This window comes from Phaethon aethereus (genome assembly GCF_964289735.1).
Source record: "Phaethon aethereus genome assembly, chromosome: 20".
Classification (NCBI taxonomy): Eukaryota; Metazoa; Chordata; class Aves; order Phaethontiformes; family Phaethontidae; genus Phaethon; species Phaethon aethereus.
In genome coordinates this window covers 5,425,514-5,539,390 of record NC_138596.1, presented here as the reverse complement: position 1 = coordinate 5,539,390, position 113,877 = coordinate 5,425,514, and the positions used below count along the sequence as shown (strand labels likewise).

At 40.6% G+C, this 113,877-nt stretch overlaps 1 protein-coding gene across 1 annotated transcript; it reads left to right on the top strand.

Annotated features, from left to right (window-relative positions):
* Nucleotides 1-7,770: 7,770 nt before the first annotated feature.
* Nucleotides 7,771-90,872, top strand: CDK5RAP2 (CDK5 regulatory subunit associated protein 2; the record flags this gene model as incomplete). The annotated part of the gene is made up of 40 exons (XM_082009040.1): nucleotides 7,771-7,838; nucleotides 8,017-8,078; nucleotides 9,780-9,847; nucleotides 14,482-14,592; nucleotides 16,028-16,104; nucleotides 17,469-17,592; nucleotides 20,019-20,170; nucleotides 22,209-22,371; nucleotides 23,806-23,859; nucleotides 24,283-24,402; nucleotides 25,018-25,110; nucleotides 26,840-27,058; nucleotides 32,632-32,802; nucleotides 33,581-33,754; nucleotides 40,240-40,337; nucleotides 43,392-43,522; nucleotides 45,104-45,219; nucleotides 46,697-46,825; nucleotides 51,410-51,505; nucleotides 52,217-52,264; nucleotides 52,895-53,082; nucleotides 55,276-55,741; nucleotides 58,969-59,236; nucleotides 61,442-61,558; nucleotides 63,738-64,338; nucleotides 66,362-66,594; nucleotides 69,315-69,363; nucleotides 70,134-70,318; nucleotides 71,450-71,575; nucleotides 75,967-76,083; nucleotides 77,520-77,709; nucleotides 77,904-78,046; nucleotides 79,018-79,044; nucleotides 79,456-79,704; nucleotides 81,385-81,468; nucleotides 81,592-81,851; nucleotides 84,200-84,346; nucleotides 86,338-86,476; nucleotides 89,878-89,924; nucleotides 90,813-90,872. Exons 1-40 carry the CDS (start codon nucleotides 7,786-7,788, stop codon nucleotides 90,870-90,872), a joined length of 5,955 nt encoding a protein of 1,984 aa, XP_081865166.1. The 5' UTR covers nucleotides 7,771-7,785.
* Nucleotides 90,873-113,877: the final 23,005 nt, after the last annotated feature.

Here is a 113,877-nt window from a genome sequence, read left to right as displayed (position 1 = left end):
CAAATAGAGGAGTGAGTTGCACACTTGAAAAAAGTCACCAGTTTCCAGGAAGCAGGGAAACAGGAAAAAAAATAATGAAAATGAAATTATGATTCTAAAATATTGGAGTTAGGGAGGAGACTAAGCTTCTCCCTTTCTGAGTATTTATACAGGGTGATGATGCTATTAAAACATAGCAATCCGTTTTTTTTTCTAGAAGGAGTTAATGAACTTTTATAGTTTCTGTGCAAGGGAAGACGACAAGACATCTCAGGGTTGCCATGTAAAAATAAAAGCTAGGCTTAATACCCTACCCTGATAGAAATGGTGTGTTCTGTATATAAAATGTAATATATCTTCTTGGAATTATATTTGTAATTATTTGTAAAAAAGACAACCAACCAACCAAAAAAACCCCAACAACAAAACCAGGAACCCCTCCCCAACCTCCCCTGTCCCCCAAGTCATATTTTGTCATTTAGATTTTAATTGTACAGCGGTTAGTGGCGTTGTTTAAAAAGAAAAAAATGAGGATTGTTTAAAATACTGTAAATTTGATGGCAATATTGTTGGAGCTGGGACTCTGGCAAACACCAACTGCTTAAAGCTTTTCTTCTAGCGTTTCTTTTTTAGAGAAAATGTGAGTGCTCCCTACTTGCATCTGTCAAATTTTCCAATTCCTTTAGAGTGATTACCAGTGCTGCCATGACTAGGGCCTAGTAGGTGTCCAAAAATCAGATGTACCATTCTGTTACGTGTTTTTTAAATCCCTATACAAAATGCGAATACACTGTCATGAATGCATTGAGAGCCTGATCTCGATGGCCAAGCTTTTCTGAAGTGGCTGCCCATCACGTCAGCAGATCTCGTTGCCGTCTCTCCTGGGCTGACACAGTGACGGGGGGACTTGCCGGAGGGCTGAGCGCAGCCTCCTGGCCTCTTGAAGGGCAGAAGCAAAAATCTCCTGGATTTGGGTAGAAACGGCTTTCAGCCGAAGAGCTTCCAGGAGCTGATCTACGCTTCTAGGCTTAAAAGCTGAAAGTGCATGGATGCTTTCAGGAAACTTATGTAGCACAAGGTGGTGATGGGGAATCGGCTCTCAAAAAAACCCTACAGAGGACTTTAGGTTTTACAGATTCCCCTGATTTTTGTGGGAGGCTGGTGGACTATTAGCAGAGGGAGAACAACTAATGGGCAGCATGGCACAGAGAGCTCGCGCTACGGAGCTCTTCGCTTGGTGCCCACAGCGTACACGCGTGCCTCGAGGCAGGCACCGTGCCCTCCCTGTGCTGGGGAGCCGCCAGGTCCGACCCCTCAGAATCAATACCGTTACATTTAAGCAGGGCGTGAAACAAGTATTTCACCTAACTCATGACCAACCTCAGAACTAAAGCTGCATTGCTGTGCGTGTTGGTGCTTTGCAAGCGGTTGATGCTGAGGATAAATGAAGTACCTGCTAAAGGTCAGCAGGAGCTGACTGATGCATCCTCAGAGCCGGGTGAAAGTAAGTATTTCCCAAGATGAGAAATCGTAGGAAGAATGTGGTGATTATTTATTTGCTTTCTGGTGCTGCATGGAGGCTTTTCTTATCATTGGAGACTTAGGGGACTGGGGGGGGGGGGGGAATAGGTGCTCTAAACACATCCACAAAGATGCCATTTCTGCCTCAAAAACTTGCTGCCTGATTTAAAGATGAGGCACAGCAAGTAAGAAGGAAAATAGTCGAGGATGACCAAGGGAGACAGTGAGGGCAGAATGTGATATTGCGTATAGGCCTGAGCCGATGGAAGAGCTCCCAGGGCCTGCTATGGGCTTGGGTGAGCTCCCATAGTTTAGGTAGTAAATTTGGCTGCTGTTATTCAGAGCAGTGTTACTTTTAGTTATGAAGCGGGGGAGGACTGGAGGAGAAAATCTGGATATAGCTAATCCTTGAGTTACTCGTCAAACTTTTAAAGAGCAGAGTGGTAACAAAATAGAAAATTTCCTAAAAATGGTAATTATTTAGGAGTGCTGATTTAGCGATACACTTGCACTTGGTCACTTCATAGGGTGGGGAAAGGTAATTTAGGAAGCGTTAGCATCTGGGACCAATGCTAGCAGGCAAAGTGAAGGACAGATTATTCACTTTAATGTTTCCAAAATATTTTAGTAGATCTTTTCATCTTTGCCACAAAACACCCCTTCCTCAAATTTTGGTATGACTGTAGGCTAGTTTGTAACAGCAATAGGCTTTGATTTTTCTCTCGGTGTAGAAATAATGACCATCTGCAAAACAAGAGTGTGAGTTCAGGTGCTGAGGCCTCCTACTCCCTGCCTACCACAGCACAGGAAGTGTTTGCATCTGGGCTGCTTCTGACCTCCAAACTATTCTAAACGCTTTGTGTTTGAGCCTGGGGTTTGAAACGAGGAGGAGGTCAGGACGCCTCACAGTCAGTCTGCAAGGGAGGGCGGTACAGCCGTGCTGTTGTCTGTGGGCCGCGCGTCTGGATGAAGGGATCTAGACGGTCCCCGCAGATGTGATGGGAAGCTTGGTTGGGCAGGAGGGACCTGGTTGCCCAGGTTGGGACAGCAGAGGAAAGCACAGGATGTTCTTTAGCACAGCAAGGATGTGGCACTGGGACAGTGCTTGTCAGATGGCAGAATGACTCTGCAAGAAAATACCAGCCATCTCCAGCCACCCAGCCCTTCGGCACAGAGGAACACCACTTGTGAAAGGAGAGTGATGCCTCGGCAAGGAAAGAATCAACAGCTTTGTCTTTGACTTTGGTAATGTGGGATAGTGCTCTCCATCAATGAGGCAGGGCACCACGGGAGCTGAGGAAGAAGCTGAGCTAGTGACATCTCCAGTCAGCTTAGGCTGGCATTGTACTTCGACGGAAGGCAGAGCTAAAACACGTGTGCCAGAGTACGAAAGCCCACTGGGACCTGCCATGTGTTATAACTTGCCATGAAGCTTCCCAGGTGTTGAGGTTGGCCCTACGCCATGTTGGGGTATGGACAGGTAAACCAGAAATGGACTTACAGGGCTGCACTGGGGCCCAACTCAAGCTAGCAAGACAAGGGGAAGGCATCTAAGTGACTTCTAGGGCTGATGTGGTGATACAGATACATGTGGCATTCCTGAAGGGCCCCCATGCATCACCTTCTAACTGGGCATGCCACTATCTGGCTGCAGAGGTGTGGCTGTCATGGAGAAAAGCAGTTGATGGCATGGTACAGTAGCTGTAGAGCATAGAGAAGGTACGACAAGGCAGGTGAGGGCTGAGTGAAGGTGGGAAACCAACTTCCCAAGGCATGACCCTCAAGGTCGTGAGGGCCCTGTGGATCTAGCTGGCCTGGATGGGGTGAGTTCAGTTCCACAGTTGGGTAACTGAAGGCAAGAGGATATAATGGAGCAGATAAAGGGCAAAAAGCAATGATATGTCAAAGACATGGGGCAGCCTGGATGGCTCACAACTTAGGAGAGCATTTGGTAAGCACAGAGTGCAACAGACACGCAAAAAGTGATTGGGTTAATGTGGGCAAATAATCTTGAATCTTATGAACCACTGTAGCTAGAAATAACTGCATGGAGCGCTAGCCCTGGGGAGCTGTCAGGAGATGTCATCCGTTGGAATGAGAATTCCCTTGGACCGGGCTGAGCAAACTTAGTATGCTGGAAGCCATTTATGAAAGAGGAGGGGATGTATTCAGCATCCTTCAGGTATCCTGGGCCAGTTAAGCACTGCTATACGGCATCTCTATCTTAAATGTTACATGCAATGTAAATGTGGCAGAAAGTTTGCACAGTCTCCTTTAAATAAAGGATATAAAAATACGTTTCTCTTTAAAGTGAAGTTTTAAAATGAGCTCCCACAGGACTCCGCTCTTTATGCGTCAGAAGGATGGATTAAAATAAGAAAAATGTGGGCCTTAAAAGTTGTACTTGCTCCCAACTGAAACCCATTAGTCTTTTACTACGCATCCAAATAAGGCATCTCCTAAGCATATGCTATGCTTACAAATGCATTTCTAAAAAAAAAAAAAGTGTATGATTTGAATATATGTCAGAATTTATACAGAAGAATGTTATTTAAAATAAATAAAAATAAATGTATATAATTTGTATCTATGCCACTTGGATATTTGCATTTGTTTTTTGTTCATTAAAGTTCAGCAGGAGTCTTTCCACTGATAGCAACCAGAGCTGGCTTGAAACCTAAAGGATTGAATCTGATCTCATCCTAGTAATGACATTTGTTCCAAGAGACTTATTCCTTCATTATACCCCTGTATGTGAGATGAGAACCGTGGCACAAAAATGTTTTTGAACATCAGATGTTCATAAGTACAGTTGACATTCTGTGTCAGATAATCTATCTAAAAAATGAGCCTTATGATCTCTTGTGTCTGCTTATTAACCATTCCAGCTTTCAGCTACTTTCATTAACATGTTTGGTAGCTAGACAGTCGATGCGTATTTCCCCATTATTGTCTGTAATATTCACATAGACATATTTTGTCAGAGATATATGCAGTCATTAAAAATGAAACCCACAGAGCAAAGCTAGAAATTGGAAGAGGATATTGTATTGGATTTTTCTTCATGACCACAATGGATCTTGCAAAGGATATTTATGTTATCAGATACTCTACAATCCCCATCTGTGGTGTCAGTAGTTTTGAATAGTTCTGGTAGTGTCTGCAAAAGGACCTATGGAAAACTTGCGTTTCTTTCTCACTTGTCAGAGTTAGGAAATAGATTTTTTTTTTTTTTTTTTTTTTTTTTTTTGCACAGAAGCAAATACAAATGCTAAAAGGCTAGTCTTTCCTGATGAATGTTATGTCTAATTCTTTGGCCCTTATTAAGCAAAGAACTTGAAGAGAGTTAAGTCAGCATCAATTAAGGCAGCACTCAAAACTGAGTGTTCATTCAAATGTTTAACTGAGTCAGAGCTATATAAGCAAGGGTCAGGCTGGTGAAATTCCAGGGAGTTTATTGAGACCCAATTTGCATCAGCAGAACAGTTTGGTTGCATATGACTTAGCTTGGGGAGAGTTTTGCTCTGAACTGTAACAGGAGGAGGCATAACTGGATGCTGAACCAGGTCCCCAGAGCAGGGACTTGGGACCAGGAAGGCAAGGAGGAGCCATGCTCAGCAGATGGTGACATCCGTCCTCCTTGTGCCACCATCATGCTTCAGCCACAGCGCAGTGAGCAGCTGGCTTTCATCCTGCTCCTTGGGAGCTTGTGGTCAACTCATCCATACCATTACACTCCTCGTAAGTATTTCTTTCCTAGACTCCCTTTAGTGCTTTGTTTCTGAGGCAGTAAGGATCTTGGGCTGCCTTGTAAAGTAGGAAAGTGTCATTCCAATATGGTTTCCTGGTACAAGGATTTAGCATAATCTCCCCAAATGTACTACTAATTAAGATAAGGTTAAACAACATTAAGCAGATTATAGGAAGGCAAGTTGACTGCTTCTAAACAGTGTGTTTCCCAGCCCTTTCTGCCCCTTGCAGCTTGGTGCTGCTGCAGACTTTAAAATGGTGGACAGTGCAGTAACCCAGGGAGATCTTCCATCATGTCTCTGTGTATATGTATCTATATGCCTTTGTCCATCAGACAACCATTTCATGAAGTGGTAAATAACAAGGAGGGATCTGCTGATTTCCTTTCAAAAGATGGTATGTTGGGACACGAACCGTGGCCCTGCCGACACAGAGGTGCCAGCCCATAGCACATAAGCCATGAATGATTAGTGCTGTGCGTGTGGGTGACGGATGCTGATTTAATGGCATGCATCAAATATATAAGACCTTACTGTAACCTTAAACAAGAGCAAATTGGTATCATCCTTTCAGTAAGGGAACTCATTCATTTTATGAAGACCTGCTCTGTAAACATCCTGGTACCATATGGCAGACCCAGTTTTGCAAACTTAATGTCAGCTTGGCAGAAGATGAGACCACGGCAAAAGGGGACCTGATCTCTTAAGGTGACAAGTGTCTCTCAGGGCCACGGAGGGGGTTGAAGGGACTGAACACCTCTTAGGACCATCAGATCCCAAATGCAAAGCATGAGGCATGTCCAGTTGGATAGGAGATGAGATTAAGAGCTTAGTTGGGCTAAGTAGAGCTTGGCATTTCCTGGCAGTTTGGGGCATTAACAGCCGCTCCATCTTGCACATCATCACACATAAAATCGAAAGAAGGGGAGATGGGAAGCCCACCATGACCACACACATCCGGTGGTTGCAATGGCTCCTACCACCCGTCTAGGGCATTCTACAGGATTATCTTTCATCTGTTTTGAATAAAGAGTAGTGCTGGAGCAGATACCTGGAGAAAATGGAGCTAACGGGGCACCATGACAATTTGGAGTAATAAAACCACTGAATTACCATGGCCCATGGTCAGCCCTTATCCATGTCCTATTTCCTAGCCAGGTAAGAATCCCCTTGAGACAGCACAGATGACAGTAAGTGAAACCTGACACACTTGGAACCGAAGAGGAAACCAAACCTAAAGCTTAAGCTAATCGTTACTGCGGATGAGAGCCAGGAGAGCGTCTCTCTGGAATGGAGCTTCTTCATGTTACAGGTAATGCTGAGAGTAAGTCCTAGCACAACACCCCAGCTGAGGTCATAAATGTTGCAGGGAAGTATTTCAATCCTACACACAGGTTTCCAATAACGAGTTAAAAAAGAGGGAGAAGAGCATGAGGAGGGCCAGGTTTGGGGCTCTACCTGCTCCTGGCACCGGCCCCTAGGCCAGGCCCCGCTCTGTGTGTGCCCTCAGGGACAGCGGTGCCTGGGAGGGGAAACAACGGCAGTGTTTAATTCAGGTTAGCATTTCCAACTGTCGATGTTCTGAAGTGTTCGCCATAATTGCATTTTCTCCCTGAAGAAGCAGGAGAGCTGCAAGGCTTACAGCTTTGCTTTATGGAAAAAAAACCAAACACCCAGATCATTTCAAAATCAGCCTGTGTCAACGCAGGATGGGTTTATGATAGCAGCTGGCTTCCCGGATTTTCACCCCTGCCAGTTACAAGGAATAGTGACTAGAATTTGAAACTGAAGTGTAATTATTTTTCTCTTCAAGTCTGATGGCGGTTTGGCGCCGTGGAGGACATGGAAACAATCAGCTCCAGCGGCTCTGCCAGGCCTGGCAGGAGCCCGGGGTCCCAGCGCGCCCCAGCTAAAGCCTCTTCCAAACGCGTGTTTCTTGGAGCAGGGCCCGGAGGCGCCCGGGGAGGGGCGGGGGCCGCTCTCCGCCACCGCCCGGCCGCGCTCGCTGCGCGGTGCCCCGGCCGCCGCCCCGGCCGGGCTCTCCTGGCCCCTCGCCACAGACTCGAAAGGCGCGCCCAGGTTGCCCTCAGCAAAGATGGCAGCTGTGCCCGGGAACGCCCCGTTGTGCTCTCCGTAAAGATGACAGCTTAACATCGTCACCTGTCCTGCTTTGAAAAAGATGGCCGCCGGGGGGACGTCGCTGTTGCTTCCCTCGTTCAAAAGGGCTCCCGACATCTTTCTCTCCCTTTTGCCCAGCTGACAGTCGCCATCATCCCCCGCCCACTGTGCCCTCAGCCAACATGGCGCCTGCTCGCCCAACTTCAGCCTCCACCCGCAGCAAACATGGTGGCTCCCCTTCAGTTTCTATTGTGTCCGCCCTTCACGCTGCTCCGCCTTGGCTTCAGCGGCTTCACGTCCGTCTACGCAAAGATGGCGGAAGCGATTGCGGCCGTTTGAATTCCAGCGAAGCCGCCAAAGCCGCGCACAAAGGAGCCGGAGCTCTGGCCGTCCGCGGCAGCCGCGGACCGGTGCCGCTATGGACTCGCTGCCGGGCGAAGACCTGACGCTGCCGGTGGCGTTTGAGGACAGGTAGGCGGGCGGGGACTGGCCCCACCGCGGGCGCTGCTCTGAGGCGCCGGGCCCGCTGCCACGCTCCCCGCCGGTGCGTGTGGCGGGGCTGAGCCTGCCGGCCCTGAGCGGGTTTCGGGGGGACGACACCCCCCTGGGCTTTCGGCTGCTTAGCGGTGTTCTCTTCCTCCTTCCTCAGCGTCTCCCAGCTGCCAGACGTCTCCCGCGGGGACCGCCAGCGGGACCCGGCCGGCGGCGAAGGTAAGGCGGGATGGCGAGTGGGAGCCCCCCGTGCGGTGCGGGGAGGCGGTGGCCAGGCCCCCGCGGCACCGGTAGCCCGGCACGGCCTCTCCCTGCCTGGCCCGGGGGCCCAGCTCCTCACCACGCCGTCCCTGCCGGCGGAGGAGCCGGGGCCGCGGTGCTTCCTGCGGGTGTCGAAACCTGAGGGGAAAAAAGGAAGAAAATGTTTTCAAGCGATGCAGGTTTTTATAACTTGTGTCTTTTTAAGAATGTAAAATGCCAGCAACTGCTGCAGTTACTGCTGCCCGCCGTGTTGCCTGTGGCCATTACGGCTCTGCGTCTTACATAAGACGATCAGCGGTTTTGCGGAGCGTGTACTTAAAATACTCGGAATATCCTGCAAGGCAATACTGTGCTTTCATGTTATGCTTAGTTTTAGGGACGTTGCATGCTGCGGATCATTAGGTTTTCAGTTCGCTATGCAGTTACTTCCTGCCCGAAGACCTGATCCAGACGCAGTATCTTGGCTTTTGTCTGTTTGCCCCTTCAGAGCCTTCCCCATCTAGTTCCTGCCGTAGTTCACTACCCTTTTCTGTATGATGACCATGTAACTATGTTCACCTTCACGTGTGGGTGACTTCCTTGAAACACTTATTGTAAAGTAAAATGGTTGAATAGTATTATTTTGAAACCTCCTATCTGTGTTGTTAACTGTTCTGTGTCGTGTTGTGTAAATTTGAGGTGTATGTTTTTGATTTATCTTCATGTATGCTTGTATCCAGCAACATAGCTTGGTTGACTTCATTGTATAGATGAAGTAGGTAATTGAAACTAAGACAAATTAGATGGTTTTACCAGGAAGGTCTATTTGCTCACGAAAGGAAGCAAATGGAAGAAACGCACCGATGCTGCAAAATTGTTCTGCATGTACTCTAGGAAAGCTGTCTTGTGAAATTAGTTAGAATGTCAAGATGTAAGAACCATTGATGGGTATTCTTTGAGTTCTTTTAAAAACTGCTCTACATAGTTGCATAACAATTTTGGAAGTATTTTAAATGAAGTATTTTCTTTTAGTTTGTATGAGAGTCAATCTGAGTCCTCAGCTACGTCTTTTTTATATTTAAGATGATGTAAGTGCTATATTTTAGACAATCTCATTATTTTGATTAAAATTTTACTCTCAGAGATTTGAATGGGAATAAGTTATGCAGTCCTGTTAAATGTGGCTGTTACAGAATATGTGTGCAAACAAAAGTTTAAGTACGAGAGGGATACTGGCCATTTTCTCTGGCCATGGTTTCCCTGAGTTCTAAGGTGGAGGCCTGTCCTGTGACTAGTAAGATACTCAAAGATTTGAACTGCTTTCTAGTAGTTTAATAGGACTTAATTCTAATATGGGAGTCCTCTGTAGTTGCTCTGAGGACTTACTCTTGAAAGTGCACCTTGCATAGCTTAATTTCAGTGTGCATCTTGGTTTAAATGGGTGATGCTGGATTTTGGGAGCTTAAGTGATAGACAATTTATTGCGATCAGAACAAAATCTAGATGCTAACTACTTAGCAGCACTAACATGTAAACAAGGGGCAAAAAAATGCCTACCTCGCTTCCCAAAAGGTGTACTTTCGTTATGTTTAGATTAGCATAGGCCTTTGCTGGTTCCAAATTGAAGCCTAGCTTAGAGATTCCACTGTCTGAACTTGTTCTGTCTTCTTAAATGTCTAGTGTTACCAGATGTGGCAGAAGATACAGTCTCACCAACTAGAGCTCGGACCATGAAGGACTATGAAAATGTAAGCAGACTTTTAATGTAAGACTCGGTGACAGATTATGGCCAAGATATTTCTAATGTGCTGGCTGAGGTGTTGACTCTCTGTGTCAAGTTCTTGGTTTGTGTCATACGCACTAGTCTGTTGGAGGTGTAACCAGCTGGCTATCTGTGCTTTGAACCTCCATTTCTTAAGTATTACTTTCAAAAATAGAGGCAAAAAACTGTTTTTGAGACTAGCCAACTGCTGCTCTCAAGTTGTGAATCAAAAATTGGCACTCTGCTCAAAAGTTCATGCAATCACCAGAAACATTAGAACTTGGTTTGCAAGTCTGCAATTGATTTATTGCAGAGAAGCATCAAGTTTATTTTCATTTAGACCCCTATAGGATTTGGCTTTTTAATTCATTGACTGTGGTATAATACCTTTTTACTTTATAATTATATATGAATGTGTTTGGAATACTTTTGTTGTAAAGGTCTAGTATCATTGTGACAATTCTGTAGATAAAACTGGTTTTGGCACTTACTAGAATATAAAGGAAAATGTTAGATTTAAAAAAAATAATATATTAATTGTATTGGTTATTTAAATTGAATAAGCCAATTGTTTAGAACTGCTGAATGATGATTTGGTTGGGGTACAGCTGTGTTGCAGGACAACTCCCCTGTAAAAAGTTTTAAATTGTTTAACTCAAGTTATTACGATTGTGTGAAGAAACTGTAGTGGGGAAAGCAATCAAAAATCTCTGAGGTGACTGCTGCAGGTAGAGGCTGTGGCTTGCCATCTGTAGCATGTGTTCAAGCATCAGCAATTTTTAATGTGCTCCTGTAGCCGCTGTTACCTTTTGTAGTAGTATTAATGTTTGAAATGAGTGTTTCTTCTAAACTCTTTCCATTTCTTATGGCCTTATATGCCTCTGAGGAGAAAGTTATGCTCTTTGCTCAGAATGTAAAGCTTGTTTTGGAAAGCTTGGTGAAGGATGTTTTTTCACTGTCTGTCTGTATTTTGCTTTCTCTTTTGTTTTTGTGTATTGGCTGGGGTAGAAAGACGCTGCCTTGGCATTAGTATATACTTAAAATCTTTTACTGTGATATGTGCCAAAGACCTCGGTCTAGAATATACGTTCTGCAAGTGGTGTATTATCTGCAGTGTTCATTTGTACAGGACAAAAAGGTGTAAAAGGGAGGAAAAAAATCTGTTGTTTGTTCTGTGTGATGTAGAGGAGGAAGGGTTGCCCCACAGATCTCTGGCTTCCTGATATGTTAAACTGAGCTGTAAAACTTCTCATAGGCTTTTACGGATGCTAGTGGTATAATGAAGCTCAAAAATCCATTCGAGTAAAGGAAGAAGAATCCATTAAACACAATGAAGCACAGAGATGCTACTACAGCTTCTGTTTTTGAGCCTTTAAGGTTGCTGGTAGGCTGTAGCTGGAAGGCTGAACTTGAGAAAGGGAGCATTTACATTCTCTGTGCTTTTAGTATTTACCAAGCATCCAGTAGTGGCTGTGTTTAGATGCGCTTTTGAATTGACGTTGTTAGACTGTTCTTATCCCACTTTAAAACAAATCTGAATTAGTGAGTAAAGTTCCCGATACACCCTGCTTGGAGATGGTTTGTGTGTGTGTGTGTATATTACTGCATGAATTTGCTGATCTTTGAGGCTATATTATTTATACAGGATAAGAGAAGGAATTAATGAAAAGAGTGGGCTCCTTGCCTTGCAGCTCAGAACAGGATGGATGGAATGACCCTTGAATGGGCTAAAGAGTGGGTCCATGTAGAAAAGGTCCTCTTATGTTTAGACCCGGAGAAGATGCTGAGCTAGATAAATATTAGAGGTGTAGATTTTTTTAGTTTTTGTGGTGTGTCCCACTTCTTGCAATAAGGAGGGGAACCACCTTGTGATAGAAAATGTGATTACATGGGCGAAGTGAAAGGCATCTTTAATTGAGGACCTCGTTATGGTTTATTAGATGTTCATGAATAGAAAGGGTGATTGGTATCAAGTTAGGGAACTAAGTAATAATATTTGTGGGTTTTTTCTTGTCTCCCCAAACCTACTTAATTAAGAGTTTTACGGTCTTGTAAAATGGCCTCTGCTGGCAAAAACTGTGCTGCGCTGTGAAACCACAGCCCCCGCTGACAGATGCCATTTGGCATAAAAGTGACGCTGTGCAGACTTGGAAAGGAACTAACCTGAGCTAGGCAAGTGGTGTTTGCTACCATCCTGTCTGTGGTGTGGAATATTCTGTGTACAGTGTATTGCATTGTCCTTCTCTTCAAGAAGTGTCTGCTATTTCTCGTCTTTTATTCCTTTTTTTAATACAGAAATCAAAATGCATAAAGGAATTAAGACCGAATCTTTAAATGCGTGAGTCAAGAGGATTGCCGTTAAAATCCCTTCGCAGTGTGAACTTGTTCACATTTTACACGTTGTCTTTTATTAAGCTATAGATTTTTAATTGTAGTCTGCCTGAATTAACTTTCCTCTGAGAAACTGAATGTCAGAGATGACATTTGTTTCACGTTTTGGTTTATGGTTGTATAGTCTGTTTTGTTTGCCTTTTGAAAATAGTACCCTTAAGCTCTTTGGTTTAATTCTATTGCCACTGAAATACGTATGAGTAGAATTAAGGTATGCCCAGTTCTTTTGAAATTGTTTTTTCCTTTTGACTCCAAAATGTACTGAATGTGTGAAGACGAACTAGAAGTTCAACTGATACAATTTCAGAGTGTCTTTGGTGTTTGGACTTTTTCTGATTGAACAAACAGAGACTAACTGTGGGGAATTATATACAACTTAAAAAACCCAACAAAACACACCACCACCCCCCCCCACCCCCCCCCAACCTAGAAACCAAATGAAATGCTGTAAGGTCTGCTCTCACTAGTTGAACATAGTGCTGAACTTACAGGCAAGCCATGCAAGTTCTAGCACAGTTCTGCAGCCTTGCTTCATTCCAGAAATCTTTAATTTCTTTGCTTACTCTGAATAAGGATTTCAGTTTTAAGCAATATTCTGCGTTGAGCTCTGTGACTTGAAGTATAAAGTTGCATTGTTTTCATGCTTATGTCTATTTGAATGTTCCAAAATAGTCATCCCAGTTACTCAAGATGCCCCATGATACTTAGGAGGTATCATGCTTTGAGCAGTTACAATTTGCATAGTTCAAGTTTATATCCACTACTGTTTGTGATCATCCAGTTGGGATTGTAGGGAAACAAAGATAAATATATGCATTGCTAGTGCTTCTAAAGACAGGCTTCTTCAGGATGTGCCAATGGGTCACAAAGTTTATGTAGTCAAGTGTATTTTCAGTTGCTTGGATGTTATTTACTTGCATGAATAATGACGAGGCATCTTGCTGGGCGAAGATTATTAAACTGAAGAATTGTTTGCAGATGCAGGTTCTGACTGCAGTTACAGAAGATAATCTTGGGCTTCACAAGCCAAATATTTTAAGAATTGTATCGCTAATAATTTTTACAAGTGGTACTATACTGTTCTGGAAAAGCCTACATAAATATTTTATTAGTGGCTTTGTAACATATTAGATTTCCTTTTGCAGAAAGTATCTGGCAGGGGAGACATGTCTTATTTGAATGAATGTTTTATGCTTAGTCTCTTAAAGAAAGGAGTCTCCCTCTAAATTTTTTTTAATGAAACTATCAACTATGTTACTGCTTCTACTAGAAAGGTTAAAAATCATAAGCAATTTTTTCCCAAAGAATTGCACTATGAAATATGGGATGGGATAAAGATGCTCTTGGTGTTTGATTGGGCTCACGTGCCTTGTGCGCTTGTGGCTTTTCTTCCCATGCATAAGGCTACCATCCCAAGCTTTTGCTAAGAAAATACTTCTGTTTTAACATGATGTCTTATATTTTGTTCAAGTTCTCTCTTATAGAAGAAAGAACTACTTAATATTTTTAGGTATAAAAAACCCGCTTGGATTCTTTTTGTGTCAAGTCAATGTTTTAGTATTTAAAGAAGGAATATTCTAGAGAGCACTCTTTGCACAACAACATGTATTATATATTTTTAAACAATACTATTTTATAATTGTTATTTGCTTAAGTGCTAGTGTCTCAGAGTTATGCAGGGCTAAAAATAAGCACAAGCTAAATGATAACATCTTACATAAACACAAAGTTTGCATGTGCCAATATTGCTATGTATCTTAAAGGCAAACCAAAACCAAAAAACAAACACCCAAACGTTCAGAAGGAGTAGGCTAGAGTGGGATTTCTTCTTGTTCAGGTGAGGAATGGAGATGGAAAAAAAATATTACGGCTGGGTTGGGATGGGATGGTGAGAGAAATATATATTCTGTGATACATGCTGAAGCTGTAGAAGATAGAAAACTGTGTTGAAGGGCTTGGAGTATTTGCAGCTCCCAAGGTGACAGTGTCTTGGGGGGAAGGATGTTTTGTTTTGACTTGGGTATCATGCTGTTACTAACACCTTCCCAATTTGTGTATATATGTGTGTGTGTCATACACATGTACACATTTAACCATGTCCAGTGGGTTTTGCACTGCTCTGATCTTGCACTGTGAAGAGCAAAACCAAGTGATAGTAGTTTTCACTCTTTAGTTTTCTTGGTTTGAAACACATGACATAATTTGCTCATTTCCCTTCTTATTTCATAGCAAATCACTGATCTGAAAAAAGAGAACTTCAACTTGAAGCTTCGTATATACTTTCTGGAGGAGCGAATGCAGCAGAAGTTTGATGGTCCCACTGAAGAAATATACAAAATAGTATGCATTTAGAGTAATTTAATAGAATTATGTATTTTTTTGAAGAGTTTGTTTTGTGGGGAAGTTACCTGTTTTACTGACCTTTTGCATCTTTTTTTTTTTTTTATTGTAGGAAATTTTGGTATGATTATTTTATTCTGGCCTAATCCTTTTCAGTAATAATTAAATTAAAAGGACCTTTGTAAGGTGTGGGGAAAATGAGTTTCAAATGTGTGAGTGTCCATAGTTATGGGACAGACTGAGATGTTATGTTTCCAGTAAGTGGTTTTGAATCTTTGGTCGTTGTGCTACTGAAATCATGTACTGAATATGGAATAGAAGCAGCAGCATGTTTCTCCTGAATTTGGTACATAGTTACTCTGCTTTCTACTGCCGGGCAGTTCAGTTCACCCCTTTTTTCTTTCCTGGGTTTATCAGATGTCAGTACAGCTACTTGGAGTTGTTTGGGCACTCCAGCTCAAAGTTGCTTCCTTTGAAGCATGTAGATAAAGTTGTATTAGGGTTGTGTATAGCTTCTAGTTTTATTGCTCTAAATTGAAAGAATGTGTATTTATGCAGGATTTGGGAAATCTGTTTGATTCCTATGTCAGTTTGTAGAAGAAACTGGTATCTTTTTAAGTTGGAAGAAGGATTTGAGTGGTACGTCTTGCATCCTCGTGATTTCAGGTTTACAGATGATAGGAAGCATTTCTTATGCCCATTGGTGCCTGCATTCTAGAAGGGAAAAGAAGTAATTCTGGTGATGCAATAGCATGTTATTTATAACAGATGCTTGCATCAAGTCTCTTCTCTGTAGTAGGATGGAAACGTAAGTTTCTCTTGAAGCTTGTCCCAGCAGTTAAGTAGTACATTGATGTTTAGCTAGGTCATGGTTTTGATGGAATATTGCTCATTTGTCTTCTGTCCTGGTCTTCTACACTGGTGCCTTTCTTGTAATTGCCTATGTACTGAAATGGTATCTGTCAACTTGCAGGCCAAGTAGTTCCTTGTACAATGTGTGCTTATGTCATGAGTAGCTTTCTTGGGCTATAACAAAATAGTTTTAAGATTGTATCGACTGTTGAGGTTTTTAATAATCAGGCTTTTAAAAGAAAATTAAAAGTAAATATCCTGTAGCTCAAAGAAAAAACATGTATGGAAGACCTAGAAACTCCGAAGTTGATCTGCACTACTCCTCATTACAGTAGTTAAGTGTGTGTGCATGTGTGTAGGGGATTTGTCTTGAATGCAATGGTCCTAAATGCTTTTTGAGATTCCTGAAAGTCTTGAACCTTGCAAAATATGTCCTTCAAAAGCTAAAATGTCTCTGTGTTATTCTTAGCCCATTGATACTTTCTATTTGCTGGCCCAAGCAAAATGTAATCTACACGTTGCCAATAACTTGGGTATGGTGACCTCTGAATTCTCTCCCGACACTGTCATTCTTTTGTTCTAGAACATTGAGCTAAAAGTTGAGATAGAAAGTCTGAAGCGTGATCTGCAGGAGAGAGAGAAACTACTCATCAAAGCCTTGTAAGTACCACTGTATTTCTTGATGTTTGTAACTTAGGATTTCCAAGATCTTGCTTCTATTTGTTTTTTTTCTGATATTTTAGGAATATGAGGATCCCAAAGTAGTAATTTAAGGGTGTTTATCTTGAAATTGCTTCATTCCTTACAGAAATTACATGTGTGAATTCTTAAATGCACAATGGTGTTAATGTAGTTATACTGGATGGTACGACTTTGATACTATCCTTCATTCTACTGTATTTTTCAGGTAAATAAACAACCCCCTAGTTGGGAATGGCTTAACATTCCTGTTGTAGAAGTTAAGCCAAGAGCTTGTCTGAACAGGTGAATTTTTTTTTTTTTTACAGCACTGGTTTGGGAAGACAGTACACAAAACACTTCTCAGTAACGCTGAGAGCACAGTTCAGGACTAATCTAGAATGAATGTTGTGGTTTTTAATGTTATAAAAATGAACGTACCTAAAATTCCTGCTTTTCTCTTAAAACCTCTCTTCTAAATAAATGCTACTTATTTAAAAATTACGTAGTGCTATATTGTCTTACGGTGTGGGCAAGGTGGAATATGCTCTGGGGAGGGAATGGATGACTGTAGGGCTGACAATAGCCCGTTAAATTGCTTCCTTCTAGATGTCTGATCCCAAACTAATCCAAGCTGGCAATGACTGACAGCTACTGACTGCTACATGGGCCTCAATTTCAACGGAATTTTCTGTGTGGCCTACCTCACATAGCATTGAATTGTTACCAATTAGACTTTTTTCACTAGTTCAGAGAGGCCTAGTTTCAAGTAGATCCCAAAGCCCAGATTAATTTTTGTTTGGTCTCTCCAGGTAGCTGTCAGAAAGTATTGCTGGGCTTTGAATGGAACCTTGCCAAGTTTGTAACAGGAAGCAAAATTTAGGGGGAAATCATAAATGAGTGGTCATCCTTTGTTTCGTAAGGAAAGGCTAGCTGTTCTTTTCTTACAAGTTATTAGCAGTTACTGAAAAGGCCATTGGAGAGGTCTCAGCAGCTACATACGTTCAGTTTATTCCGGTGCTGCTTTCTGTAGAAGATACAACTCTAGCAAAGGCTTGGTGCTGTATTTGGAAGCTTTAAAAATATGAATGAAATACTACACTTTTTCCTCATACGTATAAAGTACTTACTTGTCCACTGTGACCAGCAATGTGTGTGGAACTCTCAGACTGTACCACCAAAACTGCTGTATCATCTGTGGATGTTTGTATTTAACCTTAAAGCGACAAGCAGGTACAGATAAAGTGGAAGACACTTGGTTGTGCATAAGCTATCAGCCACTCACACTTTAAATGTTTTCCACTCGGATATGCAATGGGATTTCTATCTATATTATGGTCTTTCAGTAAGGCAGTTGAAAGCTTGGCCCAGGGTGGTGATGCTGAAATGCAGCGAGTGAAAGAAGAGGCACAAAAGAAGATGCAAGAAATGGAAGAAATCCTGACTAGCAAAATAAACTTTCTGGAAGAGGTGAGTGGCTGAAGGAATAGTTAGAAATCAGTACTGTCTGAGATTTGATGCTGTGATCTACCTATATTTTCAAAATTGTTTCAGCTTTCCTGGAAAAATAACCAGTGCAAAACCAGAAAGAAAAAGCATCCCCCCCTCCCACCCCCCCCCCCCCCCCCAAAAAAAAAGGACAAACCAACCCATAATGAAAGGGAAGGTGTTTTTAGGTGCTTTTGAAATGTCAAATAGGAGGGCAGCAGTTCTCGGGGAAATTTGTACCTATTGGTGGTATTTAGGTACGTTGAGCACAAGCCTCTGATTCCTGAATTCCAGTGTGAGGAGGCTGCATTTTCCGAACTGCAATCTCTGTTTAGAGGAAGAGGGGCTTTTGACAGTTCTGCTGATAGGGCTCAGCTTCATAAACAGCTGAAACCACTCTGTAAGCGCTCCTGTCATTTCCCATCTTTATATGGGACCTCAGTATTGTAGTATAAATCTGAGATTTGGTGGCTTCCTAGATCTTCACTCTTGTGTGCTCATTATAGGCTGAGAGAGGCCACCTACTTCTGGCAGCTTTTGGGTAGGTGAACCAGTGGGTGCTTACCTGTGTTGTGCGTGCATGCCTTACACTTTGTTAGACTGACCTTTATCTGTCAAATAATGTTGGCTTCTGCTATTACTATATAACCTTGTTGCATAACACTCTTCTGTGCCACAGGGTTATTCTTAACAATGTCTCTTAATTCCTTGCGCTCTGTGGTTGAGACAGTTTATTCCCGTATGTATTGTTGAGCCATTGCTGATATCTTTACAGGATAATTGCTTCATGTTTTCCTCGTTTTGTAGTGTAAAGGTAAAAAAAAAATTTCTTTGTATGAATAACATTATTTCTCAGAAGCAAGGGGAAGTTCAGTTTCTTGTAAAGAACAAATTTGATATTGAATGGTCTGTGCCAGAAATGTTTGTGTCAAATTCTGGAAAGACGTAAGCTCATGATTGTTCTGCATCACTGACTGCATAGACTTATCTGGAGGTGTGGGATTCTGTAGCTGTGTTTGTGAGGGGATAGAGGTCTGGTGCTCTTTCTGTAAGTAAATAGAAATAGCACAAGTGTGTGTATTCCTGTATTTGCTTTCCCATCCCTAAAGAATGAATTGGTCATGGAAGATACTGGTAGCAGTCTTCTGATGGTATTTTCTGTCAGGGTTATTTAGCAGTATTCCTAAAACAGTGAGCTCCTTCAACAAGGAAGAAGGGGGAATCTCTATGACCTTTTTTTCAGTTTAGTGGAATTAGGATTTCTCAAAGCATTCTTCATGCTACTGGATAGGTAGAGAAGTTCCTAAATTACTTACTCTGTACCAAAACAGCCAGTCAGACTGGTGTTTCCCAGCTCTGTCAGGTAGAAGGGCAAATATTCTAATTTCATGGTGACAGAGTATTTTCTGTGGCCTGAAGATAGTGTTGGCCTCTGACCTTGGCCTTGGACTTTACATTCATAAGCATAAGACAATTGAGCGCTGCAGGGCAGTATTAGTCACTTATTTATGTAGCACCATATAACTATAAAGATCCAGGTAATGCTAACAAAGATTATTTCCTTCAGACTTTTGATTGAATGCTGGCAGAACAGCTTTTCAGGAGAGGGGGTGTGTGGTGAAGTCTAGGAGTGAAGGACTTTGTCTTTAACCTCCCCCAAAGAGATATACTTTTTAGTATAGACTTGAAGGAGGGAGGGGAATTGTTAGGCTACAAGGAGGCTTTTATTTTGTAGAAAGCAAAACTCAGTGAGCACAGCAGAGAAGTTTACAGTATAAAAATGAAGATCTGAAAGAAATTTTATGTAGTGTATGGGAAGTGTGTCTTTTCTGTTGACCCTGTCCCATGAGTGGGGTCAGTAGAGGAAGTTGACTGGAATCTCTGGGTATTACCTCTGTTTCCATTGCTGTTCAAGAGAAAAATGTCTGGGTCATACTTTGTCAATTCTTACAAAATATTATAAATGATGTTGGGAAGAGTTCCAATTAGCTACAGTGAGCCTGTGAAAATTAATTTTATCTCTGATGCAGTAAAGAAGCCCTTCTTTAACCTCTTTAAGTGTAGCTATTTATTATGGTAGTGGGAGGACAGTGGGGCAAAGACAGATTATAATAGCTAAATCTAAACCCATAGCATAGGGGCATTTTTGTGTCTAGTTCTGCTGTTTGGGATATTTGTTTTATTTCTTTGAAACAAACTTCCCTTCTTTATGTGTCACAGAAAATGGATTAATCTTGAAAACTGAGACACAAAGAGTTCAGAAGTGTTTGCAAAGTGCTTGAAATACTTAGTAAAAGTTGCTAATTTAAACATATCAACGTATGTTTGGTAGAAGGAGCTTCAATATGTGACAAATTTTGTGAGTGTTTTGTTTTTATGGGCATCAGAATTGTGTGTTTTAATTTCAGAATCTTAAAGCTTCCCAAGAAGATATGCAAGAAGCTATTGCAATGACACAGAAGGAGAGAGCTTTGAGAATAGCTGCTGAGCAGAAACTTGCTTCAACTATGAATGCCTCTGCAAAGGATGTGGATATGATTACAGGAGCTGAGAAAGACAGGTCAGAACTCTTGCTGGTGATGTTTCTAACTCTTGAAATTCTTTATTGTTATGAAGTGCAAAGAGTCAGTGTGGATACAGGTTTTGATAGTTTGAGCCTACCCTCAGATATGTGTGTGTTACTGGACATCTTATTTATTCAGCTACTAAATGAACATAGCAACTGGTTTACGTGCCCCATGATAGCAAAATCATCTTTAAGAGTTGTCTGAAAGTGTAAAAGAATCAATATGCATGTGACATGAGCATGTCCTGCTTTAAAGCATCTTTGTAACTTTGCTGACTTACCTTCTGCTTGCTGGTTTTTTTGAAACCATTGCTGAATAGAACTTGACTCTATCATTGGTGTTCACTTACTGCTTTCATGGTGTTTATGTACTCTTCAGTCCCAGTGATTTATTTGTTGAGGTTGGTAAATCTAATGGGAAGAGAAACATAGTGTGAGCTTCATGGGTTTGATTTTGATTTGCAAAGCACTGTCTTTGCTGTGTTTGGCAGGTAGCTGGCAAGGTGTGTGAGTTGCTCAGTAACTTTAGGTGGGGAAAATGTGTAAACTTAAATCTCAGTACTTTGGAGGATTTGAGCCTGGGGTGGAGATCAAAAGATTATTATGATTCCTTATGCTTTAGAGTATCCTTTCCTGTCCATTTGTGACTGAACCCTGCAGGTAACTGCTCTGTGAGGAATGGCATAATTGGTCTATCCTGGTAACAAAGTTATGTTGGCCCGAGGCTTTTGTTTCATGGTTTTTCTATTACGGTAGAACCAAAGCAAGGTTTGCAGTGTTTTCCACACAGTTTTTGTAAAAGCATACAAATAGGAAACTGTAAATGTGAAATTTACAGTGGCATAAAGTAATGAAACTGTTCAAATAGGTTCTGATACTGCACCGTGTGTGCCACCACAGTAATTATAACCTGGCTCTCAAGTTATCTCCCTCCTTTCCCCTTTCCATTTCCTGTGGTGTTCTTTCTATCTGTTAGTCATCTGCATGAACACAGTTGCTCTCCCAAGTGACTTGAGCTGGGAAGGAGTTATAAAAACAGTCCCTTTCAGAGGTACTTCAGTTGCCAGCTCTAAAACTTGTGTGAAAACACAAAAGAGTGGAAACAAACTGTCAGGATTGGATCACTGAAGTGAAGGCTGTGTGGAGTATGACGAACATCTTTCTCTTCCCCCTTCCCCCCCTCCTTTCTTTTTTTCCTTCTCCCTCTTGTTGTTATCCAGAGTTAGCAGGATCTTCTATAATTACATGCTGGTAGATCAGTTTAAGTATTCACAGGATGAGAAAAACATAGTACTGAGGGAAGAAGAGAATACTTGACTTCTTGAAGTGAACCAAACATTAATGTGCGGTACTTTAAACTTGTCCAGGAGTAGCACAGATGGAGTTCAGATTGTGTTAAAAAGATACTTTCACCGTCCAGGCTACAAAATACTAAGAGAATCACAGCTGGCATCTTAATGCCAGAAAGTTTTTACGTATAACCCTTATGTCTGTCAGAAAACTCAAGCGTTGTTGTTTTTATCGTTTGGAATACTGGAAGTGTCAAGACGTGTGTTGACGAAAGAAGGTACGGCTGACCTAACTTTTTTTTTGTGTATGTGAAATGGGAACCAGCTTAGGCACAAATATAAATGAAAGTAGGTACTTGAGGGACACTTAGTGATGGCATGCCAGGATACAGTGGTGTATGTGCTAAGAAATGGAATAGATTGATAATCTTTGTGTGTGCTATAAAGAAAGGACAATGCAACTAAAATATTGAAGCTTAAGAGTTTACGTTTGAAATGGTACTGGAGGAAAATAAGAATGAGCACTTTGCAGATAGCTCAACACAGTTCGTTGCTTGCTGTAAAGTTACGGCACCTTTTCTGGTTTGCCTGGAGGGAGAAGGGGTTGTGAAAGTACTCCCTTAAATTGTACAAGTATAGTCTGGAGTCTTCACCTAGCAAAGTTGTCTGCAAGATTTACTGCAATGACTGGAGAATTGGTAGTAGATGATGCAAGATTAATATTTAAAATCTTATAATTTTAGACTTATAGAGCAACTGAATCTGTCATTGAAAAATAAAGAAGCTGTAATTCAACACCTTGAAGAGGAAAAGCCTCAGAGTGGATCTTATGATGGGAACTTATCAGCAGAAAAAATCAGAGAACTTACCATTGCTTTGAGGCATGAAAAAGATAGTGAGATAGAGGTGAGGAAACTGGCTGAGCAGTTGTGTTATGAATTTCTGGTGTAGGATTTTAAAGGTTTTGTGCGTGACGGTATACGAGTGACTTAATTTTTTAAAATATTGTTCTCCACAGTTATTCATTCCCTGCCGTTTCCATTTTCTTAACATTCATTGGTTAAATTGTGGTTTGGTCAATATTCAGCCTTATTATCCATGCTTACCATTCATTCAGTGAGAGGTCATGTTTCCCATTGACACTATGCCTGTATTATAGATACTGTGCAATTGCTTTACAGAAGTATACATAAAAAAAAAAGTGCTAGGTGTTAATAGATTCCTCAATAGATGACGTAACTTCTATAGAAGTTAAGATTGTGATTTGAGAGTTTATTTTTGGGAAGTATCCCTACTATTATGGTCTGGAGAAAAAGACTGTGGTAAGGGAGGTAAAAAAAAATCTCGTGAAATAAAGTGGAAGTCTAGCCTTTAGCGTAGAAAAGGTGCTAAGAGTCAATCTTTCATTTCACTTGATCTTTAACTGGAAGACAGATATCCTGAAAGCTGAAATGTAGAAACAGGTCTTAAGGCTTGTTGTCTTTTTTTTTCCCCCCCCCCCTCTTCATCGATTATTCAAACAATACATAAAAGCTGGTAGAATTAAGGAAGTAATCATGGAGGCTGTCTCTGAGAAATTTTCTTTCCTTTTGTTTTGGAACTGAATATTGATCAGTACCTACACACTTTTTTGTTTATGTCAAGAACAGATGAGAGAACCTTCTACGACTGGACTGATTAGTGGAAGTAAAAGTTTTCAGTTCTGGGTCTTCTTGCAAGTAATATATGTGAAGAAAAACTACCCTGGTTTCACAAGAATACTTTGTGTGTCAAGGTGAAAACAGGGTCATCTCTAATCACTTCATAGGAGGTGGACAGACTGTGTGATCATTTTTGGGGTGCAGTACTGGAGAAAAAAATCTGATTAATACTTTTGCACAACTGTGTTTTTATATATGATTACTTTAAAAAAAAAAAAATCTGTAACCTCCCAAAGGAAGAGTGCTAATTAAAATCCTCCTTGATAAAAGCATCTTGCTTACATAGATAAATGTCACACGAAAATGCATTTTTAGTAACTCGTCAAGTACAGTTGCCCTATCTCGTGGAAGAAAATGTTGTGTAGTTTGGTGTTTTTTCGGTTGTCCTCAGCCGCTCCCCCGCCCCTTAATTTGGACAGGCTCATACTGTGCCCAGGTGGATTTGTAGACTTTGAGGAAGCAACTGATTCAATATATTCCTGCCCAAAAGGCATATACTAAGTTGTGGGGTACTTTTTTGCTGGCCCCCCCCCCCCCCCGCCAGTTTTTAAGCTCATTGTGCTTCATTTTAATGCTTAATAAGTTACATTTGTGTTCAGAAGGAATTTATTTGACCATAACAACTGTTTTGTTCTTATAGGCTATTAGAATGGAACTTAAAAATGAGAGAAATTCCTTTGAAAAAAAAATTCAGGTAAGTTGTAGTTTTGCTTCTGTTTCCTCAACTACTTACAGTGCATGTTGGGATCTCTTCTGTTATGCATTTGCAGATACAGAGAGGCCTTGACAGAAAGGAAGCAAAGCAAGTCCTCTGGTAAATTCTCCTGTGTTAGATGACAGGAAGGCTCACCTTGTTTTTTGAAGCAATTTTCAGTAAAGCTGATAGGCGCGCTCATCAGGTATTGAAGCTGATACTCATGGCCAGACCATGAGATTAGGCTTCTTATGCTATATTCTAGGCACATCTTTAAGATGATGACTCACATTTTGGGACTATATTTTATGTTAGTAGTCTGAGTAATAAGATGTAAGAACTCTGAGAGAATGTACTTATTAATGTGCAGTTACAGTATCTCTTAGAGGGAAGTTAATGCAACTTTCACATAATCTAATTTAGTCACTTCAAGAAGAACTACAAGAGCGAGAAAATGAGCTTGCTGTTGAAAAGAAGAATGGTTTGAAAAGGGATAAAACCATTCAAGGGCTAACTGTTGCATTAAAAGCAAAGGAAAAAGAGGTACGATGATTACAATCTTGCTGGTTTGTTGAACTAGCGTTGGGAGGGGAATGTGTGTGGTGTATGTGGCAGGGGTTGACTGATCTCACTGTAACCATTAGGAGCCTTCTACTGGGTCCTTAATCGCTGCTGTCAGATGTGTAAGCAGTTCTGTTTATCTCGGGTTTCGGGTCTTGGACTGGAGGAGAGAGGAAAAAGATACTTAACTGATACTTTCTCCCTTAAGAACTTTGAGGAGAAATGTTTTCAGTTGCATGCTGGTTTTTATCAGCTCTGAGCACCACTTAAAAGGTATGAGAAGTATTTTATGTTGTTGAGTAAGCGGAGCTGTCATAATGATAGCTAAAATAGGAGAGGTCAATGTCAGCTGAAATTCGGATTTTGTGGAAGAACGGGAAATATTTAACTTGAGTGGTAGGCAGTCTAGTCAGTGTTGTATAAGAACAAGAATTTCTTTATACAAGATTTATTACGATGTGTTTGGTGTTTTTGTTCTCTAAAGTATTCGTTTTGTGTAGTTGGATGAATGGATAATGAGATGGGATAGCTATTACTGAATCACCATCCCTTGGAAATAACTTTTTCTACATAGTATTCATTTTACTTTACTTAAAGAACGAGGAGCTTGGTTCTGAAATTGAAGATCTAAATGCTTCATTAGCTAAGGCAAGAGAGGCAACTCACAAAGCACATATCCAAAAATTCAAGGTAAGGAGCAAGCAATTAATAAGGCTTCCCCATCCCTGCTTCTCCCTTCTCCGTAATTCCACACAACGGGTATTGCTTTGTATCTTTGAAAGCAGAAGAATGGAAATGAGTTTAAAATGTGGTTTAAAATGTTTAGTTTTTCTTACTTTGAGAAAAATTTCCCAAATCAAATTATTTAAATGATAGAGTACTAAAATGTCAGATTACTTACCTTTTTTCCTGAGTGTTTTTCTCTATAACAACTGAGAATTACTAAGGGTGAAACATGTGAAAAACAAAACGAGTGAAAACTGAAGACATAAATAGTTGTGGAGCTGAGATGATATTGAGCTTTCTTTGTTAACCTAAGAATGTTTTGTTTTTTCTTCCAAAAATATGATAGCAGCACACTCTTCATGGTAGCGGAGTTGAACTGGGTATGAGACACTTGTTTGGGTTTATTTCTATAATAAACGTGAAACCACTGTTCTTAAAATAGTGTAATATTGTTTGTGGAAAATGTGATTTAGTAATGCTTTCGTGTGTGGTGGAAAAAGGACTTTATGATGATAATTTATGCATTATAAAGGTCTTAAAATGTAAAGTGGGAGAAAGTAAGAATTTGATACTAAAATAGACAACATAATGTCTCTTGTAATATTTTCCAACTCATCTAAAACTAAGTCTGATAAAACTAATACTGATTAGAGGCACTGGTGAATCTTCCATTATGATGGTTGTTCATTCACTTGGTCTCCTAGCGCAGCAGGAATGGAAGAGGTTGATACGCTTGCCTCAAAAGTACACACACCTAAAGCTTTTACGACTGACTGTACTGTTTTTTGATTTCAGAGTCTAATGGAGTAGTAATGTTTAGTTCTCACAGGGCACCTCCATTTCTTCAAAAGCCATTTATTTCACTTAAGACCAAATTTTAAGTGTGCTCTACTGAGAAAGATATACTCTACTTCTTCAGGTCATTTTCACCTTTGTGTGAATCTATAGCTTCTGTTTGCCTTTTTATACTGTGGAAGTCCTGCTTTGAAATATTAGTCTAATTTTAACCCTTTCATTTTTATGAGAGTTTCATTATTTTTTCAAAGTTCTAGGTTTAAAAAGTGTGCAACTAATTCTTCCTGTCCACAGACTCCATATTGTATGGTGGGTGACGGAGCAAGCCTTTCTCCTCATTGCTACTTAGCTACAAACTTGAGTTGAAGGCAGTTCTCTGTGCATAGTCCGTGCTGTGTAGCCTACTGGTCCTGTCATCTGTGTTGTGAACTTCAAGGAGGCCAGTTGTAACAGTATGTGATGGGGAGGAACACAAATCAGACTTGCTATTTCACATAGCAAATATGCTTATGACTTGGTAACTACATGACCTAGTCTAGATTTGAACTGGCCCCAGAGTAGAAAGCTTTATGTAATAAGAACTTTGGAAACTGATAGTAATAATAACAACAACGACAATATGGTCTCATTTGCACTATGGACTTCTTTGCAGGTCAATCTTTATCTAATTCTTAGTTATCCTGTGCTGGATGTCATTGCAAGCTGTATTACATTAGTGGAGGAAAATTTTCAGTGTAACATCTTCCCTGTTGTGGAATTAACTGTCAGTTATTTTTGCACCACAGTTTTGAAGTACTGGAAGGAGGTGCAGGGGAGTGGGTTTGGATGCAACACGAGTAAAGACTTCCAGTCTCTACAAAATACCCTCATAGAACTTGAATGCTGCTTTGTGTTTCAGGGTGCTGAGGATTATCAAGCTCTCTTGATGGAAAAAGAGACTCTCTTAGCAGAGCTACGTTCAGAAAACCTTACAAAGGATGCTGAGAATCGTAAACTACAAAGGAGGATTAAAAGGACCGATCAAGAGCTAAATGATTTGAATTTAGAAAGAGAGAAAATGGAGAAGGAGCTGGATGAAGCACAGCTACAGAAGAGCAGAAGTGACAAAACCATTAATGTTATTATCACTCTTTTCCTTTATTTCATAAAGTTCAAAAATAATTTAGCATTTCTAGCATGTCATTTCCTACGATTTACTTTTTTAATTGTAATACATTCTGGAAAGGTAAATGCATTTACCTAAAGCCAGTGTTCAAAAGAATGTGGCCTAGAAGATTGAGGAAAATTCAGGCACATAGTCTGCACAGAAAAATATTTTACAATAAATATCATCTTAACAGTCGTAGTTAGGTCCTAGAAAAATTCAGTAGGCTTTATAAGTGGTAAATGGTTACTATTGGTTTCAGTTTTTGGATTCAGGTGGAATCTGAACATGCACAACAATGTACATTTTATATTGCTGCTGTATTTTTCTTGTTACGTGTCTATACATTGCACTACTTAAATTTAACTTTCTTCTAAGTTCTAAGGCAGAACGGGAGTAAGTAGCCAGTTGTTGCAACCTTAAGCTAAACTTCAACTTGCGTTTTGCTATCATAACAGGGTCACTGTAAAGGCTGTATATTTAATAATTTCTGCTTGTAAAATTCCCAAAGCACAGGCCTAGTTGATCATAATTTAACATAAAAATGATGTGCTGCATCTGTTCATTAATTTCGCTTGCTTCATATTCTGTTTAGGGTTTTTTTTACCTTGCTGTAGGTGTTTAGATAAGCACTTCTAGCACGCACAGTTCATGCAACAAAGCGAATGATCAGATTTCTTCTTTTCTTCCTTTGAAAAAAGGATGCACCTTCTGCTGAGTGTTTGACATAAAACATACTTCTCACCTGTATGTCGTCATGTGGATTTTTCTCAAGTCTTTTCACCATTGCTTCCATTAGGGAAACATTTGCATAACGAGTACAGCCCTGCCTGCATGCTAAGTCAGGTCCTCTTTGGTTAGGGATTAGTGTCCTGCTATATTAAATTGCATAAAAGATTAAATGAGCTTGTCTTTATTCAGTGGATGTTTTGGTTCAATTATTAAATAAGCACTTTAATAAAGCAGGTAAAAGTGGAAATTGCTGTTCCTGCAGTATTGCTTAAAACCAGTAGAGGGATCTCTTTACCTGCAAACAACTAACAACTTCTTTTCTTCTGCCCCCAATTTAACTTGCATTTTCAGCTGATTGTCAGCTGTGGTTAGGCTGTGTCACAAAGTCTCTATCTTTGGTGTGCTTTGAAATTTCTTCAGGGTGTTGAGGTTAAGGAGAGAAAGAACAGATCGCTCCTGTCAGTAAAACAGCCACAAAGAACGTATTTTATTGATTTAAAGTATTTTATATTTAACTGTTGACGTTATTCAGAACTTTGTTTCATCTTTCAGGGCAGCTAGAATATAACTCTGTATAAGAAAGATAGGGAAAAATAGAGATTTGCCAGGGAATTCAAAGTAACTGATATTACAGAAGCCTATTTGACTCCATTATGTCCAAGTTTTTCATGTAAATGACTAGCCCCTTGGGGAAAAGCATTCTTGCCAAAAGATGAGCGGTCTTATAAAAATTATATCCCTAACCTATTTCCTACTCTTTGCAGAACAGCTGCTTCAATTTCAGAGTTGCTAATACGTTTGGACATAGCAACATTGCCTGTGAAATGTTACCCATTAAGTAGTAGATATGTGGGAGTAAAAAAATACGCTGTGATATTTTGCTCTTTGACAAATAGAAAACCACTTCAGTGATCTGATGCAAACTTCTTATGAGACAGCCCTAAAAATTCTGTTCTGTTTATGCTCTGAGATACCTATTTATCAGTGTTTCTATTTTGTTAGAATAAAACTACCAAGAATGTGCCTAAACTGTAGATAAATGCCCTTGACACCTGTAATGAACTGCTGTCTTAGCTCTTCACTTACAGGGAAATTTTCAATGACTTTTCATACTGTAATTGGGATGATCCCAATTTTTGCATGTATCTTTTAAAAACAACAAAACTCAAACCTTAGAGATCCAGAAGATGTCCTCCTGCCCTGTTGTAAACTCAGCTTGTCGAGATGACTTGGGCTTTACTGTTTTGGAATGGAAGAAGGTTAAACTAAATTAGTTAAGACTGCTCCATGTGAATTGATCATCCAAATCACAGACTGGGCCCAGTATTAGGAGTCTTCCGGAGCAATGGGCATTGATGTTCTTGAATGGTGTCCCAGCCTCAGGGTGCGCATGTGCCCTGGCTTTCTGCTAGGTCAGCTTTAAAAGCAACAACTCTTTCAGTTCTGTACTTTCCAGAAGCTGTTGTTAGTTTGGCATCACTTGAAGCTCTTTGAAAAAAGAAACTTTGGGCATATATTCTTGCATAAACCTGAGGAAGAACAAACATCAACTCATCTTTAATGTTGCTTGTGTCCACCGTGTTACTGTGTCTATTAATGATATTCAGTGCTGCTTGATCGAAGAGTTTGTACAAATCTACATGATTAAAGACTTTTAAGTATCCATTCTCTCTCCAGGCCTAAATGTAGACAATTAGAGTGTATTTATTAGCTATTCTTATTTGATCGGTTGGTTGGGGAAATGCAGAATAACTCATTAGGCAGAATTTATTATTTAGTCTTCCTACCTGTAGTTTAGCCTGAGAGGGAGGTTTTGGAGCTTCATGACTTAATTATTCACCAGCCTGTTTTCCATCTGACAAGGAGGGGGAGGCATCTCCTCCAGTCTTCTACATTATAGTGTTTCACATTCATTTTTCTTAGTTCAACTATCATTAATCATAGGAAAGTCTGGGAAAAAGGTTGGCAGAGGGACTTGCAAAGTTTATGCTCTCAGAACTGTAGCACTGTAGGTGTTATATTATCCTTGCAACTCAATGTATAGAAACCAATAGATTTTCTCCCAGACAATTTGAGTGGCCAATGAGTTCAAGCAACCTGCTATAGTGATGGATAGTTTTGTGTATTACAGAATTCTGTCTCATGCAAAGAAGATAATTTTCAGTCTCAACTCTAGCTTGTTTTGGCAAGGGTTTAGGGAACTCTTGGGGGCAGAAATAGAGGCAAAGTATCTGCAAATGGCAAATCTCTCACAGGCTTTTTTTACTTTTTCCACAATTGTACGCCTTGTCAGTCCACCTCTTTCGATAAACCTAGCCATAAAACTTGTGCTGTTTTAAAGGCAGAAGCATAGTTTCTGTACCTGACGAGCGTTGTACACGAAGATGACTGAGACTAGGGGGTGTAATACTGTTGTTGCAGCAGCTTCTTTTCTGTCTATGCATATCTATAATCTTTTATTCTTAAAGCTTTTTATGGCTTTCATAAAGAGAAGTCATAGAATATTGGTCACTTGAAGTTATAGGATGTGTCAAAAGTGTTCCTCTGAAGCTTAGTTACCTAACGGGTAAGGTATTTACTTAAAGCCTCTCAGTGATGTAAAAGTATAAAAACAAGTAAAAATAGAAAGCCAAGGAGTGAACTTTGCAATGCAGTGAAAATCGTAACACTGCAGTTGATCCTTTGCTTCCAGTTCATGTGTGGTATATGAATAGGCTTATTGTGAGAAACGCACTTGAAGAGCTCTGTTACTTGAAGCCAAAATACTTTGCAGTTGTCAGACCATTACACTACTTCCAAAAGAGCTGTGCTACAATGCAGTATATATTTATGGTTATTAGTTAGGAAGAAATAGAAACGTATTGAGAGACAAGATTTGGACCTGATTCTACAGTTCTTCAGTTTTCTTAGTGAAGCAAGTAGTTCTTTTGGTCCTGAAAAAGTTGCCTTTATTAGTTTGCATAACTGAAGTCTAAGATTAATCATTCTTTGAAACTGAATAACATTTGAGGTTTTTTTGGGAGCCGTTAGGGGTTTCTTAGCTGAATTCTGGTAATGAAGCTAAAATTAAGCAAGTAAACCAAAAGGCATTGTAAATGACAATTTGTATTTAATGTGCAAAATAAACAAAAGTAAAACTGAAGTAGTAAAATGATGTTAAGGACTTGATGTGAACCTGCATGAAGTCAGGTGATTAAGTCAAGAAAAGGACATTAAACAGTTTGTAAAGAGATTGCAATTAGAGTGTCACTAGTACTATTTCTTTGTACTTAGCATAAGAAACAACTATTGAATTTTAAATCCCAGTGAAGGTAAATGTAAAGTTTATAGGTGACTACCGTATGTGCAAACTATTTAAAGGGCTTGTGATACTTCACAAATGGGCCCTTTTTGGGAATAAATGGAAAACATTTATTTTAAGATGTAGGCTGTGTTACCTGGTTCTTTGGGTCTGAAGAGAAGTTTAGATAGTATGAAGTCTTCTGTAAGTTTTAATAGTTTAATTTTAGACAACAGTTTCTTTGTTACAAGCTTCTCTTTTTCTACACAACACATGCAGTAAATGCTCTAGATCTTCTTGCAGAGTAAAAGCTTGTAAAATGAGGCTAGTGTACATGTAAGCTATGCTTCCTTCAATTGACAGTGTTGAAACTTCCAACAAATCAGCAAAAAAGTTTGAAGTGACACAAACAGTGGTGGTGGGAGAAGTTGGAAGGCTAGAAAAGACATGTCATGGATTTTTTTTACTGCCCCGTGCTCTTGCATATATTCCACCCTGTAACTGGAACGGACCATTACTTACATGCTAATAATTTCATATATATTTCCATTGATTTAGCGATTGACCCAGTTCATAGCAAATTGTAAGGAATAGGAATTGTTTGATGTTATTGCTTGGAACCCAAGGCTCCATCAGGTGGTCAGAAATCCTATCGATAGCTACATTTTCAGATGGTGGATTTTCTAGTGAAGTGGAATAGGATCTTTAGGAATGCAGAGGAGAAAGCTATAATTATGGTGCGTGTCAAGTGTGTTTCTCTGCAAACTAGCAGATACTGCTTCTTACATTGCAGTGGTCCATGTTGATCCTAACAGATCTCAGAGCCCTTTGGACTTGCTACTGAACGTATTTCTGTGTTTTAGAAGCAAATTGGACAGGAAATGTATGTTTCTCTGATGGGGAATTAAGATGTGGAGATGGTGCAACTAATCTTGGAGCTGCAGGAAGTAATTAATAGAGCCAGAATCAAGATCAAATTCTGTTCACAACTTCTAATCATGACACTGACCTGATTGGTCATTTCAAGTTTGTGCTCTTGTCAAAAGAAAGTGCTTTAACATTTCTGACCTTTTGTTTGATGCAAAAGCAACTAGTAATAGAATGTTGGTGCAAGAATTTCCTTGGTGTGAAGAGAAAAAGAGCAAATGACAAGCTGAATCACCTGTAACCAATTTTCTCCTATTTCTAGCAAGGGAGTAAATTGACTTGGAAGTGAGTGTTCATTCTGACAGCAGCAACATCTATGTACATGATATTCCCAACAACCTTGGAGTCCAGTCATTGTGTATGAAAAGCATCTAAACAATAACAACCAGTATTTTTAGAAGAAAATACTGACCCCTCATCTAAAAGTTCTATTTCTTTAATTGCGTTCATTGATGCCAAGAGAAATACTGGTTTAAATACATTCTCCAGACTATTCAATGATAGGAGTAATTTAAAGCAATGGAAAGTTAAGCTGATAATGTAGGTTATTAGTCTTAAACTTTTTTTGAAGTTGATTTGCTAAATATTCAGTTTCATTTTTTTCTAGGACCTTAGAAATCAACTAGAGAAATTACATGGTGAAATGACTGAGAAAGAAAAAGCAGTTGAACATCATTACAATATTCTTTTGACTGAAAGCAATCAGAAGTTGCAGAGCCAAGAACTAGTTATCAAGCGGATAACAGACAATGTCAATCAAAAGGATCTGCTGCTTCAGGTAGATAGACTTAAGTTGAAATGAAAAATGGAAAATTATCATTTGATTTTGTATGAGGAATTACTACAAAATCACATTTGTATTTGGAATTACTGTTGATTTTGATGATAATCCATCACTTTTTATAATAGTGTATTTGCAGAACAGCCATATAATTATAGAGTGTGTGGCATTCGACAAAATTTCTTGTTAGGGTTTTATGAAGCGTGTGGACAGAGGAGGAAGAAAGCTTTACTAATACTTATGTAGAATTTTCATTGTTGTGGTAAGATACTTCAAAATCTCTGAAGTGCCTATGATTTTCAGTTTATTGTGCATAAACTAGAAGTTGAGGAATAGGTATAGATACTGAATTTTTTTTTTTTTTTTTGAGCCCATTCGAAAGAGAATGGAGCTGCCTGAATGTTAACGGACCCCTGCTCCATTTTCTTATAGCTGGAGGTATAATCCCGAAAAGTAATGATGGCATTCAACCAGCAATGCAAAGAGTAATAGCTGGGGTTACTCTATGTCTGGAGACCAAAGTGCATGCCTTGACTTACTTTTTAATACTGAAAGGTTTGGATAGGATTGGGTAGGTGTGGAAAGCTTCTGTTTGGTCTTTTTTTTTTTTTTTTTTGCTACTACTGTATTAAGTTGAGCTCTTCTTTTGCAACATATGTAAAGAACATGTGCCAGATCATCCTTGGATATTTATTGTCCTGAATTTTGCTTTTCTGTTTTGCATTATAAAACTAGAGTAACTTTTGTAAAACTGTCTCATTGTTTTCTTTGTTAGAAACTTGATGGAACAGTTAAGGAAAAGGATGCAGAATTGCAGGAGCTCCTGAATAAGTACAAGAACCTTCTAAGAGCCAATGAAGAGCTTGAACTGAAAAATGAGGGCTTAGTAAAGGAAAAATGTGCTGCACAGTCTCAACAGTCAATCATCAAGATAGTCAGAGAGTTAGAGGTGAGTTTTTCATAACTCTGAGCATTTGGAGATAAATACCTTAACTTCAAATTGAAAAGAATTTTTCTCTGGCTTCAAAGGTGTGCACTCACATACATTGTAATTCATCCATGTAGCAAGGGGCTATTTTTCCTTCAGATCAATACCATCACAGAATGTTAGGTATTATTAAAATTGTAACAATTACTTTATTAATAATTACGTTGTATGATTTGTATGATTGTGGTGGTGTTGACCTGGCATCATAAGAGTATATAATACTGTGCTCTGATGAGTTTATATGGCATCACTAAACTTGTTACTCTCAGAAAACATGTAAGGTGTTTTGCCTGCCATAAAGAGGTGGAGTTTTGTAGTCATTAGGGTAGACATATTTCCCTGAGAGGGAGGCTGTCTGCATTTCTGAAGAGAGGTACAGAGGAGGGTTTGTGTACTTCTGATAGATAAGGGGAAAGATTGCACAGAGCTCATGACCACAGGAGATAAATGGAGTGTGAAGATAAAAAATATAGGTAGGAGTGAACATACGTCTAGGGCAAGAAGAAAACTACTTTAAAGCAAAGGAGAAATAAAATAGTACAGAAAAATACATATATTTTAAAAAGATGAACAATATATGCCGATTATTTTATTTGATGCCATAAATTGAAAAGCCTTGTTAGTACCTGAAATCAGAGGTCAAAATTCAAAGTCTTAAAATGTAGAGTTAGTTCCTTCACCCCCACTTCTGTACTAGCAGAAAAACCCATCAGGTGCTGTTAAGAAGTTTTTGAGTCACTTGCTGACTCCATCAGTGCGTTTTTTTATCACTGTGTACAGATTATTGAACAAGTAAGCAGCTTTTGAAGGTACCTTTCTTGTCTTTTTTTTTTTTGTGTTGTTTTCAGCCTAGTATGTTAAGGTCTCCAAAAGTTCATCAAGCAAAGTAAAAAGAATTAGACTAGTATGTACTAATGATGGAGAAAGCTATTTTGTTTCTTTAATAATATATCAGCCATTAAGGAGATTTTTCTCAAGGAACTTTAAAATAAAGTGAGCCAATAGCAAAGGAAACATGAGTGCTACGTCTTGTGTCACATTCTGAACACACTAGTGATGAGATGCTTAATATGTTATGGGCACTATTATTAAACAAGGTAGATGCAAGCACACGTTGAGTCATGGGTTATATGACAAGCTCAGAATAAAGGAGCTGCATCACTGTTTGCCAGGGTACCAGTGCAGAGTATATCAAAGTATCTATGAATATACATGCGGAGAAAATAAAGTCTGTGAAAGGTTGAGTAGAAATTCTACCTCCATAAAACAAACTGCAGTGCATGCACATAACTTCTGTCATGAAGGGACCTAAGAGTGATGGGAAATCATACAGAATTAATGAAAATCAAACACTAACTTTCCTCTGCACACCCCACTTCCAATACAGGCGTATAACCAGGAGAGAGAACATTGGCAGGCGAAACCATGCATGATAATGACCCAGTAACCACCTTCTAATCACAATCTATTCTCTATTGCTGGTTCACTTAGTGATTGGGAACAATACCTAATCACAACCCATTGTCCTCTCAGCTCAACCTCTGTGTAAGATGTCTCCTGTAAGAACCCACTTCGGCATATTAATCATAAGTTTTTGGACACAGATTTTCCAGAGCTCTGCTCTCACTGACTGCCTTGGACTCTTTGATGGCTTTATAGTGCTGCACCAACTCTCAACAAACGCACAGCTGGATACTCCCCACCAGAGAGAACAGAAAGCAAGCTCTTCCAGCCTCACTGATCTTTAAAGTTGAAGAAACTGAATTGAGAGATGCAGAACTTTCTCTCTTTCATCATACATTTTTACTTTATTTTAATGTACTGATAAATTTTAAAGCAACCAACATCCAAAGCTCTGCTGGGTGCCTTGGCCAGGCCAGGGAAGATAAATGACAGTTTCTAATTAGAGTTTGGATTCTTGAGCCACTGTCATGGACTAGGGAGACAGTGTGTGAGGGCAGTGATAATTAGGTTATTCATGCAACTGCTGACTCTGGTTATCTATGAAGTCTTTGGAATGAAATGCATTTTACAGCCAAGGAATTTAGAAGCGCAATGGACTCCATATAATTTTGGAAACTTTAGTTGGTTTTGTGCTTAATGCTCTTCTCTCACAACCAATACTCCTATACTTACAAATCTCTTTTTATTGGAGCATTTGTTAGGTAAATATATTTCTAACACAGAATTTTAGAGCTTTGTGGGTGCTTCATTTTATTCCTGAGAAAAGCAGCAACATTGAGAGAAGTGGCTCTTAGTCCTCGAGTTGTGCTTCTGAGTTCTGTTGTCTTGGACATGTAGTCTTGCACACAGCGTATACTGCAGTAAGGGGTCACAGCGATAAGAGTTAATTTCTGTAAGTGTAAAAAAAAAAATCAATTACTGGATTTGCTGTAAGGTAGCCTTTCTGTGATGTCTGTTTCTGGGAGGAGGAGCTTATATATCACTTGAGGGTGAAGTAGAAAATGTAGCTAGCTGATGCACTGCAAGGCAGACACGAGGCACTTTCTAATTCCTGTATGATCAGTGCATTGACTTTGGTTATAATTACTTCTGTATTTAGGGAGTTAATACTGTGCAGTCAGGGACCTGTAGAATACTGTGTGCATTTAGTTGTGATGTCTAATTTGCTGCAGCTGGAGAAATTATAATCAATGCATGGAAGTTATTGATGTAACTAGAGCATTGCAGTTGATGGGTGTCGTGAGAATTGGAATTGGTGCAATTGTTGCAGTACTGCAGACATTTCTTAGCTGTTGAAATGGATGCAGTGTGCACATTGTTGCTGAGTCATCATGATGATGGAAAGTGATGTAGTTAACTTCTTTTATACAAGTGTGTCTTGTCTATTAAATAGTAATTGGTGCATTGTATTTGCTGCTTTCAGGCTCTTGCAGTTGATGTTGTGAACACTTAAACAGGGTGGTAGTTCAATTTCTGATTTGATGAGATTATCTTATAGCTGAAAACAGCAATCTTTTTTGTCAATAGCCATGTCTTCACACACTTTAAACATGATGCTTTTTACCTGTGACACTGAGCCATGGCCTGGTGATGGGAATGGATGTGGTTGGTGTGTCTCACCATTTCCATATTAACAGAAATTTCATCTTAAAGGCGTTAGCCTGACGAAGTGGTATTTGGAGACCTGTGTATAGTCCACTAGTCTTGCCTCACATATCACCAAGAAGGGCCGTCTGTTCCTTGGAGCCATCAGCTTTGTGACATTTTCTGTGGTTGAGATGACATCTTCTAAAAGTCACCAACAAAGTCTTTTGCTATAGTAATTTTCGTCTTTAGATATATGGCTCGGTGGCCTGTAACAATTTTAATCTTATTAGTGATTGCTTCATTTACGGTAGACCGTCCATAAAGTTTACTGCAGTGTTAGAAGAAACTACCAAATTCTGGTATTGGCAGATGAATCAGTGATGAGGTGTAGGTTATGGACTTCTCTCAATCATTCATCTGCTAACCTCCAGAGATTTTGAAATGATCCTGATGTTTTTTGTAAGTAAGAGAGTATTCAGTGACGCAACTGGATATTCTTGTGACTTTGCCAAGAAGTTGTTTGTTGTGGAGGTATAAACCTTTTACTTTCATTGCTTACAATTTGCGAAACCTTTAATGAAAATAAGTTATGTTTTCCACCACTGCTGCTTAGCAATAGTATTTCAGACTTAAATATATACTTTAATGTATTAGGTTGCCTCCTTTCATGGGAATATAAATCTTTCACTGCAATATGGTCCTGGATGTCTTGCAGCTATCTCCTCTAACACATTTTCCCTCACACCATGTGTCAAGAGGTTTAATGTTTCATTAACTCCCACAGCATTATGGTCTATTTAAGTTACAGATCTGCCTTATGTTTTGTGTACTGTTGGGGAGTTGATTGGAATAATTCACTCCTACGCTTTATTTAGAAATGACAGTAATAACGTACAAAAAAAAGAGATGTTCATGCTGTATCTTCTCATCCTTATTATACATGAAAGATTCTGAAAAATCAAGAACACTTCTTCATGATTTTGCTAACCTCTACCTAGCTAGTTGAATTTATAATTTACTAATTTGTGTATCGTCTGTGACATTTTGAATTAAGAAACAGCTCATGTCTCCTGTTATGCAGAAAAAAAAAAACAATTGGGAGGATTTCATGAGCTTACTGAGATTTTGGTGCAAATGTAGAACTAAATTAACGTGTGAAATCTAAAAGAAACATAGGAAGCTGGAACATGGTTCTGTGTATAATGCTGCTTTGTTAATACAGCAGTCATAGACCCTGAACAAGTGGTGACAACCGTTATCTAATTTGTGTACCGTAAACTCTTCAGAGTGACATTACTTTGCCAGTGCTTCAGAAAAAGCTTTTAATTAGGATATAGTCCTGTAGTGTCTTCAGTAATAATTGCAAGGCTTGTATCAGACATATGGAAGAGTTCACTAGAACTTTTAACAGACTGTTAACTGACTAAATTAAGTCAAAAAATTAATTTCTTCCTGGTGCTTTTGACGTCATTGATCAGTGTCATTGTCATCAAACTTTTTCCAAGTTAAATTGCAATCTGTGTATTGTATGTTTAGTGACTGTTCTTGAGATTCCAACACATTGATGAGACTCCTTAATTCAGGCTGGAAGATGTACTTTTTTGTATGTTTTTTTGGTGAGGTTTTTTTATTAATGGACTTTGGATCACCCACCTCCATCTGTTTGCCTTTGTGTTTCTCAGTACTCAGTCAGCAGAAGCCATTGCTGTGTGTTCCTCCTCTGCTCATCTCGATACTAGGCTTGATATGAAACTCAGTATTTTGCACTTCATGTACAGAATAGTATTTAATGTAAAAATTGCACTAGAACCTGGAAACATTTGTTAGAATACGGCTACCGTTAGGAACGATGGTAGATTAACATGATGCACGTGTACAAAGGCCTGGTCACTTCTCCAAAGAATCTAGCGTTAGGTGGTAGAAGCTACTTTTTCTGCAGTGAGATCTGACACGCAGATTGCCTTAACGGGAGTAATTTGATCAAAACTTCATTACATTTGAAAAATATTATTTAACATATTTGCTACCATACTGTGAAGTATGAGTGTAAATAATTAAAAGTAAACAACAGTTGTCCTTGCTTTTGTACTGTTTACTTTGCAGAATACTGAATTTTTCAAATTAACAGAGTCTTTGCATCGTTAGTGTGAATTAACGAGATTCTACTGTAGCTGAATTTTTGTTGCGATTCCTTCCTTAGGAATTGTAATTGGAGTAATAACAGCTGCTTAAAACTCCTGGGTGTAGATTTCTTGCTTGTTAATGATCTGTTCACTAATGATTTAGTATCTCTTGAGAGTTAAGTTTCCAATCTTGAGGTTGTAATATGGAGAAAATAGAATTACCTTTCGTTCTTGCTCTCCAGAGTTATCTTGTCATACTAGAGCCATAAACATTCCCCCTTAGCTATGGCACTTTTTTGTTCTTCTTCTCAGTTTTCAGTTGAAAAAGAAAACAGAGAGAAGCAACAAGGCCTACTATTCTTCTCAGAGGCAGAATATATATGTCTGACATTAATACATCTAAATTTGCTCTAGATGTCCCAGTTATTTTCTCTTCTGAGAAAACGTATTACTTAACGTCATACGTGCAAGCAAATACTCCTTTAAAGAGCTGCGTTGTTTTGTCTCCTGCTGAAAAAGTGGCTGTGTGGCGGTTTTGGAGTGAAAAAAGTCTTGGGAATTAGTGGATCCTTGCGGAGAATGTAGCATAAGAGTGGGGATTTATAAAAATAATAATAATAATATACTTTCTGTGAGCAAGACTGCAGGTAAACAGTTTTCTTTGCACAAGTAGAGCAGCAGCTTGTAGTGACCCAGGTGAGGGTGCAGAAAGCTGACTCCACGAGTGTGTGCCTGACGTGTTCATCCTTTATTTGTCGGCTCGATACAGTCCTTTTTGTTCAGAAATGGAACAGAATTTGCAGAACCCTTCCCCCAAAGAAAGCCAAGTTTGTCCAGAATGCGGAGAGAACTGCTAGGACGATGTTCTAAAATGTGTGCCTGGAGCTTGGGCCTCCTGCCTTCCCTCTCCCCTCCTCTGAAATAGCTACCTGCCAGGTTTTTCCTGGGCTGTTAAGTTGTGAACTTTGGAATTAAGGGTGCTGGAGGTGGAGGGAAAGCTTTTCAGACTGTGATAAAAATGACGAGCCACTGTGACTCACTTATGGCAGGAAAATAATGAAACACTGCTTGCCTCCTTTAAAAATAGCTGGTTTTAAGTATCACAAGTAGTTTCCAGATTCATATTGGGCTTTGGAGGTAGGCAGTCCTGTTCAGCAAATTCGGATTTCTACTTCTTCCACGTTTTCTTCAGAACATAAGTCTACACATAATTGTAGACACCCAAATGTAAAAATTACATTGTAAGCTTAGTATGTTCCTGTTTTAATTTAGGAAAATAAAGAAGCTGAATATGAAAAGTTGATCCTTGCTTTAAGAAAGGAACAAAATATTTATTCTACACTCGTGAAGACCTTCAAAGAATCGGATAGGTAAGTACTTTTTCTATTTTGGTGGATAATCTAAACTCACAGCACAAAAGTCAGAAGTGAAAAAGGTGCAGCTTAACTGGAGCGGTGATTATTTTGTACCAACCAATTGTTCGTAAGGCATAAACTAGCTGTAGTAGTCTCCCTAAAAGAGAAATATTTTTGTAAGTCAGGTTATATTATCTAAACTACTTAAATGTTTCTGAAAATATTTCTGTTTGGATTGGAATCCCAGATCAGCCAGATTTCCATTTAGGTACCAACGTAAGCAGCGTGATTTTCAGGAGTTTAGTGTCCTGTGTTGGAATATAGGGGGAAAATCAAGTCACAGTGAACTTTTGGGTGATGGACAATTTGCCATAGTTTACTCCTAAAATACAGATAATGCTTATCTTAAAAGTGGCACTGTGAGAATTTTGATGGGCGTGTAAGCCAGTAAGATTTTAGAGAAGGTTAAACAAAACAGAATAATTGAAGTTTGCATAGTACGCTTTCAATGTAAAGCATTCAGAAGTATAGCAGGAACACGTGTTTTGTAACCTTTTAAAATCAAAGAACACAACACTGTAGAAAGAAATCTGTGGCCTACTTTGTATCCTCTTATTGCTTGGCAGTTGAGGAGGAGACGTTATGATAAAATATAGAAAATTCTTAGCCTTTAGGTAAAATAAATGTAAATATTTTAGAAGAAATGTACTTTTTTTTGTAATTACAAATATCTTAATTAGGTATTGGCACCATTTGAGTGCTAGCTCCTGATTCTTCCCACCTGGAGGCAATGGCTCATACCTGCCAACTTTGCGGGAATGTGTGCTTGTATTTTGCAGTGTGTTTATAGACCACTAAAGTTCAGAAACCATAGTGAGTAGCACTGTAGTAGATGAGATCTGGTATTTGAATTAAGTGCTTTAATAGTAATGCCGTCTTGTGCTTGGCCACAGCTCAGATACTAGAATCTTTTTCATTAGTAATAGTGATAGAAGTCAGATTATGGAGATAATTTCTCATCTCTGGGGAAAGAGCAATGGCTCTTGTGACTTTTCTGTTGAACAATCACCGAATGAAGGAAGAAGCCAGTTTGTTTTAATATTTCTTATGGAGGCTGTGAAACACTTTCTGTGGGTAGAGTGATCGTCAACACACTGTGTAATAAAGACGACAAAGTAACGTAACTCTAATACTAGTCTTTCTTAGAATATCTTTCAAATGAGGAAAATTATAACTGTAGTTATTATCATTAGGGTAATAGGAGTTTTGCAGTTAAGTTCTGTGGGATCAGGAGCAGGATCATTAGTTCTGTTTTCTTGCTGTGGAGCTATAGGATGCACAGAGCAGTGCATGGTATGCGGCAATTTGCGGAGGATGCGCAATGACTCAACAACAGAGCTGGAAGTTGGAGGCAGGTCTTCTCTTCTCTCCTTCTCTTCGTTTTGTGGGCTGAGATGTGCCGTAAATCTGATACGGGAAGACTTGAACCCCCAGAGTTCTGGGGAGCTGATAAAAAAGCCCGGCAGATAAAGTCAGCTTCCTCATTTGCGTAATTGCCATCAGCAGTGACATGGATTTTAGCCAAACATCTGTTTTCTTGCTGACATTCCTTTTTTTGGACATTATTTATTTTAAACAACCTGCATGGTTATTTTTCAAAATAAGCTACAGGATGTCAGGACCAAGGCAATTCTTGTCTTTCCAAGCAGGGAATCGATGCTTTTTCTTATAAACCTTTAACTCACGAAAAGGAGAAAATGTGCTTACTTAGCTTCTAGTAATTTGTTGGTTTGTTTTTATTCTTAATTTTTTGCTGAGCATTTAAAAGAATTTCTTTTCAAAGATACGCGAGCGAGGGAGAATTGGTTAAAGCAATAATTTCTTGTGCAGGAAACACTGACAACAGCACACTTGTCGGAAGACATACTGAGAGTCTTTTCATACATGCTGTCTTTTAGTTAATGCACTTCTACAATATGCTGTTATTCTCATGCAAGTATGATGTGCTGTATGTTCCTGTATTGTCTCCTGTAAGATGGATTTACTTTTTTTTTTTAAGATTCTTGAATTCTCTGGCATTTACTGCAGGGGGTTGGAAACTCTACGGCAGCTTGATGTATCTTAAAACGCTGAGGTTCTGAGGGAAGTAAATGTGAAAATAAATAATACGAGTTCAGTAACACCTTGTTATTTATTTGTTATTAAATCCAGTTTATTTCATTTTTTTGCAATTTCAGTTTTTAGTGTACTTAAATCTTTCTATGGACTGATCAGAACTGTCCATATCCATAACTTGTCGATATTGAAGGGTATGGGGATGATCTAGCAAGGGACGGCTAGAGGTGCTGACACCAAGAGGCCTGAGGGACAGTGACTGATGCTAAAGTAAGAGATTCAGTGGCCACCTTGGAAGAAAGCTGCTTAAAGAATTGATTCATGTTGACAAATTATCATTTGTAAGTTTTGGCATTTACAGCCCATCAAGATAAGTGAGACAATTTAGACCTTAAAAGGTCTCTTTACACACTGTCAGACAAATGAAGAAATAAAACAGTTAGTTGTGTATGGGTCATATTTTCAGTGAAACATGATTTTTTGTTTTTTTCTTAACTGGCACATTAGATTATATAGTGTAGTTCTGTAGCAAGGGAACAAAGTTTCCATGGTCACCATATAATGGAATACACAGCGCCATCAGTATTATGTGATGATGATATTTTTCTGGCTTACTTTTCAGAAGTTAGTAACTTGGATTGCTAGTAATTTTTCCTTAAAAAGAATTACATAGAAGTTGGCTGGTAGAATAGATCTGTCATGTTTGAGCTGGCTTACAAGCAGCACAGCTCAAAACAGCAAGAAAAGGACATATATGTAAAGGTTTAGTCTCATCTTTCTATGTGGGGATTTGTTTGTTCTCATGCATCAAAATGATGTAACTGAGTAATGGAAAACAGCGATGGCTAATGTGAAATGGGCTCTTTGTGGGAGCCTGGATGTATGAAGATGCTGAGGTGCACAACAAAATGTTTTGAATCGAATGTTTTAAGATTTTTTTTTCTCTTTTTTTAGTATAAATAGCTTGCAAACGGAACTAAACAACATTTTCCTGTTGCGAAAACAACTAGAAGAAGATGTTTTAGCTAATCGGAATCTGCAGAAGGTCTTGCAAGATCAGATTAAGGACATGAAAAACCGGCAAGGTCTGTATACATATGCAGCCCATCCCTTTTCTTGATCTTGCACAGAAGAAAACTGGTTTAATTGCAGTCAGTTTGCTGGGATGGAGAAGAAACATTTGAGAGTAGAAAAAGGCGTGAAAAACTTCTTTTTGGCTTTCTAGACTGAATATTATTTGGGGGATTTGTAACAGATTGTCTTTGAGCAATCAAGGCATATACAGAGGAACAGCTTTCCATGCAGCAAGTATTAGTAATTCTATGACAATTCTACTGCAGTGATCGTTTCAAGCTGCCTACAATGTTGTACCCATAGAATTTACTGTTTTCGGCAGAAGTTGGAGATTCCTGGCTTTGAATAAAATCTCTGGCCATGGGTTCACTTTTTGACCATGGAATGTAATTATTTCACAATACTTTGGTAAAGAGTTTGTGCTTCAGGAAATGGCTAGACTCCTAACAGGAGTATTTCCAGAGACAGAAAAAAATAGCCAGATGTTTTGTTATTTTGTAATTCAGAAATAGTAGAGCTTCTAGCTTTTTTATTGTGCTGCTTTGGAGGTGTTTTTAGTATATACTTAGGTATAGAACAGAAGAATGTAAATGGACATTGTTAAATATAGTTTACTGCATATGTACAGATGTATCTGGTTTCTTCCATAGGGGATATGGAAGAATAAAGCCTGATCGCATACCCCTTTAAACTTAGACTTTCAATTTTAGCATCACTCTCTTGACAGCTATGATAAGTGATAAAAGGTAAACTTCTGCTGTTTCAGAGTTTCCGACCTCAAAAGCACAGGGATGATGAACAACCAGGGTAGACCAAAGGGTCTTGTGGATATTCCTGGATCCTCAGGAGCAGTTGTGTTGAGGGTGACGTTGTTAGGAATGAAGGCCTTGAAAATTAGTAATCATTTGTGAAGCTTTGGGTCCTTGCAGCAGCCATGGGGATCAGTGTCAGAGCTGGGAGTAGGATTTGGATGACTCTTCTTTGTCCTAATTTAGATATGCTTTCTCTCTATCTAATGAGATATATTTGGAGAACTAACTGTCCGTCTATACTGTAGATGAACAGGTGTTTACCGAAACATAACAAATCATTCCTGCAGTTATAGAGGAAATTAATAAGTAGCTATTTTCAATTCAATTAATGCAATCTTTTGACCCAAAAGCAAAATAAATTCAGTAACTTTGTCTAACCTGGCTTTTCGCCTTGAGACCTTGAGTTCATGTTCATAAAAATACAGTTAAAACAGAATAACTATTCATGCCTTACTTATCCTTCCTAAAAATTATTTCTAGTTGTAATGCTAAATATGCAAATTATGATTCAAAATTACATTCACAACTCATGCTGATAACCACAGAAAATAGAGCCACAGAAAATACAGCATGTCTGCATGTCAGAAGCACAAAGAAATATGAGGACAAAATTTGTTCAATTAAACAGAAAGCTTATTTTGGGGGACTGAACATTTTAACTGGCCTCCCACAGACTTACTAGTAGGTTCTTATTCAAAAAGTCCTGTCTTTGCATTTTATGCTGTATTTTCCTGCAAATAGAGTTTCTGAAATAATTTCTGTCCTTGGTTATTTTGACAGATGAAACACTATCTTTCTGTGGAGATCAAACATCTTATATGAGTATCTGTTTAGGAGAGCAAGATCATTTAAACCTACAGATAGACCATCTGTCTCTTGAAGAACTTAAGAAAAAGGTATTGATTTTTTTTTATTATTTACAGTTTCTAATGGCTTAATTCTGCTTTGTTTATAGTTTGTGCATCTCTCAAAAAAGGTTTATCTAGCTACAGTTGGGCAGTTTTGAAAGGATTTGAAGTTCTCGTCTCTGTGGTTTGTGATCCGCCTTTTATGAACTATTTAGTCTTTGTTACACCACATGGGCTTCAGAATCAGCTGAAAGATAGATGGCTTGCTGCAAAGGTTTTGTGATAGTTCAACACCTGGATTCAGGTTTCAGACTCAATACCAAATCTTAGTCACCATGAAGTGTACCAACTACAAAAAAATTTTTTGCACTAAGTATCCTACAACATGTCTTTCATGCACCAATATTAATAATGAAGATGGTAGTGGTGTCTATAATTTATACTTATGTATAGCACACTCCATCCCAGGAGTTTGGTAAATCTGGCATGTTATGAAATAACCCTGATGTAAGTTAAGTTTGTCTCCATTCTGAATAAGGAGAACTGACATTCACAGAGATTAAATGTGTAGACTATTGTCATACAATAAATCAGGATTGGAGTTCTGACTCCTTATCCCGTGCAGTGACCCAGGATCCATGCACCAATTTATGATAAGGAGATACGTTGAATATGGTCATTTGAGTGTGAACATAAATGAAGTTTTATATTTCTCATGGCCAGCTGAATTGTAGGCAGGTGTTCAAAATCTGGAGGTGGGTAATCTGAAGGAAATAAATTTTCCTTACACTGAACAGGTGTCAATAAAAAAAAACCCCAGATTGTGTCCCAGTCCCAATCTGGGGTTATACCATTTTTGTCTCTGAATGTATTCCCTTCAGTAGGTTCAGGGACACTCACTAGCAAAAGATGTTTATAAACCATTTCGTACCTGAAAAAGGGTTTGTATGGCTGAAAGCAGATCTGTTTTTTCCAAATATATTAATTGGTCTAACAAAAAGATTTCACTTTCTTCTGCAAACATTGCCATACTACATGAGTCTGTGACAGTAGTGTCTCTTCAAGAGTCTTGAACATGATTGTCCATTCAGATTTTGTATCTGTGAAACTACTCAGACTGACAGTAGGTTATAAAGGGTGTTTGAGATAGAAGAACAGGTTGTTTCTGAATGCTACTATTTCCCTGTAATGCTGGTTTTCCCACTAAACTGTTTCTTCTCAAATCAGCCTGTTGGTGTGAGGTGTCCTCAGGTTTCTTCTTGCTACTGAGTTGTGAAACTTGATACCTCAACTTAACGACACGGCTGGAAACTGCTGTCTTACAAGATAAGATTTCTTGAACACTAACTCAGAAATACATAATCATGTTGTTCATACACGGTGAGATTTTTCTAATGAGCAGGTCTAGCAGTCCAGTCTTTCCAACTCTGCAGTTTAGATTTAGCTGGAGATTTATATATCATCACTTGTTTTCATACTAGTACGGATGTTACTGGTTTTGCTTGTTCTTCCTTTGGTTATTTAGGTTACTGATCTTCTCTTGATGGTTAAGGATCTGCAGTCAATTAATGAAGAACTTAAGAAAAACCAGCCTGGAGTTTGTACAGCAGATTCTCAAGGGAAGGAAGTGCTAAAAATATTAAACCACAGTGAGGTAGGTTTTCTGTGTTGAAGTATTGAGTCTGACTCTGACTCTTACATCTAATATACCTTGTGGAGTCATTTACATCAGTGCAGAATGAGTGTAAAACCCTTGGGGCTTAGGTTGTTAATTCCTTATAATAACTTTTTAAATTAATGATGTAAACAACTTTAAGACCTTAGCACAACATAGAATCAGCTCAATACAAGTGTTCAGTGATATGTCAAGTTGATTTTAGGGAAACAACTTACACATTAAAATATTAATTGGGTCTGTGATATATTTGTTTTGCCAGTTGAAAGGGGAGGAAATAGTTAATTTTACAAAGAAAGCAGTATCTTACAGCTATTTAGCATTCTCTTACAGCATTTTAGCTATTACTGAGTGTCTGCTTCTCTGCTGTTCAAGAGTCGTTCTCATGCTGTGTCCAATTCGATAAAAGCTTAGTTCGTATCTCCTCTGCATCTGCAAAACAGATGGGGCTCACCATGGCCAAAAAAGAAGGAGTAGCACTTTGGGTCACTTAAATGCATGATTGTTCTGTCACACAGAAGTGTATGAAGAAGTGGCCAGCATTGTGGTAGATTGCTGAGAGGTGCAAGGAAGTCATCGGTGGTGCGTGTTTAATTCTTTTGCCCAAAGCTAAGACTTTTTTTAGCTGTGGGGAAGAGGAGGTCTTGGCAAAATACTTCCACTGAGAAACATTTTGGGTGCTGGGTCCCCATTTGTCGTCTTACGTGTGAATGATGAAGGATGTTCAGGAGGCTCTGGTAGATTCTAGTGATCCTTCCTAGCTTGTAATAAAGTATTATTTGAAGTGTGCCTGGTAGTACTTTTCTTTATATTGTGTTGTGGTTTTTGCTTTCAGTTACATTGTTCTTGTGCACCACATATTGAATAGGAAAGTAAAAATATAAAAGGAATAATGATACTGCTAGTATTTTGTGTCTTGAACTTCTTGATTAAACTCAAAAGAACAAAACATTAGGAATGGTTTGAATCAGTTATGTGTAGGGATTGCCTAATTCTAGAGCTGGTACTGTGGTATTGGAAAGTTTTCTGCAGGACTCTGGGAAAAGGGTAATTTTTTACCGTATGGTGCTGCAGATGCAGCAGATGGGAGCAATCATCAAAAGTTATGAAATATTCTTTCTTTTTCAGTTTTAAGACATATTCATGTTACCTTTAATTGAAATACGTTTTAAATTATATCCCGACCTTTAGGGGTGCCATGGCTTTTATTAAAAAAATTAATTTACATGTTACTGTAAAAGGTCTGCATGAAAAGCTTGTGGGCAGTCTGTTCCAGAGTGCATACGCTTTCCATAGATTAATATTTCTAGCAACTTGCCACGTTATCCTGCAGAGGGTGCTGCACCCCCACTGATGCCATAGTTAATCCCAAAGGGATTTGCATCCTGTGCTAAGGTTATCATGACAAGATACTGTGCACGCCTGCATTTGTCTTGGCATGAGAAGTACATAGAGGGCTACTTAAGAAGCTGTCTACGTGAAATTAGATGTGAGATGACAAAGAGTGAAGCTTGTAAAGAAAGTAGGGAAGTAAAAAATACTCAAAAACAACAAAAAAAAAAAAAGGGAAAATACGGTATTTTAACCAGTGCCGTAATGATAATAGTACTATGGAGCTCAAAAGAGAAAGAATCTGTAATTAAAAGTTTCTAGTGTAAAAGGTATAATTTTATCAGTCTTGACAATAAATCGCAACCTGGATTTCAGGTTATGGATTATGAGAACCGTGTGTTTTGCATATTAATAACCATTGTTGAAAAACATAAGTCATATATTTTTTTATATGTATTTTGGGCTAGAATTTGTTGGCAGGTAGTGCTGAGATGACACTAACATATGTGCTATAAGAGGAATTTGGGCAGACACAGGAAGATGTATCCTTCTCAGGTTCTTAAAATGAACCCATCTTTCTTTTCCTTCACAAAGCTGGAGCACAAATCAGATGAATCTGCATGTTGGTGCCTCCGCAGGGCATCTCCCGAAGGTCTGACAGCCCCTAGTATGCTATTTCTTGGCTTCATGTTTGGAAGGGAGGGAGAAGCGGGAGAGAAAAAGGTTGTTTTTCTACCGTCCTCTGAACATCTGCTTTCTCTGAGAGAAGCAGCCTCAGTGATTTCAGCCTTCAGGGCTCCAGAGATCTTTGCAAACCAAGCATATCAGTTGTTCATTTAGGAAAAACATTCTCAAGGTTTTAAGTCTCCAAGGAAATACTTTAAACAGGCAGCTTATTCTTGGTAGAATTTTTTCCTGGCTTTAAGACACTTACTTTCTTGTAATATTTTGTTGAACGTTAAGTTGTATTCCTTGGAGCACAGAAAGTTTCTTTGCAGCCTCTCAGACACAAGACCATAGGACCAGGCTCAAATTGCAGTCATTTGTTGTAGTCGTGTGCTATAACCTGTTGGTCTTAAGTAATAGTTTCATTCTAAGAATTACCACTTACTAAACTGAATACTGTCCTGGGAAAAGCATATACTAAAAACTGTTGAGTCATAAAAGTAGTTGCATTGGGTGGATAAGTTATATGTGCAAATAAGTTTATTTTTAATACACAAATACAGGGTTTGTCCTGAATCTACACATGGAAGATTAAACCTCAACAGGTTTTTTAATAATTTTATATTTTTTTTATAATTATTGGACTTTCGGTATCCCATGATTACAATGAAAAGATCTTTTTATAATGCATGCCCTTGCTATATACCACAATCTTCTCTCTTCCTCCAGTTTTTGAATTGTCTTTACTTTGTGTTATCCTAGAAAACCAAGTCTGAGTGAAAATACCAAAATAATTCAAACATGATTTGGAAGTTAGTTTCCAATATAGATTTCTAATAGCAAAAGACAAATCTATTAATATGCTGCACCATCCGGTTTCTGCCTTTCAAAATTCATACTTAAAACCATTAAAGTTGCTTATACTGCTAGGGATTGGAAGATAAAAAGGCTTTTCTCATTTATTACACACGCACACACACACACGTGTATATATACATCTGTGCATACTCAATTAAAAAAATCAAACCCCACACATGCATTCAATTCCCAGTGTTCTTGGAAAGGAAAAATAATGCTCCTTGCAGAATCCTGTTTGTCTGCGATGGGGCTGACAAGCTGTGAGCCAAGACTTTCCAGCATGTGATGCTGGGGAAGCAGGTTTCTGTTTTCATGCCATAAGTTTCAGCACTGCACTGTATATCCATCGGAGCTATAAATATCACATCCACGACCCTTAGACACCGGTTTCTTTCCTTCCAGTCCGTCATCTGAGTCTCTGTAACTATAATCTCAATTTTCTGTAACTATGCTGAAGATTCTGCTTTTCTTGTCTTAAGGTAATTTTTCTTTAGCTGAAATCATACCGAAATATGACTGTTACCCACAGCAGTGCTGTATTATTGCCACAAGTGCTTTAAGACTAAAATTTTTATCCAGCACAGGTTTGAAATCCTCTGTGTCAGTGCTGTATCCTACCTGTGGCTTAGGCATATTAGATAGCGTTGTTGATATTTACCATCACTTTTGCACATTTCTACTATTTAATGAGGTTTTAGCTGCAAAGATCTTAAATATCTGTCTTTTTCTGTTAGATTGGGAAATGTTGCTGTAAAACCAGATTATATAAATGCCCAGTCTGGTCTTCCCGCAGGGGAGTGGTGGAATGTGGTAACTGCAGGTCCCTTGTGATGGATCCCAAAGTGGGAGAAAAGACCATCCCTGTACTCAGGTTGTTGTCTGACAGGCTGTGCCAGAATGTGGCTAAGGAATGTCATAATTCTTTGTAAATACGAGTTTTTCTTACAGCCAGTATTAAAGCAACATAGGCAAGGCTAAATTCTGTCCTCTGTTGCCAGAGCAAACCGGGTAAAAGGAGGTGAGTTGTGAGCGAGGTGGAAATAGTCTCCATCAGCTGTGTGTAAACGCAGCTCACGCAGTAGTGGTCTTCCCTGCCGTTGGGAGACGAGCAGCGCTTGCACAGCGTTGCTGCGATGTGACATCCAGCAAACCAAAGGGCTTCTGGTCTTCCCGTCAGTAGTGCTGATGTCAGGAACTTGGGTTCTGCTACTAAAAAAGCTGAGTCTGCCTTCTCTTTGGTCAGGAAATATTAGTGATGGAAGATGGGCTGGGTTCTGTGGAAAATAGGGAGAAAAGATGATTTGGCACCATTTGCTATAAATCAACAAATTTAGGCAAGACACAGCAGATTGTAACCTTCAGCGTTACAGTAAATCTTTTTAGTGTATAGCAAGCTACATGCACTTTGTTTTAAAGGCATCTATTTCTTGGATGCTGGAGAAGAGCCTAAATTGTGTAGCAAATGAAAATAAATTCTGGAGATTGGAAAAGAAAAATAAAGTTTCACTGTACTTAATATGAGTCATTCCTGGGTTTGATATTAATTTTCTTTGATCTTGTTGAAGAAATCTAATTTAGTGTTTGTTACTTTGTATTACAGGCTTTTTTTATTTTTCTTTAAGACATGTCACTGAGTTATTTATGCATGTTTCATATCACAATATTTTTTTTGTGCTACATTTTCACATCACTCCATACTTTGTGTAGTGTCTTGAAATAACGGAGGAGCCTGTGATGCAGACTGAAGATGGTGACAATGACAGGAAGATGCAGAACAGTCAATTTTCTGAGAGGGTCAGTCAGGTAGGACTCTGCTCTGGGTACATTATGTTACAGTACTCCTTGCATGCCTTTAAAAATTCTTATTTTTGTAGAACAGAAAGTCTTTTGCAAACGAAGTGTACGGTTTTTGGTAGCTGATTTTGCTTTCAATTAATTGCTATCCTAAAGGGTTTCTGAAGGCTTTTTCCTATATTTTTCTGCTGCTAAGGTTTTACAGTCAAGATACAGCGTTCGTTCTGGTCCTTGTTTTCTCTTGGTCAAGTAATAATATTCCTTAACGGGGATGACAGAAAGTCCCTTGAAATTGTATTTCTTTACATACACACACTCTGATCTTCAGCCTTCATTGCAGTCAGGCCTATAGTACAAATTTTGTAAGATTCACTTGCTGCTATGGTTGAGGAAAAAATACTGTAGACCTTTCTTCAGGGTTGAAATTCTTGATATCTTTGTAGCCTGTTGACTGCATTTTCATACATACAGGAATCTGCTGTCGTCTTGTTCTATCATTCAAAAGTGATGTAATATAAAGCATCATGGAATCATAAAATAATTCATGTTGCAAGGGACCATAGAGGATCATAGAGTGCAATTAAAGTTGAACCTTTCTGCTTTAAAAATTATAACATGCGAAAATATGACACAAAACAGAGCATTTTGGTTGATAATGTTGAAGAATAGTGATGCTCTGTTCTTTGAAATTCGTAATTTTTGTGTTTCTCTGTTTACTAGGTATGCCTTCAAGTATCTTTGGATTTTCCTTGTGAGGTGGATAAACAGGTAAGTGATGTAAAGGTTCTCTTGACACTTAAACATCTTAATCTCTCACTGCTGATGTCTACTGATGGAAATTGTATACAAATGAGCTCAGTCTGAATTCTCATGTAATTGATACAGAAGACTTTAATTGGTTTAAATGGGGGTTGAATTACTGGAGGGAACCCATGTAGGAATTTCCTAGGACACATCAGTGCAGGCAGTGTTGCCTACAAAAAGTTGGCAGTTTGTAAATACTTCAAATTGCATCCTGTCCTGGCAATCTGGGTTTGCATCTGGAGACACCAGGACAGAATTTGTACTGTAAAGACAGATGATTCAAGGGTGAATAAAAACTTATCTGCAGTCTGCAGGCAACATTCCAGAAGTTTCATACCTCTTCATAGATAAAGACCTTCAGGGAAATCTACTTACTACTTACTAAACGACTGATCACTCTGAATTAATCGTATGAAATAGATGTTAATTAGTTTTGCTATTAATAAATAGTAAGTGAAATGTCTGTGGATGTTTCTTAATGTAGATAAAGATCATCAGGAATTACAAAACCTGATTACAAAAAGATTACAGCCCTGAATTTAATAGAACATTACATACATGTGTAATAAGAAAATGTTTGCATTTTTTTAACAGATAACTCCATCAGGCTATTCAGAGAGTTTCTGCAAAGACGGACATTTTAGGAGTCCAAATATGCCTCAGTTTGAACATGATACAACTGGCAAACACTTCGGCAGATTAGGAATGAGTGAACACGAAACAGAAGAGAACTTGCTTACATCTCTTTTACGAGAAAATAGAACACCTTTACTGAATTCTACGTAAGTGTGAGGGATAAGCGCTGCTTTTGACAGTATTTCTATTTGAGAAGAGAATAAAGTAATTTTGCTAAAGTGAATTTAGATAATGACACTGTCTAATTTACCTGAGAGATTGGCAAGGCACCTTCAGATCCATTTTAGTCTGTCATGCAATTAAGTAATGAGGAAACATACTATCAATAGAAATGCTTATGAAAAACCCATTACAAGACAAAAAGTCTCCAAAGTTACTGATACGCGAAGCTTTATTGTAGGGACTGATTGTTTCCAGGATTGGGTCTAGCAGTGTTAAAGGGCTGAAATGATAATAGGGGGTACTTTTTTAAAAAAAAATTAGAGTATCTGAGAGCACAGGCCAATAAAAGGTGGTATGGTGGAGGGGACGATGCTGTACTGCTATAAAAATTGTATGTGTAAGGAAGTGAGGATGGAGGAATTGGAGTTAAAATGACTGCTTTACAGGGTTAATTTTGAATGGATATTACTGCACGTTTTGTGGCCTTCGCCACATCTGAACTGCTTGGACAGAGGTTTGCTCTCCGTCAGCAGTTTTGGGGGTCTGGGCCCATGTGCTACAGCTGACTAGTTGGTTATTCCAGTGTAACCACACGTAGGACTGTGCTGAGATGAACGTGTTATAAGTAGTTAGGTCACTTTTCATGCAGGAGAAAATACTTGTGTGACTAAATTTGCATAAGCCCTAGTGTAACTAGTGTTTTTCAAGTCTGTGTGTCTGTTGCACTACGGCTTGATCAACTCCCAGATGAATTGCTCATTTCCATAGGAACTGGACAATACCAAGCAAGAAAAGGGTGTATAGAAAAACCGCACCCTGACTAGTTTTGTTTCATGCTCACACCACTTAATCTCCTGGTTGAAAACTGAATTAGAGCTTTGCTGGAGATCATTCTCCTTTTCCTTTCCTCATTCTCTCCGCACTGTCATGACTATGTACAGCATTACGGGACTTTTTTCAGTGCCCATCAGTGCTGCTCCTTCAGCTAGCTGTAGTGGTTTCTGGAGAGTAACGGGAATGACCTTCCATATACGCTGTGCTTGGCAATGCTGGTAGCAGAATATCCCGTGGAATTACACAGGTCAAATCCTGTTTTCTGTGTTCAGCATGCGCTGCACTTGACTTTACTCAAGCAATTCTGTATTTTTACAGTACTATTTAAAACTCTTCAAGAGGCTTAAATGGCCTTAGTTGTCAAAGCAGTAGTTAGTGGTAAATGAAGAGGTACTTCTCTCTTAGGAGATGGATAGATAACATTGTTATTTGTTAACTTTACTTAAAAGTCTGCTAATGAGTGATGCCAGCACCAACGTCTTTACCGCTCTAGTGTGTAATCTTTTCTATGTTCAACTATAAATGACCGGATTGACTGGTGATGAGCCTATACTTTGCATAACTTAATTCTCACTAATGACATTAAACGCCAGAGAAAGACATAAAAAGCCTAGTTAGCTTCTATCATTTCAAATGCTAGCTATACAAATGCAGTTGTGTTAAATTCTGGTTTATATGTTTAGCGGCACAGACAGCTCTCTGTCAGATGCATGATACAATCTATAGAATTTGAGGGCTTGCTTATGCTTTAAATGTCTCTAATTTGGCTAGTTTCACTTAAAACTTTGCTTTCCAAACTGTCGTCCATGGACCACTAGTTATCTGTGGGATAGTTTGGTGGTCTGTAGTGAACTGTTTTTGCAGGCTTTTGGCTGCTTTCTCAGTTTCATTTCGCTGTTACATTAGAAATGCATAAAGGGAAAGATTTTCAGAAAAACTCAGCATCTAGAGTCTCCGGTGTTTTTTGGTAGAATTTTATTTTTAAAGGAATTAAATCAAAAAGTATAGTCTCTTGAAAATCCATTCCTATTTCTTATATTGCTATGTTATGTAAGCAATCGAGTTAGTTACCAGAGGTTTAGTATCTGTTCGTGAATGGGGAAAGGGGCAGTAGAGCATATCTGGTCATAAATAGGAGAAAAGCACTGATGAGATAATTATGATATAACTCATGTTGTGCAAAGGTTTCAAAAAAGGTTCATTAGTAGTTTGTTAGTGAGTAAAACAGAATCTCCTGGGAATTTCAAATATGTCAAGTCATTGCAGAAGTGTTTCTTAGAAGGTATTCTTGTTTGCTTAAACATCAAAATTCATGCCTTTCCTTTCCTCCTTGCTGGGTATAGCAGACAAGAACAAATGAAAATTGTAAATGAACTGTTAGATCATCTGAACATAACTGAGCAAGAATGTTCAAGTGAAGATACAGAGAAAACGGATGAAAAAGATCTTAGGCAAATGATTATTCAACTAAGAGCTGAACTCAAACATTTCAAGCAGGTCAATAAATTCTTAAAGCAGCAAGTAGAATTGAAATCAACTTTTGATGGGAAGGAGAAGCTTTATCCAGATGCAGTGCCACAGATTAATAAGGATATTGAGTTGTTGAAAGTGGAATTGAAAGATGCAGCTACACAAACAATGACTTTAGAGAGTAATGTCATGAGATTGAAACATGAAGGCAAAAAAGAAACCTCAGAAGAAAGCCCAAAATATTCAAGATTAAATGCAGGAAGAGAACATCAGCAAGAAAATGTGTATAAGAAAGGTGAACACCATGAAAGACTCTTTTCTACAAGGAGAACAAATGAAGTAAGTTTATTTAAGATTCTCTTTTTGGTACTTAGGGAATAGATGTATAAAAGAGAAAAATACGCTTCATTTCCAATATTAAATCTTGCTTTTGTGTAATTTTTAAAATTAGAGAAAGAGATGTAAGCCAAATATATTTTAGATAATTGTTCTTAATATTCAGAGCTTTTCATCGCATACTTCAGTATGCTTTAGAACATTAATTAATTGGATTTCTGTCCTCACTGGGACCGGATACTAGTAAATATTCTCGCTTTTGGAAAAAGAGATGGTTTATAGCATAACGGCCTGATTCTGTGCTACCTTATATCTCTGCATAGATGTTCATAATGTGCAGAATCAGAGCATTCTGAACTGATAGCTTATAAAGTATAAATGGCAGATGCTTTCTAGAAAATTGAAGACTTGCATAATGTCTGAGAGCATGCTGGTGAAGAGTTAACGGAAGATTTCAACAAACTTGAATCTTAATTTTAGGCTTTTATTAACATCTTATTGCATCTTGCTTTTAGAGAAGTATGACCAGTAGTACTCTATAAAACTGTGGGGGCAGTTCTTCATACTTGTTTGGAGCCTAGGAATCTGTTTTGTGAGTACAGACATAATTTGCTAGTGCCAGATAAGTTTTCAAACCTTTTGTATGCAGGCAGTCTGTGATCCCAGACACAGGTGGGGAAACAGTGTCTACTAAAGAGCTCGTGTATTGTTTCAGTAGCAGTTACAGAAGCAAAGTTGAAAACTCTTTCAAGACCTTAGCTCTTGCAGAGCAGACAAAGGAGAGTGTTGCTTCTGATTTTGTGCACTGCTAATAGAGAATGTTGTAGCACCTTCTGCACAGAATAGTTTTCATAACTTTAGTGATCAAGAGATTTCTTTGAGCTAGCAATGGGGAACAATTCATTTTCATTCTGTCTTGTTCTTGTTGGATTCATTTTTCTGAAGGTATGGGCTTGTAAACCAAGAAATGTCGATAAGGCTTTCTTCCATGCAGGCGTAAGCACCTCAGTATAGTTTGGGATTTTAAAGAAAAGATTTTGGCATGCACAATGGATCCCTGGCAAGCACCCTAGAAAATTCATTCCAGTCTTAAGAATACACGATGATACCCCTGAAAAATAAAAACCTAAGTAACTCTCAAAAAACTATGTCTTGTTTCACCAAACAATTTACATGCAATCAAAATGTATCAGACTATCATCAGGTACATTCTTAGTCTTTTAAGCTTTCCTTATTGGCAGTAAATTTTCTACCTTGGAAAAAAATTATGTTTGGGGAAGAAAGAGGGTAATAACGGAAATGTTCGTGGGCTATTGTTAATGTTCTTAGCCTATTTGGCATTTGGTCATCGGTGTTTGGCAGGTTGGCTGCTGTGATAGCTGTTCCTCATCTTCGGGATGCCTTGGCTAGTCTGAGACAGAAAGGAGTGGATGTACTTTCCCATCTCTTCGTGTTGGTGCTATCCAGGGCACCTGACTCTGGGAACACATGAAGAGATGAGGGCAGGGGGAAGGCAGGAAGAGTAAAGAAGGGTAGCAGTAGAGGTGGAAGGGGTTTGAGGACCTAGCTGATCTATTATAACGAAGAATCAGCTTGTGATGGCTTGCTTAAAAACACTAATGATGTCTTTGAGTTGCTGGTCTTACTTCTAAGGAATGAAAGACAGTCTCTCTGAAGGCAAGTAAAGGCCTGTCAGCCCTCCACAGGGAATGCCTAGAGTTCTTTCAGCAATTCTCTTTTTGTCAAGTTCCTACTTTCATTGCGTTTCAGTATACTGTTTTGATTCATCATTTTCCAGATTCCTCTCTAGTTGAATCAGCTACAACCTCAATGCAATCCCTGAGTCAGTTGCTTTAAAAGCTTTCTTGTTTGGACTAATGCAGTGTATCTTTTGCTTCTGAATGGCTTTTATAAATAATTTCATGTTCAGCCAGCTGAACTGGACTTTGGATAATCTGGGTGATGCATATGTCCGTACAACAGCCCTGAGACAGCTGGAAATTGTTTGACTTTATTAGTGCAGTTTAGTAAAACTAGCAGGAAGTTCATCCTGCCTGAATTTATTTTTTCAGCCTCCAAATGATATTGTATTCATGTATGTACAAAAGGAATTGAGTATGTCATTAGGAAAATGGAACTTGCTTTTTATTATTTTAAATTATGTAAGGGCTATAATTGCTAAGAAATGAATGTGGAAAGGTATTTCAGAATACACTGGGTGGTAAAAGAAATGACGGGACTTACGACAGTGGTGGAGCAAATGAACAGCAAAAAAATAAACTAAACCTATCTGAACACGCCATTATTGATTTCTATTATTATTACACACAATTCCATAGCTCTCATTAACATATAGCATGTTTTTATCTTTTTGGAGATAGCACTATTTTATGCTCTGTGGTTTAAACAAGGACACATTTATTTTATGCAGTCTTCAAAAGGGGAGAGGCTAAAATCTAGTGACTCAAGAAATTTAACTTCCCCCTCCCCAACTCCAATGATGGAATGTCTGTTACAGTCGGAAACGGGAATCCTGCGGAAGCAATTTATAAAGTGTATGGGTGAAGAAGCTATTCTTCTTCATGAAGGATTTCTCTGTGGCAGAATAAATTTCCTCTGTGGCTGATGCAAAGCTATGTTGATTTACTCAAAGGTACAAAAGAAGGCTGATATGAAGTACGGCCTGTTGGACAGAGGCAAAAGGAAGAAAGGAAAATATTTTTAGGAATTTGTGAAAAACTAGGAGGATCTTCAATTTGGAAAAAAAATTAAGGGAAACAGTTACTGGGCTGTCAGACATTTATGATATAAATCAGGAGAGTGGGAAGTAGTAGTTAGAGAGGACAGTTTTTTGGGCGAGAAACCGTTTTCCTGGGGCGTACATGAATTCAGGGTTAACTAACATGCCTACTGATTAAAAGCCTTTGCTAGTCAATGGTGAATTTGCTGTCTTGCTCCATGCGCTGGAAGCCATTCACTGTGTGGCTATAGATGCATAAGCAGCACTTACAGAAAATTCAGTCGCGGGATAGTTTTTTTTCTCTCTCTCTGAATGTTTGTTTTCCACATTGCAAGGGTATTGCAATCTTACTTTCAAAACTATTTAATGTGACAGCTTACTGATCTTACTGGAAAATTTTTATTTTTCCTGGAATATTTGTTTATACTACCTGTACTTGACTGTTACATGTGAGCTACCAACTCCCCATTTTATTCCATGCCTTTTCCAGACTGATTCTGCTTGCCTGCCCAAGAAGTCCCGTCTGCCCGTTCTCTTAAAATCATCCAGACCATTAGGAGATGTGCCTTTGAACTCCTGTATGCAGGAGTCAGATTCAAAACTACAGCGTTGTACCACGGTACCTTATGAAGGTCTGAAAGCCTGTGAAGTACAAAACAAAAAATTTCAGCCACAAACAAATGGAGAGTTATTATTGAATGAGTCTGTAACTGAAAACCTTCAAGAAGAGCCTGCACAGGAAAGCACGTCAGTGAGAGGTAAATAAAGAGCAGACATGGTGACTTGTAATGCTGCTTGAAATGGTGACTTCTTGTCTTGTAGTAGAAGGTAAAAACTGCTGCTTAATCTTACGGTTTTCTTGGGTAGGCAAGTATATATAGATCTTGAAAAACACCTTTTTTCTTTTGTCTTTGCTGCTAGAATGTAAAACAGCCTTGTGTGGAATAGAAAGTGTTTTGCATATATGCCTTAAGTATATAATAAATGACAGTTTCACAAGGTGCCCGCATACATGCACACATACATGTCAATTTTTAGGTAAAAGAAAAATTTCCTTTTTGTGATGCCAAGTCTAATGAAAACTGTCTGTAATGGAGGCAGGAGAGTATAAAAATGCTGTATTTATTTATGCTGCATAAATAAGTTTTTCCAGTATTCCACTGATCAAGCAAGTCATCTGTGTCTGTTTCCAGTGTGGCTGAGTTAATTTAAACTCAGTGGTTGACAAAGTATCTGGATCAGCAAAGTATGACAAATTGTAAGGCAGAGAACAGTAGATATTATATAAAGATTTGGAGTGGTAAAAAAAATAAAAACTGACTTAGCAGTTAGATTAATTATGAGTAGAGATATAAAGGATAGGTGGGGGAGAGAGGAGGTGTAAATATAAGAAATAAGATTCAATCAAGTAGCAAGTTGAGCCACTGTTGAACACAGAGGTTGCAGAGGCTTTATTGTTAATGATAACATTATTGTGGTAAGGGACAGATATGGCACAACTTTATTGTAAATACTCAAGTTGATAGGACTATAGCAATTAGTTTGGTAGGTGCAAAATCCATTGAGAATTCTGAGAAGGGAAGTACTTTTGAATTGAATCCTGAAATGAATCGGAACCTGTTCAGACTGCAGTCCTGTGATTTCCTTTCCACACTGTTTCTTTATCCTGGGTAACAGTTGCACTGCACACTTAGTGATTCTGAGGCTTGATGCCATGGGAGATTGAGAAGTGGGCTCGTGTGAACCTCGTGAGGTTCAGCAAGGCCAAGTGCAGGGTCCTGCACCTGGGTCAGGGCAACCCCGGTATCAGCACAGGCTGGGGGGAAGGGAAGGAGAGCAGCCCTGCCGAGAAGGACTTGGGGGTCCTGGTGGATGAAAAGCTGGACAGGAGCTGGCAACGTGCGCTCACAGCCCAGAAGCCAACCATGTCCTGGGCTGCCCCCAAAGCCGCGTGGCCAGCAGGACGAGGGAGGGGATTCTGCCCCTCTGCCCCACTCTGGGGAGACCCCCCTGCAGGGCTGCGTCCAGCTCTGGAGCCCTTGGCACAGGAGAGACATGGACCTGCTGGAGCGGGGCCAGAGGAGGCCCCAGCAATGCTGTGAGGGCTGGAACAGCTCTGCTGGGAGGACAGGCTGGGAGAGCTGGGGGGGCTCAGCCTGGAGCAGAGAAGGCTCCGGGGAGACCTTCCTGCAGCTGCCAGGGCTGAGAGGGGCTGAGGAGAAAGATGGGGACAGACTTTTTAGCAGGGCCTGTAGCGTTAGGACAAGGTGGGGTGGTTTTAAACTGAAAGAGGGGAGATTTAGACTAGATGTGAGGAAGGAATTTTTGACAATGAGGGTGGTGAACCCCTGGCCCAGGTTTCCCAGAGAGGTGGTGGATGCCCCATCCCTGGAACCATCCCAGGTCAGGCTGGCCGGGGCTGTGAGCAACCTGCTCTGGGTGAAGATGTCCCTGCTCACCACAGGGGGGTCGGACTGGATGGCCTTGAAAGGTCCCTTCCAACCCAAACTGTTCTGTGATTGCAGAAGATTATTTTATGGTCAATGCTCATACTGGAGAAACTTTTTAGCCTTTGCTCTAAGCGTAACATAAAACATTTAAAAATGCACTAAAAATTGATTAACTGTTATATTACAAAGAGGACTCCCAAATGTTTATCTTCATTTGTTGGTAGGAAGCCTTTGCAATTCACATTCTTAGTAGTTATCCTTATAGTTAGTTCAAATATTTTAAAAACATGTACAAATGCTGTTTAATATCATCAGTAATGATTGTTTTATGTTTTCAATAGTTGTTCTTCCTTAGATGATTTTTCTGTTCTAAATTGTCAGAACCAGGTTTGGCTTTGTGGTTGGGGTTTTTTGTTTGTTGTGTGTTTTTGTTTTTTTTTAAACTATCCCCACTTCATTTTTTTTTTCAGTCACTTACTGCCTTCTGTTTTACCTTCCTCCACTATTTTCCAGTTGACTCATTGCTCAAAGTGGATAATAGTGAGGTCCAGGTCACGTTGCAAGATGTTGATCCATATAGGGAGGACAAGAATGAATATGTGATGGACAAAAATCAGCAAAACTATCAAGGTAGAGCATTTATATGGTATAGTATATAAAAAAAAGACATTTTAAAACTCTAGTTTCTTCTGAATTGTGTAAAATTTTAAATTACTGCAGGTAATTGTCTCCCTTGCCATTATTTGTGGGTTTTAAATCTTGTTTTCTTAGCTAGCATGGATTAATTGCTCTAAGATTCCAAATTCATCTTTTGAGGTTTATGGTTTCAGAAGGGCCACAGGGATTTATGAGTCTCGTTTCCAGTAAAAATAATGAGTTGTATGCCTAACTCTGATCTCTATTGCTAATGCCCTCACTTGTGAACTTTCCTCTGAATTAAATGTTTCTTACTTAATGCTTCTGCATGTAGTTATGAACTATTGGAATGAAACAATTGAATGATAGAATTTTGCTTATCTGAATTATTTGAAGGCATTCAGCTAGGTTGAAACCTAATGGAATCATTTAATGAAAATGTAAATAGGCTTAATACTGTGTATTATATGTTTCTGCATCATGCATTAGTCTTTTTTGGGAGGGCTTGAATAGCCTGGTTAACATGTTGTTTATAGAGTACAGAGGATATGGCTAATTTTGTCATCCTTGGTCACATCATTAATTTTATTCATATGAGTAGTTTCACTGAAGCCAGTCAGTTGGTTTGCAGGATTGTGCTCTGTGTTTGCCCTTTGTGTGTGTGGACACACATATGCACAGAGAGCTTATTAGTTCTCATTTAATTAAAGGGCAGTGTTCCATGAAAACTATAACCAATATTCTAATCAGAAATATTTCTTCCTTAATATCTGGTTTTATTTCCTTTTTTTGTGATCTGGAACATTTGCATGAAGTCAGGATTGCAGACTTTAAGAGTTCATCTAGGATCTGCTTTTTTTCCATCTCAGTCCGCAACCTTCTTTGACGTTTGTGTTACTGCAGCAACCAACTGGTAGAGAAGGAGAAGCTTGTGAACTGAAGTGTTGCATTCTCTTATTCAATGTGTCTTCTTGAATTCATACACGAGCATTTTCTTGGAAGCATTTATGTCCTGTGATTCTGTCACCTTTGGAATGACATACATAATGGTGTGCAGCAATCTGTATACTGCAGAGAACATCATCTAGCCTTAAGTTCAAATATGTTGATATCCCAGTATTGCGGCTTCAATTTTTTCCAGCTTTGAGGTTATATTTGTTTTTATTCTCTTGTGCTTGGGCTTGACTTGGGCCTGCCTATACAGCTGTCCCCCTTCCCACCCCCTGAGATTTTGTACTGATTTGGAGCTTGAACCTGGGCATTCGAATTCTCCATGGAAACCAATTTGAGAGTATTAAGACCTCCACAAGATCAATGAATGACTCCCAAAAGGCAGGTTCTAATTCCTAGTGATCTTTTGCAGAACTAATAGAATGGGAGAATTTAATTTACTGGTAACCAGAAAATAACCATTTTCTTAGATACTTACACACACAGCCCTCAACATACATAGAACTATAAACATAGAATATGTAGGAATATATAGCTTTTATTGGTCTGAATCTGGGGTGATTGCATTGCTTATGAATAGCAAAGCCAACGAAGGGATGTGCTGTGCATGCCAAATAAGTGCCAGTAAAACCTTTAACACTGAACATTTTTATGGATTTTGTTTAGAACACATTTTAAGAAGAAGTTATTAAATCCCCTTTCTCAAATTTTACTGTTTTGTTGATAATCTTTTTAAAATTCCACTGACTTTACGCTCCAGTTGGTTTTGTATAGATTTTTGAAGTGAGGAGAAAAGGAGTATTTAATTAGAAGCTTTAGGAGGAACTATTTAAAGTCATAGAGTCTACTTTTAAATCTCAGTGCCTTATGTTTGAGGTTATCATCTTTGTGCCTGGTAAGGTCTGGGCCTCATCAGTGTCTGATTCAGGACTGCATATAGCAAAAGTAATTTTCAATCATTTGGGAAAAGAGAGCAGGTGTATTTTGAGTATTGTTTATTGGAAAGGTGATGAGGGGTTTGAAGTATTTGATGTGGAAGTTGAATTAATGGGCAAATCATAGAAAGAGGTCAAAAGTCCAAAATTAATATTGTATAGTTCGTAATTATTCTGCTTTTTTATTCTGTTATTATAGAAGTAAATGAATTCATTTTAGTTCTGTTAAGAACAGGATGTCAGATAAAGAAATATTAATATTCACATGCAAGCCTCCTGTTTTTCAGAAATGCAAAATCATCATAACATTAGCAAAGTGAATATCCAGCGTTCATTAAAAGAGATAAATGAAGAGTTTTATTCCATGGAACATGAGGACATTGACTCAGCCACCGCATATTCAGGTTCCAAGTGCCTGCATTCTCTCAAACTGAGTGTAACAAGTACAGATGCACTTGATGACTGTGAAGTCATAGATGATACAGAAGTATTGAAACAGAGAATTAAGACTATGAAGTCTGAGCTTGAAAAGTACAAAATGTTCGTGTTTAATTTACAGACCTCTGACCAGCTTTTATCGAGTGGTATTTGCAATATAGTTTTGAGTGACACAGCCTTGCCTGTGGAAGGACATGTTACACAAGCGCGAGATACAGCTTTGCAAGAAATCAAACCATTTTCTAGTGTACATCAGCTGATGGATTACGAGATCCACACTGAAAATAGGAATACAGAGTCTTCAAAAGCACCCGATACATGGACAGCACAAAACCTTAAGGAACTACTATCAGCAAATGAGGCAGAACTTGAAAAAGAGCAAATTGCAAATATGCATCTTGAAGAAGTGTATCATCTTCAGAACAAACTGAGAGAAACATCACCATCCAAGTGAGTAAAGCTATTACTATTTCAGGTTCCTTTTTGTAAACAGCAATACCAAATAACATAGGAAGGTAATATGAAGATAATTTTATTCACATAGGAGCGTGTTGTTATAGTAAAGGCTAAATTTCACTAACATTAACATAAAGCAACTGAAACGTTTAGTTGAAAGATGCCTTGAAGTACAAAATAGTATTTCTCTTGCAAGAGAATTGCTCCTGATAAGCTCATATCATCCTTTATAACGATTCTGTGTCAGCCGCCTGTGTCTCTCCCCACACCTCAGGTCCACAACACCCTGTGCTGCAAGACATCCACTCTAGAGTAAAGTCAGATCTTCTCAGGTTACTCTGTGAGATGGGCTGACCTCTGTAATCAAAGTATTACAGTATTGCATCACTCAGGGTTTTTTTCAGGTGACAAGTGTAAGAAAATGGAACATCCCATTTAAAATAGAACTGTTTCTGTGGGCAATTGGCTGGCAGATTCATGCTAGCCCTTCCGTTGGTGTCACCACACTTTATGTATAAAATAAGAAGTTTATGTTCTAGTTACAATTTATTTTGCAGTTGAGTGCCATAATGCCTTCCTTTAAAGGATGTGAAAGTAGATATATATATAGAAACTAATGAATGAAATTTTACAGCATAAGCTCATAAACTAGAAAATCATTTGTGGGAGCCCGGAAAGTATCAGTCTTGGTTTTTGTATGGTAAGACTGAGGGCAGCATTTGGCTAGCATACATACAAATCACAGACATCAAATGGGGTCCCATAAGATCAAACTTTTTTTAACTCCCTCACTTTACCCTTTTATTCCCCTCAACTGTCATTATTATCCTGAGGGCCTATAAAATGGTGGGAAGTATAACAAAGAAAGGTATTCAGCCTGTTGGCTTTTTTCAGAATGCCTGAGTAGAAATACTGGGAGACACTGAGCAGCCACCAACAAGGACTATTGTATATCTCTTAGTATTACTATCATAAAATGAAATTGTGCTACATAACGTACAAATTTACATACCTTGGAAATATACCTCATCCATTTTACAAAGGAAGATCTAACTGTGTAAATTAAGGAATGAGACAGTATGGATCGCTGTAAAGTTTTTATGGCCTCTGTCTAGGACTACTGCATGAGTCACAAGTGACAGACCCAAAAATGAGTTATGCATCTCTTCCTATACAAATGACAATAAAAATTCTGTAACAGCCCACACCACCATAGATTTTGTTTATGCCCCATATTTTGTTTGATTCCCTGCATCTTTTCAGATCCTCTCCCTTTTTTTTCTCCACTAAGGTATGATTCTGTAGAAAGAAGTTTATTTGTGATATAGACAGTGGCAGTATAAAGGGGATGTCTCTATTTGCAAGTGCAGAATAAAGTCAATTGATCTGAGTTGAAATTTATATCCTGGTTTGTGAAGTACAAGAGTTTGGATACTACAGTGGTTGTCATGGTCATGTCTCTGGTAATAAACATAGAGACGTGCAGAATTTTCAGATTGGGTGAAACCATCAGCTCAGGAAGTCCAATATCGTGCTCCTAGCAGGAAATAGATAAAGTTTCAGGAGAAGGAACAGCTCCATCTGTTCTTCCACAGTGAATTAAAAAAAAAGGCAAACCAACAAACCCCCCAAAACAACAAACCAACAAAAAAAACCAACCAGTCAGGAAAAACATGTGTATTCTTAAAAATTCTTTTCATGTATTCACTCTTATTTACTTTAATTTGGCACCTTTGCATGTCATCTGGGTTATTTCCAAGCAGACAAACAAGTCATCACTTTAGTTTCTGCCCATCTTATAAATGAAGCAGTTAAGTGAAGGATAATAACGCAGAAGTTATGCCCCAAAATACAAAACTCAATGGTTAGAGACAATACATTTTTCATTGTGGCTGTAAAAGAAAATTGAGTCACATAAAATTATGGCTTAGGAATATGAGTTTAATTCACTTTTTATTTGTATTTAAATGTTATTTATGGTTAGAAAATTACTTTAAAGATATTTTCATTTTCTCAGATATGATTCATTAGTTCATTCACAAGCTCAACAACTCTCCTTTCAATGCCAACAAATTAAAGAGATCCGCAGCGGTTGTGTCGCTTACCATCAACATATGATGAGTCTTATTAAAGGTTTTGAGGAACTGCTTCAAGCCAGTGATGTAGATTATTATGTTGCTGAAGGCTTCCGTGAACAACTGAATCAAAGTGTACTATTGTTTGAGAAGCTAGAAAGGAAATTCCTGTATGGTAAGTAGCAGTATTTTGTGCTTTTTGTCTGAGATATATTACCGTTCTTGAAATTTGAAGGGGGGTTAGGTTGTTTTGTTTTTTTTCTTTTTAGTGAAAAGGAAGCCTTACTTCCCATTGGTTGCTTTTAAATGACTTGTAGGGAGGACTGTCTTGGAAGATAAAATTTTAGTGCTCCAACAAGACTGGATTTTACTTTTGTGGTTGTCCTTCATATTAACACCTTCCATTTTTAATTGTTTATTTTAGCACATGCATATTTTAACTGTTCAAATATAGTGGTTTTAGTTCAGTAAAAGTTAAGTTACAAGTAGGCTTCAGGATTTTCTATTTCAGGAAACAGCCCAGCTGACTTTGTTGAGCCTAAGCACCGGATATCTCCGTTGAAGGGTTCTGATGGGCATGGCTCACAGTTGGTTTTTAACAAAATCTACGTTTAACTAAAAAGAGAAAATTGCAGGTTCCTGAAGTTTTTCGGCTAGAATGCAGTCGCTTGCAAGAAGGTTAAATGGAATGCAGAGATCTGGACTCTGTTTTAGAGTGAAAGAAGAAATTATCGTATAGTAGTCCATCTAGGCAATTCTCTATGGCCACTGTCTTTAAAGAAACTGTAAGGAATCTTGCATTGAACAGTTGGAAGATAATACTATGCTGATTTGCACATTATTGATATTCCTGTAGAAATAACACAAGTTAAATTTTATGCAGGTGTAAAATCATCTGTCACTGGATGTACCGAGCGCCATAGATTTTAACAAGAAACCCACCCAAATGGTGCACACAGAAAATTAAAATAAGGGGGGAGAATGGGAAAATCTATTTGGTTAGAAGGCAGATGAGAATAATTCCTTTCAGAATTTTGAGTAGGTCATGAATCTGAGAGACTGTGGTATTGCACATCAGTGCATATTTGAGGGTTTCTGTAGGGCATAACAGAACAAGAGCCCCATGAGCAGGGGTGGTAGAAGAAGTCAACCAGAGAAGCATTGTCCTGGCGTTAGAGAAAGCTGAGTGCTGAATGGAGTGCATACCCAGGAAAGGACCCTTTTAATTATCAGTAAGAACTGGTATATTGTCTGAAAAATGGGTGCTTACATATCTGAAAATGCTCTTGTCCTTTGACTGTTTATCCCAGTTCCCCCACCTATTGTTTGGCAAAGCATGAAGTTGGAAAGACAAAGCCTCAAACATCTAAGAAGTGGGACCATATCAGGAGATGTATTGTTCCTGACATTTCTAATTGTTTTCCTAAGAGACCTGAATCTTGCTGCCAGATAGTCTAACTGGTTAAGAAAAGCACGCTATCTTTCCTAATAGAGAGCTAAAATGCAACCGTGTTTTGTAAAACGAGCATCAAAATTGACATTGTTACCCGAAGGAAAAGTATATCATGCATATTGCCTTCAGTCCATAATTTGAAGAAAGTTAGCAGCAAAGTGGTGGAAAAGGGGTGCCAACATCAGCGAAATTCAGCAAGAAAGACCTTTTCCTATCCTCACAAGTGTTGCTCTTTCTGACCCAAACAACTATCAATACTTCCACAGACGTCAGCTGCAAAACTGCCATCTTCAGTGAAACACCTGAGGTGGCCTGAAGTAGGGCCCCTGACCCCTGCGTCTTACTGAAATTGGCTCTGGAAGATCACTTTCTTCAGAAACATTCAGGGCTCAGCCATACAATGATCTGTAGTCTGCCTTTAGTGGCCGCATGTGGCAGGTGTGGGGTTTTTTTTATGTGTTGCTCATATAAAGGAGTTGTATATGAGAAAAAGGTGTTGGGGCTAGTGTGTCATAGCAGTGTAATAAAAGATTGAGTGTATTCAATGATTTCAGTGGCTACAGAGATTCCTTGCATTACAAATGAGAAGACTGTGTAGTGAATAAACATTAAATGCCTTTAAAAAACAATCCCCAAACCAACAGATGGTATCCTATATACTATGAAAAGTCACTGACAACCAAGACAATTCAATATATCTAACACAATGGTGTTGCATTGAATCACACATTAAAATAAAATGATGTTTCTAGGATTATAAAGAACATCCAGCGTACTAAGAATTGACTATAAAGAAGCAGCATAAACAACCGTCTGTCTCTCCATTTCCATCCTGACCTTCAGTTCATTCCCCTGAAATTTCAGCTGTGCAAATCTTGCCTGCCACTTTTGTTTAATTGCATACAAATTTTAAAATACAGGGAGCCAAGGTGACACCACGAAACTCTTATTCCTTTTTTCACACTAGTGTCCCTTGCACTGAATTGTGCCTGTGCTCACAAACTATACCACTGAGAATATTGCAGGCAAAATCCTGTGTATGCCCCTTTATTAAGGTCTGACTTCGGATGGACAAAATCCAGGCGAGATGGAATTGGTTTTGTATAATTTTTATTGAAGAAGCTGTGGCATGTACCCCTAATCCTTTTGCCATGTAGCACAATTTTTACATCTGTATGCTAACTGAAATACCAAGGCTGTAAAATCTGGCACCTGTGGTAGCTAGTAATTTTTTTTTGAACTCCAGAGAAAGCTATTGCTTTGTTGCTGGGCTATAAATGTCATGTACAACATTTAACATTAATACACAGTGTGTTGAGTATCTGTTGACTTCTCTAATTTCTCATTAATTTACCATTCTATATTTAAATAGTTTAAGATGGAGGGGGAGAAAAAGTATAATTCTCAATATCTGTTTTTAATCAGATATTTCTGCTTTGCAGGAGAATCAATAGGTACAGAAGTTACTGTACTTTATGAATTAGCTCAAAGGTAAGAGTGCAACTGAATGTTTCTCAACCATATGGTTGTTTGATAAATTGATAAGGATGTTCATGTTTTGTAGCACAACTTCCACTGTTTTGCTTTTTTGGAGGGTTGTTTCATTAATATCCATTTTGTTAATAAAATATCCATAGAAAACAAACTAAGGCTTTTTTACCCACTTCTCAGCAAACAGCTGAGGTACTGAGAAGAAGCATCATGGTACCAGGATTGTTCCTTTCATGAACAAAGGAAACACGTGCCACAACACACTGTTGTGTACGTTCAGATACTATCCTGATTGCAGCTGCTAGGAGGGGTAGTCATCTGCCTTTCTGTTTCCGTGACCTTGGGGCTGGCTCAGGATCACTAAAGTACCGTGCTGTTGAACTTCATTCTCAAAACACCCTTAAGCTGAAGGTGAAGAGCGCAGGTGTTGTTACGCTGCATATGTTGGTTTTATGCCAGCCTGGGATTCTTCTGTGCTACAGAAATCCTGAGCTGCCTGTTCAGGGCAGCTTGAGGTCCCCTTAACGCGAAGGTGACTACCTAGCTGGAACGTGAACACTAGGCTGGAGGTTCACTGATCATTCCTGCTGACTTCAGGGAGGTCCGAATTTCAGTCTTGATATATACCTCTGATGTGTAGTGGTTTGTCATGTTCTGTCACATAAATTCACGTGCTTTACCTGTGCCCTGTAAATTTGACACCATGCTCTGTCATATTTCCAAAGTAATAAAATTTTTGTATTTCAAAACGGGTTTTTTTGGCACAAAAGGGATAATGAGAAGAACACCACAATGTACCAGCAACTGAAGGATGAATCACCTGTGCCATCTGCTCTTCATAGCTTGTCTGACTTTGATTTGTCAGAAAAGTCATCTCTTGGATCACCTGAGCACAGGCATGACCTAGAAGGACAGCATGGCACACTGGCGCTTCTGCCAAACAAGTTTCCCCCAGGTAATTTTTTTCCCCACTGAAGATTCACTAGATATTGGGAAAATGTGATAAATAAGACACAAGGGAACTAATTAAGAAATAATGAAGAATGATTGTCTGCTTCAGCTTTCCAGTATCTTGCATAATCATTGCAATTTCAGTAATAAGGCATACAGAGATGACAACAATTTGAACTACCTCCTGTTTGAAACAAAATTAACTATGATATTTTGTGTCTTTGTTGTTTTAGACTATCATCTTTTACAGTACTCCAGACAGTCTTTAGATAGACAAGTTATAAGGGGAAAATAGACAATTGTCAAGAGATCATTACACTGAAAAAGAGAGACTTTCTAATTTTATAAAAGCCAGTGTTGTGTTTCCTTGAGAATTGTACGTGCTGCATAATTAATAAGTGGTGTCATGTTTGACCTGGATAGTTTCACTAAGCACAAGTGATGCTTGCAGTAGTTTGTTATAGGCAGCGATGAAAATTTAATAGCTGAGATAGCACGTACTGTTCAGGAGAAAAATACTGCAGAGTAAACCAGGAGCGTATGACATGGATAAACTGACAAATAAGATAGTGACAGTTAGAGCAGATAAGTTCCTGAGTAAAGCTGAAACTTACAGCCAATGGAAGAAAAATTGTAGAACAGCAAAGCAAGAAGGAAAAGGTACAGTAATGAAACTTGATAGAACAGATTTATTTATTATGGTAGGCATTGTGTAAGTCAAAGCCAAATTTATATCTGAGTTACTCTGGTGAGCTTCCTGTTGTTATAAGGAAAAATGTATACTGTTGGTGTGTTGAGCCAGAATGTGGAGCTGCACTGCAGAACTTTGGATTCATTTCCCAGTACAGGGAATGCTTTAAGTCGATAAAATTGTTATTAGAGGAAGATGAAGTTTAAAGAGCCTTAAAACTGGACCATTGTTTAAGTTAAAACGTAGAGTAGGAGTTTTCACTAAATGCATGGTTTAGACACTGTGGAAAAAGACTGTTGTGGAGTTGGATATTTAATGTCTGCCATTTTGAACAGCTCTGTATCATTTTTTAATATTAATACACATTAGATTTGACAGGAGTACATAGTGTAAAGGAATACAATAATTTACTCTAAATAAGAAGTGGTCTCTTGGTTAATTTAGAGTTATTAATGGAGCATCTGCAAGAAATTAGAATCCTGAGACAACATTTAGAATACTCCATAAAAACTAACGAGAGGCTGAGGAAGCAGCTTGAGAGACAAGTAACAGACAAGGAACTAGATCAAGGTAAGAATTTATTTCACGACAAATTAAATCTACCTTTCCTGCTTAAAACCTGAGGGATCAAATGCTGCTGGAAATGTTTTGTGTGCTTTTTTGAATACCCCCCCCCCCCCACTTTACAATTAGAAAATGATGTGCCATTCTCTGAGTACTGCTGCATCTTGAGCTCCACCAGCAGACACAGCTTTTCCACGCTGCCTGTAGCGTGGCATAAATACAGATCTAATGTGCCTCTTCCTTGAGTCCATTGCCTGAAGTCTATCCAGTGCCGATGCACAAATCTTTTACGGGCTACAGGCACACCACACAGCCTCAAACCTACAGTTGCACGTATTGCTGAAAGAGCAGGACCACCAGGTAGTTTTATGAGTTTGATGGTGCTGTGGTTGAATTTCGTACTGAGAATTGAAAGACCCTTCTAGTTCTGTTGTCAGCAAACAGCCAGCTTTTGTTTTGGTGTGTGCCTTTGGGATATCATTATTTTTGTAATGGTGGTGGATTTTAGGATGTAATCCTCTGCCACATCGAGCCAGGGACAGTTGCAGGAGAGGAAGCCCATTTTATCAACATAATTCAGTGTGGCCTGGGCCTGGTATGAATATAGGAGAAGGTGCTTTGCTTTAAATTACATTGCTGTTACTGATCCAAAGTAGGAATTTTGTGGAATTAGTTTTTCTACGCCTGCCCCGTGTATACCTGGGGTGGTCGGTACAGCACCACTGCGAGCAGGACTGTTGGAGATGCCTTCTCTGGAATTTTCTGACTGTTTTACAGCCAGCTTGTGTTTATGTACAGGGACAAAGTATCTGTAAGACGAAGCCTAGGCCGTGGTGTTCAGCTTGTCATTTGAATTGATTGGTGTGATAAATTGTGTTCTACACAAAATGACATTGTGAGTTTTTAATGGTAAATACCTGACAGAAACTGATGGAAATCTTAACATAGAGTTGGTTTCCATTCTAAACTCTAATATAAAGCAGTGGATGAAAAATACTAAAAATAGGTATGCAAATTCAGAGTCGCTCCTCTCTGTTGCTAGTGTTCAGCATCTTTGAAAGCCAAGCTCTGCGGTGCCTTTAAAACTTTTCATAAGAGGGTAGCCAGGCTTTCACTAAGGATGCTGTTGTAGCACCTTTTCAAGCATACTGTACCAGGCATACTTTCCCACACTCTGTTCTTGCTCTTCTTCCCACATTTCCCCCCATAGGAAAATTGATTAATATGCAATATTACTCAGAGTGGAAGTAGGCAGAAAATACATACATGCTTTCATTTTACTCAGTTTCACTAATATTGACATTACATTCATTATGGTTTATATCATCCCCATGATCCATTTCTGTTGTTGTTTAAATGGAGACTACCTACAAATGGCAGTTTGCTTTCAGGAATAATTTACAGTGATGGAAGGGTGTATAAAAACCATCCATTTCATTCATGAAGTATTTACGCTGCTGGAAAGGCATACTGTTCTCGTGAAATGACCACACTGAAACACTTCCAACTCTTTTACAGCTTCATAAAGATTCTGGCAAGGGCATCCATTAATGCAGTGAAAGTATATTTTCTTTATAAACTGTCTTATACCTTCCATCTGTCTTCTTGTTGCCTTAGTGCATCTACCAATGCATGGAGGAGAAATTCGGAAAAGAAAGGAAAAAAGCATCTATTTGTTCGAACGGCTCCTTTTTGTTACTGTGTGCTTTCAGTGCTTCCTGTTTCTCTCCATTTTGACGATCTCTTATGTTATGGGATACACGTATTCTCTCTTCTAGTAACGATGCCACTTCTTTCCCTTATAGGTGGGCTTTTTTTGACTTTCAGTGTAAGAAGTTGTTCTGAAGTGAAGTTGAAGCAGATTTTACCTTTGGGACATAATAATTCGAAACAATTTTTTACTTTTAACTTAATATCCTTAGTTTGTTTTCCTTTAAAAAACAAAACCAAGTTGTAACATACTTAATTGTTGATGAGAGCCTGCTGAATTCATATTTTGTGATACTGAGGTGTTTGTTCAACCAAAGTTAATGCATAGAATTATTCTTGTTTGATAAACATTATATGGATGTATATACACATATTTGCCCACTATTTTTGCCATGTTCTTTTTAATATTTAGATTTTCTAAGTATTTAAATGCCTCTGGGCTTCCAGTATTCTATAAATGACTCAAGTGCTGGTAATGACTGCATCATTACTATAGAGCTGAGGCTTGCAGTGCAAGTAGAACTAAAATAATTGGAATCATAGAATCATTAATTGCTTCAGTCATTTCAAATGTTAGGCTTCAAAACAAAATCAGAGGTTTAATTTTGAGTTTCCTAGGTTTCAAATGTTATTAACGGCAGTTAACATTAAAAGGGGCTTTTGTTTGCTTTTTTTAACCCATAAGTAACTAATGCATCTGCTCCGACTTACCTTCAGCTTTGGTATGCCTTTATTTTGCTTTGCCTGGGAATGAATATTTCCTTCCTCTTTGCTGTGATTTGCAATAGTGCCTGCCTTTCAGTCAGTGTTTCCTTTGAAACCTTCAAGGTACGCTTCCTTAGCACTCACTTTTTCATCACAAACCATAATGAAAACTCAAGTATATTCCAATTGTAGGCCCTGATGCTCCTCCTTACTCTGGTTAGATGGACCTTTGCATCTATGGAGAGCGTAATTGATGTCAGCAGGGCTCTGCACAGAAGTAGTAGTCTCAGTAGTGGGTCAAATTGCAGGATTGTGGCCTTATTACCACTGGCTCTACATTATCCCTTATTTTGTAAGATAACTAATAGTTATATTCTAAAGCCTTTCAGTAGAACTGTGATAGCATAACTTTTCAAACAGGATAAAGCTGGGTGATGGGCAATAAAATTAGAATCAAGATGAGACCATCAAGCCTTACCACTTCAAGTTGAATTGCTTTGTTAAAATCTGAAAGGGAAAAAGCCTTTTGAGTTCACATAGCTACCTCAACTCTTTAACATATAGATAGTAAAATGCCATTAGTGCCAGGCTTCTAGAGCCTTTGAGTCTTTCAGTAACGACAAGAGGTGCATATCATGGCACACTACATCCCAGTTAGGTAGTGGGTAAAAGCTTCAATTGGGATTACAATAAAATGAGATTACTGAGAGGAAGTGCAGCACATCAAATTGAATTGAACTGCCAAAGCTGAAAGGCAGGCTCCTCATACATTCAGCTAATTTTTTTGCCAGCTGGTTATTTCTCTATTAACCAAGTAGTTGACACTCATGTAGTTATCTCAAGCTTTAAAGCGTAAGAGATACTGGGGTAACCAATCAACTGAAAAATACTTTTAACAGTAATGCTAATTCCAGTGGGTCCTGAAGTGTTTAACTGACTATAAGCAGGTTATCAAGGGCAATAACAATTACTTGACTTGCGTTTCAGAGGCAGCCACCTTGGGAGTGAAATGCGGCGCTTTTCAGACTGTACTGTAACATTATACATCCATGTGGGCCAAGCAGTATAAATACAGTACGTTACGAGGACTACCTAAGCTGGAATTTGACCGATTGCATACACAATTGAACACTTACATTCATATGACTATCTCAATAAGATCCTCAAAGTAGGACTCATCAGTCTTAAGGTTTCTAAAAGCCAGACATCTAAATCTGTGGTGGTTATCCAGAGCTTCTTGTGGAGGCACTGGAGAGAGGTATGTCTCTTCAGAGGACAGGGGACGTCACCCGCAGAGAGGTGTGGAGAGGATACATCAGATGAGTTGCGCTCTGGAGGCGCCTGTTTCTCCCCATGACTGTTGATGGAAGCCATAAGTTGATCAGCATTGGCTCAGATATCTAAATGTTAAATAGACAAATTTAAGAGGGATGAGTCTTCATCCCTGTGATTGTAAACGGGTTCTCAGTTTGTAAGCAGAGGCAAAGACAGTGACTCCAGCCTTCTGCTGTAGTCTGGCAAGGTAACAAATGTATTATCAGACTAGTTACATTACTTCCTGCATTAGTGGTCTTCTGTGATGGTGTCATTAAATACAACAGTATGAACAGAGCAAGACTGAAATACATGGCAAATCTTCGTACAGTTTGCGTTATTTTCAAAGACTAACAATGTCACAAAATACTCCTGCGTTTTGTCCTGTTGGAATTTTAGCTGATAGGTAAAGACTGCCAGGGATAATTTTGCAATTTTCGTAATGGTTGCCCAGCAATGAGAGGTACTTGTGATGCAGGGCTCCGGATTACTTGGCATTAACCTGAACTGCCTTTCGGTCTGTAGGGATAACCTTCAAAATATACAGGGGAGAAATATCTTTCATAACATGTTTTTCTGCAATTTTAAAAATTGTTCTTGTCTGGAAAGTTTAATCTTTAATGACCTAGAGATGACTCATAAATCATCTTTTATGTATATATTTATAGGTTCTGCAAACGTTTTTATCCATGGCTCAGAGCAGCATAATTTCCTGACTTCTGAAATACATTTCCTGAGGAAGCAAAATCAAGTTCTGAATGCAATGCTAGCAAAAGGATCCAGAGGTAAAAATACAAAACTGTGCTTTACAGGAGTAGACTGCAACTCATTTCAGATCAGAAAACAATGAAATATTAACGGTCCATTCATTAAACTGACTAAACCATTCTGTCCATCACTGAAATTCCATGCTCAACCATAAGCATTAAAACTGTGGCTGACAATGATAAAGGAGTAGCAGTAAAGCTCCTTTCTGTTTATTTGTAGTATTTTCTATATGATATTTACTTTAATTTCTCCATTCGTCTTTTTGCATTCCTTTCTTTTTATACATTCTTTATCCTCCACCCCCCTCGTGCCTTTTATTACCATTTTCTTGCTCCTTTTTCCCCATCCTTCCATTCTGAAGCCCTCTTAAAAAAAAAAAAAAAAAAAAAAAAAAAGGCATGCTATAGAATAGCTTATTGCTGCAAATGAAACCATTCAGTACAGAGGGGTTCAGAAGGTTCAGAAGTCTGCTGCAGAGGGTTGACTGGACAGGCCAAGTCATCTTTTCTTTGGAAGCAATTTAGAAGACAACAGAACTGAAGGAATCCCTTTGGAAGTCTTTGTGATCCCTGAGATTAATTTTAAACTTTCCTCATGTTCACACCTTTGAAGAGAGAATATTAAAAGTCTTCCTTCTTCTTTCGCCCCAAGAAAACCAGCAGTTTGCCAGCTAGGTTCATAAAAGCACCTTAAGCTACAGTTAGGTTATAAGTCTCCATATTTTCAGCCTGGAAGAAGCTCCAAGTGCTTTTACGGTGTCATGTATTTTCTCATCTGTTTTAGTCCCTGTAGTTGCCAAGGTTGCCGCCTCCTTTTCCAATGCTAAAAGTAGGGTCATAAACAACTTGGGGTCCCCGTAAGTGTCTTGGATGGCATCTGTCTCAAGAGGCTCAGTTGCCCCTATCAGCAATTCTTTGTCACAGAACCAGTCTGGGGAAATAGCTTGTGCCAAGGAAAGAAGGACCGATATGATACATTTGGCAGATGAGTAGGGCTGGGAAGGAGAGGACAGAGGGATTTCTGTGAGACAAAGAGGAACATGGATGCAACATGTCCTAGAAGAATCCTACTGAGTTCTTTTCTTCCTAAAGAGAAGTCAAATCCATTATTTTGTGAGGACTGGAAAAATTCATGTGCCTGCTTTGGGAGCCTGCTGACAGCAATTGTTGAATGCTATCCTTCTGACCGAATTTCAAGAGGGGTTTTGTGTATTTGGTATGTAAGGCTGTACCCAGGTTTTTATTGAGCCTTTGTGAGTGCAGGGGGTTAATTGTTGCAAGTTACAGAAGATGCATCTAGCAAAAGTCGTTAGAAAATTGAAATACTGAAATCCTAAAACTCACAAGAACAGCTGTTATTTTCTGACAGTCTCTGCAAAAGCTGGTTTTGTTAAAAAGCATAGCTTTAGTGGGTTGTAGGCATTGCCAGTACCTTGTGTTTCTTCTTGTTTCAGATAAACAGAAGGAAAATGAAAAGTTAAGAGAAACTCTTTCTAAAAAGAATGCAGTCATTGAGCATCTTCATGAGGATTATGAATGCATGAAGAAAGAAAATGAAAGATTGCAAAAACAAATTGGCCAAAAGGAGGATGAAACCAGATATCTGACGTGTCAGATTTACAGCAGTCGTAATGAATTAAACAGGTATTGATTCTGTCCACATTTAGACATTCATTTAGAGAAGAAAATTGTCACTGTGACAAGCATGTGTTTAGCCATAACCATTAACATTAATGAGGTGCGTAGATATATCTAGAAGGCAAGGGAAGAATTGTGGAGGAAAGGTGAATAGATTTTAGATTTTGAAACAAAAGATAAGAATTTAACTTTTAACTTAGCCATTTATTGGGACTTAACAGGTTGCAAACAGAAATTAGTGTAAAGCAGCATCAGCTCTCTGAGAATGAGAAGTTACTGCAGTCACTCCGAACTGAGATCAAGGTTTATGAAAAGTTGGAAGAAGCAAGAAGGAAGAGGACAGGTATAAATGCGCAATTATTTCTATACCCTTATCCCTTGCAACCCTTCTCTCTCTGAATATGATCTTGTCAAAGGACAGTAGGGTAGGTCACTGTTTCTTTGTTTCTACTCGTGTCTGCTATGCAAAATAGAACTGACAACTTTATCATCAAGTGCTGCTTTTTACTTAGGAGTGTAACTGCGAGGCCGAGATGTGTGGTATGTTCTGATGGCACACCCAAGTTTCTTTTATCTTTTTAGCTAAGGTAAAAACAAATACTAAAGATTCAGGCTCAGGCTGTATAAGCTTCATTGGGATCTTAGATATTTCTTGTAATCTAAATACATGCTGCTGCATCCTCACAGGTAGCGCTTACTTGGGTAGCTTGTGCTTTCCCTTGTCTGAATATGAGGGTAGTGTCTTCTCCCTAGGGCTGGGGAGAAGTGCTGGCACTGCTTTCTGAGTGAGACTTTCAGTAATTTCCTGTCTGCTTTTCTGTTTCTGAAGGCGAGGGGTAGGAATGAGACTTACATGAGTTCCTCCTACCTTTTTTAAGGGAGCTATGCCACCACATATCTGTTGGTAGGGTTAGGTCAAAAAGTGGACTGCTGTTCATTGCTGCATACTTGTTACAGGATCCAGCAACTTTCCCATTGGGAGTTCTTGTAAAAGTGGATTTAAAAAAAAATTTTTTTTTTTCATCTTCCTGCTACTTTAAGTAATGCGCCCTGCCGTCACTGTATTTCATGCCTAGCTGCAGCAGAAGAGCCCTATTGGCATAAGGCTTTAAGCCAAAGTTGGCTCAGGGATGGTAGTAAGTCTCCTTGCAGAACTGGTAATGTAATTAGAGAGTAGCAGCACCCTCCTCATGCAGTTGAGCCCCTTCCCACTGTCAGGAGAACAGTTTGCTTTCAGCATGAAAGAATACGTGGAATTGTTTGTGTACTGACTTCTTTCTATGAAAAGATGAACACAGCCCTTGCTTTTTGCAGGTTCAGATTTGTTCCTCTGGTTGCCAGGTGATCACTATTTTCTTTTTCTTCTGTGTATAAAATTAAACTCCCGATTCTACTTAATCCCTCCTCCGCACTATGAGATTATTCATTCCTTTTTCTTTCCCCAGACCGTGCATTAATGCACTTCAAATTTTGCAAATTCTCTTCGTTCTGTTTTTACTGTATTTTTTTGCTTTTGGCATGAGACTTATTAGCTTTTATGGACAAAGTGAAAAATAATTTTTGGCTCTTTAAATCTTTCAAGGTTAGAAGCAATTAAGACATGTTTTCTTGTCAAACCATTATCTTAATGCTGTTTGTAGTTAATTCTAAATATTAAGGATAAAGCCGGCTATAATTTACTTGCTCAGCATTCTGATAATGGCTAATATTAATTGTTAAAAATGTTAAGTGTTTCTTTTGAAATTGTCTCAGATCCCAGATGTGATGCATCAGAAGAATTCATAAAAGATCAGAATAATCCGCTTGACTTACATGAACTATTGACTGAAATACAGAGTTTGCGAGTGCAGCTTGAAAGAAGCATAGAGACAAACAAGTCTTTGCATGAAAAATTAGAGGAACAGCTTTCAAAAGAAAAGGGAGAGGAAGTGAGATCAGTGTCAGCTGTGAATATCAACTCTCTTTTCAAACAAGGATCTCAGCATTATGCAGGAATGAATGGTACTGTGCCATACATGCTTTTGTTATACTGTAGAACCTGTGCCTTGTTCTTTAAAGATGCTCTTAAAACCTTATACAACATCGAGCGTACATTTGGGAGCTGCCCATCAGCCTCTCAAATCCCTTTCCTGTTAGAGCTGTTAGTGCATGGGGAGGCAAAATGCACATTGCACTGTCTTATAGCCTCCAGCTGTCACTTCCTTTTCATTCAAGAAAAGCACTTGCAGACTGTCTCTGGGATGGAAGGATGCCTACGTTAAATTGCCATAAATTTTGCTTACCTGGGGGTTCTTTTTTTAATGCAGAGCTTTACAGCGTTCGCTAAGGGTGACTACGTATTACTCAAGTATGATCAATAAGTGCAGTAAATGGCCTTTGTATAAATCAGTTGTCCCCTTTTTGCCCTTGAGGAATATTTTACCTTTATTTCAATCACTGTTAAGTGATACTGTTTTAGCAAATCAGGGAAAATGTAGTGTTTACACTCAGGGTTAGATTATTGACCCAATATAGATGTACATGGGATACAGAGGGCAGAAGAATGTTCTTCCTTGCTGCTAAAGTACTCTGCATAGTAACAGCTTTCCATACTTAGAGCAGAAAGCTGCCTCTCCTACTGCCTGTACAGGTATACATCGTGTTTATGAGAGCCAATAATAACGGGGCTTTTTGGGTCCATACAATTCACGTGAACATGCATACCTAAATCTTACACACCACACAGAGCAAGCAGCACCAGCCGGAGGATTAGTGTGCGAGCCCATGAGACACAACAGGGTTTCTTACCACCTTGCTGCTTTTGTGGGTCCATTGTATCCAAGCAGAATCATATTTCAGTTGAAATACATACTGAGCGTAACTACACTGCTCTGTACAAGTAGTAAGAAAGATGCGCCGTGTAGCAGATAACATTTACAGGTTGAAACCATTTTCTGTGCACTTTATACTTGAACACTAAATTATGGTCATGTGCTCCACATGGGGATGGTTCCTGAGGGCCAGTCACGATCAAGTGGGTGTGGAACAGCTATTGTGGGGAACCTGTACCACCAGAATCCCCAAATTTTATTTGTTCCTGCTTAGTTTCTAGACAGAATCCTAGATGTTGCTTTTGACCTGCATCAGGGAGAGCACATAGGAGCTGGAGAAGCTCATTATTTAAGAAAATGGTGAGTAGAATTATAGTAGCTTGGTTTGATATGGACCAGAAAGAGTCCTCGGAATGTCAACAGCTGAATTTGTTAGCTTTCTAGACGTACTGTGAGTAGTCTTTACTCATAGTACTTAGGGAATTTGGAAGGTCTGAAGAGAGCCGATATAGATAGGATCTTAAGCACGTTATAGCTGTGGAGAGTGTCATACTTCTTGTGGAGTTAATGGGAAGCTTACATTTGTTGATTAAAATATCTTCATCAGGATGTATTTTAGATTTTTTCACTATGACTTGATTTTGGGAGATACCTAGAACTTTGGATAGATGCTGAAACAATTAATGTAGGTAAATACTGGAAGATACACGGCGTGGTACTAGAAAATTACCTGTGTTTCCCTGCTTCCCGAGTCCAAGTGCAGCATCAGCAAAAAAAAAAAAAAAAGGAACAGAAGTAGAGCTAGGAAGTTTTTTTTAATGCGTGTTAACTCCTATTGATACAGTCTTCCTTGTCCCATTTTTATGTACAGAAAACCTCTGCAAATGCCCTGCTACCAGCAGGAATGTTTGTGAGCTGCAGAAGCATGGACATTGCATTTCGCTAGCGAAAACAGGTACATCCAAAAGTATCTTAAAACACATGTGTTATCAGTATCCCAGACTCGCTGTTTGAGAAGTCTAGCGTCAATTAGTTCTACATGTAAGGATAAAAAAATTAAGCTATTTTTCTTTCCCAGGTACGCACTCAGCCTCTAAAGATGATTTAGACAGCACTTCACACTGCAGTAGCACTTCATCTTCCAGTACAGCGTGTACCCCTCGTCTTGTGCCTGGACATCGTATGTGGGCAGACAAAAATGGGCGCCACATTCTTGGCTTGATTGAGGATTATAACGCTCTGCGGAAACAGATTTCAGAAGGGCAACAGGTTTTAGCAGGAATGGAGATTTCTTTGAGAGAGGTCACTGGTACGAAACTGCAGGAGCCTGGAATAAAGGTAAACAGTGAAAGTTGTTAGAGGATGGTGAATTTTACCTAGAGGTGTAAAAAGTATAGGTCACACAAGCAAAGAACTAGGTTAATGGTGCAGCAGGCACCATTAACTGAATAACTCTGTCAGGAAACCCTCAACCTTGACAGTCCAAGTCTCATCTAAATGCAGGCACCTATTTGTGATTCTAGGTTAATGAGGCTACAGATAAATTAGTTAATTCTGGTCCTTTAATAAGCACTCTCACTTTTACTTGCAACTTGAAATGAGGTGAAACTACTTGCTTTTACTATGGAAATTGGTGATAGTTACACTAGAAATAATAAAAAGATGAATAAAAACAACAAAAAAAACCCCAGATAAAACTGTAAAATGCTTTAGAAAGGGCTTCAACTAGGGGTATGTATCAGTAACCTAAGGATAAAAATAATTAAGGAGATTTTCTCGTAATGAAGGCTTGGGATAAACCCAGGAAATCTGAGACAGTTAAAAGAAATCTGAGATATAGCTGATAAAGTTCCCCACTTCCTTGTATTCAGCCCTTTAGTAACACCAGGTGGTAAGTGTACACTGATGATTGATGTATGCTAATGAAGGTTGTTTTCTATTAGGGAAGCTTTTTAATATTTTTCCACTTCCCGGTATCAGCTGAACACTTCAGCAATATCAGTAGCTAACCCAGAAACTTGACTATCTCATTAATGATCACATATTGTCTTCTATGTGTATCATCAGCTGTCCTGGCTGTGTCCCCTCCCCGTTCCCATGCACCCCTGGCCTTCTTGCTAGCAGGCCAGCACGAGAAGCTGGACTGTCCTTGACTGCTTAGAAACAGCTCAAAACATCAGCCCATTATCAACATTTTCTCATCTGAATCCAAAACGTAGCCTCACGTAGCTTTTTTTCTTACTTAATTGTTAATTTCCGGATGCAGTTAATGATAGCATATTTGAGGTGGATTGAATAATACAAATCTACTTACAAGCTTCAACAAAAGGGAAGGAACAATCTGTACATGTCTGTGGCAGCTAATGGGGAACTAAGAACCTTAAACCGCAAAGGGAAAGGCTCGGATCACGCATTTAAAACAACATGCCAGTGGTAAAAACAGTGAAACACTGGGATGGAGGCTGCTCAGAGACACTGTTCCTGGAGGCACTTTTAAGAACCGATTACGTGAATGTTGGAAAAATCACATGTAGTGCTCTCTTGCTTTGGAGTGGGAAAGCACGCTATAGGTGACTAATGAAGGTCCTTCTCACCCCTATGATTTTGTGATAGTATAAATGTTGTAAAACACATGCTCACTACTCTTCAAAAACCAGGCGGCCTTAATTGCATGAATAAATAATAAAGAAATTCACACTATAATAGATAAATTCATGCTACTTATTTTTCTAGTTAGAATTAGTAAAGCTGTTGAAGATGCAGTCTTCAACAATTCTGAAATTCTTTTTGTGGTATATCACATGTGTGCTCACACAGTAAAATGATGTCTGAATGACACTTAAGACTCTCTGAAGTAGCGTATGTTTTCAAACGACCTAGTTAAGATACTGATAAGGACTTACTCTCTGTAAGTTTTTAACTTGTTTTGTTGGTGCAAAGATAAAAGCAGTAAGTTTCACAATTTGCAGTTTCCTATCAAGCTTTACATCACTGAAGTTTCAAACTACTTAGCAAATGAGATAGTTTATGTGACAGGAGGATTCTGGTTAGATAACAGTAAGATAAATAAGTATTCAAATGATATGCTGCATGGGGCAGGAGCTGTGAATGCTTTTCTTTCATTACCCTTCCCCTTTTTGTATCACCATTGCTTCAGTAATTCATTTGCTCCCCTTGCATTCTCCCCCTCCTTTATTTCACATTTATGCAATTTCTTCAATTTGGTTTTCTCATCTGTCAGCAGAGGAAAACATTTTATGTGTGTCCTGACAGTTATTTTAGCATTAAATGGAACAGTTTAAAGGGTCTGCTAAGGAAGAAACATCTATATTGCTTAAATTGATGTCTGTAATCATTTGACTTTCAAATACCGTGACACGAAATGCAAATGGAGAAAGAAGAGAGTTGCCAACTATTTCCATGTGGCATAGCAAATCTAGTAAATATAATCTATTATTAATCATGGTTATTGATTAGGATAAATCCCCTCCCTTCCTGAAATTCTCAGATAATGCATAATTCAGCAGGCTTTGTAAACTAACAAATTAGCTTTTGTGGCACGCAATAGCTGTGTACATCATCTTAAATATGAAATCATACCAACTGGATTTAAACCATTAATTAAGATTACCTTTTCGTAATGTTTTAAGCATAAAGTATAACATGTCTCTAATCCTGTGATACAGGTACCAGACCAGGCTTTGCTGCATAGCTTTTCCGCAAATATTCACACAGTAGAGCAGATTTTAGAAGAGGCTGCACGCTTACTGAAACTTCTCTGGAGAGTTTCCCTCCCACTGAAAGCTGTACACGGTACTACTCATGGCACTCAGGTACTATTATGTTTCCTTTTGGGTTTTTTCGGTTTTGTTGTGGTTTTTTTTAACTGTTATAATTTGTCAAGGAAGATGCACCAGTTAGGAACATGTCATTTGGGAAAACCTTTTGAAAATCATTAAGCCAGGATGCCCAGTCTCTGGGCACATGGATTTAGTTAGCTCTCATCACTGAAGGCTAAGGCTGAATGTGTGCTGGCTTCCTATCCTGATCATACTGTATACCAGGGTGTTTATTTACCAAATACTTTATTCTCAAGATGTAATCTGTAACCCTGTTACATGATATTCAGGAAACCTAGGCAGGTGGCAAATGTTCCCTTTCGACAAGAAAAGGTTTGGACTCCCTGATACAGAATCAAATTCAATTTGATTATGTATATACTAGTAACAACAGAAACTTCAGCAATTTTGATGTAATCTGAGCTACATTTTCCTTTTACGTTTTTGATGCCTAAGCTGTAAAATAGGATGCTTTTTTAAAACTGTGACAAAACCCGAGACAAGTGTTATAACATTTTAACTGAAAAGGATTGCACTATGCAAATGAATGGAAGTGAACTGAGTGAGGAATGAATTATCTATACTGTCATAATACCACCACTCAGTAATGAAACTGGTTCAAACTCTAGCTTTAAAATAAATCTGAAGTGTTTCCAGTAAGGTTTATGTATGTTTTTCTTAAGGGAGGAAGGATATTGCTGGGAAAAAAAACAACGTTAGGAAAGTAAACATTTTATATATACTTTTAATAACATTTTTTTTGTTATTTTCTAGCATCCTTAAATGTGTAAAATCACAAAAGTAGTGAGAATGAACTAATACACTTCACTGATGTTTCAGCTCCCTATTTGGGATGTCTTGACAATTTTTCTTTCTTCCATTTTTATCCTTACGTGTATATTCTATAGAGACAGCTATATGTTGGCCTGGATTGCAGTATCTGAACATATCCTACACACACAGGTCTTTCAGCTTACGTGTGATGCATCGAATGCTTTACTGTCATACTGATCTAAACCCTCTTGATCTGGATCAGCCACTTCTCAAAATCTGGCCCCAGTGTGTGTGGGATCTGAATTCCCAGGACTGCACCTAGTCAGAGTCTAATAGAACCTTTTCTAGAGTTTGTTATCCAACACCATAAGATCTTAAGGACATTGTCTTAAATGCAGTATATGAAAGAATATCTCTGGAAGCTTGATTCTAAGATACTGAGCATTCACAGCCTTCTCTTCAGCCCCACAGGAGTTGTGAGTAATCAGTTCTTCTGAAGAGCTAAATGCTAGGGGCAAATTCCAGAAGATACTATTATTTAATGAATGGCATAACAGCAAGAAAAAATGTACAAGCTTAAGTTTTCATGAGGATCCAGATCAGTGATACTGGCAGACTATGTCAGGGCTACTTATAGGCCTCTTTTAAAATATAGTAACCATAAGTTAGTTGGAATTGGTGGTGAAAACTGAACCTTGAATAATGATACTGCCAAATAATTTTGCAATAAAAGTGTCCTGGTCACTTGTACAATGACTTTCAGCCCTTCGATAAATGCAGCATCAACTATTAACAGAACACTGGAGAAGGAAGCTGGAAGTTCTGAACATGCCAGACAGGTTACTTGCTGATCCTGTAGCACTGGCCTTCATTATATTTTTCTAGTTGAGGGGGAAAAAAAAGGGAGAGAGGAATGAAGTTTAAAAACAAAAATAGATGCTGGTGTTACGACTTTTCTCGGACTAGCAGAAAAATTAATTGCACTAAAGGCCAGCTAAGAATTGTAGTTGTCTCTTGGCAGATGTCATAGAATCGTATGTCACTGGGGATGTGAATGTGGAAGGACAGGCGCTCAGTGATGTCTCACTCCTGTGAGTTGTTCATGCTCTAAGGAAGTTTGAGAGCTCTTGTACAAAAGTATTTAGCAAATAACAATGTACAAAGTACTTTTATATAATGCTTTAATATAACATTTTCTTCTCTCATTTTAGGATGAAGGAATGAAAGCAGAAATATTTAGATTACGTAAGAAACTGTCTGAGCAAGAGAAGAAGTTACATAGCACAGTGAAACGCTTGCACTCCACAAACCAGCTGAAGGAAAACATGGAGAAAGTCATCATTGACCAGTGTAAGTGTATGCCTGATTACTGTTGGGTTTTTTTATTTATTTTTGGAGTCTGTGGTTGCCTCTAACACTGGAGAAACAAAACGAATATAGGCACCCATTCTTTTGCAGCTGCTCTGACTGGTGTTCCCTTGTGCGCACTCAGTTGTTAGTGACAGACAGCTCAGGAGGTTCAGACTGCACAGAACTGAGGGAACCTCATTCAAATGGAAAGAAGTTGCCCAGCTACAAAAGACTGCATAGAATAACATGAGAAACAGTTCCTGGTTTTACACAACCCACTGATAATGTATCAGTCCATGCAGCTGCCACTAATTACTGCTAATTACTTGAGTTATTCCATTTCAGATATTGCCATTCCACAGTAGTTTTCTATCCTACAAGTTCCTGACTGTAGGATAGCAAGTTGCAAGGTTGTGGTTGCTGTAGACCATTCCAGCCAAAGTTTTTGACATTGTCCTTCTCTAAATTACGATTTTGCCTGTGTCTTGATAAATGTGGAATTAGGCTTATTAGATTTTCTGAGGTGCTTGTCTGTTGCATGCATCGCACCCGATAGCGGAATGCTGGGAAAAGCCAAAGCAGCAGCCAAGGAGACTTGTCAGCACTTTACACCAGACTGAGAAGTGCAAGAGAACAGAAGGCTCAGAACAAGGGAAACAAAAGCTTACTATGAGTCATTTTTAAAAGAAAAAATTAGGACATGCTGTGAAATGATATTTTACACGTAGCAGCCATATCTAGAAAATTATGTGGAAATACAAAAACAAGTGGGACATGGGCTATATTGTAGCTGTGTTAAGCCAGGTGACTGTTTTAAGAGAGAAATACATCTCTCCTGCTTTAATCACTCCTCAGAAGAGATTTGGATGGAGCTAACCTCTTCTTTACCTTCATGCTATGGCAATATGCATATTGCAGGAGGAGGATTTAATTTTCTTCTTTTAAAAAAAAAATCTGTCCTTACCTTCCCTTAAGAGGTGGGAGTAAATGACTCATTAGTCTATGCTGGGATGGCACTTGTGTTACCAGTAATTCACCTAAACTGTAAAATGTTACACGTCACACAAAGTTATGAAAATGACCATAATACTGTAAGTTACTCAAGTCATTTAAATGCAATGTAGAAGAATAAATGTTATTTTACTCCATAGCCTGTAATTTTTATATGTAACGTACATGTATCTGCTGCCTGTATTACTTTTTTTAAGCATTTATGGGCTGATTTTTAGGTCAGTTATTTCAGAATTGTTGTATTAAATGATGTACAAGTTACTTAAATATAAACTATGTTTTGTTCAGGTCTTAAATAGCTCAGTTTGGGGCTGTCATATAAAAATCAAAGCTATTCTATTATGTATGCCCAAATCATATCCCTGGGATAGATTTACTACTTTAGTTTGTTCAGTCCCTGGTTCCAGTGACATCTCAGACATACTGAGTAATTTCAGTAGGACTGGGAAGAGTATAAATCACCAGAGATTTTACCCTTACGGCCAAAATGGTATCTCCGCAGTCACTCCACCCACCCACCCATACTTTCAAAAAGAAAACAGTACATCTCTCCCATCTTTTGCTCGCTCCTTTTCAGGGCATTCAACCTCATCTGAACCAGGTCCTAATAAAATGAAGCCTGCATTTTCTGAAATCTCCTTAATGCAAAGTACTGCCCTGCTAGCAGCAGCTTTGCTATTACTGTCACATCCTGTAAATTCTCTTCATGTACTGAATTTAATATTTTTGATTTAGAAAAATCTAGTTTGCCAGGTGAAATGAATTTACTAGCAGAGTTCTTTATGAGCAGAGAGCACTCTGCCACACAGAAAGACCTAGATACGATTTTCTCTAAGTTTCATTGATTATGGGAATTATGGATGTCAAGTTACCTTTGCCTTAAAGAGCAATTTCAGAAATGTTTCTAAATTGCATCTGTACACAAATTCCTGACAGAGCACAGAACAAAACTGGCGGATCACATGAAGCTGCTGGATTTTGTTAGGATGCTTACACTTGTTTTTGTTATTTCTTCCTTTCTCCTTTTGCTAGTAAGAAAGCAAAGGCATTGCAGTGGGTGACCTTGCCTGCCTTCATTCTCCACACATCCTGTTAGCTGGCCACTCCATTGAGGATACTCAGGTTCCCTCCATTATTTAGTTGAGCATTCCTAAATATATTTAGAGGCAGAGACTGGAACATTCTTGTGGCTCCAAGTCTTCTGTGTGCTTTCTCTGGCGAGAGAACTTCTTGCTTATAAGCCTCATCTGAACCTCTGAACATGTAACAATGCAGTGCCAAATTGCAGTAATCTGCCAAGGGTATAATTATCTCATGACAGCTATACCCTTGGAGTCGTTGGGTTCTTATTATTGTAATGAAAAATCTTTATTATGGCTAAGTTGTTTATTTTTGAGACTGGAATATTAAATTGGTACTTGTGAATGGTATTTTTCAGCAGTTATGGAGCTGACACAGATTAGAGAATCACATATTTAACCTGACATTTCTAAATACCAGTTTTGTTTAGAAGCATCCCCTCCTCCATTCACAGGTCTCGTGCTGTCCCCACAGAGGCAAACTAGCTGGATGAACAGAGAAAACTTGGAACCCTTCAGAGCAAGCCACTAGCATGATTTCCCCTAAGCATATATAGGTTGCTTTGTCCTTGAACTGCTGGAGGAGCTGGCTGACATCTTTTACCATCTGTCCTCTTTGCAGCCCATCGTCCCTCATAACCTCTCCACTGCATCAGTTTTCTCCCTCCCCTGCTAACTGCCCCCAGCCCAAGTAGGCTATCTAATAGGTGGAAGTGTAGTGAGCTCGTGCACCACCTCCCCTTAAAATTAACAGAAAGCCTTCCTTTGATGCCTTAGAGCGAGGGAACCAGCTCATCAGTATCGCAGGGGGCTGTTCCATGGTGGTGTGATGTTAAAGGTAGTTATGAGCTACGTGTGTTTTCACATGTAGTGCTCTTGGTAAGGTGGAAAAAACTTCTAAAACGCTTCCCTGATGTTTAGATTTGAAAAGTAGATTATGTGCTAGATGGAACATAGAGCAGGGGGTAGGAAACAGCATTCTAGTGGTGGCACGGCTTTGGACCTGCCCTGCGGTCCTGGGCGATGCCTCCTGCTCTTCCCTAACTGTCAGCTTGTACAGCATTGCCCCTTAATCTTGGGATGTCACAGCTCTTTGTACATTAGCCTGAGCTTCTGAACAGGGCTTGGGAGGGAGTGACAGTTCTGGATTTTGGTAAGAAAGTGGTGGTAGGGGCTGTGTGTGATTACCTGGTCGCTGCCCATCATGTAGATGTGAGTTCATACCTTATTTGATAATTGGTCTTAAGACTTGAATACAGAGAATATAAAAAGACTGTGCAGTATTCTTTTTCATCTCCTCTTTCTTTCCAGTGGTTTTAACTCACGATGTCTTGAAGAAGGCTAGAGGAAACCTGGAAGTAAGTAAAATTTTTGCTTGCATTTAGTTCCTTGGTATATACTCATTAGAAATAGGCATTGCTGTGTTAGTAGTATTTTGCAGAATTAGCCTCATTTGCTTTAGGTTTGCTACCTAATCAAGTCTGGATGACAGCAGTTTAGTATGATGAATATTCTGCAATGTTTGATGTTTAAATTAGAGTTTTGTGACTGACCACGTAGACAGCTAAACCCTCTCTTTTCTGATGCTTTGCCTAGGTTAATATTCATGTCTGTCATCTTCTTCCAGTAGTTTATTTTCAGCAGATCACAGTCCACTAACCTGTCTACAGCGTAAGTTCACAAAAGGCACCCTTATTTAAAGCTTGTCTATGTGTTAATAACTGGTGGTGCTTTTTATTTAAAAAAAAAAAACCAGCCCCAATAGGCAAAGGTTTTTCCAAACAGCTATTTGCTAATGCAGTGTGGTATTAAATTAGTTTGAGTGTTCAAGTAATCACTGTTCACATTTGATTTCTCCCAGAAGGATGTAATACACTTCTCGAGTCCTAAATCCCATCTTTCTGCTCCCTCCCCTCTGACTGATTATACATTTCCCAGACCCTCCTTAAATTTTCCTCTAACCGTTTCTGTGAATCTCTTCTCCCTTGCCCTCGGCAGCAGTGCCGCCTCGAACACCTCCCGAGGTGGCTGGGCTCTTAGCTCAGCCTGACTTCAGTTAGAAAGTGACGCCACGTAAAAGTCTTTCTGCTTACAGGAGGCTTATCAGTTTAAGTTGAAGATCTGCTGAACACAGAAGCTCATAGTTGCAGATCCTGTTGCAGCATTATGGCCCAGGGGTAGGGGACAAATCGTGGGCATGCGAAGTATTGTAACATAGTAATAATTATTACTGCTTTTTTAACCAGGTCCCACCAGCTGAGAATCAAAAATCACCTTCCTATGCAAGCAAAAAGAGGATTCTCTGAAGGAGAAAGTTCCACTAATAAAAGACCGGTCCTGTGATTGTTGTTTGCTTCTTTATGCCTTACTATATTTATTGATGTAAAAATGTCTGTTCAGCTCTTTTAAAATGGAATCAACCTTTGACCCCCAAAAAACCCCAAACCCAAAAAAGAAATCTTTTGGTAAATAACTTATTTAACATTTTCTGTAATGTAAAAGATGCTTTTTAATATTTATTACAGAAGCAAGGTACGGGAGGTATTGAAGAAAAATCCAGATTTTTTTTAAAAGTTGGCTTGTTTGAGATTTTATATTTGTACTTTTCCTGTTATAAAACTGTTGTTTTGTAGTCAAACAGGTCCTGAAAGAATCAAGAATGTGATCCACCTTCCAAACTGTTGTTCTACTGCTAAAAGAATGTGGGTACAAAAAAAATTCTGCCAGTTGTCATTGTTCAGTAGCAATGTGAGAAATGTTCAATATTTTAAAGCATTTTAAACATATCTGGAAGCTGCCTGATGCTGAGCTTTCTTATTGCTCTATTAGAAACTTAGATTGATGCTAGGTCTGAAAATAGTACTTCAAATCAGGCAATTAAAATGAAAAATAATCACAAATGTGTTTGTGTTAGTTTTGTTTAAAACATCAGACTTTGAGCACTTACCAAGCAAAGGAGCCACATTAGATGTTGTTTGCCGAGTTCAACTCAAATTGCCGCTGAGGAGGATGGGGTGGTTTGTTTGGAAGGTGGGTGGTGGTCAGTAGAAGCGCTCATCATGGCTAAGTGGGGACGTGGGAGACTGGCTCTCAAGAAGCCATGAGCGAAAGCCAGCTTGCTGCTGGCAAAACAACAACTTGTCCTCTTCCATCCTCCCCGAGACCTGTACAGAGAGGACAGGGAGCCATGTGAGGGGTACAGCCAGGCAGTTTTGAAATTCATTTTTCTGCTTAAAAACTCTGAAAAATATTTCTTAAAAACCCACTGTAAAATATTTATTTGAATTTGTGTCCCACATTGATACATACAATAGTGATATTTTAGCTAGGCCAGAGAACACCAGCATAAAACATGCCGAGTAGTACTCCCCTCATGCTCTGCTCACCCTGCCTGCTGCCTTTTCAATTTTGCCTTTGGGTTGAGCTGCCCGAGCACTCGGCTTCACAACAGAGCCGACTACCTGCAACCTGCTCTCAGTGGCACAAAGAGAACTGGGAAAATACAGTATAGTTTAACCCAAACAGGACCGTAATTGAAAGTGTTGATTACAAAAGTAGACTTCATGGTGCAATTGTGGCTTTATTGAACTAAATTAATTTCACACAAAGTGTGATTGATTCTCCCCCAAGTGGATGATGTCCCCATTATACAAGATAACTTGCCTTTGTCATCCAAGACGGTTAGCACCAGGTCTGGGAAATCTCAGCACAGGATTGTGGTTATATTGGGTCCTTGGCTATTGCACTCCAGAGGCTAACGAGCCTGCAGTAGGCATTCACAAAAAATGAGTTTGTGCTCATTGAAACACAGCTGTGGAGAGAGATAGGCATTACACCCACTGAGCTGGCCGGGAGCCGGTGGCTGTTCTGACTGGCCTGGTAGTACATGTACAACACATAGAGGCTAAGACAAGTCGGAAGAGTTCAGAAGTTGTTCCCTCCTTTCACTAAAGCTTTGGTTCGTTCAGATTAGTTTCCCAACAATTTTGTAATATTCCACTAACTCTGAATACCACAGGGATGCTCTAAATCGCTTTGCTTCTACATTGCAGCTTGATATCAAATGGTCAGAGCTGTTGCACCTTCCCTGTGGGCAGACCTGCACCCCTAAGTTCCGAACGGTAGCTAGGTATGGTGCAGGTCACAGATAATCTGGTCCTTGGTACTGGTTCATGGGATGGTCTGCCACATGCTGGACTCCCACACAACCATTGTGGGCTTTTAGTAAAGAAAAACAACAACATAAAGCCATGCACTTTCAGGGTACCTGTTTCTGTGGTCCTTGGTGTGACCGGCTCTTTGCAATGGGCAAACCGGTCACAGAATCACAGAATCACTAGGTTGGAAAGGACCTTCAAGATCATCAAGTCCAACCATTAATCCAGCGCCACCATGTCCCCTAAACCATGTCCTGAAGCGCCACATCCACACGTTTTTTGAACACTTCCAGAGATGGCGACTCCACCACCTCCCTGGGCAGCCTGTTCCAATGCCTGACCACTCTCTCAGTGTTTCCTAATATCCAATCTAAACCTCCTCTGGCGCAACTTGAGGCCATAATGGTCACAGCAATGGGCCTTCTCTGAAGTCTGAAAATGGGCTTAATGGGAGGTCCCACAGCCTTCCTGGAGGTGTCACACTGAGAAATGTTATCTGCCTTGGGATCCCAACCTGCAGTCCTTACCTGAGCTGGCCTGAACCTCCATCGCACTTCATGGCTGCTGAGCACTTGCACCTCTTGTCCATCGAGGGCAACAAACGCTCAAAACCAAAACGTCGTCGTCGTCTTTGGCGGCAGGGAGAGACAAACTCATTTGTCTGGATTGGAGGAAAGGTGCCAGAAAAATTGGAAAAGTTAAAAATAAACTTTGCAAATTGAAAAAGGGGGAGGTAAGGGGAGAGCATGCAAACTTGTTCTTCAGTCTCTTCACACATTATTGTCCTCACAGCTCACTAAAAACGTCAAGTTAATTTTACTAAGTAGCTAAATTACAGACACTCAGATGTAATCAGAATCTGCTATACATTTCAACTTTCAAAATTAATCATCCTACATTTTTGAGTTATAACACCTGAAGGAAACAGCTGTACATCTATATATAGTACACCTATGTCTCTTGGTCTTCTTTCAGCCTTTTTACCCCCCACACCATCTGTACTTTAAAATATATAAATAAATCAATGAAACATTTCATTTTCCTGGGATGCTTTGCCACTTACTTCTTAATGGTCCCTGCTGTGCCCTCTCGGAGCTCTTCTCCTGACCCCTTTTTCCTTCCCATCAGCTCCGGTTGCTGCATCCAGTGCACAGCAGAGCGTGCATCTGTGCATGTGCCGGGCAGGTCACTAGTGGGATTTGGTTAGCTGGGGGGAAAAAATAAATAAAAAGATGTAGTATATCATTACCTCTTTAAAAACAGATGATCCCACGAGATCAAAGTATTTCAAGCTTAATGGGAAGTACCTCTTAAACACACGCAATTTACTGGGTTGGTTTAAAAATAAAGAAAAAAGGTTACCAGATGGAGGGCTGCAGAAGACAAAGCTTATGAAGTGTTAAACTTTGTTCCCATTAAAATTAAATTTTCCTTTAAGAATAATTATGCAGGAGAAAAATAAGCAGCGTAAGCAAATGGAATTAAAGGAGGGGCTCATTTGCTTAGCAAGTTCCTGCCTGTGCTTTCATTATCTGTGCAAGGTGATCCGAAACATCAGTGGGAGAGTAGTTCAGGAGCGAGCATTCGAGTGGGTGAGGGGAGACGTGCAGGGCTGTTGTCTTTGCCTGCGACCTTGAACCTCTCCACGCACTTCCCAGGCCCACAGGAGTAGACAGGCTGTGGTCTTTCTTACCGGATGCTGAAAGCGTGTCGACATTAAGGGAAAAAGAAAAAAAAAAAGAAAAAAAAAAAAAGGTTTTTTCCTTCTCTTCAGCGCCCCCCCCCCACCCCCAACATGTGCGGCTACATACGAGCGCTGAAGAAAGGAAATACTCAGTGCCATGTGAAGGTCCTTTCCAACCCAAACTCTTCTGTGGCTCTGTGAGGGGGGCAGAGCAGTGGGCTGCAGACACACGCACGCTCCCGGTGCGGCCGCCAGCCCTGAGCCGTCCCTCCAGGGCTGCACGGCTGCAGTCGCAGCTTAGGAACAATGTGGTAATTACCTCTGCCAAAGAGAACGGATAGAAATAATATTCAAAAATCACAGGTGGTTAGTTGTATTAAAAAATAAATCAATGCTAATGCATTCAAGCGTTTAGAAACAAAAGCGCAGCAGATCTGTGGGGTATTTTAATCTCGGCAAAAGCTGCCGGTTCCATCTTTGCGAGGGAACGGGATGGATCCTCATGGGGCTCCAGGGAAGGAGAAAGGGCAGAGCGCTCACCACCCGCTTTACATGCTGGGTTTATTTTAAACACTCCTCAACTAGATGGAAAGCAAATCCTGTCATCACTTCGAATTCACCAGAAATTACAAATGTGGAAAGAAAAATATAAAAAGAAAGTGGCAACACACTGGAATTCTATCGACACCCAAATCCCAATTTATAAGCTGCCAAAGCTGAACCCCCTGTCAACCATGGACACAAGCCACCTGAGGCCATGGCCGCTCAGAGCTTTTCCACCCAGGCAGGGGCGGGCTGTGGGTTAAAGCGTGAACCTGGAAGCAGACGCATGGCTCTGCTGCCAGCAGCATCGCCTGCGAGGTCGAACCACTCCAGTGCCAGCGGGGCCACACTACTACACGTATCACAGCCCTTTGACGCCCACCAGCAAGCCGTCTGGGTGGCTACGCACAGCGATCTGCCCCTCCGGGTGCGGGTCTGCTGCTGGCGGAGGGCACTGGGCCTCCGGACGTTGCAAACGCGCAGCCGAGCGCAGCCGTGCCGCTGGCAGCGCCGTGCTCTGGCCGGGCCTCGCAGGCTGGTAACTCCAGCACTAACCTTTATCTGTTGGCAGCGCACTCCGCAAAGCCTGGCGCGCTGACCTCAATTTCACGTCCATAACAACTCGGAAAAAAGCTTCTGGAAAAGAACAGATACCTGCCATGCATTTCTCCCTTTCCCTTCCCGACCTCATCCATCTCCAACCTTGGCTCCCCAGATCCACTTTTGGGCCTTGCTGGGACAGCCACTAGATGGCAAAAGCAGGTTGTGCTGGCAGAGAAGCGGGGCCCAGCTTTGGGAGCCAGCGCTGGACGGAGCTGCGCAGAGCCCAGCACTTACCTGCTGCGGCTGTGAGTCCTCCACACAAAGCCGCTGGCTCTGGGTTTGTGCTCCCGCTCATCTTGTATGTCTCCTGCTTGCAAGAAACTGAAATAAATCCAAACACACCTTGCCGGATCGGGCCTGGGCTCATTAGTGTGAATAACATTAAACAGATGAGATTTGGAGCCAGGGCTTACTGACTTTATTACTCAGATTAAAAAAAAAACAAACCTCCAAACCCGGAGTCTTAACATGTGCCTTACATTGAATCGTAATGATCCAGAAGCCACTGGATCACTATCTGTTGTCATCAAGGTGCAGTTATCGGCATGTTCAGTGCTTTGCTGAAGTTTTGATGCTGCCCTTTGCCTGCGGTGCCACTCCCCTTGAGGCAACCCCCCCCCAGGCCGCTTCCAGTGAGCTTTGGCTTTCAGAGGAGAAGGTGCTCGAGGGTGCTCAGTCCTGGGCAGGGTGCCCAGCACCAACCCACCTGCCTCTGCTCGCTTCAGCATCCCTGCTGGGCAACGGGCCATCCCCTCACCTTCCAAGGTGAAGCAAAAGCAAATCAAACCCTGCCTGCTTCTAAAATACCATTTTTCCCCACCACAAAGTTTGACTCTGAATCCACAGCTCGGCATCTGGGTTTCACGCTACGCACAGACCACGGCGCGTCGCTCCAGAGGGGAGTGCTCTCGGAGAAGGGCAGCAGGCTGCTGCCTCTCCTGCCGTCCTGCAGTCAATAATCCATATTTAGCAGGAGGCCAAGCACGCACACACGGGGAAGGAGCTTGGTCACTTACTTTATGCCTTTTTGCAGAGGGAAAAGCTGTAGCATCCGTTTGCAGAAAATACCACTTGCAGGGAGGAGAGGCTGCATCCTCTGGCCTCTCCCGGCTGCAGAGCAGCAATGCGCAACAGTGGGGGAAAGCAAGGCTGCTCTGGGGCTGGTGACAAGAAAGATTTCAAGTTACTTTAGTGGCACATTCCCACCTTTCTGTCCTACTTCCACACATAAAAATCTATATTTTGCACAGCTCGCTCCTGTCCCCAGAGAAGCAGCACAAATATCCAGCTTTGAGCATCAACGTAGAGTTGCAACATGTCTTTGCAAACTAGCAAATCGAAAACAATAAATAAACCAACAAGCAAGCCCTTTTCCTAGCTATCTACCCAGGAAGTCGCTCCTCTAATATGTTGCCAACACCACCAAATCAAGTCCTCAGACAGCTCTGCGGGCAGCTCTGGGCTCCCCCGGCCATCCAGGGGCACAAGGACCCGCTGCTGCCCCTGCCCCATCCTGTGCTCGGACCTGCTGCTCCAAGCTCAGCAACCACGTAACCTTTAATTTCTGAATTGACCCTTCTTGAGAAAAATCTCTGCATGCCTATTTTTTATGTGTTTATCTTGTCATTTCTTTAGAAAGATACTTGTTACAGTATTTCTCACCCCCAGCCCCGTTGGAGGAATCTACTTGGGTAATTTATTGAAGCGGGTTGCTGGGGCATGCATTATGCATGAGATGCAATCTTTATTTTTGCACTCCACTGTGTGCATTCTCAAACAGGAATGGCATCGCGTGCCCGCACGCAAAATGAACATTAGCAGCTTAAAAAAAAAAGAAAATGCCCATTTATTTAAAGCAAAGCAAAAAAAACAACCCAAAACCCTCCAGTCTTTCACACTATTCTAGCCGGGATTGCTCAGAGCGGCTAAACAGCAAGAGCAGTCAAGTTGTTCCCATTAATACTCCGCCGTTGAGTAAACGGGCTCAGGGCTGCCGCGTTCAGAGCAACACATACAGGCAGCGTGGATGCTGAGGAGCTCGCCTTCGCCAAACACACCCGCAGCGATGGAGCTCAGGTGGCACACCCCCTCTCCCAGGAGGAGGCTCACTCCATCCCTCCTGGTACCTATACATATAGAAACACATAAATGCATGGACATCTGTATTTTTGAGCCCATTCTTTCTTGCTTCTGGAGAGAAAGAAAGCCTGTGTTAGCCATGCTGTTCACACGTTCTGTGCTGCAATAGCTTTCAGAGCATCTCATGGGGCCAAACCCCAAAGGCCACATTCACCAGGGCTTTGAGCCTCATTAATCCACCTCTCCCCCAACACCCCCCCTTTATCTTCTCCTGTCCAAGGGCTGGATGCCTGACTCCTTGGCCGGTTACACGAGGAGCAGATGGTTTGCTGCACAGTGGGGATATGGTAGGAGCTGGTGACACTGGAAGGTCAAAAGACTGAGGACACACACTGCTGAGCGTTGCGTCAAAAGCCTTCGGGTTAAACGCATAAAGCAGAACCACACAAAAAAGAAAATTCATAGGCCATCAAAACTACGCCCTCCCCTCATCTCTCCCCACTGTATTTCATGCTTGGAGGTCTTCTACTATTATTTTAGAGCAATGAGAGGCATAGCTCATTTTAGAGTCCATTTAAAATGCATTTGCAACACTGACGTCCTTCCCAGCCTCCGCTGCAGTGCGGCCCTCAGCACCTCCGTCACCTCCCTCGCACAGGACCACAGCAGCTACGGCGGGTGAGAGGCTTCTCCTCCAGCCCCCCAAGGTGGGCTGTGGCCAGCACAGGGTCACCCTGCTTCGGGCGGAGGGCAAGACCTCCCACTCTGCCGGCCGCAGCACTGCTCACAGGCACAGCAGCTTGGGACAGCTGGAGGAGAAAACGAAGGACAAGAAACCAGGTCTGTTAATCCCAAGAAGGGCACGAGGAGTGGAAAAGAATCAGAAAGTGGCCCTTGAGAAGGAATAAGGGAGGGGAAGGGGGGGAGTCAAAGAATGAATAAGAGGGAGAGAAAGAGGACATGTGAAAAGGAAAAGGAACAGGATAAAACAGGGACCAGGATATAAGGCCAATTATTTTTGATTCTTTGGCTTAGGGACTAATTTATTACAGCGGTAAATCATGCTTAGGATAGGTAACACAGCGGCCAGAGCCTGCATGTTATTTAAACAGTATAATCACAGTATTAATGCTCAGAAAAGTGGAAAATTTTAACTGCCTACAGGCCACATCTCACTCTTTACGGTCTCCCATTCTGCTCAGCGTGAAGAAATATTGCACTTTCCCGGAGCCACAGGGGCTTCACGTGGGGGCAGACAGGTTTTGTGGAGAGGCACTGGGTTGGGTTTCCTTACCTTAACATCCCTCCCTGGAAGGTCTGAGTGGGGCTTGGGCTGCAATGCCGCATTTTTCTCCCTCCCTGACCCTGGTTGAGAAAAAAAACCCAACAAACAGGCTCTGTGCTAGATATCCCCCCCAGGCATAGACGAAGGGGAAAGTGGGGATACGAGAGCTTCAGCCATGATTTCTGGGGTGGAGGTTGGCTGTACGAACTAACTAGGTGAGGCTGAGCCTTTCATCACACCTCCACAGAGTATCTCAACTGACAGGGAAAAAAAAAAAATCTTTACACTATATAAAGATGGTGTATATATAGAAAGCCACTTTTTAGGGGTTAGAAGAGGCGAGGTGGTTCGTTACAGATAGCGGGAAGCGCAGGAGCCGCCCCATCCCCGCAGCCCCCTCCATCCCTTCGCGGTTCAGCAGGGAGAAGCACGCAGAAGCAGCAGTTCGTTAAGGCTTCATTAAGATGTCCACGCTACACAGGGCCGGCGCGCCTCAGAGAGGCTTTGTCACACCCTGACACTTTGCCTGGCTCCGCACAACCTCAGGGGTGCCACGTCCACCCTCTGCCCCGCTCCTCCTACCCCAGCTGCAGTCTGACCGGGGTGAGCATCCCGCCGCCGTGCCTGCAGCTCCTGCGACATGCAGCCGCGGACGGGCAGGTATCCGAGCACGCAGCTCTGAACCGCGCTAGCCCGCAAGGCAGCGAGTGATGTCAGCAGCTTTGAAAAATGATGTCAAAGACGTGAAAAACCAACCTGCTTCGCCTCAAGTCATCAGAGCAAATTATACATTCTCCAGCAGTCACATAATATGAAATTAAATAATTCCGCCGCGCACCAATCTTGCTGCGAATGGGAGAGGCAAGTTCTCCCTTTCCCCTGAGCATAATTTGAGCCCATTTGCTCACGATTCCCTCCAGCATCACTTTCTGCGAAATCCACGTTGGGATCCCAATGTACTGTTTGGCAAGCAGACACAGCAGCATCCCTTTGCAGCTCGGCATTAAACTCGCAGGTCCCGCAGCCCTCCTCACATTCTCCTGCCCTCAAGGCATGAAAAAAAGACAGACATGGAGAAAGAGATTGTACCATCCCACACCAGCCTCGCCTGTGGTACACGCTGGTGCTCTAACAGTCTGCACCAGTATTCTGCTTGCCTAGAGCCATGGCAGGGTAATTTTTTTTTTTTTTTTTTTGCAGATGGGAATATATTTAAGAAATGTGTTTACTTATATCCCATGAAAGCACAATAAACTTATATCCAGATATGGCATTAAAGAAATACTGTGATTTTAAAAGTTACTTTGTTCCAAAACTCCTCCAGGCAGAAAAGATAATAAAAAATAGCAAGCCACAGGTGGTTAAGGGGGAGGAAAAAAAAAAAACCCAAAACCCCCAAACAAAATCATTTCACTCAATGGCCTATCCCTAACAGAGCAACACACAAAACGCACCTGTGGGATAATAAGTTAAAATATCTTGGAGAAAGCTATTAATTTATAACAGTGGTATCTAAGGGTTGATGGGGACAGCAGCAGGGTTTTAAAGTGCGGTTCGTGTTATTGAGCCCAGCAGATGTCATATTGGCACTTAAAAGCCTAAGGTGGTTTGAAATGCAGTACAGATTGTCTCGCGTTTGATCTTCTAAACCTGTCTCCATCCATCATCGTCAGCAACTGTCAAGATAACAGGGGACAAGTTTTGATCGGAGCCTGATTGTTTCTTGTTGGTGTAAAGGCAGGGATGCATACGGTCCTGAAACCTGACGTTTCTACTTCTGCTGCTGGAAAAATGTGACTTTAAGCAGAAACGGGCTAACTTGCACCCCAAACGCAATTTGTTTGATGGAATTCAGCCTGCGGAACAGGACGGATATTTGTATTTATGGTTGCTTGAATGCAGGCTTGCATGCACACGCTCCTTGATTGGTTTTAGTTACATCTCATGATAATGCAGAGAGAAAGATCAATATGAAGTGAGTCAGCCTGGTAACCTCCACAAACAGTGCACGTTTACACTGAGACTTGACACAGGGAAACTGAGAAACACCATGAAAATTTTATGCAGCCAGAGAAGCTTTGTAATGATCTGCTCTTTGTGGACCCTCAAGGGCTCTTGCGTTGTGCTGATTTTCCCTCTGGGCTCCGCTTTTCGGGAGTGATTTTGCAGCTCCTGGCTGAGCCTGACAGCAGTGCTCTACCTGCTGATGCGTCCCCTGGGAGACCTCCGGGCAGTGGCCTCGGTAAGACCAAGAGCAGAGTCTCAGCAGCCACCTCCACACTCTTGGGCATGGAGCGGTGAGCCCTGGAGCCTCTCTGTATACCTAAATACACTCACTGCCTTCAAAGGCCTGGGCCACCCAAGCGGTCACCCTAGGCATTGCATGGCCATCACCCTTGCCACAGCTCCTCCATCAGGGACTGCGGCCTCCAAGCCTACTTGACTTGATGTTTCTACAGAAACCACGCACTTTGCCTCAATGCAAAGAGCCACCATTTTGTGATAGAGAGCAAGAGCACATCCGAGCCCAGGGAAAACTGAAGCTTTAGAGCTGCACCATTTATGGGGGGGACACCTGCTCAGTCCATCGTGCTCGTTAGCCTGCACAGTGCTAGCGCGTAGCTGTAGAAGACCTCTCGGGACCTCCCTAGCTCCCTGGGGACCAGTCGTGAGTGATGGCGGCAGGATTTGGCTCAAGACACCATAGCAATACGGTGCTGATTAAAGGTTTTGTTAGCATGAGCTCGTGTGGCAATTGCATCGCTTACAAGTGCCAGTAAAACACTTACACCACACTATTAACCGGCCTATATATGCCGCATCACTCTTCTGTAAAATACTTCATAAACTGTTTTAAAATTTTCTGTCATCTTTTTTCCTTGTACCTCTTGGCTCTAAAGCCAGGCTGGGTTTAACAGCTGACAGCTCAGCTGAACAGAGCGTGCTGGAGGGGGAAGCCACCTTCACTTTTTCACTTATTCCATGGTCTTAAAGTTCTTAGCTACAAAAGCATGAAATGGAGTAAAATTATGCAATGTGATCTCCTGTGTAAAAATATGCAATCCAAAATAATCCTGTAATTCCTCATAAAACCAATAGTAGAAGTGTAGATTCTCTATGGCTGGTGTTTCAGTAAGCCTTTGACTTCACTGGTTTCACAGAGGGAGGCAGAGAATGCTCCTGGTGAACTTCGATTTTAAGTCTATTTTTACGGAAGACTCCAAAGGACCAATTTGAACGCATGTGCATCTAGAAACAGGAGGACCCATCTCCTGCAGTGATGGGAACTATTTACAAAATGTCAGGGAAACAGACCAAATCCCCCCCCTAAAAGCCAGCCCAGTGCTGAGATGCAGACAATCCAGCTGACATCTTCCCAGCATTCACCAGATGAGCCCTTAATTTTTGGAGAATCTAGGAATGAAAAACCCACAATCCAACCTAAGGTCAGTCAAAGTCTGGCTTAGGCATTTTCCTGGAAGATAATGAAGGAATTAACATTCGGACAAAATATGTTCACTTCGCATAAACCTCAGCCAGGGATGTTTTTCTGATGGCACGCGAATAGAGTAGCATGTGATCACTCCAAATCTCTCTAAAACACAGGAACTTCACAGAGCTGGCAACGAGGACAATGCGGCTGTGCCTCAGACAGTCCCTGTTATTCCCAGGTAAACCCCACAGCCACCTCTGCAGTGGTGGCAGTGTTGAAACCTGCCCTGCCCTCCGCGCCTGCAGGGCCAAGGAGAGACGTGGTCCTCCTCAGAAAACTTTCGAATACACAGGTCAGGGACTCGCACCAGACAGGCTCAGCCCTTGACAGAGGTTTCTGGTCAGGAGGACAGACGCACGGACACCTATCGCATCCTGTAGCACACGTGTAATGTGAGCAGGGCCACGCAGAGCATCATCTGTGGACGTGAGCCACGTGGGTGTCCTGCACCAAGCTTTCCCCCTTCAGACCTGCACACTCTCCCTGGTCTGTCTTGTTTGCAAGTTGAGACGTATCTTTTCCAAAGAACCAGTCTCAAAACACTTCTTTTTTCTGGTCTTAGACTACTGCTCCTAGCATGTTGCTTTAACCATATTTTTTTTTTTTTTGGTCCCTTCAGGAACTGACACAGTTGAGCGAGCAGAGAAATTAAACTGGGCAGGATTGCCTCCTGTATTGATAGGCTCAGATTCTTATTCACACAGAGATTTAAAATAAATAAATAAATAAATAAAAATCATTGGGATCTCTCTTTGCTCAGAAATCTGTATTCCTGGCATAAGGCACAATGCAAGCCAAAAGAAAAAGAAACTCGCACCAATGGGTAGCTAGAAAACAGAGGCAGAGTAAATTAGCATGCTCAGTGTGCAAAGTGAACAGAGGACTTCGACTCATAAAATGATCCTGATGGGAGGAACAGTCAATCCCTCCTCATAGCTGCAATAAAAGCCTATGGCTAAGAGGGTCTGTGTGAATTTGGTAGCAGAGATAAGGAGGAGCCAAACTCCAGCGAGCATCACTTTCTTGCAATTGATAAGCTGCTCTACCTGAAGCTGGAAAACATATGCATCACACTTGGAAAAGTCAGAGTCCAGAGCACCCTGACAGCAAACCACCATGCACAGACATCCGAATGAAAGCTGGTAAACAAGAAAGTACCAATAATCCCATTAAACAGCAACAAAAAGTTTGTTTCTGTGCCTCAAAGGGAAGATCGACGCAGAAAGCAGAGCTGGGTCCATCCAGACCTGGCCTGATGCCGGCTCCCAGGCAGCTCCAGTTATGGGCGCTGGAAAGCTCAGCACCAGGAGGGGCTGCAGGAGCAGCCCCAAGACACGAGCGTGACAAACCCTGCTCCATGGTAATCACCGGCCTCCGAGAGCTGCTGGGCATGGTGCCCAGCAGTGGGCACGCAGCGCTGCTGGGACGGGGGAGTTGAAGCCTGGCTCTCCAGCTCCTCCGGACATGGCACGAGCGGTGTGTGAAATCCTTCATGCAGCAAGCGGAGCACGGCGCTTTCCAGCGAGGCCTTTTGGCAAAGCTAAGTTGACGTCCCCCCCCATTTCACCCGGCAGCGAGAGCCCACCGCCCTCTGGATGCTGGCACCCCCCAGCTAGATGAGCACGATCAGAAAATAGCGGGCAGGCGGGTGGCCAGCCAGGACCATTGCCAACGGTTTGGCTGTGCACAGCCACCAGCGGTGCTCACAGCCAGCCCCCCCACGAAGCGTGGGGGCAGCGATGGGCCCCCCTCCACCCCTCGCGTTTCTCTACTTGTTAGTTTGTGTCGCTACAAGCATTAGCGCCGAGGACGGTGCTTATCTTAGCACGGGTCTGCACGGTGCTTGGCACGACGGGAGCTCAGCATCGCCGAGGTTTCTGGGCATGGCCAACAGCTGATTACAAGTTCACCTGCTGTGGCAGCAGAGGGGGGTGGCAGCTGGGACCCCAGGCAGGTCTTGGTTCTCCCACACCAGAGCAGTGACCTGTGGGGACCCGCCAGACCAACTGACATTTGCCATACAAAATACTCCTTATTTAGTCAACGTGATGCCCTGGGTTGAAAGGGTCACCCCATCAGCAGCGACGCTAATGAAGGACCATCTCCCATGGATTTGTGCCCTAGGGCAAATGGCAAGATCTGATTGAAGTTTTCCTGCAGCTGGGACATTTATAAACACCTTTTCCACATGGACATGCTGGGATCTAACAAACGGCTGAGCTTGTGGGGCTGCTCTTTCTCCAGCTGAGGCACAAGTATTACACCTTTCTGCAGCATGATCCTTTTTCCACAAGCACTGGTGGGATGTAACGGTATGCAATGCTGGCGGGCACACAGCAAGGTGCAGCGTGAAGGAGGGATGTTGCAGTGGTAGGGAGGGGAGAAAAGGGAGGTATAAGGTGGTGGGAGAGCAGCACCTGTGCTGGATTCTAGTCTTAAGCAACCTTAAAGCTAAGGCAAGGCACCAGTTTGCAGAAGTGCAGCATGGTTTGTTTATATGCAAGTCAAGTTGGGTTGAAATACAGAAAAGAAATTAAGATGTGTGTACATATATGTAGAGGCTGATCACATCAGCCTGTTTCCTAACGATATCTGGCTGTAAAAGAAAAAAAAAATCCCCCAGGACACTGCAGAGCATACCTTCCCTGTTAACAAGTTTCCTTCATGCGCAGCATGTAAGGCTTAGAGCACTTCATCAAAGTTCTGCACAGGCGTGAATCCCACCAGAAGAGAAAGGAGGAAAGAAATACTGCAAATCCCAGAAAGACTCTGGCAGCCCCAGCAGCCCTTGTGGGACCCTGTCAGAGACCACCCAGAAAGTAAGACCGACAAGCAAGCCAAATGGCACCGTTTCTACTGGTCCACACAGGCAGAGGTGATTATGCGATGCATACATGGATCTTTCCAGCTGGAAGTATTTTAAACACATAGAAAATAATGTCAGAATCATAGGACTGCAATCTTTAAATTATATTCAAAAAAGATGCTCAAAGCATATATCATTGAATTATGAACAGCTTTGGCAGCCTTATTGATGATGTTGAATCTGGTTGACAGATGCATTTACACTGCATAAGCATTTGAGATGCTAGAGTAATTGCTTATTAGTCTTGTTGTGAGGCAAAACACCAGATTGAAATAAATAGGAGCTCATGAACACAGAATTTTGCTGCCTCTTTGATTATTTTTGCAAGATAACCATCTGTTAAGCATCTGGGATTCTTAGAATCCAAGATCCATACTGCACACAGGTGGGAATTGAAGAAGTACAAAGAGAAGGAGCTTAAGAACCCAAAGAAACTACAATATAAAATTGTCCAAAATGATTAAGGAATTTCTTTCCTAGCTTGCATACAAGTGTAGGAAGTTAGGTCCTTACAGGACGCCCTACACACCAAGCAGATGCATAGCCAAGCAACTGCATCCTCTTCATGCACTAGTGCTCTTCAACACATGCCAGGGCCAAAAAATGGTCTGTAACATACCCCCAAGGTGGGCATGGAGGGACTGCAGAGAAGCAGCCAAGTAGGGTACTTGGCAGCAAGTGGTCTTCTCTACAAATGAGACATACTGGGAGAATCCAGATTTCCCCAAGGTCACCAGAAAGACTTCCAGAACTCTCTAAGGCTTCGCTTGCAGGAATTTTGGTAGACATTGTAAGACTTCAAGTTATGTCTCTGTCCCTTGCTATATATTTTAAATCTTCTACCAAATTTTAAGCATGTTTGACAGAAAATAAATAAATAAAGCCCATAGCGAGAGAAAGTCTGTTCAACGCTTTACCCCAACTGATTCTTTCCTCTGCTGAGGAGAGGGCTATGTGCCTACACACCATCCATCATGCTGGAGACCCAGCCTTTGCTACCAGCTGCCCTTCCCTGATCTCCACGCGTCACATCACACCGCTCCTTGTCCCCGCCGTGGCCCCGTGTCAGCACTGCCAGCCAGCAGAGGACAAGAAGCACCGTCTGGCTGAGCAGTCGCCCCTCACAGCCTTTTCTGTTTGGCCTGAAGACACAGGGCAGGGAGCATTCGGGTACGTCAAGAGCTGCAGCCTCAGCCGAGGTGGTGCAATCCCCACAATAAACAAAAGTAATGATCTGAAGTCCAAAACTCAAGCAGGACAAATTCAGGAGTCAGAATGAAGTTTGGTATGCAGTTTATTGCAGTTTGTGGGATGACAGCTTTGATAAGAACATAAAATTGATATTTGAATGTTCCTCAGCTGCCATTGCACTTGATGCAGAGAACATGAGTTAATAAAAACAGCTAGTTAAGTAACTGTCAAACTCTAGCAAATACCCATAAAGCAAATGTTCTTTTAAAAAAGCAAATTAGACATGCATTTTTCTCCATGAGAAAGTGCAATTAGAGCAGCTTTATAACTAATATTTGTTTTCAGTTCTAAAATATTAAGGATCTTTTCCAAACATAGCACAGTGAAGGGTTTCAATTAATCTCCTTTGAACACACACATTCAGGTGTTTAAAAAGGAAAAAGAAGAGAGAATGATTTGTACATCATGATCTATCATCTCCAAAAAGCTGTAAACAGTATCTTCGAGAGCAGAGTTTGTGTGACAAATTTGAGATTAGGTGGATTCTGATCTAAAAATTAAATTGCTTATCAGAGAAATAATATTAGAGTAAAATAAATTAGAATCTCTACTGAAGACTCTAAAAGTAATTTTTAAAATTAATTAGAATCAAAAAGATGGATCTCAAAGGATAGGAAAACTCTAATTTAGACAGACGGTAATTAATTCCTTATTTCAGAAATTCATTAACAGGCTGTAAGAGCAAATCATTCCTTTGCTGGAGTTAAACTCCAGAGAGAAAGATTCATCTGGAAGGGGGATACGAGAACTTCCCTGCCGTCCAGGGGCACAAGGGCAGGGAGAGCCACGCCGGCAGCCTCTCGCCATGGGGCGCGTGGCCGGGACAGCAGGGGCCTAAGGGGGGTCGCAGTGATTTACTTCTGTGTGGGCAGCGTGTGCCTGGGTCCCCCGGGCGAGCAGGGTTTGGGGCTGCAACTGGTCGTGCTCCCGGTTGGGTGGTGAAGAGGCTGTAAATGCAGAGGCTAGGCTGAACTGTGGCCCTTGCAAGGATTTGTGGGTGGGGAAAATAAATAAAACACAAAACCTCACTCTTATTTCTTGTGAAAAACAATACAACAAGCTTCCCCTCTCCCACTCTTGGTTGGGGCAGGAGGTGTCCCCATCTTCTTTCACCCTTCACTGAGCTCCTGCCAGACCGGCACAGATCTCACCACAGGTCCTCAGGCCCTAGTGTGGAGACCAAAAACCTAGGGACCAGGGGGAGTTTTACCATTAAAACTTTGGCATGCAACAACGGGGGACTGAGCTTGGAAAGGACACATTTCCATTCTCTTTCTCTGCTCCTACCTAAAGCTAACAGACACATTTTGCAACTCTAAAAAATAAACAACCCCACCCAATTCACAGAGCAATATCCATGAAGAAAATAACTTGTGCACCTCAGTAGACTTAGTGCCTGAGTTTCCACTGCCAATAAATAAATGCACTGGCAGCCTGGTCTGCTGCCAGGCCCCCCAGAGCAGTTTCACAACTGCCACTCCACTCCGCAATCCTTTGGAGAGGCCAAAGCGCAACGCTGGTCCTTGCCAGAAAGACACTCGGCTAGCTGGCATCTGGGTCCCTTTGATAACTAGTTAGGCCTGGAGCTTATCCTCCGAGCTGGAGGGTTTGTCAAGGGGAGGATAAGCAAGGCATGAATCTGTTGCCTGTACCCAACTGGAGAGAAGCCCAAACCTAAATCCTTATCTGAAAAGCCCTGAGCTCTGGATCTGGATCCGAGGAGCATCCTGCTGGCCTTCCCATCTGCGAGGGAGGCAGCCCAAGTCCCGGATCCGCAGCGTGGTGTGAGGGAGAGGCATGAATATGGATTTAACCCTCTAATCTGAACCCTTTGGGCTGAGGACTGCCACACACCGCATGGCGGCAGCAGTCCTGGGCTGTGCTGGCTTCTTGGCCGTACTGCAAGAGAGAGGATTAAGTGGACATTTCTCCAGGGAAGAAAACTAGTGACCTGGGCAGAGCATGGACAGACGGCTCCCAAGCTCCTCATCCAGACACTGGAGGAAGGAGATAGCAAGACAATAGGATGAGCTAGTGCTGGATGCAAAATAATCTCCCTCTGTATCTTAACTCATGGTCCCAAAGGTCCTAATTGGAGAAGCAGCTTCCAGAGAGGACGACGGATCCCCTGGCAGTGGGACTTCACATCTTCATCAAAAAGGAGCCACACAGCATGACATCTATAGTAAAATACACTTAGTACAAGATACCACATTTTGCTCACACTTCACTGCCACAGACTTAAAGGTGAGTTCAACCCTTCCTCACCATGGTCCATTTAAGTACACTTTTGTTTTGCAGGAACTGATGGGACTACCCAAAAGCTGAAACCGGCCCCCATGCTCCACTTGTGTCTGTAGTTTCTTTTTTCCCCAAGTCACAAGTCAGCCTAAACCTACTTTGTTGGAAAATGCGAGTTACTTCCTGTTGCAGAGTGCTTAGCTCTAAGCACTGCAACCCAGGATCACCAAAAAATACAATTAGTGACTACCTCTGAAAAATTAACTTAAGTGACTGTGAAGCTGCCAAAAATTAACAAGCATGTGAAAACTGACTTTTAAAAAAAATATATATATTATGGCAGTCTGGCTATTTTTCTTTTTTCCTTTCGCAGAGAGCCACTGCTACCTTGAAAGTCCTTGCTCAAACTAAGAAAAGAAATATTAATTACTAGGTTAAATAGCTGATTACAAAAAGAAGTAAAGACAGGATCTCTTTTCTCTCACTGTTTTTTGCTGAAGTTTCCTGGGATGTTTTAGCTGGCGGCAGACACATTGGCACAGGCTGGTAAGGGTGCAAGATTGACACAAGGCACTAAACCCACAAAGTTTTGGGGGTAGGTGGCACAGTCTTCTCTGCATAGTGCTGTATGTTTGAAGACAGGTTTTTTTGCTGGATAGCTTCTTTTCCTTTCCATCAATGGCATTAGCAGGTTAAAATAAACTTCTGACTGTTGGATCTGTGCTTGGGGTCCTCACGAGCCCAGGCTGCTGCTGTGACCTGGGTCCTCTCATGGCTCCTGGGAGGAGAGGAGGCCCACAGAAGATGCTTCAGCTGTCAGAGATAGATACAGCAGCAGCTGTGACTCCTCAGTGGAGATTCACAAACAAGCCAATAGAAGAATTTGATATCTGCTCTTAAGTGTCCCTAAGACTGCGTAGCTAATATCCTCTGTTTCCTTAGGGGCGCAGAAGAAGAATCTAAATTATTGCTTCTGGCCAGTGCCAGCAGTTCCCATTTCACTACCACATGCAAGATGGGAGGGAAGAGCAGTTTGCCACACTGAGTCTGTGAAGAAGGTTTGATGGGGTTTTGCTCCAGCTGTGCCTCGACAGAGAAGCAGCAACCACAGCCAAGCAGAGAAGATCCTGCCGAGCCCACATCTAGCCCAGCCTAAGCAATGTGCCCCGATCTGCATTTGGGGAATTAAAACCAAAGCCTTCCTGCTGACCCCAGTGCGGCAGGCAGCCTTGCTGTCACCGTTCCATGGCCCCAGGCCATGGTTTACGTGGAACTCAGCAGCCGCAGCAGGAGAGCCGGTGCCAGAGATGTTCAAGACCTCACGTGCCACCAACACAGTGCAGGTGCTGGCTTAGAGGTCACCCCTCCACCACTCCAGCTGCAGCAGAAAGCCATTTATATCCAAGATACGCGCCAGCCTCCAGCCATAGAAGGAGCCTATTTTAAACAAGACTCATGCCACAGATTTAACTTTTAGATATGTTTGACTTTTAAACTCTTCCGATGCCCATCCAGCCCCTGCGGCATCTCGGCACCTGATGCACCAAGCAGTGTCGGGGCCTGCCATGGCACTCTCCTCCTCCACCAGCTGCTTCGCTCAATTTTCTTCCTGACAAGCACTTGAACGTGGTGTTGCGGGCAGCTGCCTTTACAGCTCAGTGAATCAAGTGTTCTGCCGGCTGCCGCACGTCTCTTTAATTTACTGTGTGACAAATGCCTGGAAATTCTTTGTTTTTCTGTCATTATAACACAAGGATATTAAATTTACATTAATCCAACAATGAGAGCATAGCTAGGGAAATGAGATGTTGCCTCCAGAGCGAAGAAGGGACAGGCATCCCTTTGAATGCATGGTGTGGGCCTGATTTCTGCTTTTCCTCCCTCCCCATCCCCATCCTCCAGGCTGAGCACTAACAGCTCTGTTTTCCTTGGAGAAGAGACCGTGTAGTCTGGACAGAGCATGAGGGGGCAGAAAGGATGATGCTAGAGATGCCCCTATCTCAAATATCTTTCAAGCCCTGCATGCCCCGAGACTAAAGGTGCCATCCCCCATCCAGCACTGCGTCACATCCGAGGTGACCAAAGACACAACTGGCATCTGCCATCTCATTTGCTTTCCTACAGCCATGACTCACCGGCTGAGGCTTCTCAGGTGGGTCCCCATCCACAAGCTGTGGGGAAACATCTGTTCAGGCAGAAGGAGCTGCAGGTGGCCGGGCACTCCCCACTGCAGCCGCGTACACTCCAGAGCTGTTGCCACATCAAGAGTCCCCCGTTCCCTTTGCAAATCCCCAGGTAGCGGCTTAGCCACCTCCTAATCATCAGGAGGCCTCTGGATTTCTGTATTGATACCAAAAAGCATTTCCACTTCAGTGTAAGCTCCTTATCTCACCAAAGAGCATGCTCAATGTCTCTTATCCCATTACCAAATATGAAGACCTCCCATTCTTCCACCTGCCAGAAAGATATTTTTGGGGTGTGTTTACAGCTTTGTTACCCAAATATATCCCACCCACCTTTCCCTGATTGTCGATATACATGGAAATCCATTCTCCTCCTAGCAAGGGGGATCTTTTATCCTCTCCTGATAAACAGTAATAAGCTTCTTATCCTCTTACCAATAACCAAGAGCGCTGCAAATCCTGTATCAGACACACTAGGGTTAGGGTAGTTTGCATTACGTGAAGAGATTTTGTAAAGTGGCAAATAAAAGGCGTATCATTTTGTTCTTTTATCTGAAACTTCCTTCTAGGAGGGAAGGCAGGGTTGTTTAGAAGTAGATTTAATTGGGTATTATTCAGTATCAGGTTGAGGCAAGTTCTCCCGTCTCCCACAAAGAACTTCTGCACTAATTTGTTCATACTCATGGATGAAAGGTCATCGTGCTGACTAGGAAGTTAAGTAAACAAAATTAGCATCTGATTTAAGATACTTCTTATTCCCTCTGGTGTAAATTAGTGTAAAAATTAGCAAGACTTTCAGTTGTTTCTGTTTTCTTAATTTGAAATGCATCAGTTCCCTGAATTTAATGGTGTGGGAGGCTTATTATTTCTTTATTTATGCAATTGCATACATATGGGTGGCACGATGGAAGGGACTGAGTATATCTGCTTCAGAAGCAAAAGTCGTTCAAGGTTAGCAAGAGCAGGACAGCAGAGCTCAGAGCACCACTGACACCCGGACACTGAAGGAGCAACAACTCCACACTCACAGATGGGAAAACATTTCAGAAATGCAATGTAGACTTCAGCTGTGAAATTCAGTGCCACACTAACATAGGGCAAAGCAAACCCACCTTTACTACAAAGGCTAACAGGGTGCTTCATTCAAAGGTTGGGTTTTTGTAGGTGGTTTTTTTTTTTTTTAAATTGCAATAAAAAAAGTAGTCTCTCTCGTGTTCATATCACATTCAAATCACCCCGAGTACTTTCCAGAGATGAGACAAAATATCAGCCACTTCTTGGGATTAAGGTAGAAAATCCCAACAAGTATGTTGCAGAAGCAGATTCTTGATAAATTGCTCATAAAAAAAAAAATCTTTAAACTTCTTCCAAATCATCTATTATTGATTATTGCTGCCCATTCTAATAAATAACCTGATGTTACTGCAGCTTTCCCTGATGAGCTTAGCTTTGTACTGCATTAATGAAAAGAACTCCATACAGGGACAGAGGGATGAAAAATGTAAACATATTAGAAAATAATCTCAGAGACAGAAGGTGATAAGAGATGTATTTTTCTATCCTGCTGGGTAGAACAGCCTTCCAAAGAGACAAATATTCCTGGGGAAGGAGGAGGCAGTAAGGAACACCTGAATCTTGGTATCTTCCAACATAAGTGTAGGAGAGATTTTTCTAATCACCACTTCATTGGTTTAAGGACCATTCCCAGCATATCAAACATCGTATTTCAGCAGTGGATAGGAGGCATGAAGACATCTATTAAATTGGAAGGCTAGAAAGAAAGCCCAGATGTGATTTTTTGGGGAATGCCTCTGGAAAAAACCTTCAGCTACCCCATAACAAAGTGAGGACCTGGACCTTTGGGCCTCCCAGAGCCATGGGACTCAAATCTGTGAGACAGCTCTCCCAAGACATTCTCGCTTGGAAAAAAATATCAGTCAACACTCCATCCCTGCCCCCCCCCCCCCGCCCCCCGTATTGGCTGCAGATGTTGGCAAGAGATGCTGAGGGTGCACTATTTCTGCCCACCTGCACCTGACCCTCTGCAGAGACCTGCTGTGGTCCCATTGCATGGACCCCACAGAAGAGTTTCTTCTCCAGGGTTACACTGGCTGCAGCACTGTCCAGGGATTTCCCCAAGGACAAATGTTATGCAAAGGGAGCAAACCCACCTCCCCCAGACAGCCTCCTTGATGTGGGGGCTACACCGGTCTCCAGTGAGGTCCTCCTACTGTAGTATTTTTAATCTTACATGCTACTAATTTGGATGTTGATTTTCCACTGTGCAGTTCAAACATATTTCCACTTTAATTGGTAAAACTCAGTCCCCAGACCCCAAAGAGAGGGGCAACATTTTCAACCAAGCTCATCATTTTGAGTCTGCAATTGCTTGTTAAACCAAAAAGATGTGGAACTGAGTGCAATATGTTAAAGTTAATAACATGAATATTAATTCCCTGAAGAGTTATGGAATGCATCTATTCTACCAGCTAAGCAAAGGTAACACTCCTCCAGCCCCGTAAGAGAAAGGCAGGCACTGAAGTAATAGTTTGCATTTCTTACTGACTCAGTTTAAAACGTGAGCAGAAACACTTGTTTTCTAGGTAAGACAAGAGCAGCTATGGCAATTGCCATGAAAGCCTTTCTACAGGAGAGGTTTGGGACCTCCCAGGTTTAGCTGGGCAAGGCAGGGGATGTACCACTCATCCCTGACTTAAGAGCAGAATTGAGAGACAGCCCACATGCTGAAGTTATGGTATTCTTAATATTGGGGTTGTCAGAAATCAGACAACTACTGGCAAACCCTTAGGCCTGAGTGCCCAGGTATGGTTTGTATGCCACCAGGTCCTTTGCTCTCTTTGCACAACATACCCTGGATGCCTTTCTTGCACTAGGACACCAATTCTGCCAGGAGAGCCACACCGTG